At 39.6% G+C, this 119,967-nt stretch overlaps 1 protein-coding gene across 6 annotated transcripts; it reads left to right on the plus strand.

Moving 5' to 3' along the window:
• Positions 1 to 689: 689 nt before the first annotated feature.
• LOC103183150 (sterile alpha motif domain-containing protein 12-like) lies at positions 690 to 119,629 on the plus strand. 6 transcript variants are annotated; one of them, XM_042333539.1, is made up of 5 exons: positions 690 to 936; positions 2,705 to 2,859; positions 9,396 to 9,588; positions 20,031 to 20,171; positions 118,315 to 119,629. In XM_042333539.1, the coding sequence occupies exons 2-5, from the start codon at positions 2,782 to 2,784 to the stop codon at positions 118,335 to 118,337; spliced, it is 435 nt and encodes a 144-aa protein (XP_042189473.1). In that variant the 5' UTR covers positions 690 to 936; positions 2,705 to 2,781; the 3' UTR covers positions 118,338 to 119,629. The 6 variants fall into 6 exon arrangements, with proteins under 6 accessions (XP_042189473.1, XP_007898658.1, XP_007898655.1 ...); XM_007900467.2 differs by lacking the exon at positions 118,315 to 119,629 and adding an exon at positions 68,326 to 68,403; XM_007900464.2 differs by lacking the exon at positions 118,315 to 119,629 and adding an exon at positions 28,513 to 28,636.
• The last annotated feature ends 338 nt before the right edge of the window (positions 119,630 to 119,967 follow it).

The raw sequence follows: 119,967 nt of genomic DNA on the forward strand, positions 1-119,967 counted from the left end.
CTTGCATTTCATATTGCGTCTTATCACATGGTTGAGACGTCTCGAAGCACTTCACAGAATATATTATAAAGTGGATTGACTGTGTATTTGTGGATGAAAAGTGAAAACACAACAAGATAAATTAAAACAATTGATAGCCCTCGTATTTGGTATAACGCCTATGAGGTGGAAGACTTTCAAACCACTTAAAGGAAAGCCAAGCCACGTTAGCAACTGTATATTTGTCGGCATTGGTGGCAAACGCTTACCACTTCTTAAGAGTGACTTTGGCCGATCCGCTTCAATAACAATCCATACATTTGACATAATAGCTCATCAGGTCAAGATTTCTCAAAGCGCTTTGCGGTAAAATGTACTGTAAAATGACTTGGAGGAGAACGCAGAAGCCAATTTGCACACAGCAATAATAATAATAATAATAATAATCCTTGCATTTGATATAGCGCTTTTCACGTCGGGAGGACGTCCCAAAGCGCTTCACAGAACACCCCCACAAACAGCCGAGAAGGTCGATCGCCAAGTCTGGGCAACACTGGGAGCAGGAAGACCCCTTTCCCTTTTCGAATGGACTGTACTTTTGCAGACTGCAAAAAAAAAAAAAAAAAACAAACCAGGTTGCGTGTTGGAGCGCACAACTGCAGGTTTTGCAGACTTTGCTCTGCAGACTCCGTACTCGCACAGGCAGTGCGGGACTTGGTTGCGCAATTACCTGTAGCCTTAAGTCACTCGACTGAAGTCGGTCCCCGGCAGAGTGGGGGGTGCGCTCTGCCCGGACAGTGGGCAGCGAGTACCTCTACCTGAGGAGCCACAGCCTGTGGGATGGGCTGCTGTTGGCCGCTCTGAGCGGCACCTGGACACCGAGTGGCCGAAGCCCTCCCTCCTCTGCCGCTGTGGGGTTAAAAGTGGAAGAGGAGGAGAAGTTTGGATGGATTCCAGGTAACTGCCACAAACCGAGGTCGCCTGCAACTGAGCTCTTGCAAACGCACTGCGTTGAGCTGCTTCTCCTTCTCCTCCTCCTCCTCCTATCTATCTATCTATCTATCTTGTGTCGTGTTCCCTTTATTTGGAACAACCACCAGTTGAATCTATTGGGAAGGTTTACGGAAGTGTCCCTAAAGGTATATATATATAGTGCTCTCACCAGACGGTTTGCAGGGCTCTGAGCCTCTTGAGAGCAATGCTTATGGTTTCCCCCCTCCTCCACTCACTCAGCAGCTAATGGACTAAGAAGCTACAGCAGAGCTCAAAGCGACAACATGGTTTGAAGTGAGCATTTTAGACAGAACAGGCAATGAGTTTGCTTGGAAAGTCTTAGCAAAGCGAATTTGAGTTTTGGAGGCCTTTTCTCCCCTCCCCATGAACTTTTGAGTGTGAGCGCATAAAGAGGAGTTGGGGAATGAGACTGTAATTTGACTCTGGAGGCCCAACTAGTGAGTAACTTTTAATTAACCTTTGGATTCTTTTTGATTTGGAAGTTTCATTCAAGTGCGCATTCAGAAAGCTCATAATGTTTCATGTGTTTTTTTTAACAATAGTTCTGTTGTAATATTTTCGAGTTGTTTTAAATATTAAATGTAGGCTCTCTTACCACTCGTCACTGTTGACAGAGTTTCAGTTTACTGTTGCTGTTGAGGAGCAAAAATATCTGCACAATCCACTTCACAGTCTATTCTGTGAAGTGCTTTGAGACATCTCAACGATTTGATAAGGGCTATATCAACTGCAAGGATTATTATTATTTCAGTGTGGTGTTAATTCTATTTGCAATTGGATAAAAGGAGATGAATGCAATAGGCTTTACCTCCTCTCCCAATGTTATGTAAATGGATGTTAAATTGACTTTAAAAACTTTACTGTATAGATAATTGTGATGTTTTTCCTCCACTGGAAATGAGTTAGAATAATTATTTTGAAACTAAAGTCAGAGAAATTGACTTTTTTGTGCGATGGATAATTGGAGATTTCCAGTTTCGCAACACAGGCTGATGTTTGCTCTGAAGAAAAACAGTTAATTTTACTATTTATTCTCACAATGTTGTGGTAGTGACTGAAGGAAAGTAATTTGGTATCTGGAGAGAAAATTATAATGAGTCGAAGAGGAACAGATGGAGGAAATCTGTAACGTAAGATGACAAGAATTATGAGGATGAGTGATCTCATTAAGTTAGAGTAAAATTTTTTTAAAAATCTGAAACAAAATCAGAGCGAATGTAAGTGGAAAAAAATCTGTGGTAAATTGTGACTCCAAAGATGCCAGATATATCTGCAGTAATCTAGATCATTCATGTGACTTCGATGTAGTTGTTAATGTGTCCTGAATCCTATAAAGCACATCTTTTCAATGGTAGAGGGGACCTAGCAGGACAAGCATTGTGCTGCAATACCATTTCCCTTTAAAGGAAAATCATATAAAAGTGCTTACTACACTGTAAAATTAATTAGATGGAGAGGAAAAGAAGTTACATGGCTAGGTCAACATAATTTTGTTTGTAAAATTGTTGGCCTTATTTTGTCACAGCATTTGTTTTTATCAGTTTGCAGTATGGCTAGAGAGATGTAATAGGTCGCTTTTATTTATTTACAACTTGATGTTCAACTTTTACTTAGCTTAAAACTGTCATTTTTACAGAAAAATTACATTTTGAAGTCGGCCCCTGGAAATATAGTATACCGGAGATAAGTTCTTGTTTGTTTTCCTAACTAGGCCATTCAGTCTTTACCACTGAACTGAGTACTACATTATACCATTTTAAAGACTGCATACGGTATATTATCACAGCGATGGACAACAAAGATGTGTCAGAGCCACATTTTCCATCATGTCAGTCAAAACTGCTGCACCATCCTGAACAACTACAGGTTAGTAACAACTTGACATTAACAACGTGGAATTTTTTTCTGTTGAAAAAGGAAATACTCTAACCGAATTGTAATTGAGGATACAGAGAAAGTATTTGGCCTTTCTGACAGTATATACAACTATTATTATTATTAATACAGTATATACAGTAGTTGAAATATCTTTTTCTAATCATGACTCATCAGCAATTCCTAGTCAGAGTTGTAGGTTCAAGACTCACCTTGAGACTTTGAACTCATATAGTTTAGGCTGGCACTCAATGCAGTGCTGAGGGTACTGTGTTTCAAATGAGATAGAAATCTGTGGTCTCGCCTGCCTGCTCAGGTGAACGTTAACGATCCCAATGGCACTATTTGTAAAGAGAAAAGAGTTTCTCCCAGTGTGCAGGTCAGCAATTTTTCTGATAAAATTGCTCATTAATGTCACGGCTGTTTGTGGGACATTGCTGGGTGCAAAATAGCTGCTGGTTTGCCTTGAGAAATCCTTCTGGCGTAAAAGCTACTAAATCAAATATAAGGATTATCATTTTTTTTCCCCCTGCAGTACTATTTCGTTGTAAAATTTCTTGCATAAACTGTACTTTCATATGTTCTTATTTCCTCTATTTTAAGAAATACTTTGTACATCTGTGTAAGTTCCTTTTTATTCCTAAACCGCAACAACCACTGTAAAATGTAAAGATTTATCATCTGGAGATTGTTTCTTATATGTATGATTTTGAATAACGGTTAAGTTAATTTCTTCTTAAGTTAAAAGGCATGTTTTATTATGTAACATTTAATGCTAGATACAGGAGGCAGTGATTTTTCACAACCCAATAGATGCTGGAACATTCACTGGAGTTACCTACAGTGCAACACTGTTATACCACACACATTCAGTAATGATTCACTCGCATGTGTGTGTTTGCCCGCTTACTTCCATGTGCTGGGTAACTTTACAGCTAAAATAATGCCTCCTGGTGATCTCTACAAATATCTCTGTCTGTCTTTCATGTGTGAAGCAAACAGGAAATCTCAACAATGACTTGATAACCTGTAAGCTGGTGATTTTTTTTAGTGCGGGCGCCAGGCGGGCACAGAGCCAATATTCCAATATACCCATCGCACCTCTCTATAGAATGGATAGGGATTTTTTGGATCCCAATTACTATGTTATACCAAGGCTTCATGTGCTATTTAAGGACTATTAAAATCAGTATACTAATGTTTTTTGCTTTATCATTTACAATCCAGCAGCATTTATATATGAAAAATGTTCTCCAGGAGGTAGTGGTTAGGTCTATGTTACGTTAGTTTTATGCTAGGGTAGGTTTAATGGACTGAATGAGTGGCTTGATGGTCTGAACAGCCTGTTTTAATTATATATTTGCTTGTATAAACTTGACAACACTGCACTACATTTGACTTCATGTGAGACATTGCTGTGCGCATATTGACTCATCACGAGTGCACAGATATAAGGAGTTGTCAGCAGGCAAATGAAAGTAGTTTGCCCATAATATTAATTCATTATACTTTATTTAAAAGATAATACACTTTAAGTAAATCCTGTGAAGTACTTTGAGTTGTCTTCTTGACTTGAAATGCAAGGATGGTTGTAATTTTATTATTGAGAGTAACTGCCTGTGAAATCGATAAGTAATGTTGCAGTGTTGTAGGCACTATATCAAATTCAAGGATTATTTAGGTCAAGTAGGTTTTAGATTATGTTTCTAGTTTTCTTTTTCAAGATTATTTTCATTACTTTCTATTGTTTGTTTATTACCAACTGATCTTGAGCTTTGGTTTGGGTGTGATTTATGCACATTATATTGAAAACTTTTGATTACATGAAATAAAATACCAAACAATGTTAATAGATACCAAACAATGTTGCCTATAATCTACAGGATTGGAGTGAACTGATTTCAGTTTAAGATATGATTGGCTTTGCTTGGTTTGATGAAAATCCAAACGATTTATAAAGTTAACAAGTTTTTAATTATGTATAGAAAACTGTAAGATGAAGTAAGCCTTTAATTTGGTAGTTATTCCTTGAGCAATTTTCACTTATTTTACTGATTTATGTCTGTTTAAACTGCAATGTGAATATTTTTTTCTGGATTCATAGAATTGTTATTCTATGAATCACTAGTGCACAGGTATATAATTCTATGAATTATACAGCACAGAAGGAGGCCATTCAGTCCATCGTGTCTGTGCTGTTTTTTTTAAAAACGCTATTGAAATCAATCCCACTCTCTCCCCATAGCCCTGCAAACTTATCCTCCCCAAATAGTTGTCTCTCTATAGACTGCTTTGGTAAGAGTTGAGGCCTCCTGCCTCCCAGCCATCCAAAGAACTAATTGCATATAGCTTGTTATATGTGCAATTATTTAAGATACTTTTTAGGTTAATAACTTTTTTTAAATCACTTTTAGTGATGTTTGTTTTTTGGAATAAAGAATTCTGTAAATTGCAATCGGTAACTTTTTTATTTTTATTTCCTTGCTGTGCTAGAAGTGAAGGGGAATTATATTACAGTACAACAACAACAACAAAATTTGTATAGCGCCTTTCACATCAGGAGGACGTCCCAAGGCGCTGGACAGTCAAGAGTTTCGGACCAGAGCTGGGGGTCAGGATTGGGGAGGGTGGACGGCGGGGGGGAAGCAGGGAGATCGAAAGCATGGTCGAAGAGGAGGATCTTGAGATGCGCCTTGAAGGTGGCAAGAGAGGGGGCAAGGCAGAGGGACTGCAGGCTGGAGTTCCAGAGGGTGGGGGCAGAGCGGCAGAAGGCCACCAATGGTGGGATGGGCGAGGCAGGGGACGTGAAGCAAGCCAGAGCCCGCTGAGTGGTAGGGGTTTAGGAGGTCGCAGAGGTAGAGGGGAGCAAGACCATGGAGGGCTTTGAAGGTGAGGACCAGGATCTTGAACTGCCATGTAGGAGGCAGGTGTTTTACATACGAATTTCTAATCTTGGTGAAATCATCGGGATTGCTTCTGAGTAGAGCTTAAGAACATTCACACAAGGCTGAAGGTCAGGTCAGTCCTGGGCTTCTCTTAAGAATTTATTTGCAGACTTCTGTAGAGTTGAGCAACAATAATAATTCTTGCATTCTGTATAGCACATTTCATGTCTGTCGGATGTCTCAAAGCACTTCACAGGATTTACTGTGAAATGGAGTGACTGTACTTGTAGGTGAACATGGCAGCCCAGTTGCACACAGCAATATCCTAATAACAACCATGAAATGATTGACAAATTTTAATGCAAAGTCGGCTATAATATACAAACTTATTTACCTGCCTTCTCTGATAAAAGGAAATGCAGGATGAACGGTTTTATTTTCCAAAATTAGGAGAAGGAGAAATTGTTTAAAAATTGTGATGGAGTTCAATTTTAAATCAAGAGCCATATGTTTCCTCTACATTGGGTTACTTTTTAAAATGGATATACTTTGTATACTCTATACCTCACTCTATTTTTGGTCAGCCAGATGTCTGCTGCACGCAAAGCCCTTGCACGCTTTCTCCCTAATTATTAATTCTGGAGAGTATTAGGAACAGATTGGCAAGAGCCAAGGCTTGAGAACCCCAGAGCGTGTGTTGAGGTACTGCTGGAGTCTAACCAGCTAAAACGGCATATCTTGACATTGTCTGGCAAGGTTTGTGCTGCTTGTCCAGGCCCCTACCCATAGGGCTTTGGCTTGCTGGATTAATAGAGCTGAATGGGAAGTATCCCTGTCTTCAGTAACTTGTCTGCCTCTCTAAGTTCTGCCAATGAGCTGGGCTTCCTTCAGCATTGCCCTGGAGTACTGTGGACCTGCCTGGCTCAGGAACCAGACTAGCAAGATAGATGGTTGGCTCAATTCTGACATTCTGTTGCCAACAATGTCCCCTTGGAGCTTACCTCTTCATCTCCCTGCCTCCCTGGATGCCCTATTTTTGTCATTTTTATGTCTACACGTGATGGTGGGAGAGGCTATTCCACAGTATATATTTCTCATATTTTGTAAGCGAACCAAGATCATTTGAGAAATTAATTGCATAAATATCACAGATTTTTTCACTGAATTTACTTGAGGATTTTTGTGTAAATTTTTCCTCCCCCCCCATAATCACACACTTTATTAACACGAAAATTATAAGAATGCTCCTTAATGGTTAAGTTAAGTCAGAGCAGTTATTGGAATCCAAGTTGCTATATTTTATACCTGGATTATTTTAATAAAGAACTGGTCGACCAAATGGGAATTCCCTCCGCATCGCTGAAATTAATTTCCCCAACCAATGGCAACTTTGGTGAACTCCCAAATAGAGTTGTTACAGGTTGATGGGAATTATATTGAGATTCCTCAACAACTTTTAATGTTTCAGTGGGGTGGGGGAGAGGTTATAATGGATTTTAAAAATCCGTGTTTATTTTATTCTTAGAATCCTATACATTTTTTATATTTTTTTTAGTTTTCTCTCCATTTAAAATGTTTGGATATTTGGGATGAGTTGGATAGCACTTCCAAAAAGCTGACAATAGCACGATGGGCTGAATGGCCTCCTTTTGTGCTGTAGGATTCTATGATTTGACAGTTTGTGTGACAGAAAGGGAGTATTCTGCATTTGTTGTCCTTCACCTATAATTAAGTTCAGCACAAATAATTTACTAGGTGAGGAGGAGTCAGTGACAATGGGGAGCACAGCCTCTTTAAACTATTCAGAAATTGGATTCTTCAATTCTCCTGTTCACAAAGTATATTGTCATGCTGTTTAGTTTTACCACTTTTTGGCAAGAGTCAGTAACTCAATAACAAACAACAGAAGCAACAAATTGGATTTATTTATCACCTTTCACCCTCAGAAGATGTCCCAAAGCCCTGGATAGTCCTTCTGAGACATCTTCTTTCAAGATTGAAGAGCCCTAACTTATCTCATCGTTGCTAATAGCTCATTCCTCTAACACTGGGGAACATCTGTGTTGGTCTCCTCTGCTTCTAAGGCCTGGGCAACCTCCTTATGTCATGATGACATAAGTGAGAGTATCATTACAATTGCAGTTGTATTCGGGTTGAATTCAGGAGTTGGGGACCAAAGGGGTAGATGTCGTGAGGATTATGCCAATTCCTTGGCAATTAAGTGAAGAGATTGATGTATAAGTAACAGTCCTGTAGCTTAGTGATTAGAGCACTCGCCTCGCAAGTAGAGGACCCGGGTTTGACTCCCTGGAAGTGTGAAACTTTGGGCAAGTTTCCTTACTCCAAACATCTCTGTTTACCTAGCAGTAAATAGAAACCCAGTTGTTAGCCGATTGCCGGATCGCTGGTTAGGTAATAATTCCTTTAAAAAAAATAATAAGTAATTGGTCACTCAATCGACGACTATTTGTGGGACGCTGCTATGGTAATTGGCTGTGTGTTTCGCCCACAAAAATATACAGTCAATTCACTTTACAGTATATTTTGTGAAGCATTTTGAGACGTCTCAAAGATGGAGTGAAGTATGGTCTCTTTGGAGCTGAACAGGCTCTAAGGTGATGTTGGCAACAAAATGTCGTAATCGAGCCAGCCCTCTGTGAAGGTCTCGGTAGTCTGGTTCCTGAGCCAGTTGGGTCCGCAATATTCCAGGGCACTACTGATGACAGCACAGTCAGCCTGACCCATCGGAAGGATTTGATTGAGCAGATGAGTCATTGAGTGCAGGGATTCTTACCACTCAAGCCTGCAAGCCAAAGCCTTAATAGTGCCTACCAAGCTTTCCCATTGCTGGTCTGGGTGGTCCTACCTGGACAAGCAGTGGGAAAGCTTGGTCGGCAGTGCTCTCAATGGCAAGTTATGAGATTTCAGCTGGTTAGACTCCAGGTGTAGCTCAATGCACATTCTGACGTCCCCAAGCCTTGACTTTTGCAAACTTGCACCTAATACTCTCCAGAATTACTTCAGCAGGATTGCCAGTATGCAATCGATTTCAATCCAATGCTTTATTTATATGTATAGGTGGGCGGTATGCATAGAACTCCATTTGGTTTGGATATTCTTAAGCGTGGTGATGAGTTTTGCATGTGTCAGACGCCCGGCTGACCCCCGAAATATTTTGTAAATTACCTTTAGATGTTTATTTTACATTTAAGTTGCAGTATAAATGCAAGCTGTTGTTAAAATTCTTGCATTTGATATAGCGCTTTAGAATATCTTTGAGATGCCTCAAAGCGCTTCACAGAATATACTGTAAAGTGAATTGACTCTACCTTCGGAGGTCGGACCAATTTATTGTTTTTTTTTGAAGGAATTATTACCCCCGGAAAAGTGATCCGCCAATCGACTAACACCGGGTTCCTACTCACTGCTAGGCGTATGAGTAAGGAAACTTGCCTAACATTTCGCCCTTCTTGGAATCAAACCCAGGTCTCTCACTTGCGAGGCGAGTTCTCCAACCACTGAGCTCCAGGATTACAATTATTGTTAAACAATAACTGAATATTTTTATCCCTCAAAAACATTTTTTTCAAAGTACAGCAGAAAGCTGCAGAGATATTCTCATTTTTTTGGTTTTGCACTTAGATTCTACCTCAGACTTCCCTTGGGGATCAACTCAGATTGGAAGAATGCAAGATTCGAGTGGTGAAAGCAGTATCAAAGCATATTAAACCAGTGTCCTTGTGGACAGAGGAAGAAGTGTGCGAGTGGATAAGAAATCAGTATCCAAGGCATTACCCTTTGTTTGTTGAAGCAGTTTCCAAACATGCAATCTCAGGTAAGAGTTTAGTGTACTTAGTAAGATAATATACTCAGTATGTAGTGCTGCTAAAATGTACAGAATTGTGCAAGATTGAATCTGCCGAGTAACATTTAGCTTGTAATACACTATGGAGTCAACATTGTCGTGTTCCTAAATGCATTCAGTTCCTTAATTAAGAAATTAGGTTAAAATATGTTTGACCTACCCCTCTACCTGATGTCAAAGCTGACTGAAAATGTTGCATACTGCCACCTGCAGTTCCTGCTTAGCAATTTCGACTCTGGGAGAGGATGTCAGAAGCCATTTTACCGGTATAATTTAGAATTGTATTTAAATTTAGATTTTGCTATTATCTGAATTATCTGAAGTATAATAAAAATGGAAAAACAATTTAGACTGGGATTTTAAGTGCAATTTTAAATGTGGAAATTTGCTTTGGTCAGAAATCATGCGAATGTTCTAGAGCAGTGGTGGCCAACCTTTATGGTCGGCCAACAAAATAAATTTTCTTGATTGAATATTTCTTGATTTATGCCATATACAGGAGTCCTGTAGCTCAGTGGATAGAGCACTTGCCTCGCAAGCTCGAGACCTGGGTTTGATTCCTGACAGGGTGAAACCTTGGACAAGTTTCCTTACTCCACAAGCCTGATAATAATCCCTCAAGAAAAAAAACAATAATAACTTGGTCACTCAATCCACGACTGTTTGTGGTATACTGCTGTGCGCAATTGGCTGCCGCGTTTCGCCCACAAAATATATAGTCAGTTCACTTTACAGCATATTCTGTGAAGCCCTTTGAGGTCTGAAAGATGTGAAAAGTGCTATATCAAATGCAAGGATTATTATTATGAACTTACCTAAACTAGTGCGAATGTTTTGGAGGCTGCTTCTTGACAGCTCTACAGGCCACTAACGGGCCACAATCTCTGTTCTAGAGATTGACCCTTGGGTCACAAATAAAACTTGCAGATCAAAGTGTTCGGCTGGCAGTTGGCAGGATCACGGCTTACTGTGAGATTTCTGTTTAGTAAAAAGATAATTTCACTAACCGGCAGTCAAACGTCTCATTTCAAGACCTAGTCAGGCCTGGCTTTATGAACGTCAGCAATGAAATTGGGTGGGGTGGGGGGGGTTGCTTTTTGTGACTTCTCACAGATCCTAATCAATACTTTCTGAATTTCTAATTGTAAAGCGCATGCTACTGTTATTCAGGATAAAACCATATGATGCTTACTATAATACTATAAATAGTATTTACTATAAATATTTACTATAAATATAATAATGCTTATCTAGAAAGTAATCTTTCGCTTAAAGTTTACACAATGTAGTCCTATTTCCCTTTTGCACATCGGACCAGAGAAATGTCAGGGACATTACCAATTTAGATTTTTAAACATTGTAATTGCCTGCTCACAAATTTAATTGCAGTGGCTGCATTTGGCTATATCACTGTTGTTGGGCAATTATAATTAGTACCGTAAGCGAGGAATTTGAGCAGACAGCATTTCTGGGTTGACATCAGTGAACTGCTCTGCGTATGAGTAGAAAGTTGACAGACAATTCATGTGAGGTTCTAAATTGCTTGTGCTCTCCTCTCTACTCGCTCTATTATTGCGATAAGGGGATTTTCAAGCTTTGACGTCACAAAAGTTGGGGTCTATAATCTTCCTGATTCATCAGTGAGGTAATGTTATATAGATGAGTGCTACAACAGGTTCTCCTGTAGTTGGAACTGGTCAGAAATCTTAGTTGATTTGGTTTAGGTCGGCAAAGTAACACACTTTGTGTAGGTGTAGAAATTTAAATACGCTTTATAATAATAATAATAATAATCCTTGCATTTGATATAGCGCTTTTCACGTCGGGAGGACGTCCCAAAGCGCTTCACAGAACACACTGTAAAGTGAATTGACTGTATATTTGTGGGCGAACGCGGCAGCCAATTGCGCACAGCAGTATCCCACAAACAGTCGTGGATTGAAAATGATCAATTTATTATTGTTTTTGGTTTATTCACATCACTGCACTGTGTAGAGATTCCAGTCTTGCAACACGTACCCAGTTAACAAGAAACTAGCAATACTAATGTAAGAAGCAGGAGCATCTCCTCTGAGTCAGAAGGTGGTGGTTTAAGACAAGTCAGGACTTTATTTGTACATAGTAGTCATTGCAGTACTGGGAGTACCTTTCAGTTGAGATATTAAAACTGCAATTCAGTCTCTTCTTCAAGTGAATAATAAAGATCTCGTAGAAGTATTGGAAAACAGAAAGGGATTTCTCTGTTTCCTGGACAACAATCCTCCAAATAAATTCTTCTTTACCCCATGCTTGCTTGTGCGACCTTAGTTTGCCTACAAAGTAGCCACTAATAGTAGTAATAGTAATGCTTACATTTGATACAGCACCATTCATGTCAGGAGGACATTTCAAAGTGCTTGACAGAATATACTGTACAGTGTAATTGACAGTGTTTGTTGTGGGTGAATGCGGCAGCCAGTTTGCGCACTGCAATGGCCATGAGATTAATGACCAATTTTATTTGGGGAATTGTTGACCAGGAAACTGGGAGAATGCACCTCTTTTCGAATAGTGCCACGGGATCTTTATTGTCCATCTGAACAGGCAGATGAGACCTCGGTTTTACCGTCTTATCCCAAGGACGACACCTCCATCAATTCAGCACATCCCCAGCACTACATTGGAATGTAAGCATAGACTTTTTACGTTTCAAGTCCCAATTTGGGGTTCAAACCCACAATCTTCTGACTCAGACGTGAGAGTGCTACCAACTGGTCCAGACTGACACATTGCACTTGTTGATAATTACTGCAGAGCATTTTAAGCATATCAGGTAGTATAAAAATTGCAAGTTATTTTTCCCTTCTCATGATATCACAACCACAAACTTAGGAAAAAGCTTTAGTTTTTTTGCTATTCATATTGAATTGAGTTAGCCAATAACCTAGAGTTTGCACCCAAAAGTCAAAAGGTTTTTTTAAAATGCACAAAATGTCTGAGAATTTAAAGTTGATAGGAATAAAATTAAAAAATCAACTATAGATAGACAGCAAATAGTATTCTGTGTGTGTGATAACTAAGATTGATATTCAGAAAACTGTGGACTACTTTCTGCCCTTTTGATTTCAGGAAAATTGAGGTTTTATGTTCTGTTTCTAAGTTTGATGAGCTTTATGAAGTGAAAATAACACCAAATGTTGGAACACGTGGGATTTTGTTCCTACCTAATGACACTGTAACGTCATGGCCACTTTCAAATTTAGATCAACGTTTTGCTGTTTTATGCATAAATGCATTGCACGATGATCTACCACTCTGAGACACTACCCTGTGTGGTGGACGTTATGTAAGTGCAAGTTGTTGTTGATGTTATTGTTGATCAGTTACAATGTGGTAAAACACTTTTTATGAAAAGCTTTGTAAATGTAGAAACTCCCTGTAGGTGATTTTATTACAAGCATTTATCTTAAGATGAAATCAGTGTTGAAAATAATTGAAATGAACAATTTATTAAAAAAACTAATAACCACTGGTTATGTATTCAATTATCTATTCAATTTATGGTTGAAGTGTTCTGTGTTATTGGCCCTCAATAATGGGTGAAAGCTGTAAACATAAACCAAGAAAATTCAAAGCAGTGTTTTTTGCAATACAAATGCTCAGGTGTTTGTTATGCTAGTCACATTATATTTAAAGTTAAGCCATCTTTTTATATATTTTTGGAATTTGAAAAAAATAGGCTACTTGGGTGGCCCATACTTGATTGTGATTTCCATTGCTGTTGTGGCATTCCTGATATCTATACTTGTACATAAATTGAGCACATGTGCTATAGATACAACATGGTAAGAATAAAGTTAATTGCAAATGAATGTTGAAATTAGTTTAATTTCATAGACTTTACATAACTATTATAAGTATCTTATTCTTGTTTGTATTATGTGAGTTCAAAATGTGTATCATTAAAACGTACTCTGGTTGAAATACCCATTGACAGATTCTAAGTGGAAAATATATCTGTTTCAAAAGCCGTAGACCACCCAACTTATAATGTTACAAAGTCTATGTTAACTTTGTTAATAGGCTTGTTTTCAGAGAAAACAAACTGAAGTTTAAAGTCATAAAATTAATGTGTGTTAAACCCATTTTCTTTGATACTGATAGTCATCGTGCTAATTTATAGAACTTTTGCTTGCGGGATTATCAAAATCTGTTTTGCTTGCAGTAACCAGAACAGACTCCAACTGTACAGCATTAATTCTTTCAGGTTTATAGTGACACTTATTTGAGATGATTCCAAGTGCAATTTGATTTCAAAGCCAATGTCCAAAGCTTTCATTAGGTGGTGCTACGATATAAATCGCTGGTGCTGTTGAAAGCACCACACAATCATTGTGCTGTGTGGTTATGCAGTTATGCTTGTCTGTTTATGTAGTTTTCGGTGCAGTGAGTTTCCAATCTCAGACAGCCATCAAGGAGCTGGCAAATGGGAGCAAGGCAATTCCTCAAGGCAGAAAGCACATAAAATAGTCAGACCTTGCTTACTTCAGTTGAGGAGAATGAGATTAACTGAGATTGTTATTAACCGAGGAACAACAAAAGGAAAACACTCCCCTCTCATGTCAACAACTAAATAGTGGTGAGTTTGAATAGAGTGGTCATTTCTGCGGGTGAGGCAAAAGCCTAACTGAGGTGAGGGTCTTGGACAGGGAGTAATAATCATAAAGATAATCCGTGCATTTGATATAGCACGTTTCACGTCAGAAGGACGTCCCAAAGCGCTTCACAGAATATACTGTAAAGTGAATTGACTGTATATTTGTGGGCGAACGCGGCAGCCAATTGTGCACAGCAATGTCCCACAAACAGTTGTAGATTGAAAATGACCAATTTATTATTGTTTTTGGTTTTTGGAGGGATTATTATTAGGCGTGTGGAGTAAGGAAACTTGCCCAAGGTTTCGCCCTGCCCGGAATTAAACTCAGGTCTCTCACTTGCAAAGCGAGTGCTCTAACCACTGAGCTACAGGACTCCAGACAGATGAGCATTAGGTTGTGTGACAATAGCTCAGTCCAATATCTTGGCAAGAAAAGACAATTTAAACATCGGATTGTAGTTTGAAAAGGTATGAGGGTAAAGGTTAGCTTTTTTAAAAAGATGTTAGTTCCTGAGAATAAGAGGTTGATAATATCTGTGAGTTCAAAGATCCACAAAGGGTATTTGAATTCTCAGAAGAGGGTCAAGGTGTCACAAAATAGGTTAGTTTCATGAGATTAGTCTTTCATGTCGGGACGACGTCCCAAGGCATTGGACCGTCAGGGATTTTGACCCAAGCGGGAGGGTTAAGGGAAGATGGAGGAAAGGAGGATGGCCAAAGGCACGGTCAGAGAGGAGGGTCTTGAGACATGCCTTGAAGGAGGCAACGAAGTGAGCAAGGTGAAGGGGCTATGGGATGGAGTTCTGAAGGCTGGGGGCAGAGAGGCTGAAGACTCGACCGCCGATGGTGGGCCGGGCAGGGGATGTGGAGCAGGCCAGAGCCTGCTGAGTAGAGGGAGCGAGAAGTACAAAGTATTCGGAGCTTGAGAGAGTATTAGTAAGGGATCTTTTGATAATGCAGGAATTTTGAAGTGTAGAATTGAAGTATAGTTGAGTTTGGTGTAGTCCAATAAATGCTACATCAAATCCAGTTGTGTTTTATTCAGATTCCAAGAGAGCGAGAGACTTGAGGCACATTGCTGGAACATGTTTTTACAAGTACTTCCAAGTAAAAAATGTTGTCTCAGAAGTTTCTTGCTTATAGGTCATCACATTTATTTTCAGATGTGACTTGTGTAACCATGTAGGAACACCTAAAGGATTATCACTTGCTCAAATCGATTTCATTGTGGGAACCAAGTTGAGGGAAAGTATTTCTGCCAAAGTCCATGGAATTAAGACGGAATCTAATTTTTGATCTGCCCTGAGCTAATTGGAGTGGTGGTATATGGACTGATCAAGGATTTAATAAAAACTGAAATAGAAGAAGGAAGTTAAGGTTGATTTTATGTACAAATATAGTCACTACACTTTACAGTAAATCCCGTGAACTGTTTCGAGCTAATTTAATGATGTGATAAGGCGCTATATCAAATGCAAGCATTATTTGGAATAGTTTCATTTTCATATAAAAATGCTAAGGACTGTTGAGATTTAAAATGCAATGACTGTTGCATGAATATCCTGACCACTGTGGTATAAGGTCACTTGGTTCATTTTGGAAATTATTTTTAAAAGAAGTTTCAGTTCTTCTTTCTCAGTTTGTCTCTTACACCAGGCAGGTGTTCTATTTGGCTGTTGGGAGGGCATCACAGTGGATCATAATCCTGATCCTCCTTACAGTAGGTCTGGGTAGCGATAAGGACCAAGAACCTTGTCTTTGTGCTCAAGGGACATTGACGATAATAGTAGTGAAAATAATAATATCGACAATTCTTGCATTTGTTAATAATAATAATCCTTACAATTGATAAAGGGGCTTAGATTATGTGATTCTGAGTGCCAACATGGGGTTTGAACCCACAACCTTCTAACTCAGAGATGAGAAGTGCTACCACTGAGTCAGGCTAACACACAAATCAACTTGAGCTTGTTTATATTAATACTTCAAGTTAGGGTCAGTTTTGAGTTGAAAGTAGTTGAATATATAAAAATGACTGTAAGTTATCTTCAAATCAAAGTTATCAATAAAATATTTCTGAACATAGTAATCTCTGAACATACCTTGTTAGTTTTGATAATTGAGGGATATCGAACATACAAGAATACAGTAAAATAATCAATATATGAATTAATTTCAACAAAACCCTTAGGATTTCTTTGTCTTATTTGTATCAAAGTGTGTCAGAGGATTAGAAGCAACAGTGTAAAGTGATAGTTTTAATGTTGCTATAATTCTGCTCTTGGATTTTATATCCAATTGGGGATAGCAGAAGCAATGCACAATGGAAGGAAAATATATTATAAAATCGTCTAAGCAAAATACTGAGCAATAGATTGGTCAGGTGAATGTGCGGTGTCTGGTTGGTCTAAAGTGTAAGCTCATTATACCTTACACATGCAACTAGAAGATAGCTTTCTGGAAGTTTAATTCATGTTGTTTTCAAATATTAAGTTTTGTTTTTATTGAGGTTGGAAAAGTCTAAATGCTTTAGTACTTTGGTTTCTGTGTATGTAACTGGCTGGTAACAGCCACATTATTCACCTATAAATAAATTAATATAGTTATGATACCTCGATTGGAAATTAATTTGGGTATTTTTTTAAAAATTAAACAAAACACATATTCCAATCTATTCTGCTTTCAGAATCCATTCTGATTACAAAAACGATTCATCTATATGTTTCTAACATTTTATTTCTGTTCTGTTGTACCATCACCATAACAATTCCAGCAATTTCAAAGAAAGCACACTTGTGGTCAAATTAAATTTGTATCGTTGAATAATTGCTAATCTTTGTGTAATATGGAATGATTCATGGAGGCATTTATCATTGCTACCACAAACCTTTCTATGACAAATAAATCAGTTAGAGTATCAATTTTTAATCTCTTTTCGCAATATAATTTTACAAGTATGAAAACTGAGGAGTGCTTTTCGTACAGTAGACACTCAACTGTTTACACAATAAATGTATACTCATGTTTCCAAATTGCCTGCAATGCAATGCATACAATATTATTAGTGGGGAAAAAAAACACATATAGGCCTCCTAATATGACACCCGCCTTCTTGTCACATGTAAAATGCTTTGAATGCAAGATTTATGTTTATTTCTCATTGCAATGCTCTGAAAGTTGTCCGTCAAAAATACACCTGAAACAATTATCGTATTCATTCTGAGATTCTGTTGTTATTCAATAGCACAAACTCTGGGTGGCACCAGAGTACCAGAGTTTAAACATTGGGCATTTATGATTTATAGTGCATTCCTTGTCAAAGGTACAGGATAATGTATTTAAGATTAAATGTATGTTCACAATAGATTCCTGCTCAAGGGCAATTCATAGAGTTGCTTTAAGAAAGGATCTGAAATGGACGCACCCCAAATCACAGCAATAAACCAGTTGACCTTTCTAACTTCAATACTACTGTGCTTTTGTAATAAAGTGTGGTGGTTTGGTCCCTGTGGCTGGGAGTTGGCTGTAGATCGGGAAGGAGAAAATAGTACATGTTTAGTGCCCAGTCCTTGATTGAAATCATGATAATTTTTTTTATGTTTATCATTCTTGTAGATCACCTCTGGTACTGCACTCATGAAATAATCTCAGGAGATCACATTTTTGCCTAAATTCTTTTGAAGACCTGTTGTTTTACAATGGAATGGTGCATGTCCTTTTTGGCAGAGAGTGCAACCTATTGAACACCAGAGAACGTTCTGTTTTGAAGTTCATTTTTTTTCAGTATAATCTTTGTTTTGGCATTGAATGGAATCCATTTGTATGCAGGGGAAATGACTCATTCTCCACATTATGTCTCGTTTGAGACAATTGCTGGTTGCCTGTAGCATGACTTTGCTGCAGAGTGAAGTTCTTTCTGGTTTACTCCAACAAATGGCATAACTAATCAACAGTCTTCCTTTTCCCACATCGTCCACCATAGCACCATAAAGTTAGTTGGTAAATTCCTGAATTATCTATGAAGAGATGGTTTGAGATTACACGGATTTCTTTAATTTTGAACATTTAAAAGCTATAAATAGAGGTGACTTTGTCCCATCCTTTTGGGTAGGATTTGAACACTCTCACTGTCTCCCAAAGATATATCCTTAATTTTTAGGAGCCCTGACCACAGTATTGGGAAATCCTAACTACAAATATGTCTTTTTACGATACAAACACATATCTTTTGAAGCTAATTTTTCTGCTCTGCTTGATTGGGTCCTTCTACTTAAATCTTGTTATTGGGCCACCTGAAGGTTTTTGAGAGAAACTAGCATCAAGTCTTGAGGGTTGTTCATTAGGGAAACGCCATTGTTTTGGTGCTTCCTCATGTAGACAGGCAAGATCAGAAATGGAGTAGTAATGTAAATTGTGCCCACAAAGTCATATCTCTGAAACTGCAGGAAATGTTCATTTCCACAGGTTAGTTAGAGGAATCAAATAGAAGGAAAATAATTAGCTTCAAAGGTATGTGTTTGTATAGTAAAAATACATATTTGTATTTCAGATTTAACAAATCTGTGACTGGGTCAAGGCTCGTGACTAATACCAAACTTTGTAAATGGCCATTTGACTGTGGATTCTGACGGGAGAGTGAATGTTTCAAGGGTCTGTCCTGGTTCTCCTACTGTTCCTTGTATTATATTCATATATTACCTGAATTGACAGATCCAGAGTACCTCACCATCTGACCTCCCCACATTTTGACCTAGTTTAACTAAAGAATACCCTCTACTTCTTCCTTTTAGTGAATTGTTATTCCATGTCCATATCATTAACACATATCATAGATAATGCTGCTAATTAAATCTAATAATGCTACACTTAACAACAGCAATTTTAATTCTTTTTATATGTCACTAAGAAGGTGTGAGCAATGGAATTCAGCGGTAGATTTACTCAATGAAAACAAAGGGCAATGCGAAACCCATGAAGCTAGGCAAAGAAGATTAGCAGGAGTTTGATTTAGCAGTTTGATGAGATCTAAAGGTCACATTCAGAGGGTAGCCTGGATGGATTATATTGCAGGATTTGGGACTTGCCATCTGAATTACTTGGCAGTGTCATTTTCTTAGATTGGAATATTTGTATGTTAATTTCTATATATTTCCTCAACCACCCACGTCGGGACTTTAAACTCAGTCTAGACCAGCGGTGGCCAACCTTCATCGTTGGCCCACAAAATAAATATTCTTGGCATAAATTGAGAAATATTTGATCAAGAAAAACAAGAACAATCAAATTCTTGAGGGCTACGAGAGCCACAGGGAGGTCACCACTGTTTAAGCTGGCAATTCGAACCCAGTGCTTAAGGAGTGCTGCATTATTGGAGATGCAGTCTGTCTGTTGAGGTGGCATTAAACATCCCATGACACTATCCAAAACTAGAAGGGAATTTCTCCCAGCATCTTGACCAAGAATCCCCCAAGTAAAATTGGTAATTTGTATCATGGCTGTTTGTGGGACAATGCTATATGGAAATTGATTGCTGTGTTCACGTACAAAATTTACAGAATTGACACTTCACAATAAAAAAAATCCTTTGAAGAGCTTTGAAACAACCTCCAAAAGTGAAAAGTGCTACATCAACTGCAAGGAGTATTATTCATTATTTTGTAGTATATCAAATAAATCAGAAATTACAATTTTAGATGCATTAAAATAAGGATACTATTTACAAATGTTTAACAAGTAAAAAGGTTCAGTGTCTGAGTGCTAATCTTTTTTACCACAGGGCGGGTTTTGTTGAGACTCACTGCTGGAAAATTGAAACGAATCGGTATTCATGAAGAGAGTCAATGTGAAGCTTTGCTTCAGGAAATACTACAATTGCGTATACAAGATGATGTGGGGAGTCTTACTGCCATCTTCGCAGGTACGTACAAAATGAGAGTTTAATGATTACTTATTTTTCTTTTGTAGTAAATTGGATCATCAGTCATTTTTTGCAGATGACTACAACAGCTTGCATTTATATAGCGCCATTCAGGCCAGATGGCATCTCGGAGTGACTACATGTTTTCCGATCTCAAAGAGTTAATAAAAACATCTGTCTGCTTACCTCTCCGACCAAATTACACCCCACCCCACTACCCTCTGCTTTCGTTTAGCTGACTCCAGCCTCCTGCACATCCCTCATCCCTCTACTCCATCGTAGACTGCCTGCTTTCAGCCACTACATCCCAAAATTATTGAACTCTCTTCCTCAATATCTCTTCCCCATCTTCAGATCGCACACGAAGATCTTCCTCTTCTGCTGTGCCTACGGGGCATCTCTCCCCAACTCGGTGTTAAGCTGTTAAGTGCTCTGAGACGCCTCCCCACGTGGAAGGGCACTATATAAATGCAAGTTGCTGTCATCTGAAAACGCAGCATTAAATTTGCCTGTTATAGTCTTTCAGAAAGTTTGATGTGTTTACCAGAAGGATCAATGCTCTACTCCCATTTGAAAGGCACAATACGAATGTCATCTGTTGTTGTTAAAATGGTTATTATGATAATGGACCTCTGCCTTTGAGAACTGAACACTTACCGTGTTTCCAGCGCTAACGGTTGTGATCGGTGGCTTCATGATGATAAGTCAACATATTTCATTTTTACAAGCATTTCCTTCTTCTGTGAACATAACTGATGGCTAGAAGTGTACTTGAAGGGGCTTTGTTACCCAATATTGAATTAAAGGTTGTGATTAATAACTTGTTTCAGAAGCACTTGGCACTTGATTTCCCATGACAGTGCAACAGTGCATCAAAGCATTGCTGACTTGCAAAAAAAAAGTAAATATACCTCTGAGGGAGCTACTTAATCAAAGCTGACAGAAAGAGAACTTGCAATGATCTGTAAATTATAAGTGCTTGAATTTTAATTTTTTTAAGGAATTGCATTTTTGCTAAAGGTAATGGAACTTTTATGATTGAAAGCTCCTGCACTTTAATGGAATATAATTTATAAATTGCCATTAGCACAATGATCAACAACTTTATCTTCAAACCTTTTACCTTTTTAATCTTGGTTTTTATTTCATAAACACATTCTGACCTCACAGTGAACTAATTGACCTAAAGGGGCAAAGGTTTTGAGGAATTTGAGCAGATAAAGCCTACATTTATTGAGTCTCTGGCTGTTTCAATCAAGTCAAAGTTTATGGAGTATCAGAAATAGCAATTTGAGAATAATTTCCTCACCTCATAATTAATATGTTGTCTCTATAATAAAGAAAATCTGATGGATGTAGGTTATATGGACTTCCAGAAGGCCTTGATAAGGTGTCACAAAAAAAGACTCATAATAATAAAAAATAATAATTGTTGCATTTGATATAGTGCCTTATCGTGTCCCGTAGAGACATCTCAAAGCACTTCACAGGATTTATTGTGGAATGACTGTATATTTTGTGGTCGAAATGCAGGAGGCAGTTTAGTGCACAGCAATGTCCCACAAACAGCAATGGAGTAAGAGACCAATTTTTTTATTTGGGGATTGTTGGGCAGGACATCAGGAGAAACTCTCTTCTCTTTTTGAATAAAATGCAATAAGATCTTTAACCTCCACCTGAAGAGGCAGATGGGACCTCAATTTAACGTCTCATCTGAAGGGCTCATGGCTAAAACCAGGGTGGACAAGGCTGTAAAAAGTGCAATAAAGTCTTTGGCTTTCTGACCAGATGAATAGAGTACAAATGTAGAAAAGTGAAGTTACATTTATATTAAACCTTGATTAGAGTACTAGATGCAGTTCTGGTAGCTATACTGCGGAAAGGTATTGTAGCATTGGAGAAAGTGAAGTTATGTTACCATGCATAAGTGATGCAGCTATCAAGAAATGTTGGACTAGTTGGAGATTTTCTCTCTGCAGATGATGATTGGGAGAGGACCTGATAGAGTCTTTGAAATTACAAAAGGATTCAATGAAGTGAACGTTAATAGGCTGTTTCCACTTCTTTGTAAGTAAGGTGGCCACACCAATAAAATAAATCATGAGAGGATTTAAAAGGGAATTGAGGAGGATCATCTCTACTCAGAGGGTGGTGAGAATCTAGAGTTCACTATTGCAAGGTGTAGTTGCAGCAAAAAGCATCAATGTATTTAAGAGAACTTGATGCATACATGAGGGAAAAGGAAGAAGAGGAGAGGGAATAAGAGGGACGGAAGCCTAATAACAATCCTTGCATTTGATATAGCGCCTTAGTGCATCTTTGAGTAATCTCAAAGCGCTTCACAGAATATGTTGTAAAGTGGATTGACACTATATTTTGTGGGTGAATTGTGGCAGCCAATTATGCACAGCAGTGCCCCACAAGCAGTCATGGAATGAGTAACCAAGTTATTATTATTAGCCATTTGATCCAATTAGCCAGACCAGCTCTGGCTAATTGGGCCAAATGACCTGTTTCTGTGCTGTAGAAGTTGGGACACCGTGCTTAATGATGTTATGGATCCCACAGAATGCCTTTTGAAGCATACAATACGGATGCTGGAGTGTCAAATGTTAACACTATAATATTATTCAAAAAGAGGAATTCCTCTCCATGTCCTGACAACAATTGAGTGTGGCATCCCCATCTCCCACCCTGTGTGGCATCCCCATCTCCCACCCTGTGTGGCATCCCCATCTCCCACCCTGTGTGGCATCCCCATCTCCCACCCTGTGTGGCATCCCCATCTCACACCCAATGGGGCATCCCCATATCCATGATTCATAATGCCACAGCACCTTCAAGGATGGTAAATGCGCATTTTGGAGCTTGTGCATGCCAACGAATCTAGTGGTGTTCAGGATGCTGACAATGAAATGAAGAAAACTCTTAAGAGCTAGGCAATCTTGTTTTAGCATCCCATGCTAGCCACAGAGTGTCTTATGCATTATTGCAAGCAATACCATGGTTTGTTTCACTGCTCATCTCTCTAGTGACAGAATAGTTGATAAAGCTTGAGCAGCTTTTATTCAAAAAGGGATAAAGAGAAACTGCACATCATGTTTTCAGAACATAATCTATTTCAGTCTTGCTTTTGTTTTTAAAATATGTATGACTGAATCTTCTTCCTGAGAAAACAAACTCTTGAGAGGTTGCTGATCTTGCAGCTTTTAGCTGAAGGAGCTGCATTGTTTATGGAGAGCCATGACCAAATTGCTATAAAAATTTCCAATGTAATAGAAAAAGAATTGCATATATAACCAGCTCCTTTCCTATTCATTCATCAACACGTATGAGTTGTTTGTCACTGCCACATAATTTATTCATAGCTCTGGCTGAACTAAGGAATCAATAAAACTGTCTTACAAATAAGGAACCGCAGAGGGTTTAGATTTATCAGCTTTACCACAGTATGGAAATGTGGCTAATGTCCCCTACTCTTGATGCACATAGGAGGTCAGCCATGCTGATGGAATCACTGTAGCTTCTATGTTCTTGTAGAGCAGCGACGACCTGCTAAAGAATGGAACATTGTTCTGTGATTGAATTTTAACGATGCTATGCATTCTGGCATCCTAGGAAAAAAGTCGTCTCTTGGGTTTTTTTTTGTGAGTGTTTATTAATATGTGATTTTAAAGGAGTAGTTTTTTTTAAAAAAGGCTTTAGTGAATTTTTAATTAATGTAAAAAAATTCTCGAAGACAATATCTGTGAATGTTTTAAAACTACGTGATGAAATTGTGACTGTGTGTGTGTGGCTGATGTGCTCATTACAATATGCAAAGGTCAACAGGCAAAAGTGTGCATCCGAGAAGGACAAATCAACAACCAAAAATGTGTGATGGAGAGGGTGTAGGAGGATACAGGATTGGTAAAGTACTTAGAAACAGTTTTTTAAATCACAAAAGGTTTATCGCATCTGTTGCATTGCTACTACCTCTGTGTTTTTCTTAAATTGTCCTTCTTGTTGGTAATAATCCTTGCATTTGATATAGCACTTTATCACGTTGTTGAGTCGTCTCAAAGCACTTCACAGAATATATTGTGAAATGGAGTAACTGTATATTTTATGGCCCAAATATGGCAGCTGATTGCATGCAGCAGTGTTCCACAAACGATCGTGGATTGAGTGACCACATTTTTTTCTTGTTACTTTCACTTGTGACTCTTACCCCATATCTCTTAATGTTTTTACATTTCTGATGAGTCTTTATCCCATTCCTTTTTGAATGATACCATTGGTCCAGCCTCAATAGCCACTTGTGATAATGAAATAACTACTTTTGTGCCCTAACCACTAGTTGGGTGAAGAAATTCCTTCTAACCTTTTTCCTGATTACTCTGCCCAAACTCCTGCAGCTACATTCATCTTTCACTAAATTGACCCAACAAAGGAAGTCATTTTTTTTCCCTATTTAGCCATTTTACCTTTAGAATGAAACAATTATATCTCTTCTCAATTTGCTCTGTTCACTGTAAAAAGATGCAATTTAGTCAGCCTACAATGATTGTGGACGATGCTTAATGAGGGACGTGAATGACCATGAATAAAAAGATGTCTGGTTTGATTGGTTCATTATCACCTCTGAAGCTTTTGGGTTCAAGCCCCATGCAAGTATTTTGAGCCTAATGTCTAGACTGACATTCCAATGTAATGCCAGAGAATTGTTGGAGGTACCGTCCTTGCAAATGAGATGTTAAACTAAGATGTCTGCCTATTCAGTTGGATGTTAAAGATCCTGTGGCATTACTTAAGAATAAAAGGTTTTTGCTTTGGTATTGTGGCCAACAATCCCACAGACAAATTGGTCATTCGCTTCAATAATGCTGTTGTGCGCAAGTTAGCTTCTGCATTCACCTACAAATAGTCACTACACTTTACAGAAATCTTTGTGAAGTCCTATGAAATATTGTTATGTGATAACCTGACATATTATTATATGTATTAAAACCAAACTTCCAAGCAGATGAAAGTCTGTGAAACATCTCCCTGAACAGTCTAAGATAATTTAACAGAATTTCTCAATTTCAGTTTGCATTATTCAATGGTGACTTTGTTATAATTTCCATTGTTTCATTAGCACTGGAACCATAATCTTTCTTCCATAGAGTATTGATAGTCTTAAAGGTGCCCTTATAATCTCAAATTCTGTGCCTAACAAGATATTCATCCGGTCTTTTTTCAAAAAGGAATTAATCAACATAGCATTGATTGATGAGAGTGGGTATTGCATTGGTAATTTGATTTTTCTTCCAGTCCCTTTTGAGAGTTGTTGATTTTTGTGCTATGGCCTCTAGTTCTGTTTTGAGAATAAGTTAAAACCTGTATCTTGTCCTTCTTCAATCTTCTTTGTAATTAAATCAAACTGAATTTTTGAGTCTCTTTGTGCCTTTGAGCCTTGAATCAAACTTGTCACTCCTCACTAAAATCACTGCAATATATCAATGTATTTTTGAAATGACAGAGCCTAAACTTTATTCAATATTCCAAACAACCCCCTTCAAATCAGCTTTCTTAGGTTTTAATAATCTGTTTTAACTTATATGAAACACCTACTAGTGTATTGCCCTGACAAAATCTCATCTGGGCGATTGGGAGTGGGCAGGCTGGAAGAGAATTTATTTATCTGTGCAGAGAAGCATGTCAGGCTTGAACAGTCAAAGTAAGGCAATGGGATACAGTACTACTTTTAAAGAGGTTGAGATTGAATGATAGTGATGTGGAGGTGGGTGTCTGTTATGGTTGTCATAATAAGGCCAGGGTTGAACAGGAGAATTGTTGGGATGGTTGACTTTGCAGAGTTTGATTGATTAATTTGAGGTTATGATATTTGCCCACTGTTTGATTGGACTGAAGTAACACATTGGGTAGATATTGGGTCACTTCATTATGTAGCTGTGTTTCATATTTTGTGTTCCAATGTGCATTATCTTGCATTTATTCACATTAAATTCCATTTGCTATTCAATTAATGTTACATGTCACAGTAGAATAATAGTGACTCTTAATAAGGAATAGAATTAGAGGATTGACAGTATTGCTGTCATAACTGTTTTCTATTATTTGCATGAAGATTGTGCTTAAATAGTCCTGGGACATTTCTGGTAGAATTTGGTTGGAGCTTTGCAGGGTTTATTTTTAATTAAATGAATCTCATTCCCCACCTCCAGTAAAGTGAAGAATTTTTTTAATTGTAAGAAAAAAGTGCCAGTTAAATGCTAACACACAATGTATGAAATATAGCCAATTGGAGAAAACATTTTTTTAAAAAACATGTGCATTTGCTTGCTGTTAGAGTTAAATACCCAGTCAATCCACGTGCAGGAAAGCTATGGGGTTCTGAAATAGTCCCAAGTTGACAAGGAATAGTTGCATTTCAAATGTGTGTTGAGAAGGATCTTTATTATAATAATAATCCTTAATTTGCAAATTATTCCATTGTCTCAAAATGCTTCACAGGATTTACTGTAAAGTGTGGCGACTGTATTTTGTAGATGAATGCAAAATTGCACAGCAGCAAAGTTAATGATCAATTTTATCTGGGTGATTGTTGGCCAGGACACGAGGAATAATTCCCTTCTCTTTGCAAATAGTGTCATGTAATCTTTAATGTCCACCCGAACAGGTTGAATGTCTAATTTGAAGGATGGCACCTCTGACCATGCAGAGCTCCTCCAGCATTGCCCTGGCATATCAGCCTGGACTGTGAGCTCAAAGTGCCGACATTGTGCTTGAACCCACAACCTTCTGACTTAGAAGTGAGAGTGGTACCAACTGTGCCTGTAAGCATATGATGATCTCTTAACTAGAGTATTTCAATCTCAAAATCATTTTCTTCAAAAAAACTTTTGAAAGTTTGGCATAAATCAAGAAATATTCAATCAAGAAAGTTTATTTTCCTGGCCAACTATCAGTGTAGGAAGTATTTCCTTATTTAATAATGAAAGACAAAGCCACTGTGTTTTTCTAAATGCAACAAAGTAAAGTGTACTCTATTGCACTGACAACCACTATGTACAAGAACTACCCTTAGGATTCAATTTCAAGTTGAAGGGTAAATCAGACTTAAAATCTATTTCCACATTTTCACATTGTTTGCAATGTGTAAATATTTATCCCCTCTAACTAAGGTAAACTAAACTTAAATCTACATTTGAGAGGTGAACATTTCTTTTCAGACAAAATTATTCAGTCTGCATTAACCTGTACATAACCTATACAGCCTATATATATCATCTTGTCCATATTCAAAATACTTCTAGCATTTATGATTTTGGAAACGGTATGTATTGTTCCCACATTGTTTTGTAAATCCTGTGGAAGAAAGCATCAGTAAAACCTGAAACTTTAGTGCAGATGGGTACCTATTGCGCAAACTGACAGGCTTTCATTTGAATTCAAGCCTTATTGTCAAAACCAAGGAACATCTTTAGGTTCAATATGGCTAATGTTATTGGAACGCTTAATTTGTCAAGTCGAATGAGGTACATAGCCCTGGCTGTGATGGGCTTGCTGCCAGAAAGGCCAGAGTGCCATGTAGTTTATTACCAGGGCATGAGAAAATCAGTTTTCCATGAATAGTGCTTGGTATGAGTAATATATTTTTTGACAACAACAAACCTTTGGAAGTTGATTTATCTTTGCCTTAAAAGAGCGAATCTCATTGTAGCATTTACCCTCAGATGGCAAAGCATGTCGGGAAGGCCAGTTACAGGTTGAAGTGATGTATCTGACCTAATTTACTCCATGTTATTTATGATTTGTTGGTACTGAAACCTCTTTTTTCTTTTTTTTGATAGAAGATCTAGCGTTGTAGTAATATAAATCATATACTGCTTCTACCTAAATTTAATTTTGCAGTTCTCAGTTTTACTTTTTGCTGAATAACTAGATTAGTACGATGATAGATGACCTTTAAGGTACAGTATCTCTTTCCCTTGCCCTTTTGTGGACGTCCACCAAAAAATATATTCCTCATTGAATTTCTGCATTTTAACCCAATTATACAACTTTTAGGTTTATCATGAAAATCAGTTTATTGGACGGTCTGGATTTTATGCCCATCCTATTTGGGGGGTGATTACTTTATTATTTTCACTTTAAACTAGTGTGTAAAATTGAGAAGCACAGTCATTTGTATATTTTTCAAGACTTCTCCCAATCCAATATAGTGGATTTGGCCCCAAGTTGGCTTTCCAAATAGGAAAAGTATGTGGATACCGATATGTGCGTTTGCGCCACACACTAACCTTTCATACACATTACTACAGCTTCTTTTATCAGTATTTGTGTTCTATGGCAGGTTGGTCCAACCTTCTGGCTGCTGAGGACTGGATGCTGGATTTGAGAAACATCCGCAAGCCCCATAAGCAGTATTTTGTGTTTACCTTCCAGAAATATAATTCGTAAGAATCGTATAGAAATCATATAGAATCTATGGCACTTCATGCAATAAATCAGCTATTTTATTCTTCTTGCCTTGATAATAAAATGGTTGGAATTGTCCAGATCCAGCCAGGATCTCCACAAGTAGATTTAAGCGACTTTTTACATTCAACAAAGACAGTCTACATGTATACTACTTGGCAGGTTCATGATTTGCTTTAAGTAAAAGAAGACATGGGCCATGTCCATGCTGGGACTCAACACATAGTCCAGGCTGATGATACCTGAGTGTAGTACTGAGGAGTGCTCGATTGTCGGAGGTGCCATCTTTGGAAGAGACATTTAAAATGAGGTTCTGTCTACTTGTTCCTTAGGTGCACATTAAATTAAACAGTAATGATCCTTCATCCTCCAGATATATTGGTCATTCACTTCAATTTTGCTTTTGGGACATTCTTGCATAATGGTGGTTGGTTTATTTACAAATGCACAGTTACAAAACTTGTCAGCAATTTATGTGCGAAGCACTTTGAGACATTTTGACATTTTACATGCTGCATCAATTGTAAGGATTGTTCAGTCAAATAGACAAACATGATTTAGATGCTCCTTTGCATGGGGGATTATGGGTAAACCAAAGGCAAATGGAGAATTTCTGAAAAATTGAGTGACTGCAACAAGTTTGTTGTTTTCGTATATGCTCCATCCCATCCGACTAAAGTAGCACAATTGGACACCTTTCGTGGTCATCATTCTACACTTTGCTGCATAAATCTCCAATTCGGAGAAATGCCTTTCCCTCTGACTGTTGATAGCTGCTAAATATTTACCAATGCCTCTCAGAGCTGGTGGGTGGTGCAGGCCATCTAGCTTAGGCAATGCTGTAACTTTGATCAAACCACACAATGGCACTTTTGACGGGTTAATTTGGTGGAAGGTAATTTGGGATACAGGATTCTTGATGCATCCCATTGCAGAAAGACATGTTTACTGCATAAGTGCTCCTCCACTCTCAAATCCGATAAAGGATTGAGCAGAGCCAGGGGATGCTTGCTAGCCTGCTCTATTAAAAATGTACGTATCATCACATTATACCTCAGTTTGCATAGCCTGGTATAGATCTCAGGTGCATGTTTCTGGGTCCAGCTCTATAATAACAATAATCCTTGCATTTCATATAATGCCTTATGTCATTGAGACGTCTCAAACCACTTCACAGGATATACTGTAAATAATAATAATCCTTGCATTTGATATAGTGCCTTATCACATCATCTAGACATCTCAAAGCGCTTCACAAAATATACTGTAAAGTAAATTGGCTAGGAATCTCATGAAATAAGAGGGTTTGGGTTTACAAAATCTTCTATACAGTTTATTGAACACTTTATTATAAGCTTTATTATCGACTGTATAAACAATATTTATTGTAAACTGTATTCTCCTTTAAACCAAACCCCCTCAATTCCTGAGATTTATAGTGCAGACATGGCATTGCTTTAGCTGTGATTACAATTTTATAATTATAATCTGTAGTAGGTTTCCTCTTAAATTCTAATTTGTTCACATTTTTGTTGCATTAGATCGCCTCTGCAAGTCTCAAAAATGTTAAAAATTATACATTAAAGCACACCCTTGTTAAATCTTCCAGATTTATTTATGACAATAATTGCAGTTTGGTTACACAGTAGTGCCCCCGCATTTACGTTTAGATTTGAAATCAATTTTTTTTCCCATTTGTTGAAAATGATTAATGCTAGAATTTGTGTTCTATGGTGTTAAACCGAAGGATCATTTCTTATCCGTAATTAACCCCTTGAGATCTAGAGCGCTGCTATTTTGTAATCTATCAACTCCTGCAGCCTAAAGTATTTATATTTGTTGCTGGAAATGCTATTGCCTCTCAAGGAGCCCTGAAAAAAATCATTTGATTTTGTCAACTCTCAGGCAGCACTGCTGCTCCTTTTACAACACTACATGTAGAGGCTTAAACAGTATAAGGGATTGGTCAGATCCCATCTGAGGTTGGTCACCACATCATTGGACTGTCTTACAGAAAATGCAGAAGTGAGTAAACATATTTATTCTAGGTATTAGGAATTTGTGTTAAAATAGGAATGGTCAATGAACTGGGTTCTGTTTCCTTCCCAATACAGAGAGTTACACATCACAAAAAAGACAGTTCATGAAATTATAAGCAAATTATTCTTGGAGAATAGAACTATTGAACCATAGACATTTATGACACAAAATAAGTCTCAATGTTGAGACCCTAATAGCCACTACACAATCTTTCACAAGCAAAGAGAAAGGTACCATGGCCAAAAATCATACAGATTCATGGTTCATTTACCTCATGGTTGACTGTGGCACTTTGCTTTGAGAAAAATGGCTGCTGCGTTTGCCTACATAAAGTCATTACATGTTGCAACAATTGCTGTGAAACTGTTTTTGAATGTTTCAACATTACAGACACCATAAACGTACAATTTATTGTTATGCAAAATGGAAGATATTTATGATTTCTTGAACAATATGATTAAAGGGTATGGGGAGGGAACATATGATCAAAATTAGAGTAGACGGCTCCAAGACTGGAAGTAACAGCAGAGCAGACCCGAAGTTCTGAATGCTGTAGATATTCTATCATTTTATGATTTAGTAGCAAGATTAAGTCATTGGTTTGTGCTCTGAAAAAATCACAATCTTATAATATCTCGAACAGCTACAAGGTTTTGAAATCAAATGCGATGTGTGTTTTAATTACTTTAACATTTTTCTCCTTGTGGAGGGTTCAGTGAGGAAGTATATTCTTACATCTGACTTAATAAAGGTAAATGTGAAGGGAAATTTACACATCGTGAATCTGGCCTTTTCAAAGCATTGCAATCTTTTTGAGAAAAAAAGACGGCTCACAGCTTCATTTAAAACTGGGGCATTTAGTGCACTCCAATTATTCAGCCCTGTCTCATCTGATGTGAAGAGAATGCTGTTAGATTTCATTCTATTTGTGCTGGGAAGCCTCTGAATGTCATGCCTGGCAAGACATGGAATGGTATCACTTTATTGGCAGAGCTAAGCCTATTTGTAAACCCAAATTGTTATTTGTGTCCTGTATCCTGGGGATCATAGGCTCTTGGGACTGCTCCAAAGAGAGGCTATTAAACTGATTTGAAAATCTACCTCCTTGGGCTAATCTCAAAAAGTTAATTTAGAGAGAATATATAAAGATATCACTTGGAGCAATCTTCACCCCCTGACAAAATGATTTTGTCTGAATCTTTCTGAAAAAGAGGAATTCGGAGTTTTGTTGAGCTGTTTTGACTCCACATGCCATTTGTTCCGAAAAGTCCACCCTATTAGAATGTAGAGGCTGCCAATGGGAAAGAAAGGATTATTTGCCTTGTAGGGTCGTTTCCACACTTTATTTTGAAGCATCTATATTTTCAGATTTCACAATATGTGGTAGGAAGTCTTTACATACTTCAAAATGTATTGAGCATTCAAAGGAATTATTCATGTCCTGAGAAATAGTTTTTGAAATGTGAACACTTACACTAGAACTCTTCTAACTGCTTCAATATGATTACATTTCACTACAAAAAATTGTTAATCAAAATCTGCGAAATAAATACATGTGACTGTCCCACAACTATACCAACTACACTACAGAGAAAGATAATTTGTATAATGCATAGCATAAACTGGAGCAATATTAGATTTGCGGTTGTTCCAGTGTTTCTGCTAATCAATATAACTTGGGTATATAATTGTATTGCATACATTGCATAATGTACTTTAGAGATGTTCATTTCATCACAACTGATTTGTCCTTGAATAATGCTTCCCAGTCTAGTCTCTCAGCCCAGCCCTCACACCCCTGAAGTTTGCCCACCTAAAGAGTTTAGTCGTGTGCTGATTTCCCAAGTTAAACTGAAGGTTATTGAGTTGTGCTCACTTTCCCTGAGTGGATCAACCCCTATTTCCACTTCCTGAATAGAACTAGACTAGAACTAAATCAAGAACAGAACCTCCTTGTGGTCTCTGTGACACATTGAGTCAGGAAACAATCAGAATCTGTGTCTCAAATGATGATGAATATTATTCTTCTGGCTTTGCAGATTTCTTTGCCCAAGGGTTTAAAAATGACCAATTCTGCATATGAAAATTTTGCAAAGCACTCATAAACCCACTTTGTATAAATGGGGATTAACACAGAGGCTGATGAACAAAAGCTGTTAATGTTATTTACAGCAATCTCAATAACAAACAGCACAAAACCAACAATCACTGAATCAATCGGAATGTTCTTAGCTGGTACCTCCCTTTTTTAAAGAGTTACAATCTTTTTGTTCTGCGTTGCCTTAAACAGCACTTCTCTTTTTCTAGAGAGTCTCTATCTCCCTTTTCGTACTTTCCTCCTGTTCAAAATCTTTCAGCCAAATGAACGATAGCATCTTTCTCTTGTCACAACTTACTGTGAATCTTCTTATTAAAAGGTGACTGAAATGCCACAAAGAACCATTACTACTTTTATATTTCCTGAAGTTACTAGTCAGATGCCTAAATGATTGAATAATTCCTTATCAGTCTGACTAGTGAGGCCATTCTGCTGACCAATCAATTGTGCCTTCCTGTCTCCTCATCTGCTCCCACATCTGCCCAACGCCAAAATTCTGATGTAAAGTAACAAAAATCCAAGCACACGAGTGAATAATTGAGCAAAACAAGAAACACCAACAAAGTACATACAGAAATTGCCCAAACCATAAAAATGTTTGCAGGAAAATATTCGGTAGATTGCATTTTGTGTCTGAGCTGCATGTCAAAGCCCATGTCCAACTTTCTGTTGAGAGGGAGAGGGGAAAGAACACCGTGTTTATTTAGCTAAGTAAGTCCTGTGCAGGACTTGGCTTACAATGCATGCATCTCCAAGTTGATTTTGGATTACCTCAGCCAGCTCTGCCTAATGTTTTTGTACCTGTCTTCTTGTAGTCAATTCCCAAGGAGACTTAATTCCCCTGTAGGGTCATCAGCATGATCTGGCAGAGATGAGGGGAATTGACATGTTAGATAGGGAATGATAGTTACCTTTGCCTGAGAGATCCCAAACCAGGCAATCTCAGAATTAGTCATGCAGGTTTACATACAAGTTTTAGTGCCTTTCAAATTAGGAGGACTTCCCATGTTTGACAATTCTGGCTGGTCACCGGAGGTGAGGGTGGGAGCTGTGAAAGGGTTAAAGCAAAATTACAAAATATTTCTTCACACAGAATTATGAAACACATAGAATGTGTGGCCTAGGAGGCTATAGATACATAATTGATTGAGTGTTTAAAAGAGTTCGGCGAGATCCCAACACCTTAGGCAAATTTCCTTACTACACACACCTCTGGTTACCTAGCAGTAAGTAGTGTGATTACTGAATCCACGACTGTTTGTGGGACATTGGCTGCCGTGTTTCACCCACAAAATATAGTCAATTCACTTCACAGTATATTCTGTGAAACTCTTTGAGATATCTCAAAGATGTGATAAAGCACGATATCAAATGCAAGGATTATTATTATTGATACATGGTTGGGAAGAAAAGTTTGAAAGATATGGAGAAAACCAGGAAAATGGGATTAAAAGATATGCCACAATGAAAGAAACAGGTTTTACCATACTAATTTCTGTTCTTAAATCACTTTTAAGGTGATTTTAAGAGCTACCAACCATTGATAGATGTTGCAAATAGGGATAGGTTTTCAAACTGTTTGGCTCAGGGAGGAGGAGGAGTTCTTGTGATCTGGAATCAGATATGGATGAATTGGGTTTCTGGGGGTTTCTGGAAGGTCAACCGTCTCAACCCCAACTGATTTTTACATTTGTTGATTCGATTCTTACTCACTGTAATGAAAGACAATGGGGAAGAATCTGTGTTTTATTTAAGTTAGAATAAATTTGGTTTGAAGTAAATGTTAAAGGATAAACGGGAATGATGGTGATGGTGGTTGTGGGAAATGTCAACAATATCAAACAAGCAGAATTAGAGTTTGATTACTTGAACAGATTGCAAATTCAGTCATATTTCCAATTTGTGTTTGGGTTGTGTTTGGTCCTAACCAGCTCAGGCACTTATTCATCACGAATCTTGACTCTTACAATTGTCTGTCTTTTTAAAGCAAATTGTAAACCTGGATGCTGACTGGACATTGAATGCAAACAACACACAAAAAACACAAAAATCCAGAAAACAACTCTTGAGATGATTTATTTTCATCTTCGGGAATTGCATATTGTTTGTGTTGCTGCCTCTGAATAAACTCATCTTTCTGACAGATTGTACTGTTCTTTATGTAGGAGCTAAAATCTTGGAATAGCTGTTCATGTGTTTCAAGGTACATGTCTTCTCCAGTTAGTGGATGCCAAATACTTTTGGCAACAACTATTTTTTTCGATATGCCAGGATTGCAAATGGATGTAATGCTTACTTTTTTTTAAGAGTGTATGCAATTTTGGCAGAAATTGACTGAATATTATCCCTATATTGTGATCAAACTAAGGTTCAATTAGTGCATTAATTATCAATCACCTTAAAATGTATGTCCAAGTCCATGATCACTATGATTTTTAACATAGCCTCTCCACCGGTGAGGATCTTGCCAATGTTACACAGCTCTGAAGCTGTTCTCTTGAACACTTTGGTGACTCATTTGTCATTGCTTTGGATACATTTTCACAAGGTCTCTGGTCGTGCATTTATAAATAAGTTGCGCTCTGCCAACCATACAGTTCTTCAGTATCTTCAGAATATGGCTTAAAATGGAACTTGTTTTTCACTAAAAAGGATGAGTTTTTAAATAAAAACAAAAAAGATTGTTTTACTGCATGCTTCAACACCTTCTTTGACTAGAAAGAACTCACCAGAAGATCCAGTGATGCAACTAACTGTATTAAGCTACGGATTATTATTATTAAGCTAATAAAGATATCTAAAGGAAATTAAAGCAAAATTAACACGTGTTGGAGTTTTTTAGGTGGTTGCTAAGATTCGGAATATTAGCAGAAACACAGCACTTAACTACAAGATTTCAGAATTACTCACACTCTTGTAATGCCAGTGTGACTTGGCAACTGAAGAAACAAAATGAAAATAAAGGAGATTATTTTATCAATGTTGAACCAAAGCACCAGATGGCAAGCAAGCAGTTAGTAACGACATCAGAGAAGAAGGCCTAAGAAGAAGTGATACTCTCTCTCTTACCCTGGATTGGATCTCTTCATTTCTCTTGTATCTCCTATGTTGCCATTTCTAATTTGGGAAAAACTGTGTACTTTGCTACCTAGTGGGCACAACTAAATATTTTTGCCAATAAATTGATGTATTTGTTGTCAGTTGGGAACCTCTGTCCTCAGGTTTTCTCCTTTTAGTTGTGGATAGTAATTAGATTAATAATCCTTGCATTTAATTTACTGTCTTATCACGTCATCTAGACATCTCAAAGCGCTTCACAGAATATATTGTTAAAGTGAATTAACTGTATAATTTGTGGGCGAAAGCATGAGGTATCATCCTCGTAAACCTACGCTATCTTCTTTCCATCACTTCTATATCCTTTATAGCTTCATATAGTGTGGAATCCAGAATTGGACACAATACGTCAATTGTTGTCCAACTAAGGCACCAAATCACTTCATTACTTTTACACAGTTAGCATCTTATTTTAACTCCTTATAGTCCTTAGAAAGATTTTTTTAATATAAATTCAATATCACTTCCTCACTTCCACTAGCCAGTCTCCCTTTAGATATAAAACCCATCACGCCATAGACCGTTTTTTATATAGCATTATCTGCTTGTGTCGCTACTTTTAGAGATTTGTGAACCTGAATCTCCCGATCTCTTTACTTTCCTTTATTTTTCCTGCTGGAGTGAATTACTTTGCATTTTCCTACATTAAACTCAATTTGCCATCTGTTTGTCTTCCTGCATTCTTCTGCAATCCTGTTCATTGTTTGCCATGCCCCACCAGTTTGGCGTCATTTCAAATTGTGACACCACACTTCTATACCTGAATCCAAATTATTTATGTGTATGGTGAACACTAGGAGTCATAACGCGGTTTTCTGTGGAACACCACTTCCTCTTGGCAGGCTGAGAAAATGCCCTTCTACCTTTTCTTTTGAGTTCCCATCAATTATTTCAACCCATTCTGCTATCTCTCCCAGCTCCAATACTGCTATGAATCTCTAACTCGAGGGGCTATGATCAGGTGAGCACATCTTTTTCACTAACGCTGTACTGGCCCAGTTCTGTCCCTGATCAAATCTGGTTGTGGCAGCAAGTATATTGCCTGTATGCCAAAAACTTAATTTCTGATATGAATAGGAAATGCTCAGTGGCACAAATATACCTCGTAAATGCACCTGGCTCATTTCAGACACGAACAGCAGGTAGAAAACCAGCTGTGACAGTGTGTCCTTGAATCAAATTTTTGAAAGTCAAGATGTTAGAGAAGTTTTTAAGAATAAAAATCTTAAGAATATTAACCCCATGAATTTAGAGAGTATACAACAAGAATCTGCTTATATTTACATCCCAGACTTGAGTTTTCTCTCTTTGTCTGAAACATTATGTTTCTTTTAATAAATAAATAATCCTTAGATTTGATACAGTGCCTTTCACAGCATGAGGATATATTAAAGCGATTCATAGGATCTACTGTAAAGTGGAGTGAATGTATTATGTAGGCCAACAAAGTTGCCAATTTGCGCATAGCAGTGTCACCAAACAACTGGCTCCCATTACCAAACGGATCGATTTCAAGATCTTTCACTTGTTTTTAAATGCCTTCATTCCCTCCCACCTCCCTACATATCTGACCTTCTTACCCTGCACTCCACCACCCACTTGGCTGTCTCCAACCTCTTGTTTGTCCCTTGTCCCCTCCGCTCCACCATCGGTGCCTGTGTCCCCGAAACTCTCTCCCTCAATTCCTCTGCCTTGCCCACTCCCTCCCCACCTTCCTTTTTGATCGTGCTTATGGTCAGCTCTACCCTTCCTCTCCTCCTGGCTCGTTGACTCCGCCACTGTCAAGTGCTCTGCGACGCTACCCCACGTGAAGGGCGCTATTTAAATGTAAGCTGTTGTTGTTGGATAGTGGATTCAAATTTAGGACTAGTAAGGTGTGATGTTTAAATAAGAAATGGATTGGCACAAGTAACAAAGTTACGTGATAAGGGTATATGGGAACAAATATGCTCATCTGATCATAAATCTTAAATGAACAGCTAATGATTATCTTTCTTAAGGTAAGGTGGAGATCTCCTTGGGGCCAACCTGTTATTTGTAACAGTATTTTGTCAGCAGGATTTGGAGGGGGAGAACAGTCACTGGGTCAAGGAACAAGCAACTTGGCTCCTACTAACATTGTAAATCAAAGCCCTAATGGGTAGGGTGTTCCTAACAAGACAAGTAGCAGGAAGCTTGCCAGACGGTCCTCTCATTGGCAGGCTCCATGGTCTTAGCTAGTAAAACCGAAGCAATACCCTAACACAGACTCTGGGCTCCCCAAACCTTGCGTCTTGAGAACCTGCACCTAATACTTATCAGAACTGAATACATATTTCTGGAGAGCCAAGGTGCACTCCAATAAAGACAGAAAGGTGGCATGCATACTTGGAACTCTGATTTCGATACTTATAAGAATGGTGATGGGTTTGCACATCTATGAGTTAGTTGTCTGAATATATATACAGTATATATGTTATATGTCTACATGTGTTATGCCAAGTGAGGACTGAGAATTATGCTGCATAGGCATATATAATGGCTGGCAATGAGGACACTTTCATTCTCTACTTTGTTTTGAATACTAACTTGGTTCACGATGGCAAGCGAATAAATTACTGACATCCTGAGGTGCATTGAATAATAATAATAATCCTTGTATTTGATATATAACATTTCAACGCCTTATCACATCGTTGAGATGTTTCAAAGCGCTTCACAGGATATACTGTAAATTGTACTTTGTGGCCGAAACACGGCAGCCAATTGTGCACAGCGGTGTCCTACAAACAACCATGTAGTGAGCGAATCACCAGGATGCTACAATAAACTCCCTTTTCATTTTAAATAGTGCATGAGATCTTTAACATCCACCTGAACAGACAGACCCACCTCATCTGAAGGATAGCACCTCTGACAATACAACACACCCCTAGAAATGCATTGGAGTGTCAGCTTAGACTATGTGATTCCAAGTCCTGATGTGGGATTTGAACCCACATCAGGACTTGGAATTCATTCATTCGGGTATAATGCTGACCCATAGCAGGAAACAGAGCAGGACAGCAACCAAATCATGAGAGGAAGATGTATGTTAAATCAAGACTGACGAGATTGCTGAAACCATACTTCGAAAGTACAGTAAATAATTTCTGGAATTAAGGTGTTTTGTTTAATTGAGTGAGTTACACAGTTCAGCCAGCAGAGGGCCAAAACCTTGAACAAAAACTGCAGTCAACACATTAGTACAGTGGGGAAAAATGATAATCCTTGTATTTGATATTGTACCTTTCTCGTTGGGAGGATGTCGCAAAGTGTTTCACAGATTTACTATGACGTTATTGAGTGTATTTTGCTGGCAAATGCAGCAACCAATTTGCGCTCAATCAATATCCCACCAACAGCCATGAAGTAAATGCTCATTTTTTATTTGGGGGATTGCTGGTCAGAGCACTGGGAGAAACTCTGTTCTGTTTTCAAACAGTATCACGGGATCTTTAACATCTACCCAAACGGGGACTGAGGAATTTTGCCACATTAGCAGATTGACTTCACAAATTAATTTATATTTATATATATATTTATAATTTATATAGTATGTTTATACTATATATGTAAAAGCTGACAAGTTATTAGCCATTTGGCAATGTTAGTGGGTGACTGTATTGTCGGGATTCTGACCGGCACCATTTATTATACCGTTTCCACTGTACATTATTTACTCGACATGGTTTTAATTGCACATTTGTACGATTATTTCGTTAAGAGTTGAACTTTTACAAAGTACTTTAGTCCTTTTTCGCAAAAAGCAACCTTAAAAAGTCGGTGTTGGTAATTGAACATGTTTATTGTTTTTTCTTTTGTTAACCAATAATAATCCTAAACAACATTTGCGCAATAGAGTTTGCAATATTACATTATCTAGTATTAGATTCTGAAAGAAATTTTAATATCCAATTATAGGACTAAAAGAACATAAATGCCAATATAAATAATTACAAACAAAGCATTTTGTAATGGGTCTGCACATTGATTGTAGTAAATATATTGCTAAATCTAAACATAATGAAGACATCTAATGATAAATGCTGTCATAAGAGTCTGGATTAGTCAGTCAGAGCTTTGAGGGAAATAGTGACTTCTTGACATTTCCCATCATTAGCAGACAAATACCCAGAGACCAGTTGACCTATTATGGTTGCATGTCATTGAACGCTGACCCTAAAAGCTCTTCAATTGGTGCACTTCTTTGAGAAGATGCCAAAGTCTGATTTTCACGTCCAATACTGATTCATCATCAATTTTCTGATATTTGAATGATTATTTATTTTCTTGGACTGTTCATATTCTAGAATATAAACAATGTGCTTGCATCGGATAGTTTATTACCAGCAATCAGGCAGCTATTCTGCATGAAGGGTGCTATATAAATGCAAGTTGTTGTTGTAGCAATCACAAAAGATAATTCTCATGAGCACAAATTAAGCCATTTCTTGGGTAACTTTTCTACACCCTATCTGTAAGCAGTGCACTAGAGTTGAGTCCTACTTAAATCCATACACCAACCACTTTGATGGTACACAAAAATTAAACTACAATAACTCACCTTTAAATTAAAACGGAAGTCGCTGAGAACATGCAGCAGATCAGGCAGCATCTATGGAGAGAAGAAAATTGAGTTAACGTTTCAGGTCGATGATCTTTCGTCATAACATGGTTGGTACTCTTCCATCCATCTTTTATAAGAAAGTCTACCTATTAGAAGATATCTCATTATTGTACTGTTTGAATAACATCTATATTCAAATATGTTTCATCTATACTTGGACTCATCCAGCGGAGGAACCAGGATTTCATCTTTGTTGCATTGTCGGGGTTCATGACCTGCACCGTTTATTACAAAAGCGAAATGTTAAAATTGTTTAAAAGGCAAAAGTTTAAATAACAAGTATTTAAAATCTAAAAAAATTTAAATGCATATAAACATATACACAAAGTATTTACTGAACGCATTCACAACGTATTCTCAATGAGTAGGAAAATAGCCTACGTGAGTTTATAATAAACTGATCCACAGCTTGATCAACATCTATATTCATATATAATTCACATCTATTTGAAGTTCCCACTGTCTGTAACGATGCCTGTAGCATTAGGGCCTGATTAAAGGATCTGGGCACTACACCATAGAATCACAGAATATTACAGCAAAGAAGGAGGCCATTCAGTCCATCGTGCCTGTGCTATCTCTTTGGAAGAGCTGCCCAAACAGTCCCACTCCCCTGATCTTTCCCTTTCTCCTGTAATTATTTCTTTTTCAAGTATCTATCTAATTCCCCTTTAAAAGTTGTTATTGAATCTGTTTCTGCCACCCTTTCAGTCCATAAGACCATAAGATGTCGGAGCAGGACGAGACCATTCGGTCCCTCGAGCCTACCCCGCCATTTAATAAGATCATGGCTGATCTTCTAACCTAATTCCATCTACCCGCCGTATCCTCAAATGCCTTAATCCCTCTATCCTTTAGATAGTCAGTGCATTCTGGATCACATTTGGGGGCTCTTTGAACTACACAGGCAAAAATATAACAATACTTTTTTAAAATACTTTCTTGCGTGACTTCATAGTTGCAAACATGTCAACTGCATGATCAAAACTCAGCGTACATATCAAATCGTGCCCAGTAGACACAACTGCATCCAATGTAGCCTGCCTAGCTCCTGGAGCAGTTTAATGGATTTTGTGGGAGCCAATGCTTTGGACTGGTCTAGGATAGCCCCAAACTTCTTAACTTTACAATATCGATCCCCCAGTTCTGTGGTTGCCTCTGATTGGCCCCAGGTCAGTCTGAACTAACATCTCTCATTGAAATCATTGGAGCCTTTCTCGAGGTCATGCAAACCATGTACTCGCCACATCCAGGTTGTTGGAGGAGAATGGAAAAGTGATGTTCACATTGAAAAGGAAACTACAGTACAAATGTAGAAATGTTTTCCGATTTCCAGGGAAGCATTTTTGAAAAACTCCTCTCCATAGGAAAAGAAATGTGCCCTTGATGAGGTAGAGGTAAGCTCTCTGGTTTGAGCTAAACTGATAGGCCAGCCAGCCTGGCTCATCGGCTAAAACTTGGAGGGGTAGACAGAGCACAATGATTCTTCCCGCTCAGCTCCTGTTAACCCTGCAAGGAAAAGACCTAACTGATAGGATGGTTTTAGCTGCACAAGCAGCATGAAGCTTGCCAGACAGTCCTTTCGATGGAAAACTATGCAGTTTCAGCTGGTTGAACTCCAGCAGTATTTCCAACACCTTGGGGTTCTCAATCTTTGGCTCTTGCCAACCTAATAATCTCTAGAATTAGGTAAGCATCCCTCCAGGGAGAGAGTGTATATTTAATTCCAGATACAGAAACTTACACATGCAAGGAATTATGTTTGGTTTGGATACTCAAGCATGGTGAAGAGTTTCTGCATGTGTCAGGCAGTTGGCTGACAAATAAAAATAATAATGATAATAATCTTGCTTTTGATGTTGCACCTTATCATGTCAAAAACACACAAAATATTTTGCAGAGTATTTTGTAATGTATAATGACTGTATAATTGTAGGTGAACATGGCAGCCAATTTACACTCAACTATGTTCTATAAATGGCCATTAAGTGAATGGCCGTTTTCTTTCCATATATGGGGACTGTTGACCAAACCACCAGGTTTTAAACAGTGCCATGGGATCTTTATCAACCTGTAGTAAATTGTGTAGATAGGAGCAGGAAGTTACAAAGGGATATAGACAGGTTAGGTGAGTGGGCAGAGCTATGGCAGATTGAGTTTGATGTGAGGAAGGAAGTGTGAGATCATCCACTTTAGATCCAAGAATCCCAGATTAGAATATTTTCTTAATGGTTAAAGACTAAGAGGTATGGGGAAGCAAAGGGATTTTAGTTGTTCAAGTACATGAATCACTGACAGCTAGTGCGCAGGTACAAAAAGGCTCATGGAATGTTGGGTTTAAATGTAATTTTGTTGTAGTTGTTGTTATCGCAAGGGGGTTGGAATACAAAAGTGAGGAACAACAACAAGATTTCATTTATAGAGCGCCTTTCACGTAGGGAGGACATCCCAAGGCGCTGGACAGTTGGGTCGGGTTGAGCAGGGGGGAAATGGTCAGGGTGAGGGGAGGGAAGGGAGGGAGCGAGGAGGCAGTAGAGAGTCAAGAGGGGAGGTGAAGGCACGGTCGAAGAGAAGGGTCTTGAGACCGGCCTTGAAGGAGGAAAGGGAGGAGGCAAGGCGAAGGCACTGGGGGATGGAGTTCCAGAGCCTCGGGGCTGAGAGGCTGAAGACCCGGCCACTGATGGTAGGACGGTTGGGGCGGGGAATGTGGAGCAGCCCGGAGCCAGAGGAACGGAGGGTACGGGCAGGTAAGTAGGGGGATAGTAGGTCGGAGAGGTAGGAGGGAGCGAGGCCGTGAATGGCCGTGTAGGTGAGGATGAGGAACTTGAATTCGATCCTCTGGAGGATGGGGAGCCAGTGGAGGCGAGCGAGGGTGGGAGTGATGTGGTCGCGAAGCCTGGTGCGGGACAGTACACGAGCTGCAGAGTGCTGAATGACCTGCAGCTTGTGGAGGGAGGTGCCGGGAAGGCCGGCGAGGAGAGAGTTCCCGTAGTCCAGCCTTGAGGTGATAAAGGCGTGGACCAGAGTTTCAGCAGCGTGAGGGGTGAGGTAGTGCCGTAGTCTGGCGATATTCCGGAGGTGATGGAAGGTGGTGCCAGTTGTGTCATAGATATGAGGAAGAAAGGACAGCTCAGGGTCGAACAGAACGCCGAGGTTCCTGATGGCTTTGAGAGGTGGAGAGTGCAGCCTTGGATGCTGATGCTGTCAGCGCCTGAGGTGCGGAGGCGCTGACGCGAACCAATCAGGAGGGCCTCAGTTTTGCGCACATTGAGCTGAAGAAAGTTGTCTCTCGTCCAGGACTCGATGTCAGACAGGCAGGCTGTCAGGACATCGGTGGTCGTGGAGTTGAGGGTAGAGGAGGAAAGGTAGGGTTGGGTGTCATCCGTATACATGTGGAATTTAACCCCATGTCTGCGGATGATGTCACCAAGGGGGAGCATATAGAGGGTGAAGAGGAGGGGACCGAGGACAGAGCCCTGAGGGACACCGCACGAGACAGTGCGGGGGCTGGAGGAAAAGCCGTTTTTGGAAACAAAATGAAGACAGTGGGAGAGGTACGACCTTGAAGGTTGTGGTGGGAGGACAAGCAGTGGAGGAGTATAGCGTGGTCGACTGTATCGAATGCGGCCGATAGGACGAAGAGGCAGAGGGAGCCCTGGTCGCAGATGGTCAAGATGTCATTGGTGACCTTGACCAGGGCAGTTTATGTGCTATGGGCAGCACGGAAACCTGACTGAAGGGGTTCGAATAATGAATGGGTGGAGAGGAAAGAGCGCAGCTGGGAGGCGACAACTCTTTCAAGGACCTTGGACAGGAAAGGGAGGTTGGAGATGGGCCGGTAGCTTGATAGCTGCGACGCATCAAGGGAGGGTTTTTTCAAAGTGGGAGTGATGGTGGCAGTTTTTAGGGGAATGGGAACAGAGCCAGAGGAGAGGGATAGGTTGATGATGTCTGTGATAGGTGGAGCAAGGAGGTGGAGCTGGGAGATAAGGAGTGGAGTGGGGATGGGGTCCAGGGAGCAGGTGGTAGGTTTCAAGGACAGGATGAGTTTGGTGACAGAGGGTGGGGAAACAGGTTCGAAGGTGTGTAGGGGAGGATGGGTAGGAGTCGGAGTGTGGGAGGGAAGGGGTGGGGGGTGGGTGGAAGTTGGAGGGGCAGTGACCGCGGAGCAGATTCCCTTGATTTTGGATTCAAGGAAATCCAGCATCTCCTCGCAGTGAAGGTTGGAGGAGATGACCTGCGCGGGGTGGCCGGGGGGACGGAGGAGTCGGGATGTGGTAGAGAACAGAAGCCTGGGGTTGTTCTTCGCCTCCAGGATTATTCTGGAGTAGAAGGACGACTTGGCCGAGGCTAGAGTGGAGTAAATGATCTGGATAAGTTGCATAAACACGGTTTGTATTCTCTGAAATTAAGAAAGTTGATGGGTGTTCTTATTGAGGTGTTTAAAATGATAAAGGGACTCAATAGGATAGATTCAGATAAACTGATTCCTCTGGTGACTGAATCCAGAACAAGGGGGCATACTCTTAAAATTAGTGCTAGGCCAATTAGGAGTGAAATCAGGATGCACTTTTTCACACAAAGGTTGTAGAAATTTTATATTTTCTCCCCCAAAAGGCTGTGGATTCTGATCAATTGAGATTTTCAAGACTGAGATCAATAGATATTTGTTAGGTAAGGTATCAAGGGATATGGAGAAAGGGCGTGTTAATGGAGTTAATGTGCAGATCAACCATGATCTAACAGAATGGTGGAACCAGGCTCGAGGGGCTGAGTGGACTATTCCTGCTCCTATGTTCCTTTCTAACTGAACGGGTAGATGGGGCCTCATCTTAACATCCACATTTACTTGAACAGGTAAATGGGATCTCTGTGCTTAAGGGTCAATGAAATTGTTAAATTAATCTGTTGCTTCCCTGGTTATTTAAATTATTAAATATTAAGCACTTTTAGTAAACTAAGGGGCAAAAAAGGGAAAAAAAATGTGGATGTATAATAATAATAATCCTTGGATTTGATATAGCTCTTTTCACGTTTTCTAGATTCTCAAAGCGCTTCACAGAATATACTGTTAAGTGAATTGACTGTATATTTGTGGGCGAAACCTGGTAGCCAATTGCGCACACCAGTGTCCCACAAACAGTCATGGAGTGAAGTGACCAATTTTATTATTGATTTTTTTTCTTGAGGGATTATTATCAGGCGTGTAGAGTAAGGAAACTTGCCCAAGGTATCGCACTCCTGGGAATCGAATCCAGGTTTCTCACTTGCAAAGAGTGCTCTAACCACTGAGCTACAGGACTCCTGCTGTATCTCCTAACAGTGTGTGCAAAATCACAATGACTACGTAATCTTCCAGCCTTTTTTTTTACAAATGTGTATGCTCATTCTGCTCGGTGCATACATTGAATAATTTATTGCTACACAGAGTACACTGGACCCATTTACCATATATAACCAGGAGAATTGCCAGCCTTTCAGTTTTTTTCTAAGCAGGAAATCTGCCAGTTCATTTGTTTGCTGTCTGTACTGTGAAGACTGGGAGAAGAGATTGCCAGTTTGATGCTGCCAAGTTCCAGGTATTTATACTGCATTGCGCTTCGCAGTTGCTGGGTGTTTCAAATAGTTGCTGCTGATCTAATTAAGATTCTCATCTTCAGAAGACACAAACTCTCTTTAGTGCTACCTAGTGAAGTATATGTGTCTCTATAGACCTTCTTTCACAGGATTTTTTATGTTGGAAAATAATTCGCCAGCATTAAGATTAATTCATGCTACAGAACAATTCTTTTCCTACAAAATCCCAACAGCAGGGAGATAGTAAATAACATGTTTACTGTTACACCAGAAAGGAGTACCAAGCTACTTGTTTGCCTTTTTTTCCCCAAAAAAATATTTTCACCTCTGTCAGTGCTCTAGTTGGTAGTCAAGGGCTCAAGTCAATGAATCCCAAATGTCCCAAAGTTTAAATGAGATGCCTTGTGAAGACCAGACACTTCCCAGGGGAAGACTAATCTTGTATTTACATCTTTTCTAGCAACCACCTCGAGAGTACCTTCCTCTCTCAGCTGGAATATGGCACACAGTGAAAGAGAAGCAAAGGAGTCGGAATGACATTTTTGGTTTAATGATGACATTTTTCAGCAATGGATGTCTGAAATCAGTAAAGATAAATCAAACAGAAAATTGCCGTTATTAGAACCCTACTATGGCCTACTCTAACTCTTCATTTGTGGTGGTAACAAAAGCCTAAAAGTACCAGAAATAAGTAAAAGCAGAGAGGTAGATTTAAGAGGCAATTGCACAGGACATGTGAATATCAATTAGAGAGAGAGATTTTGTTTCAGAAGATTAAAGTTTATTTTGCGTCATATTTTAGTCTGAAGTCTAGTCAGACCACATAGTCTGATATTGGCTGTAAATGTTACTTTGGGTTCAGTGAGCAGACACAGGGTTGATGCAACTAGATTCAGCAATGCTGAAACCACAGGAAAAACAATTTGTCAGAATTTCCTTGTTAGTTTGCAACAAGTAGTTGCCAATATTCTGCTAACTGTCTCCCTTTTAGAGTGGCCAAAGCAACCATCGCAGAATAGACTAGTGTCCAGCCTTGTTCTCCATTAATGACAGCGATTCAATTACTGGTTGTGCAGCAATGTGAACTTTCAGAACTCTCAAATAATGTTCTCTTTTTTTTATTACAAATGTGTCATTTGGGGAATTACTTGCATTCCTAATGTTGACTGTGAGAGAACTATACTGACTTCACTGTATATTGTGAGTTGAGCTGGAATTCATGCGGTTGTATTGGGGTTAAAGTAGCTCTGCCTCAGGCAAGCTGTTTATGCTCAATTCCATGGTGAATCACATATGGCTTCAGATTCTGAATGAGACTGTCACTGATCTGTAGCTTTGACGTTTCTTTTAAAAAAAACGTTTTATATTTATAAACAGTCTGCTAGAGAAGTACTATTGCAGGCTTCATTCCCACAATAATATTACCCAGATCTTGGCGCAAATTGAACAGAAGGTGTGAAGATCTACACACCACACTCATTTCATATGTTAATTGCCGTGTTGTATTAAGCATTTATAATTAGTAGGAGTTTGGAGAGCTCCACTTTTAAGACAGTTAAACTATGGAATGAGACTTCTAATGTAGAAATTTTAATGTGACGAATCGTAAATGATAATTTAAATATACCAACCTACCTTTTAAAATTGGTTCCATAGCAATTTTAAACATCTTTGTACTAAATCAGGTAACTATCAATTTGTTGAGTTGCTTAAATGAATTAATTGGCACACCTTTTGCTTTGTAGTCTATTTCACAAATTCCCATTTCTATGGGAATAATTTTTTTTCTAGTTTCACTTGAGGCTATGAAGTTTTTTATGTGTGCTCTCCATTTCTGTACTCTCTGTCCAAGTAACTAGACGTAGTCCTCGCTTAATCTTTGTTTCTCTAAAGAGAATAACTTGTATGTATATAGCACCTTTCATGTAATAGAAATGTCTTGAAGCAATTTAGAGGAATTTAATTAGAAACTAAGTGAATCTTGCTATGCAGGCAAATTCGGCAACTAATTTGTGCCAACAAACATCCTATAAATAACAATGAGACAAATAGCCAATTAATTTGAAGTTTGAGGGTGAGTTTGGATGAGCAGGGAATGTAAACGAGTATAGCAGCACGAAAAAGGCTGGTCCTAAGCACTCAGTCTTATTTAAATAAAACCACTCTAGGACCCACGTGAGTTCATTCAGTAAGTTACATCACCAGGCAGCCTTGAATTGAGGTAGGTTCCAAGTAATGTAGACTATTAAGGATTTCTCTATACAGGCAAACCTTATTCTCATAAAATCCTTTAATGCTCTACATTCAAAGTTTCCTTCCTCTTCTAATATTCTTGATTCCTTTTGAAAGCTTGTACTTGTTGAAAAAATATTACTTTGTTATCTTGAAGATGGGACTCAGTTGGTTATTGTCAGCTTGACTGGTAGCTTAGTGGTAGCTTTCAGTTTGGCTCAGTTGGTTCATATCAGCTTGGCTCAATTGGGAAGTTTCATCTTGGCTCAGTTGGTAGCGCTCTCATGTCAAGGTCAGAAGTTTGTGGACTGAGCTCATAATCTAGGCTGACATCCAGTATTAAGAAAGGATTGCATTGTAGGAGGTGCTGAACTTCAGATGACACATTAAACCATGTTCTTTTCTGCCTGTTCTTCAAGTGGATATTGAAGATGCCCTCATACTATTTGATGTGCCCAAAATGACTGCTTCATTTGCCTTCCAAAGACAGCCACCAGAAACATTTAACTACTATTGTCAGAGTACAATTCTTAAGATGAGATCCCATTTCCCTGTTGAGGTGGTATTAAAGATCCCGTAGTACTGTAGTATTTGAAAAGAGAAGGGAGTCTCTTCCAGTGTCCTGGCCAAAAAACACCCAGAATAAATTGGTCAATCACTTCATGTCTGTTTACGAAATATTGCTGTTATAACAGTTTGTGTCACTTATTGCTAAGTGGCCTCTGTCACAATATTTCCCCTTTCACGGTTCCTAATGGAACTATTTATTTAGTCAATTGACCAACACTAATAGTAGCAGTGTCACCTCAATTGATTCATTTTGCATCAATTGAGCCCCTAGCTCTTCAAGTGAGTTGATGGTACTAAAGCCGATACTATTTATTCCCCTCCTTTTACTATAACAAAACTCAAGGAGACTTTATAGAAATTCAGAAGTAGTTTTTATTGAATGCCTTTGCCCTGACTTAACTCAATTGCGATAACATAAACAAACTGTCGCAATATTCAACAGTAAAATTTCTATCTAAGAACCAATATGACACTACTCAAGACTAGCAGCAATTCCACAAATAATAATTAAAAGAAACCAATCTTGGGTGGGAGTTACACACCTAGTCAGGAGCGTACTTTAATCTCTACGTCAATAGATGGAAGTAAGTCCAAAAGAATCAGCAAACTTTAATCCCTTCCAATCCACCAAATTTATACCCCCTTAGTCCCTCCCTCTTTTGGCTTTTTCCCATCAAAAAGACTTCAGGCTCCAGGCTGCCTGCTCAAAGTATGATTTGAATTCTGGTTAGACAATGCCTTGTCCGAATTAACATGTCTTCCCCTAGCTTTTTGTATCTATTTTACTTAAACGCCATCTAGTCTTGATTCGATTCAAGTTTATTCCTGCAATTTATAGCAACCAATCTCTCTCTTATATATAATATATAGGTCTTGAGACTGAAAACAAATAGGCTGCACAACATCGCTTCAACATGTATCTCGTTACAGTCATTCAGTGATTCCATATTACACAATCAATATTTTCATGCGAGTTTGAACATGAAATGCATGATAGGTCAGTGTGACCCATCACACTGCACAAATTAACTGCTGTGCCTTCTGCAAATAATCACAGTCACTCCTATGAAGCCCTTTGAGTCGTATTGACGATATGAAAGGAACTCTATCAAATACATCATTATTATCATAAGAGAAGGATCATAACCCATCATCACTTCTTCCACTAACACCCCCCTTCATGAAGATTTGTACAAGCCACTCACTTGTTTCTAGTTGACTTCAGCAGTAAATTTAAAACTGACATAGAGAAGTAATGCTGTCTTTTAAAAGTGAAGATCCTTTGAGAGTTTTATTATGCACTGCATGTAATTGTTGTTTTTCATTCTTTATTATACTTAAAGATTGTGAAACCTAAAAGTATGTGCATCATTTAAGGCAGTATACCTCCTTGCTTGTTCTGCATGGATTTTTTTTCACTAGCAGGACGAGCAGCATACATTATTAGACAAGGCAACAAATCTCAGCAGAAATGGCAATGGATAAACAACATTTGCTGGATACTGCTGTATATTACCAATTAGTTTGCAAGTAGTAACTGCTTCAGAGATAAAGAAACTGACAGCTATTCCATAATAATGCCCAAAGCAAAAGAGCAAGCACTGAAACTGCTAATAGATAAAATATTCTTTTGTACTTACCTGAATGTCAAGTTTTTCCATTGCTTTCACATTCACTACAACTGAATAATTTAACTTATGTTTCATCAATAGGATTTTTGATTTATGAATGGTTGCTGTGTAGCAATCTTGTTTCTGGTTGCCGTGAAGAATAGCAAATAACTGTGTTTATTATAGCGTAGAAGTTGCAGGTTCAATTGAATGGTTGCCTGGCATTCACAGCTGCCAAATTAGTTTTATCCATTCTCAGTAAGGCAACCAAGTGGTGAAATTAGCACTGGTAGAACATTCTATACTATTATGAGGATTGGGAAGCTTATAGTTTGCCCTGATTCAATTTGGACTAATTAATTTTAGAACAAGTACATGCACATCTTGTATCAATCCAGCAAAATATTCAGGTTCAATATTTTGTGCCTTTCGTATCATATTTCTTTATGTTCTAAGGAATGCTCATATTAAACTGTTGGATACACATCATTTGGATTAGTCGTTTAGTTTCTGTCACTTTAATCCACTCAATCTGTCCACTTCATCCTTGTGGCATGCCCTTCAGAGGGCTATTGCATCTTATTCTGTAATTGGATAACACAGGGTTTAAACATAGAAACTTCTTCCCCTCACCCTTTGGAAAATATTACTTTGCTGTGCGCAATTGGCTGCCGCGTTCGCCCACAAATATACAGTCAATTCACTTTACAGTATATTCTGTGAAGCATTTTGGGACGACTAGAAGACATGAAAAGCGCTATATCAAATGCAAGGATTATTATTATTACAGTTCAGTCTCACTACAAGGAAGTAAGCTTTTTTTTAAGAGTTCAATATTTCAGTTAAAGCTTGCTGTGCCTCAATGTTATGTTACAGCTTTTGCTGTCCTTATATTGTATTTGCAAGGTAAATCATATTTGCAAACTAACTCTGGGCTATAACAGTCAGTAATAAAAAAAATTTCAAATTTTTCTTTGTATTTGTTGGGCCTATTATCATATTTAGTCAAACGTATTCCATCCATGTTTGCCCTGACTCAATTAGTAAGGTTAATGTTTGCAGTGTGTTTAGGGCAATATCATCCGTCAACAGTTTTTGTCAATACTTTCCCTGGACAGATGGTGGCAGGGATGTTTACAAAATAAATAGGACATCTGTAATAATCAAAAGACAGGATTATTACTGTACTGCAACATTAATCTTTGTTTTACACCAAGCAGACATTATGCACTGGTTGTAACCCTGAACATGTGCTTCACAGTTCAGAGGATCTTGTGTTTTACCACACAACAGGATGAACAAAAGACCTTTTGCTTATGTGACCCCTTATAAAGATTCTGACTGTGTTATAGCCTGCATTTCTTTAGTTTCGAGACTGTAAACAATGCCCCTGTAATGATTTTGGCATGGCACAGATTTCAACCCTATTATTCATTGTTTGATGTTTCCAGTGGGGAAGGGGGAAGAGTACTTGGTAATCAAACTCATTAAAATCGCAACATTAGTGAAATCCTTCAGAGGCTGCTGTAGAGAACATTGATGTCCACATTAATGAAGATTGATCCTTACCGTTGTAAAAACAATGTAACTATCAGCGAATCACTGTATTCTACAGATAACATAGTTTCATCAAAAATGTTCTTACACAAAATACTTACGGTGAATAATAGAACTTGCATCAGTATGACAAATGATAGAAACCAGTGAATTATATGCCATTTTCAGAGGTAATTACAGCTCCTGTTTAGAACTGCACCACTTGCACAGTCAATGCAGGTTTTGCCCTTGATAATAGCATTGAAAGGTCACAAAGTAATTTTGTATTTTTTTCCTTTGCAAAGGAACTAATTCACACCTATTGCTTGAATAAATTTTAATATCTTTAAAATTGAGCTAATCAACAACAAGTCATCAAAATAAACATAATGATTATAGTGCAAAGTCTGAAAGGCAGTGATTCAAAAGAACTTTTATTTTAACATAAATTTTGGATACATAATGGTACATTCAACACTATTGTTTGAACTATATACTGTAGATGATGTTTAAATATGGGTACAGTTTACAGATAACTGTAAAAACATTTTGCCCACAAACATTAAATTGTAGTGGTTTTGGTTATAGTCTGATAAAAGTTATATTTTTATTTAAACTTTTAAAGGTGTTTTTATTTAAATACATTTTGGCTCATGTTTATTACACATAAAGCTGACTGATCTGAGTTCAAAGGCATCAGGGAAGCAAATCTTCAATCAGCAGGTTGCTCAATAATGATTTGTTTATTTTGCTGAGGAAGCTCATGAAGAGCTTGAAAATTGTAAGAGTTACCCAATTATGGAATAGAATGGATTTTCTCCCAGTATGCTGGCCAACAGTGCCGGAAATAATGTTTTATTCCTGGCTGTTTGTGAGACATTGTGCAAATTGGCTGCAGCGTTCATCCACAAAATACACAATACAGTCACATCACTTTACAGTATATCCTGTGAAGTGCTTTCAGACATCTTCATGACATAATAAGGTACTATATCAAATGCAAGGATTATTATTGTATTATAATTGAGCTTTTCAATCAAAAAATGTTGTGGTGTCTACTTCATGTTGTGTCTTTTAGAGACAAAACCCACAGAAAATGTGTATGATGGATATGTGTGCAACAGCTTTAAAACACTTTTGAAAAGGCCTGTGACATGGTGGTAAGAGAACAGAGGAAGTGTGGATATTGGGAATTGTAATGTAATAGTGACAACTTGTTTGTTGTTGGTAGTACCTGATGAACATGGGCAGTAAAGAAACCAAATTTATAGAGGTAAACTTCCATTGTTCTTCTTTGGATACATAATTCTGTTTTATAGACATGCTATAAATTACATTTGATAATGAAGGTTATACGCAGGTGTGACAAAGATAGAATATTTTTTTGCTCTGTATTTGACTTCCACTCTAACGAGAATGTTTTTTCCCTCACAGAATTGAATTGTTTCATAACTGAATTGGAAACTTGTATTTTTTTCCTGGAAATAGAATTTGACTTTCGAATTCTACACACTAAAATGGTCCTTTAACTTGATTTATTGTTTAATTTTAGACTTATTGTTAGGCCACTGTCTGGCAAAGAAGTGTAAAATTCACATTCACTCTGATCTATCCCCAAAAAATGATATGGTAATATTGTAAAAAGTATTTTACGATAATAACATATTTTACTTTAATTTTCCCAATATTACCTGAGTAGTACAGTATTTCAGACATGAGGGGATACATTTATGGAATGAATGAAGCCAATATATGGTGAAGGGAGGTGATTTTGAAACTGATTGCTATTAATGAGACAGATATGGTAAGCAATATGAGGGTAGAGGAACAGTGACCAAAATATGGTGAAATTCAATATAAAGTTGGAAGTCAGAAAACTGGTACTATATCAAATGCAAGGATTATTATTTATTATTATAATAATAGGCTAGTACATTTGACATCAATGAAAGAGCCGTTCTTGGAAACCATCAACAGTGATGCATTTTTCACAAATCTAATTGATTTCTTTGATGGAGTCTCAGAGATGGTAGATGAGGGGAGGGGGCAGTGTCAATGTTATCTACATGTATTTCCAGAAAGTGTTCAATAAGATTCCTCAAAGGAGAATGATGGTAAAAATTGCAATGCATGACATTGAAAGGATACATGTGACATGGGTGGTGAATTGGCTGGAGAATGGAAGCCAAAGAGTTGGAGTGAAGGGGATATCTTCTGACATTCTGTGACAAGTGAAGTTCCCTAGGGATTGGTTCTGTGTTCTCATTTATATGTTAGCACTTGACTTGGGTATAGAGTGAATATATCCAAGTTTGTGGATGATAAGAAGTTGTGAAGGACAGTACAGAAGTTTGTACACATCAATTGATAGATTAGGTGTGTCAGTGGAAATAAGTCAGATGTTATTCAATGAGGCCAAATGTGAAATAATGGATCTTGCTCCTTAAAATAGTCATTGGAAATATGTTAAATTGTGGAAGTTCTAAATGAACAAGGAATTTTGGTATGGAAAATAAATCATGAGTGCACAAGTACATGGATCCATCGGCAAGGCAAATGGATTGATCTAGCTAGACATAGGATTTAAAAGCAGGAAAGTAATAATAAAATAACCCTTGCATTTGGTATAGTGCCTTTCATGTTGGGAGGACATTTCAAATTGCTTTACAGGATTATACTGTAAGGTGGCATGACTGTGGGCAGCCAACTTGCACACAGCAATATCCCACAAACAGCTGTTTGACCAATTTTATTTGGGGCTTTCTTGTCCAGGACACTGGGAGAAATTGCCTTCTCTTTTCAAATAGTGCCATGGGATTTTTATGTCCATCTGAACAAGCAGACAGATTTAATACCTCATCTTAAGGACAGCACCCCCAGCAATGAAGCAAGTCCCCAGCATCTCACTGGAGTGTCAGCCCCTAGACTATGAGTTCCAAGTCCTGAATGGGGCTCGAGTCCACAGCCTTCTGACTCGGAGGTGAACGTGCTACCAACTGAGCCAGACTAACCCAAGTACTGTTGAGGGTAGTACAGGTCACTGGTGAGACAGTACCTGGCAGACTGTGTACAGTTTGGGTGCCTCATTTACAAAAAGCTTTGGAGAAAGTACATTGAAGGGTTGGGATGGGGTTGTTAACTATTGTGAAAAGCTGGTTTGGGTAGGAATGTATTCTCTGTAACTAAGGAGCATCTTTGATGATTTGATCAAATGTTAGAATTATGAAAGAGCTGGGTAATATGAGAGTGAGCGATCCCCCCAATCAGTTACAGGAAGACATAACCTGAAAATAAGGGCAACATGAGTTGGGATCAAAATAAACAAAAACATCTTCTCACAAAGAGTAATAAGAATGTAAGTCCCCACAATTTCCCCACGTGGATGAAAATCCATCTGAATGTATTTAAGAGAGAGTGGGACCAATAAGATATTAATGGATATGGAGAGAAAGTGGCAAAATGTTTCATCACTATTTCATCACCTTTTGAGATTGCTGAAAAAATGTGAACTCGAATTGCCAATTACTATTTTCGTTTCCTGCTACTACAGCAGCAAATATAATATATGGAGGTTTGTAGTTATGTGAGCTATGTGAGTCTGTGGTGAAGCAGGCTCGGTGGGCTGAATGGCCTTCTGTTCCTATGTTCCTGAATGTGTATCCACAACCCCACTACATAATCCTTGAATCATTTCAACTGTACAACTTAAAGCTGACATCAGAGAAGCAGCGTTTGATTAATGAGCTATTTTTAATTCTTCACAGGATTTGCTGCTGGTACGATTATTGTACTAAGAATGTGTTTGTGCTGTAAACCTTTGTTCTGTACGAACACCATAAGATTGTCAAAAATATATCAGATCTGACCCTTAATAGGCATCACTGAAAGCAAGAATTAATTATTGGATTTATTTTATCTATTCTCTTGAAGTACATGTCATTTTCTTAGACAGATGGTTTAGTCCTCTGCACCATTTAGAACCTAATAGATCTAATGTAGCATTAAAAAATGGCTCTCCCTCCAACCATAAGTAACAATTTGATCACCAAAGTCTTTTGAGATAGCTAAAAAATCATGAACCTGAACTGCCAATGACAATTTTCCCTTCCTGCTACTCCAACAGCAAATATAATGAACATTCATTAGTATAAGTTTAGTATACATTTGTATAAGTGAGTTTATGTATCAAGTCCAGTAAAATTTAATCTTGGATTCATGGTATTCAATTTAGCACTGTTTATGACCTGTCACATATGCTGTAATAAGGTTACATTTTCACTTCAGAGGTACAGCCCCCCAAAATGGCTTTTTAACATTATAACAGACTTTTTTTTCAAAACCTGTCGCTTTGCAAATTCCCACGTGTTACTACTGCAAGGTCTGGTAATTTTTCTCCCCTTTTGGTTGGTTGGTTGCACATTGTATATCCTCTTATGGATTTTGCTTAAACCCCAGGCTGACATATAATATTCATGCAATGATAGAGATGAATAATCTGCTTTGTACATGACAAACTCAGTTTCTGAAAGGTGCGCGTCAGCATCAGGCATGTCCTGTGATGCAGCTTTTTTTTAGCACTTTCAAATCCTTGTTTTTCATCAAAAAGGTTAAGTTTAGCACACATATGTCTGTCTGTTGAAGCAATTTTCCAAAACATTTCATAAAAGCCTAATAGAATTTATTACATAAATAAGCAATTTTGGAAGCAATTTTAAGGCAGGATCTTAAAAAATGATAAAAATAAGGGGAACTTTTCCCCGAACCGGACAACTGTTGATTGATGTGTCTTTGAGTATATTGGACTACAACTACAACAACAACAAAATTACAATTGTATAGCGCCTTTCACATCGGAAGTACATCCCAAGTCGCTGGACAGACAGAGTTATGGACCTGAGCTGAGGGTGGGGTGGGGGGAGGGTTGAGGGCAAGAGGGGAAGCAGAGAGATCGAAAGCACGGTCGAAGAGGAGGGTCTTGAAGTGGGTCGTGAAGGTGGCAAAGAAGGGAGCAAGATGGAGGGACTGCGGGATGGAGTTTCAGAGGGTGGGTGCAGAGTGGCGGAAGGCCCGCCCGTACATAGTGGGGCGAGCACGTGGGGGATGTGAAGCAGGCCAGAACCCACTGAGCGGAGGGAATGAACAGGATAGTAGGGGTTTAGGAGGTCGGAGAGGTAGGGAGGAGCAAGACCATGGAGGTGAGGACCGGGCTCTTGAACTGTATCCTCGGTGTGATGTGAAGCCAGTGGAGTTGGGTGAGGATGGGGGTGATAGGGTCACGGAACCTAGTGGGGGAGAGGACACGGGCTGCAGAGTTCTGGATGATCTGCAGGTTGTGGAGGGAGGAGTGGGGAGGCCGACAAGCAGTGAGTTTGCATAGTCAATCCTCGATATAATGAAGGGAAGTCCTGTAGCTCAGTGGTTAGAGCACTCGCTTTGCAAGTGAGAGACCTGAGTTCAATTCCAGGCAGAGGGCGAAAACTTGGGCAAGTTTCCTTACTCCACACAGAGCCTAATAATAATCCCTCCAAAACCAAAAACAATAATAAATTGGTCATTTTCAATCTACGACTGTTTGTGGGACATTGCTGTGCGCAATTGGCTGCCGCGTTCGCCCACAAATATACAGTCAATTTACTTTACAGTGTTCTGTGAAGCGCTTTGGGACGTCCTCCCGACGTGGAAAGCGCTATATCAAATGCAAGGATTATTATTATTATTAAGGGGGTCTGCGGTGTGAGACAGTGGCGGAGCCGGGCGATGTTGCGGAGGTGGAGGAAGGCAGAGCGGGTCATGGCGCGAATGTGGGGTAGAAAGGATAGACCCCAAGGTTCCGGACTGGCTCAGCAAAGTTGAGTGTACAAGGTTGAGTGGATGGTGATACTGTCAGCACCTGAGGTGAGGAGGCACTGACGGGAGCCAATCAGGAGAGCCGCGGTCTTGTTCAATTGAAGAAAGTTAGCTCTCATCCAGGACTTGATGTCTGACAGACATTCTGTATTAATATTAAATAAAGTACAAGTTTAACTTTCTTGAATGTAAGTGAAGGTTTGCAAAATAATATTAAAAAAGTCTCTGGAAAAACATTTTGTAAAGTACATCTTTATACATTTTGGTTAAAATGGTATAGTTCTATACAATTTTTTTATCTGTAGTTGTCAATGCTCAGGAAACACATTGTAGAAGATATTGTGCTTCAAATGTTTATGATTTTTTATTTGCCTTAAAAGAGCACAATATTGGTAAAAGAGTTGATTGAATTTAGAACCTGCGAAGTAAAGAAATTGTGGAGATAATAAGAGCCCTGATGCCCTTTCATAACTTTTATAGCTTTCTGCTTTTGACATCTCCAAGCCCACTTTTATCAATATCTGTTAGAATTTCAACTTACAGAAGATGTACCCAATCTAGTAGTTTTTTTGCACACTTGGCCATCCACCTACTCAAACCCATAATAATAATAAAATAGGACCTGTGGAAACAACAGTAGTGTCTTTAGAAAAATAATTCTAGCTATGGTAGTAGATTATGGTGTCAAATAATTGTGGAGTCAATTGTAACCACAGAAATGTGAGACCACGGAAACTCACTTCCAGAAGAGATCTCTTCACAAGCAGCACTGTGTTCTGAAGATGAAGATCTTCCACCCACACAGCGTTCCAGATGTCAATCTCTTGAAGGGAAGACTGGCTTGTGGAGCTTGCAAACCGCAACTTTCCAACTGCTGGTTAGTAGGATGGTGGCTTTACTCTTCAGCTTTAGTAAAACCACAATTCATAACTGGTAGTCAATGTGTGTGGCAGTTCTCATTTAAAGCCCTACGTTGTATAAATTCAAGCACAGTAAGCTTTTAGCTTCTACAGTACTGCAATATGTATGTGTGTTGAGTAAGGCTGTGTGAAAGGTTTGGTCAGAGTGGACAATGTAACCAATGGAAGAGATGGAGCTGGGTCATATTGTGACCAGCTGTTCCACCACCTCAAGCCTGTTGACTGGGGCTATGGGTAAAAGTCTCGCAAGTGTAGATGGCATGTAATTGTTCCCAAGGTTGAGATCAGCTCAGACAAGGGTGGTCTAACGCAACATGCCAGCTAACCTTGGAGCCCTAAAGGATGGACTTGGTAAAGAACAGAGGAAGTCATGGACAGCCTTCTGCAACAGCCCGACAAGGTGGTCCAACTGGCGGCCCCTGGGCCACATCCAGCACTCTCCCTCCCTCCAATTCATCTGGCACAACCATTTCCTCCATAATCCGTAAAGGTTATGTTTCTGAAAAGGAAACACAAAAATATTGCTTCTGCAGCATACAGACGTTTCTCAAATAGGGCTTACGGGCCTCAGCAGCCAAAAGATTGGTCCTAGGGAGGAGCATAGTGGGTATAAAGAGAATGCTAAGTTTGGCCAGGAGCAGGTATGAGAGCTGGTGCCCTCTGCACGTGGTTGAGTTGGTTTGTTGTGTTCAGTAAAGTTGGTTGTTTTTCCAACGATAGTTGCAGTCGTCTACAGTACATCTTCTCATTGCCCCTGTACCTGCTGCAGTACTATAAAAATGTATTAGCTCTAAGCTTTAATGTGCCACATAATAATAATAATAATCCTTGCATTTTATATAGCGCATTATCACTTCAGCGAGACATCTCAAAGCACTTAACAGGAAATACTGTAAAATTCAGTGATTGTATTTTTTGGTTGAAACGCACAGCTATGTCCCACAAACAGCCATCGCGTGAGTGACTAATTTTATGTTGGGGATTGTTGGACACATAATATCTGAATGTTTGTCTGCACACACATATTTATTTAAAGTGGAGCTATTTAGAAGGGTAGAGATCCAATGGCTCTATTCTCCTCCAAAAAGATGATGACTGTCACTGATAAAACTGAAATATTTTGCAGCGGATTCTGTATTGGGCACCAGATAAATAGTTGAACTTTTCATCAGTGAAATAGTACCATAGAGCATTAAATCAATAAATAATTCACTGAATCAGGAAAGAGTCATATTATCTTATGTGATGAAATTGTTTCGTTCATACTAGGTCCTAATAATGATAAATGAACAGCAAAATGCCTTCCAACTGTATGTTGACTGTTTGCATTGGGTCTGGTGTACATGTGAAGTCAGGGGTGCAACAACACATCAGAGCATGAGGGTCAAGATCAAATATTGGTAAGACATAAATGGCCACAGACAGACAAGTAAGAGGTAGATGATCGGAGAGAGGGAGAGTTCAGGAAGAGTCATTGTGTGGGGAGACAGAAAAGGCATTATGTGAGCAGACTTGTGAAAGATTGAGGAAGAGTACAACAGAATGTTTGTTGGTTTGGTTAGTACTATATCTTGTGTTTCACGTAATGACCCGTTATCCATACTGCTTTCATATCTGTCATGGGGATGGCCCCAAATAGTGCAGATACTGGGTTCTCTACAATAGAACACTAAGTTTGCAAGTACCAGATGACCAAAAAGTTGTAATACCATTACAATGTCTAATGAGTCTTAAAAAAATTATGATTTGTTTTTAGATAAAAGGATAGTGCGACGGTTCGCACCCCTTCATCTATTACCCGTGTTATAAAGCGCACGTTGTACTAGGTGGCCTCTGTATAGATTCTGTGACATGCAAGTTCTCTCTCTGTGTGAAACTCCACTATGTGAGAATTAACAAGTATGTCAGGTAGTCCCAATGCTTAATAGAGTAACAATGGGATGCATCAATCAGTGTCCTTCGCACTAACAGACAGCTGATGTCAGCAATAACTTGCTTGTGTATCTCTCTCCCAACTGAATTTAACAGAGACTCGAGATGCACTTTTTAGAAAACACAACAGTATTCTGTTGATCCTTACAACCTTATGTCTCACTTGCCCTGCCCGGTAGTATAATGAACGGTTGCAGCATTCATTATATAATTATTATATAATAGAAAACCCTGACTATGATACTGGCAGCTTTATCTAAAGTTAGTAGACTTAGAAAAAACAATTATGAACTGAAGTCAAGACTCCCAGGTCAGCATGTATCTCCTTGTAGACGAAGATAGACATGTAGACATAGCCCAATCACCCCGGGCATTGCCAAGCTCCACTGGCTCGCTATTACAGAATGGTTCGATTTCAAGACTCTCGCACTCGTGTACAAGTCACTTCATGCCCTGGCACGTCCCTTCCTTTCCGACCTGTTTACTCCCCACTCCACTACCCATTACCTTCTCTCAGCTGCCTCCAGCTTCCTGCATGTTCTCCTCGTCCCCTCCATTCTATCATCCGCAGCTGTGCTTTCGGCTACTCCACCGCAAAACTATGGAACTCTCTTCCTCACTCCCTCCGCCTTGCTTTCTCCTTCCTCATTTTCAGATCACGTCTGAAGACCTTCCTCTTCAACTGTACCCATGGTCAGCTCCAATTCCTCCTGGCTAGGAGTTAAGCTCCACCACTGTTAAATGCTCCAGACACTACTTTGCATAACGGGTGCTATATAAATGAAATTATTGCTGTTAGTGAAGTTCCACAAATATTTATGAAGTGAATCACCAATTATCCAGAGGAATGTTGGTCACTTGAAGAAACTCCTCTTTTAGATAATGCCATAGGATCTTCAAATGTCCACCTAAACAGGCAGATGTGACCTTGGTTTTAACAAGACAGCCTCTGGGACAATGGAGTATTCTCCCTACTCTGAAAGGCCAACCTACACGTAGGGTTGAAACTCCCAACCTTTAGACCCAAAGAGGAAAGTGCCACAACTGAGCCAAGATGATGTGCTGAAATTTTTTAAAAGTGACACAAATATTGGTTCAAATTGTCAACACAAGAACAGGCTTTGGCTTGCAGGGTTAACAGGAACCAGGTGGGGAGAATGCTCAGTCACGGCAACAGCATTATCAGCACATCAATGCCGAACAAGTTGTCAGTGTTGCTTGTGATTACAGGTTCACAGCCAGTTGACATTAAACAGCACATTAAAAAAAAGTCTGCAATGAGAAAAGCCCATCTGTTGTGTTCATTCTGTTCTCAACACCAGATCATCATTTACATTTTTTTTAATAGAATGTTGCACTTCAGGACTCAAAGATGTGGGTATCACATGGACCACATTCTTGGAAGCAGATCCTGTCCCTACAATGTAACAGTTACACTTTTTCCATCAATCATTACTTTAGGCAGCCAGGGGTCCAACAACAAGTGTATATTTATAATAACAATAATAATAATCCTTGCATTTGATATAGCGCTTTTCATATCTTCTCGACGTCTCAAAGCGCTTCACAGAATAGACTGTAGAGTGAATTGACTGTATATTTGTGGGCGAACGCGGCAGCCAATTGCGCACAGCAGTGTCCCACAAACAGTCGTGGATTGAAAATGACCAATTTATTATTGTTTTGTATTTTGGAGGGATTATTATTAGGCGTGTGGAGCAAGGAAACCTGCCCAAGGTTTTGCCCTGCCTGGAATTGAACCCAGGTGTCTCGCTTGCAAGGCGAGTGCTCTGACCACTGAGCTACAGGACTCCATATTTATACAGCTCTTTTCATTTTGGGAGGACATTTCAAAGTGCTTTGCACAATTTGTTTGGCACCCAAGCCATGATGGAGTTGAGGAGGGTGGGGGGACGGGACAGGTAACCGAAACACAATCAAACTGTAGTTTTGGGATAGGCTTTAAAGGTAGAGATGTAGGCGGTGAGACAGAATGACTCTGGGAAGGATTTCCAGAGAGCGGGAGCAGATTAACTGAAAACTCAAGCACTGATGATGGGATGGATTGGGCCGCGGGCAGCAGATATGAGATAGGTCAGTGTTAGTTAAATGAATGGAGCAACTAGGGTGGTTGGATTGCAGGACATCACAGAAGTCGGGTCGGGGGGGTGGGGGGGCGATGTCTGGGAGGGATTAAGTGTAATCTTCTGATCCATCACTATTCTAATCGTGAAAGATTAGAATATTACCATTAGATAGATCACAGATTTACATTTCAAAGATAATTGAATTGAATTGCCAGATTAAATAAAATTAGAACACAAACACAAAGATACAGTAATACAAAAAATCTATTTTTAAATAATTGAAATTATCCTATCTATTGTTTCCTCTTAGATTTAGTAATACGTAGAGTCCTGTAACTTAGTGGTTAGAGCATTTTCCTGGCAAGCAAGAGGTCTTGGGTTTGATTCTGGGCAGAGCAAAACCTTAGGTAAGTTTCCTTACTCCACAAACTTCTGTTTACTGTCTGAGTAAGTCAGAACCAGCTTGATGGTCGATTGGTGGATTGCGTTCCTGGGGAGATAATTACTTAAAAAAAATAATAATTTGGTCACTCAATCCACGACTGTTTGTGGGACACTACTGTGCACAAATGGCTGCTGTGTTTCACGTACAAAATACAGTCACTACACTTTACAGTGTATTCTGAGAAGCCCTTTGAGAAGTCTCTACAACGTGATAAGGCGCTATATCAAATGCTAGGATTATTATATTATAAGGATTTTTTCTGACTGGCATGCTTGAGAGGGAGAGGCGGAGGTGAATATAAGGGAGTCAAGGATGTGATTTAAGATGTGATTTAAAGATGGAAGGGATGAGGCAGGAGGATTTTGGCAGGGAGTTCAAGGTTGGAGGTATAGTGGTTGATGGCATGGCCACTGATTATGGTACAGAGGGGTCAGAGGATTCACGTGAGGTGTGTGCCAGCTGCGCAAAGGGATTTGACAGAGGAGTGGGGTAGGTTAGAGAGGTGCGAGGGCGACAAGGGATGTGAGGATCTTGAAATCAATCCTTTTGGAGACGGAACCAGTGGAGCCTGGCGAGGATTGAAATAACAAAATGCTTTGCACCTCAATATTAATTAAATTGTGATTACACAGCACAGGTGGGGGGAGGAGAAAGGAGGAGTTGAGGAAGGGCAAGATTACTGAAAACACAGTCGAGGAATTGGATTTGAAGTTGGGTTTTGAAAGTGATGGGCCGGAGTGGTTAGGGGATGTGAAACAGCCCGGTGATATTTTAAACAGAAAGCTAGCCTGCCAGTCATTATCTCTGGGGGCATGTGGAGCTGAGCTGGAATGCTTGGCAGCAGAATGTTGGAATTGAATCAATCCTCTGCGGATGTCTCAGTAGTCTGATTCATGAGCCAGCTGGGCCCACAGTCCGGCTGATGGCAGACCAGCCAGGCTTGATCAGCAGTAGGACTTGGGAGGGGCACTGCTAACAGTGATTCTTTTCCACTCAACCCTGGAAGCCAAAACCTTAATCAGTAGCATGGTTCTCGCTGGACAAGCAGTAGAAAGCTTACCAGAAATAGTGTTTTCAATGGCAAGCTATGCAATTTTAGCTGGTTAAACTCCAGCAGTACCTAAACGGACACTGCTAGCTGAAGGTGGGAGTAAAACTATGTCTGGGACCCCACTAGTGCTGCCCTTGATAAGCTAACAACTGACTTTCCAATTTATCTCTTCTACAATGAAAAAGCCATAGCTCACTGCCCCCACCCCCATCCTCACAACAGTGATATGACTTTGATTGAGAACTCAGTGGGATGAGAAATCAAATATGTATCTCAGCACTTTCTGATACTGCATATTGGTGTTCCAGTCTGCTACACCACTCTTTCATTATGTTGCTGTGCTGCTATTAGAATAGTGCTGCGTTGTCTTCTTCACTAATAAGAGTTTTTTTTAAATGACTTTAGACACTCCGTTTAGTCAACAAAACCAAAACTGCTCAAAATACAAATGAGAAACTGTTTTTGCCATAGGTGATGTTTTAGGAGTATCTATTGGGATGTTTATGATCTAATTGGAATGTGTCAAACCCAATGCGCCATTGCACATTTAATTTGAATGCAGACTATGTCTCAACTTCAAACAGTTTTCAGCCAAATGGCTAAATTTACAAGCTTGTCCCTATCAGTGCTAACCTGTGACTGATGTCAACTGGAGGCATTAATTTCCTGCATCTAAAAATGATAAAGTGAGGATGAGGACAAACGTTATACCAGCAGCGAGCATGAGCAACACTATCACCTCACAGCAGTGCAGATCCAGATGTGGACTCATCTGTCACCCAGAACCTTTCCCAGTAGGCCACTTTCTGAAAAATTAAGCACTTAAATCCCAATGGGGAATCCCATTAACTCATTGCTGAAGCTGGAAAGAAAACAATGTTAATAGTTTGAGTGCAGTGTCGAACAGCTTTCAATTCCACGCTAAGGAAATGGACATTTGCAGCCTTATTAAATTGCCTGTTCCAAAAGGTAATTACTTGAAATAGGTCTCTGAGGAGACCTTTGCACTGCCTCTGTATGATAATTTGCTGCTTCGAATACCCCTTCAAAAACTTTGAGTGATACACTTTTGTTTGCGTATTACACTAATCGTTTAATACACTAATCATATGAATGCTGTTCATTGCCTGAAATATGAAATGTATGAAGGCAAGAACCCTTTGTCTTGGTATTAGAACAAGATGAAGTTTGAGTGATGCCCTCATATTTTCTGCAGCTGTTATGCTCTGAACGCACAATCATTACAAACAGAAGTGATTTCAGGGCTCTGTTTGAGATCTTATTTGATGGCTTTAGGAATTACGTCAGTGACAGGCTACTGCTCTTTGACACAAAGTGAAACAAAAACTTTCTGGTAATCTATGATTTTGTAATTTTTTTCCATGAGTGCTAAATGTTTTCTGGGGTGAGTGAGTTGCTGTTTAATACAACATACACAATAAAAAAGTGATTTATAGGCCATTTATTATTGTACATTTAGAGTTGATTCAATGCAATTTTTGCATCCAATTGCCATTGAAAGTGTAGTATAAATCAGCTGATAAGGGCATCAATTCAATGCAGAGCCCTGCTCCTGAAACCAACTCAGAATGCAATCAATGCCATGACTACTGCATAAATCCAATTTATGATGCAGTTGGAAAAGAACTTTTAAACTTAAGTTTCTGTAATGTTATTAAATAGTGGTTGCACAGATAATCCCCCAAATCTCTCCTATATAAAATGAATATGTAGTGACTGTGTAACCATTCGGTAAAATTAATGGCTCCATTTGGAGTTGGTCTGAATTCCTGTCATAGGAATAACGTCAGTGAAAGTCAGTCAGAAATCTGAGGAGTTGAATTTCATTGGAAGCAATGACTGGTTTAGATTAGAGCAGATGATCTGGATCTGATTTGTTTCAACTTATGTACCTACCAGATGGACTGCAATGGTCTTTTCAATCCTGTATATTCTTATATACATACGATAACAAAATTGAAGACAATTTTTTTCTACGAATCGGGAGAGTTAATATAGCCCTCATCACACATTGATCACAAGATTTACCATAATATTCAATGACCTAGAGAATTAGCCTATATGAACATTGCTTGTCCTTTTACATTCAGAAAGTAGTTGATGTTTCAGCCTGTGTCAGAGCAAAGATGAACATTTCAAGCACATTAAGGTGAAGATGCCTAAGGCATTATGTTTTGATTGCATAAAGGGACAAGCTCTATAATAATAATAATAATCCTTGCATTTGATATAGCGCTTTTCACGTCTTCTAGGCGTCTCAAAGCGCTTCACAGAATAGACTGTAAAGTGAATTGACTGTATATTTGTGGGTGAAATAGTCCCAGATCAACATTTCCAACCAAGGGACAATAACCTAGACAACTGCTACTTGGTGAACTAGCTCTTCAGAAGCCCAATCTAGAACAGTTAACCTTCCAGAAACCAGTCATTGAAAATATGCTGGTTTTCTAGGAAATCTTCTGTTCTACAAAGGGAAGCACTTCTTGTCACTGGTGTCAGAAACATCATTTTAATCCTATGTCTGGATTGTGATGTGCTAGAATTTTTCAATCTTCACTCAGAGAGTCTGAAGTGAGGTAGAGTGAAATAATTGCAAGGATATATGGAGAAGAGCTAAATTAAATAGCATTACTGTATTTCTTTTATAAAAAGTTATTCCTACAATTTTCTCTTTTCCTGAAGATGGATATAGTTCAATGGATGCTGCAGCCTTCTGGTGGCTTGTCCACATGACAACAACAACAACAACAACAAGATTCCATTTATAGAGCGCCTTTCACGTCAGGAGGACGTCCCAAGGTGCTGTACAGTTGGGTCAGGACCCGAGAGGGGGGAAATGGTCAGGGTGAGGGGAGGGAAGGGAGGGAGCGAGGAGGGGTAGAGAGTCGAGAGGGGAGCTGAAGGCACGGTCAAAGAGAAAGGTCTTGAGACCGGCCTTGAAGGAGGAAAGGGAGGAGGCAAGGCGAAGGCACTGGGGGATAGAGTTCCAGAGCCTCGGGGCTGAGAGGCTGAAGGCCCGGCCACCGATGGTAGGGCGGTTGGGGCGAGGGATGTGGAGCAGACCGGAGCCAGAGGAACGGAGGGTACGGGCAGGTAGGTAGGGGGATAGTAGGTCGGAGAGGTAGGAGGGAGCGAGGCCGTGAATGGCCTTGTAGTGAGGATGAGGATCTTGAATTCGATCCTCTGGGGATGGGGAGCCAGTGGAGGCGAGCGAGGGTGGGAGTGATGTGGTCGCGAAGCCTGGTGCGGGACAGTACACGAGCTGCAGAGTTCTGAATGACCTGCAGCTTGTGGAGGGAGGTGCCGGGAAGGCCGGCGAGGAGAGAGTTCCCATAGTCAAGCCTTGAGGTGATAAAGGCGTGGACCAGGGTTTCAGCAGCGTGAGGGGTGAGGTAGTGCCATAGTCTGGCGATATTCCGGAGGTGATGGAAGGCGGTGCCAGTTGTGGCGCGGATATGAGGAAGAAAGGACAGCTCAGGGTCGAACAGAACACCGAGGTTTCTGACTGGCTTTGAGAGGTGGAGAGTGCAGCCTTGGATGCTGATGCTGTCAGCGCCTGAGGTGCGGAGGCGCTGACATGAGCCAATTAGGAGGGCCTCAGTTTTACGCACGTTGAGCTGAAGAAAGTTTCATTTGTGATTCCTGCCAGGCTACATAACAGTGAGGACAAGGATATCACAAGCGGGCATGTCCTGTCTACTCATGCACTTTCCAGCAGAGGTCACCAGAAAATGTTAAGAGACTTGAACATCTTACACGTTTTGCTTAAGACCATTGTTTTAAAAAAATAAGATTGTGCAATTCAGTCTTTATTTGGAAAACGGCCTCCAAATTAAGCCTGAATTGTATGTTTTCTGAAATTGAGCAATCTTAAATGTATAGATAATTGGTGGTCTTAAAGGTAAGGCTGTGAGAAATTGCAGGCATCAGGAGTTGATTTCGTCTGATTTGTTTCAGCTCTCTCTAGGCTGGGCACTGAGGCTACTCTATGGGAACCCTACAGCTGCTGCCCAAGAGTAGGCAACACAGTATGAACCACCGATTGCTTAATGTCAAAGCAATACCCATTTGAGTTCAAGAAAAAGAGAGTAAATTTAGATCCAGGCAAAATTTCTCCCTAAATAATAAATCAAATAAGGTACTTTCTGCAATTTCAAAAATTGTTGAATTAATTCTTAACTTTGACATTAGATTCTGCATATTTCTTAGAACTTACAGAAACCCACTTCTATATTAAGGCTGCATTGAAGGATTTGTTAAACTTTGGATGCTACATTAACAAAATAAATCTGGATCCAGGTGGAATTTCTCCTCTACATCTATGTTGTTTTTGCCTTTATTTTAGACTAGAGCTGAATAGAAAGCTAACACAAAATCCAAATGTACTTAAATATTTTATACAATTTAAATTATAAGTTGTGAATAAGACTAATATGTGATACAATTATTGATACTTGTACAATCACATCTATTTTAGTCCTGGTGAGTTTTGTACCTTCTTAAAATGACAGCTTCAAGAAAATTACAAAGCATGAACTATAACTATTTACTTTATTTTCTTTTGAGGTCTGTTTTGGAAAAGTGTCATCATCCCAGGGTTTTAGTGAAGAAAACCTTGGAAAATGAGAAGCTGTAAATATCAGTGAATGGTTTAACACCTTTTATGTTGCTGTTTATTTGTTCCAACATGGGAACAATTAGTACTAGCTGAGACTCCATCTCGGAGAATACCTAAGAAATTCTGGAAACAGTGATGATAGTGATCTCAGCTCAGCGTCCTCTAAAGTAGAAGATTGATTACAGTATAGTTCCAGGCAGATGGTAGTGAATAGTTGTATATAATTAGGATTACAACCTATTGACAGCACCTTTCAAAAAATCTCACTCTAAATTCTCTGTTGAAAAGCAGTTGCAGAAATACTTTTCCCACTACTTTGACAGCACTCATAAATTATCTGACAGGAATATCCGAATAATGGTAGCTTCACACCAGCTCAAATGACAGAGTATGCCTAAAGCAATCCAGACAGCAGTGTTCTTAGATATTCAAGATTTGTTACACTTAGACTTAATTATACCTTTTCTAAGCGCTTTTCTTTTCCATTTAGCTTCAGCACCTTTGGAGACACTTACTCTGTGACATTTTACGGTTTTCAATTTGCATTATCTATACAAGGTGACTGGCTGCTCAGACATCTGGCCAAACAATATGCTTGCCATTGCTACTGATAATTGAATTTAGGGTCTATGCTTTGTCATAACAATACAAGTCGCCAGTTTGCCCCATTGAGTCTCTACTAATATTTTATTAGACTGTAACACATCTTTAATTTCCACATATAGTTCACAATAGACTAATGCATTTTTATTTTCTTATATATCTTTAACGTTACTTGAAAATTTTAGGCATTAACTTGGTGAAGTTGTGAAACCAAAAGGAGTTACAAGAACATTGCTCTTTGTTGTGTTGTTCGCTTAGTCACTAAACAGAGGTTTGAAAAGTCAAAGTAATTAATTTGAATGCATTCATATCTTCTTGGCCCTCTGTTCATTCAGTCGACATGCGAGCACTAAATCTTTCCTATTATACTGATTATATTATACTATATTGACCATCTGATTTAGGTGGACAATACTGTGATAGAGCACTCCAATAAGATGCTCTGCAGCCGGTATAAATGTAACTAAACATCTTTATAGACAACCCATGTTGATTTTTTTAAAATTGCATTGCATAGTTATCTTAGATGAGTCTTGATTTCTTATCTTGGAAATAATTGGGCCCCAGTTGGCAAAGTAAAAAATGGATGGTGAATGAAGCCTTGATATTTAAGACCGAGAGTCTCAGCTAATGGCAGAGTACAGTTTTGTCTTTAAATATGTTTATAATAATAATAATCCTTGCATTTGATATAGCACTTTTCACGTCTGGAGGACGTCCCAAAGCGCTTCACAGAACACACTGTAAAGTGAATTGACTGTATATTTGTGGGCGAACGCGGCAGCAAATTGCGCACAGCAATGTCCCACAAACAGTCTTAGATAGAAAATGACCAATTTATTATTGTTTTTGGTTTTGGAGGGATTATTATTAGGCTCTGTGTGGAGTAAGGAAACTTGCCCAAGGTTTCGCCCTGTCTGGAATTGAACTCAGGTCTCTCGCTTACAAATTGAGTGCTCGAACCACTGAGCTACAGGACTCCACAAACAGGGATCTGTTTCTTTTGTTGACAATCACTCCTTATTGCAATACACAACTGCTGTATCTGGAAGAAAAATGACAATATTCAGAGGGTGAAATAGTCGTTATTCCTATTAAACCTATTAGTCATACCTCATTCCTTAAATAAAACAGAAAATATATTGGCTTTGAAAGAACCATAAACTGTTCAATATATTCTATAAATGTCAGAGTTAATTCTTCATAGTTCCTGGCCAACAAATAAAATTGGTACATTTCGACCACAAAATATGCCGTCAATTCACTTTGCAGTACATTCTGTGAAGCGCTTTTCCTCCAGAAGACGTGGAAAGCACTATATCAAATGCAAGGATTATTATTATTATTAACTTCATGGCTGTTTGTGGGTCATTGCTGTGTGCAATTTGGCTGCCGCATTCACCCACAAGTTAGTTACACAGTCGCTCGCCTTCACAGTAAATCCTGCGAAGCTCTTTAAAACGTGCTCCCACATGAACGGAGCTATATCAAATGAAAAGATTATTATAGTTCTCTTATTTCACTCAGTTGTTAGAGTTTCCTCACTCATGAGTATCTTATTATTCCCCACTGTTTTTTTTTATTTTCCTCTGCAAATTGGACCTTCCATTCATCTGGTTTGTCCTCCTGCTCAAAATCGTTTGTGCTCTGCCTCAACATGGTCACCCTTGATTTACCCCAAGGCTCTATTGTCACCCCCTCCCTTTTCTCATTTACTTGCTCCGTCTTGGTGATATCATCCACAGCTATGGGGTCAGCCCGGTTCTTGCCAGGCTCCATTGGCTCCCGGTTGCAGAATGGATTGCTTCCAAGATCCTCATTTTCAAATGAATTCATGCCCTGGCAGCTCCCTATCGCTCCGAACTGCTCACACCCACTCCACTACCCCCACTTCACTCAGCTGGCTCACGTTTTCCATTGTGCCCTCTGCTCCACCGGTTGGTGTGCTTTCAGCCATGATGTCCTGAATTTCTGGAACTCCTTGCCTCAATCCTTCCATCCTGCCCCTTCTTTGCCCATCTTCAAATCACACCTGAAGATTTTCCTGTTCGACCATGCCTTTGATCCCCTCCCCTGTCTTTGCAGTTCATCATCAAACCCCACTGTTAAGTGCTCCGAGATATTACTCGCGTCAACAACTCTATATAAATGCAAGTTGTTGTTCTACGAAGCAGATGGAAGATTCATTCGGTCCATCAATTCTTTTCCTTATCACTATTGTTGGTTAGAATAAGTTCCTCTACTTCAAGTTTTCTTTGCTGATAGATTAAAAACCAAATTGTGTGTTACTAAAGTTGAGAATACAGCAATTGAGCAGAAGGAAAAAGTGCAGCATGTAAAAAATCTATTTGGGCAACAGAGGCAGTAACACAACAGTATAAACAACAATTAATGTTTCATAAATGTACAGGTGGATCAGAGGACGGATAAGTCTTATGAATCTAGGACTGGTAAATGATTCTGAAAGAGTGGTGAATAAAATGAGATTTCAGGGAATATGAAATCCAATACAGGAGGAATTTCCACTAGGACCCTTCAATAGAATGCTTCTTCACTTATTGTGTGAGTCTACTGTGAACCCATGCTACCCAGAAGCATGAGTCCACTACTGGTATCATGCTGGACTCATCTAAAAACTGGCTTGGTACTATAATGGAAGGTCATTAAAGTGGATGTTCTGGAAATATGAAGTTGAATGGACCAAAGAGCCTTCTTCACCTGAACCTTTCTCATGAGGAGTCTAGTAAGTTGTGGTAAGTTACTTCATTTCTCTCATATACTATTCTTTCAGGGCTTTCGCAGCTTGGAAATTAGTACTATCAAAGTTGATGCCTACAGTATCTGCCTTTATTAAGGCTTTGAAAGACTTATTCAATGTTCATTACTCAACCTTCTGTTATTCGCATGTTGAGGAACCTTATTTGCTATAGTTAAAACTAGCGGATCCTTCTGGCATGCATTTAGAACATAAAAGTTATCTGAATTTACATCCCATCTTCCTTATCCAGCTGCAACATATTCCATTATGTTTTCATCAGGGACAACTGCATCGCTTCCAGCAATTAAAACAGTTAGAGGAATGGTGTAAGTTTCAGATTTTAGTTGGTATCTTTCCATTTACCTAGGTACTTAATAATCCTATTGTGCTCCCACCAAATCCACATTCCTTCAGGTTTTGCTTTTCGCCAGCTGTAAACACGTAAAGCTTTTCTCGAACCGCATTAAATACACCATCGCAGCTGCCACTCAGTATACAAGAACGAAATTGTAGATCTCCATTCTGCCTGGCTGCTGTGCTTATGAAGAGTACTAATGGCTGATGTCAATTCAGCACATTTATTCTTCTGAAATTACATTGAAAGTATTTCCTTCTGCAGTAGCCTTAGGTAATATGAAACTGAACTGATTTTAATGGTTAGTGGATGTTATGGCATTCAATGTGCATTCCCATCCTCCAAAATGTGATGATGGGTACAAATTTATATATATGAGTAAACACTTCTGCCCACACAGTACTTTAACAAATCATAATATGCATCACTTCTAAATTTAATAACAAACTGCAGAGGCACATTTTTATTTGTTTTACCTTTTGTTCTGCTACATACTCTACATACCACTTTTTTTTATAATTGTATTGGGATGTTTAAATAGGTGTTGGATCAATACATGGAAATTAAAGGTAATAAAGGACATAGAGAAAAGGTGGGAAAATTGGATTAAAAGATCTTCCATAATCTGATAAAATATCAGTTAGTTTCTCTGTCAGATGGCTCCCTTCTATGTTTTTATGGTCCTATCATTGTGTAGTGCTGTTTATTGTTTTATATCTTGCAAAATATCGCCCTAATTTATAGCTAACAGTTCATGGAAGCATTTCCAAAAGTTACTTGGAAGACTCACCAAGAGCTCTCCGAATAGTGACAAATATCACTAAGAACTTCAAGCTCCTTACAACATCATTTAATTCTCGGTTCTGATTGCTGATGTTTGACATTTAGCTCAACAACAACAATAACAAAATTATATTTGTATAGCTCAAGAATTCAGTGCAATGTTTTCAATTACTTTTCAAATTGAGTGATTTTCTTAAGCGTTTTGAATAAAATATTGATTCAACTCATGAATTCTCATGTATAGAAATCATCATCCATTAATTGATAGCACAGTAATTGAGAAGTCAGTGAATTCAATAAACAAAAGAGCAGTCTAATACCTAAATTCGAGATTGCTGAAAATAGATTGCTGTCTTGCATTTTGTTCAAGCATATGATCAAACTAATTTAACTTCAAGGGTATAATTGCCAAGTTTTATCCTTAAGAGTTACACAAATGATTTGAGAGTGTATTATAATGCCCTCACCCAGTTCCAACTAAAGTTTATTTTATCTAATACGATTAACTATATTACACAATACTATTATGAAAATTGATGAACCAACACATATGATATTGGAGTTGAACCACAAGCAAGACAGAAAGACGTCTTCTCTATTACTGATAATACTGCGTTTAGCCAAACATAATTTCAGAATGGGGAAGATGGATGATATGCATGGCACTGTTTTTAGAAACCACAGGTTTAAATCATTAGATATTGATTTTTCAAAGAACCTTGAATGTGATTAATTACAATATAAATCTTTTTACATTCAAAATAAGCTAGTTTTTAGTTATGCTTTTTAAAAAAAAACTTTTCAAAGTTTCTCTTAATGATAATTCTTGCACCTGATATTGTTCCTTTCACATCAGGAGGATGTTTTAAAGAGCTTTAAAACAATTTACTACGAAACGAAGTGACTGTGTATTCTGTTGGCAAACATGACAGTCAATTTGCAAATTGCAATGTCCCACAAACCGCCATGAAATGAATGATCAATTTTATTTGGGAGATTGTTGGCCAGGACAGCGGAGAGACTCCATTTTCTTTTTGAATAGGACCTCAGTTTAACATCTCATCAGAAGGATAGCATCTCGAGCAATGCAGCATACCTTGAGACTGCATTGGAGTGTTAGTCTAGACTGTGAGTTCAAAGCTCCAACATGGGGCTTGAACCCAAAACCTTCTGAATTAGAAGTGAGAATGCAATCAATTGAGTCAAGACAGAAGCACATTTCTCAATATGAAGGCAGAATTAACACTTAACTTACTTGCGATGAAGAAAATTGTCCAATTTATCTGGTTTGGTTTTGCACTCATTTTGCACTCATTTTGCTTGCTGGTCTTTTTCGGGAGGTTGCGGACTTGGGATTCAGAGATCACAAATTTTGCCATGATATCCTCAAGCTGAAAGCTGTAAATAAAACAACAAATCCACTTTATGAAATTAAACCACATTCTGTTTTTTGTATTCTTTTATTTTTATGCAGGCAGCTTTTATAATCTGAGATACAAATCACACACCGTTACGAAACAGCACACAATGTAAAAGTACCGAATACCAGAAGTAGATACATTGTTCTGTGATATATAATAGGAGCTTTCAAAACAGTGCAGTCATGCAAATGTCTTATCATCAAAGTTTAGCTGACTTGAAAATAGTATCTTACATTACCAGTTAAAAAAAATTAAATCTCAACCCAATATAAACACCTAACGACAGACATTTCAAGATCATTTTGTCAAGTACTGAATTAATTCCTTATTGAAAATCTGACATTGAAACAGTATGAATTCTGCATCTATACATTTCCTCAACAGACTGTGTGCCATTGATTTCCAAGGTTGTGTTTTAGGAACTCTCCTCACATAATCCTTCAATTTTTGACATCATCTAATGGAGTTCTGTCTACTAAATGAGGAGAGCAAGGAAATCCAATAGCATTTAGTCTGAGTGTTTCAAGATTGAATTTTAATTTAAACTAGATTTGAAGTTTAAAGAACGCACACAAAGTGTGTGAAATAGTATACAACAACAGCAAATTGCATTTATATAATGCCTTCACGTTGGAGGAATGTCCCAAGACGCTGGTCATTCAAGGGTTTCGCCTGAGCTAGGGATTCGTCTTGAGAGGGGTGGTGGGCTGGGTTTGGGAATATGACTGAAGGTGTGGTCAAAGAGGAAGGTCTTGACACTGACTTTGAAGGAGGCAAAGGAAGGGACGAGACAAAGTGACTCCGAGATGGAGTTCCAGAGGGTGAGGGCAGAAAGGCTGAAGTCTCAACCACTTATGGTGGGGTGCACAGGGTGGGGGAACGTGAAGCAGGCCACAGCGCCTGCCGAGCAGAGGGAGCAGGTGGTTCGTAAGGTTTTAGAAGGTCACGTAGACAAGATTGTGATGGGTTTTAAAAGTGAGGAAGAGGATCTTGAACTTGATCCCCTGGGGGATGGGGAGCTAGTGAAGCCGGTTGAGGAGTGAGGTGATAAATTCACGGAGCTTGGTGCGGGAAAGAACACGATATGCAGGGTTCTGAATAGTCTGCAGCTTGTGGAGGAAAGAATCAGGAAGTCCAGCAAGCAGAGAGCGAGCAGAGTCAAGCCTGGATATCATAAAAGCATGGATGAAGGTCTCAGGGGCCCAAGGAGAGAAATAGTGGAGGAGGCGGGCAATGTTCCAGAGGTGGGGGAAAGCTGAAAGCATCAAGGCACAGATATGGGGTTTAGAGAATATTTGAGAATCAAACAAGGTATTGATGTCCCACACTGACACCATGATATTGAGTATGCATCCATGTATAGCGATGCTGTCAGTACCTAAGATGAGAGGGTGCTGATAGGATGTTGCGTCCGGCTTCACTATGCTCACTCTCTTCTTGCTGGACTTCCCAACTCTTCCCTCCGTCTTGTCAACATTCAACTGGAAAAAGTTAGCTCTCATCCAGGACTTGATAGCTGACAAGCAATCAGTCAGGGCAGCAGTGATCCTGGAATTGAGGTGGAGGCAGAGAGATAGAGTTGGGTGTTGTGTGCATACATGTGGAAGTTAACCCCATACCTGCGGATAACATCACTGTTGTAATAAAGAAGAAGGGACCAAGAACAGAGTTCTGAGATGGTGCAGGGGCAGAAGGAGAAGCTGTTGGCAGATGCAAAGTGAAGACGTTGGGAGAAGTAAGAATGAAACCAGGCAAGGACAGAACCATGAATGTGGTGCTGAGAGGAAAGGCGGTGGAGAATAGAATGATCAAGAGCGGCAGAGAGATCAAGAAGGACGAGGAGGCAGAGAGCCTGGCCACAGAGGTAGAGAATATAATTTGTGATTTTAACCAGAAATTTAATTTGTGACTTGTGACTGTACTGTGAACAGCATGGAATCCAGATTTGAGGGGCTCATGCAGGGAGTGACAGGAGAGGAAAGAGCGAGGCTGGGAAACAACGACTCATTCCAGGACTTTGGAGAGGGAGGAAAAGGGAGGATGAAAATGGAGTATAAGAGCAATTCATAACAGAACATTTTGCCTAGTAAACATTAGTTAAAACTTGTCTCACTTCCAAGGCCTTGTCCCACCCAACCTCTGTGACCTGTAGTTATCCTCCTGCCCTGCCTACTCTCTTTCCCCAGGAAACACTGGCCTGCTTTACATCGCTCTCCTGATCCGCCTCACTATCGATGGGTCGATTTGGCCATTCTGCCCCCACTCTTTAGAACTCCATTCTGGAATCCCTCTGCATTTTCCCCTTCCTTCTCACCTTCCAAATAGGCTGACCAATTTGGGCCTATATTCTCTAGAATATAGAAGAATTAGAGGGGATCTTATAGAAACCTATAAGATCATCAAAGGGCATGATAGAGTAGATAGTGGGAGATTGTTTCCCCTGGTTGGAGAAACTAAAACCAGAGGTCACAACCTTAAAATCAGAGGCCAGCCCTTTCGCACTGAGTTGAGGAAGAACTTCTTCACTCAAAGGGTGGTGAATGTATGGAACTCACTACCCCAAAGGGCTGTTGACGCTCAGTCCTTGAACATATTCAAGACTGAGATAGATAGATTATTGCAAAAGGGATTAAGGGATATGAGGATAAGGCAGGGTCAGGTTATTGGCTGGAGTTAGATTAGAAGATCAGCCATGATTGAATGTCGGGGCAGGCTCGAAGGGCCGAATGGTTCTGCTCCTACATGTTATGTTATGTTATGTTATGTTAAAAGAGTGAGTGATGATGTTCATTCTCATGTAAAATAAACTAAAAACTGTGAGGGAAGATAAAGAAAGCATTGTGTTGAAAACTTTTTCTTATTCTGCTTAAGAGCTACAGGTGTTGAAGCGACAGCAGTCAAAGAACTATGTGGTTCAAACGTAAGGTTTAACATGGTAAAATCTCAAAACCATAATTGTGTGATAATAATAAAATAATAATAAACCTTGCATTTGATATTGCGCTTTTCACATCTTCTGGACATCTCAAAGCACTTCACTCTAAAGTGAATTGACAACTTTCTTCAGCTCAACGTGCGTAAAACTGAGGCCCTCCTGATTGGCTCGCGTTAGCGCCTCCGCACCTCAGGCGCTGACAGCATCAGCATCCAAGGCTGCACTCTCCACCTCTCAAAGCCGATCAGGAGCCTCGGCGTTCTGTTCGACCCTGAGCTGTCCTTTCTTCTTCATATCCGCGCCACAACTGGCACCGCCTTCCATCACCTCCGGAATGTCACCAGACTGCGGCACTACCTCACCCCTCACGCTGCTGAAACTCTGGTCCACGCCTTTATCACCTCAAGGCTGGACTATGGGAACTCTCTCCTCGCCGGCCTTCCCGGCACCTCCCTCCACAAGCTGCAGGTCATTCAGAACTCTGCAGCTCGTGTACTGTCCCGCACCGGCTTCGTGACCACATCACTCCCACCCTCGCTCGCCTCCACTGGCTCCCCATCCCCCAGAGGATCGAATTCAAGATCCTCATCCTCACCTACAAGGCCATTCACAGCCTCGCTCCCTCCTACCTCTCTGACCTACTATCCCCCTACCTACCCGCCCATACCCTCCGTTCCTCTGGCTCCGGTCTGCTCCACATCCCCCGCCCCAACCGCACTACCATCGGTGGCCGGGTCTTCAGCCTCTCAGCCCCGAGGCTCTGGGACTCTATCCCCCAGTGCCTTCGCCGCCTCCTCCCTTTCCTCCTTCAAGGCCGGTCTCAAGACCTTTCTCTTTGACCGTGCCTTCAGCTCCCCTCTCAACTCTCTATCCCCTCCTCACTCCCTCCCTTCCCTCCCCTCACCCTGACCATTCCCCCCTGCTCGGGTCCTGACCCAACTGTCCAGCGCCTTGGGATGTCCTCCCGACGTGAAAGGCGCTCTATAAATGGAATCTTGTTGTTGTTGTTGTTGTTGTATATTTTGTGGGCGAAACGTGACAGACAATTGTGCACAGCAGTGTTCCACAAACAGTCGTGGATTGAGTGACCAAATTATTATTACTTTTTTTTGAGGGAATTATCATCCCCAGAAAAGTGATCTGCCAATTGACTAACAACCGGGTTCCTACTCATTGCTAGTTAAACAGAGGCATGTGGAGTAAGGAAACGTGCCCAACATTTCGCCCTGTTGGGTATAGAACCCAGGTCTCTCGCTTGCGAGGCAAGTGGTCTAACCACTGAGCTACAGGTCTCCATGACAAGAGCCTGGCAGCCTAGCCTTGCGTGAAATCATTTGTGAACCACAAGTTATAGTCTTTTGAGTGGAAAATAAAATAAATTCATGTAGGTGAGATGGCAAACTTTGAGGAAATTATCACTGAGGAATAAATTGGCGAACTGATCTGTCTACTCAACCATAGATTGTTTTCCCACTATTCAGTGACTCAGTGTTATCTTTTGATTGTTTCTTTTCATTTCAATGCTTTTTTATAATATTGTTTTCTCTTTTTTCTACCTTTTACATATGGTTTCCCCAATAACACATGATTCCTGTATCTTCAGTTTTTGAGATGAAACATTGGGATTGTGCAATATACAATTACATTCATTAATAGAGCATTACAGCCATTAATTCTGCATGTTTAGTGTCAATTAATACAAAATACAGTGAATCAACACTGAAGGAACAAAAAAAATCAGAATTCCTAAAGTTAATTTGATATGCAGCCCTGCTCCTTGAATTGCTTCGGAAGGTAATTTCTGCAATTGTATCGATGCCTCAATTGCAGTTTCAAAGAAATGTACACATTTAAAAAATCATTTTAAAACCTCTTAAGCTGTTAATATTGCTGTGCAATTGCCTGTCAAATAATTTTGAAAACCCAGCATGTGTTCGGGCTGGTGAATGGAATGTTACATGTGCTCTTTCCTCAGCCACAGTTAATGTGATACAAATTGCTGCAGCATCCATGATAGGGGATGAACCTCGGATTTTTATATGCTCAAAGCAGTATTACATGTGTATGAATGGGATGTGCGAATGGTTCATTTCAGCTCTGAGATCTGGGTCCTGAGTTTGATCCATTTCAGAGGAATCCAGAATGTTTTATTAGGACAAGCAGGACAATGGTATGTCAATTTTGTACTGACCACTTACGTAGATTTGCTTGACTTAAGTCATCTTTCAATGTGTTCTCAAACACATGGAAAGGATTTAGCAATACTTTTTCATGAAAACATGCACATTGAACAGGCCATCCAAGAAATTATCTAAAGCTAGAAGACCAGATTTGACCCATTTGTTGGTGTTAAAAATCCCCCAAAATATAAAATCATTCATTCACTCCATAGCTGTTTGTGGGACATTGACTGCTGCATTTACAGTATATCTTGTGAAGCTTTTTGAGTACATCTTCCTGACATGAAAGACGCTATACCAAATGCAAGATTTATTATTATTTTCTCATTACTGACTGAACGACCAGTGGAAATGTATTTTGTTGTCACTATCTATTGTAACCTTTCACAATCGGAAACCTCTTTCAGATCAAAGCCTTCTATCAGGTTAGTTCTAATGAAAAAAGTCTTAACTTCTCAACTGTCTCTTTTTTAGTAAATGAATGTTGCAATGTTCTATACAAAATATCTCTCTTTTCAGCAGTTGAAAGAAAATAGTTTCGTGAGTCCACCACATTCGATCCACTGATTTCAAGAACCTGTGGCTAGTGCTGTAAATGTGTTACAAGTATCATTCACTGGTTATGTTCACCTGGAATACAATGACTGACTCTGCTGACTCATTTGCAGTGTAACTGCTGAAATCAACTTGACTTGTCGTGGAACATTCTATCAATATGGAGACAGTGAGACTGTAACCCTGGAAAGTGACCTCAATATGTACGTTCCACCTCAGGAACTATCACTCTGTCTGGTAGTTGTCTGATGGATAACGTGTTCAAAGGAGTTTACATTCTTGCTGGATGCTGTATGAGCAGTTGGTGTTTCCCTCTTTTCTTTCAATCTCTAAACTTATGAAATCAAACCTATGGAGTGGGTGCTGTAAATCTGTACAGACTTTGCGTAGTAAATCTCTATGATTATAATGCATGGGGCACCTTAAGATGAAGTGGGGCTTAAAAGGCAAATTGAAAATAAGATGGCCTTCTTTCACTGCCCATTCCTAGTCAAATTGAGCCAGTGTGGACATGTTAGGAAGTACCTCATGCTCTACCCCAGAAACCATTCTTACAATAGAAAACCACGCAAAATCGTAACAGATTAGTAAAAATACGCTTAATTTGAAAGTTAGTTCTTTGCAGTTCTTAAAAAAGACTGTGGAAACCATCTTCTATATTGAGACACTTTGTGCCCCCTTTATCTCTATAGCAATATTCTGTTTATTTCCGGTCAAGGATGTATTTTACATGAATGCCCTCTCTAAATGTAAGTTGTTGTCAGGCCACAATTATTATTCTTGTTTTTTTTACGCAGCGAGTTGTTGCGATCTGGAGTGCACTGCCTGAAAGGGTTGTGGAGGCAGATTCAATAATAACTTTCAAAAGGGAATTGGATATATACTTGAAGAGAAAACATTTTGCAAGGCTATGGGGAAAGAGTGGGGAGTGGGACTAAATGGATAGCTCTTTCAAAGAGCTGGCACAGGCACAACAGGCTTTGTTCTGTGCTGTCGATTCTATGATTCAATGATTAATAAATTCTAAGAATATTGTTTTGGAAGAATGCAAAGTCACTCTCACAAGAGGCATTTCTATGGCATCCATAGAAACTAGAAGATCATTCAGTTCATAAGATTGGAGAAGAAGGCCCTTTGGCACATTCCAATCTCACCCCTTCAAAACACCCACCCATCCCATCGATACATCAAGCTGCTTTTTAAATGAGTCCAGTGCCTGGCCTTTCCCACCTTTCCTGGCATCCAGTTCCAGCAATTGATTACCTTCTGCATAAAGAAAAAAATCCTGTTATCTGTCCTGAAATTGCCTAGGTCCCTTTTGCCTGCTCAGGTGGATGTTAAACATCCCTTGGCATTATTCAAACAGAGAAGAAAGTTTCTCCTGGTGTCCTGGCCAACGTTCTCCCAGATAAAATTGGTCATTTACTTCATGACTATGGGACATTACTCTGCACAAATTGGTTGCTTGTTTGCCCACAAAACACACAGTCACAACACTTTGCAGTAAATCGTGTGAAGCACTTTGAGACATCCTCCCAATGTGAAAAGCGTTATATCAAATGCAAGGATTATTATTAAATTTTATTACATTATGGAGAAGCAACAAAACGTATTGTCATAACTGATTTTAAATTTGTAGCAATAAACTTTATGTGCCTAGAAGGTACCATGCAATAGCTGCTATTAGAATTGATTTTATTTTTGACCTTTCCCATTATAGTATATATTCACAACCTTTTAAATTCAGAGATTCAAATGGCTTGACAAGTGCAGGCGATACACTGTCAGCTTTTCATTATATTGCATTCCAAATCAAGCCGCTGCTCTTGACAACAGTGATAAAAGCTAACAGTGCACTTATATGCACCTGCTCGAAAAGATAGCTGTTTGAAACGTTTGTAATGATTTTAGCGTTCAGGCTTCCACGTTCAAGAGCGAATCTAGCATACAGTGAGGTGACAGGTGAAGCTGAAGTATGGGATGAGGTAGAATGAAAAATAAATGCAATATTCTTTAGTATTCTGGTCTTGACACCCAATTACTAGTGTCAGGAGCAGAACAGGAGGCTTTGAAATGAATCCAAGAGACACTATTCATGTGTTTGGTTTCAGAGGCAATATTTCCAAAGAAAAATGCCTAAGATGAAATCTATCCAATGTAACCTTATAAGATGCTCTGGCTTCCTTGAAATATTCTCTCAAAGGTGACATGGAAAGCATTGTAGATTGAAATCATGACCTTTCCAAGTATAAAATTCACATAACTTTTTGTGAGTTTTATTACATTCAGGATTTGTTATTGGTATCAGTTGTGTCCTTTAAGTCCGTTGAAACATGTAGCAATGTCTTTAGAAATGCAGTGTTCTTGCAATGGACTCTTTAGTTGGGTATAAGGAGCTTTTTGTTACATTGCTTGATTGTGAGAGTTGTGCAAGATATCTTTCGATCATAACTTTGAAATTGTTCAAAACCATTTTGGTTGCCTCATTGCCTCCTTTTGGCCCGAGAGAATTTTTCATGTTGCAAGATTATCTGACAAAATGATATAGCCTTTTTAATATGAAAGCTGAATTTCAGATTGTTCAAACTTTAGGCTTGATTGTTAATATAAAAATGTTGCTTTTGGAGGAAGGAGGATTAATTTTAGTGTCTTAATACAGTGAAAGGTTGTTGCAAAATTGATAATAATTCTTGCATTTGATTTAGCTCTTTATCATGTCTTTGAAACATTTCAAAGCGCTTCACAGAATATACTGTAAAGTGAATTGACTCTATATTTTGTGGGTGGAATACGGCAGCCAATTGCACATAGTGCCTTGGGACGTCCTCCCGATGTGAAAGGCACTTTACAAATGTAATTTTGTATTGTATAGCAGTGTCCCACAAACAGTCATGGATTCAGCGATTTACTTATTTATTTTTGAAGGGATTATTACCCTCAGAAAAGCGATCCGCCAATTGACTAAGAACCGGGTTCCTATGTACTGCTAGGTAAACAGAGGCTTGTGGAGTAAGGAAACTTGTCTAACGTTTTGCACTGCCCGGGAATCAAACCCAGGTCCTCTCGCTTCGAGACAAGTGCTCTACCCGAAACACTACAGATTTGTTTGAAGTATCAAACTCACTGATGCAACAAGCATTTTTAGTACTAATTCAAAAGTTTCCTTTCCTAACTCATTAAAGCTATAGTGTGGGGCCAGCATTCAATGGAATCAAAACCTTTTTGCTAGTCAGTCATTATTATGGAAATTCTAACATGTTGGTTCTGAGTATTTATGCAAATTGCACCAGTCTGAGTGCTTTTCCCTTAAAACATTGTAATAATAATAATAAACCTTCTATTTGATATAGAGCCTCATCATGTCATTGCGACGTCTCAAAGCGCTTCACAGAATATATTGTAAAGTGGATTGACTGTTTTATTTGTGGCAAAACATGTTGTAATGGCACTTTTATTGCAACAAGCCTAGTAATACAAATCACACCCAGCTGGAGGTTTTATATTCCATCAAATGTTCCAGTCTAAATGTCACTGGTATTTCTCCACTTGAGTGTTATAAAATGAGGGCAGTCTTGTTATATGGAACGGAACAGCTTGGGTAGACTTTTCATTGAGCTACTGAAAATATTGAAGGAGATGCTGGAAGCCAAGGTTAAGCCAACAAATATCATATTTCAATATCCCAGACTCAGAAATAAAGTGCAGATGGTACCCCCAATGGAGGCTTCTTGTTAAACATATTTTTCCTTTAAAATATGTGTTTAGTAACAGCATATTTTATTTACATATTACATGACTACACAGTACTCTGTCTCTATGAATAGTAAAGAAGGCATAACTTACCTTTAAACAGAAATAAAAAGCAAAATAGAAACAAGCTCAAAATTTTATAGCACTTCGATCCGCATCTGAACGAAATGGTTTAATGTTTTGGGCAAGACCCTTCATCAGAATTCCCTTAAGCGTCTCAAAAGAACTTGAACATTATTTTTGCTCATTGGATATACTTCCTTCTAATATTTTAACATTGGACTATAAACTATTTTAAGATATTTGAAATCTACATTCCAAAGCATTTAATGGGTTTCATGTCAAGTGAGCTCACAAATTGAGTCATGCTATGTACTCTGTGTAGTCAGTTTGGGAAATAATCAACACGGCATGCAATTTCCCCATTCAAAAAATATTTTCTTACTTATAAATGTTTCTGCTGAACTGAAGGGCAGTAAATTCAGAACAAATGCGGAGACACTACCTCAATGAGCGAGTAGTAAATTTATGGAACAGGCTCCCTAGGGAGACGGTGGAAGCAGAAACTGTCGTTTGTTTCTGCTAGAAAATAATAACTTGGGATTACAGTGTATAGTTTGGGACCTGACATGTCAAGCGACTGCCAGAATGGTGGAAGGTGAACTAGATGGACCTTGCTAATTCTTATGTTCTTAACTGCCTCCCCAAAGCACACAAAGTCCCTCCAACTGCCCCTGCCTTACCTCTTGCAAGGTCTGTGTTCCTCTTCGACCACTCCTTTGGTCATCTTTCCCCTCCTTACCCCTCTCAACTCATTTCCTCAGCTTGGATCCCAAACCAGGAATGTCAAGTGCCTTGGGATGTCCTCCCGATTGCTCTATACATGTAAGTTTGTATTATGTGTAATTAAAATCAGACACTTGGGAGGGGACATTGCTGTGTGCAAATTTGCTGCTGTGTTTGCTTAAAAATAAAGTCACTACACCTAGACTAAAACTTATGTGAAATGCTTTAAGGTATTTCAACAATATGATAAGGAACAAACTATATTGAATGCAAGGATTATTAAATTATTAGTAACCATATAATGCACCAGTTGTTATTTAAAATGAATAATTTGAAAGATAACGTAGCATTTTTAATAACGATAGAGGTTTTTTGTGAAAGCTGAATGGATGGAATGGGATTGGTTTGATATGATTTCAAAAATTACAATTTCAAACATTTGTTGAAATAAGTGGAAAATCTTCCATGAGTAATTCATTTTTCCATCACACTAAAGTCCCGTTTTCTGTTAGGGTGTGTATTTCATCTTTTTAAAGATGTGGTTTAGATGGTGATCAGGTAGCAAAGGGCCTGAGGTACTGGGTTCTCTCCATTTCAGAATTTAAAAATGGTGCAATATGTAACAAAACAAAAAGACCACACATGTAGTTGAAGCTGAATGGTGGGCCTGTGAATGAGGAAGAGATGTGGATGGAAAGTGATAACAGGACGAAAGCTGGGTTAGAGGGTAATGCAAGACTTTGTTGCATCTATGGCCAGCCTGGTTGCAACAACAACAGATTACATTTGTATAGCGCCTTTCACATCCACCAAGGCGCTGGACAGTTACCATGACTGAATGAGTGGCGATGGTGAAAATGTGAGTACTAAACAATTGAAAAATGTACGAAATCGTGGAATGAGAAAAAGAATTTAGCGCATCAAGCTCACTCCTTTCACAGTTGTTCAAAATCTACTCTTTCACAGACCATTTAATCTCCTGAGTGAAAGTAAATTTCTTTTTACAGATCTCTAAAGTGTCTGTGAAAATACTATCACCTTCTATATAGGTTCATTCCATTTAAGGCCAGTTTCATCTCAGGAGCAATTTACCACATATAATAGTTTTTGGATCAAATTGTAATTCTTTCTTTTGTTCATCCTCCAAACAATTTCCCCTTATAAGTATAAGATTTTGTTTGACAATCTTACCACCTGCTCCTAAGTGAAATAGATTGCATTATTTATTCAATATGTCCTTAATCTTTATTGGATTGACTGAGCTGCTTACAGTTGTAAATAGCTGTGATCTATTCACTGTTGGAAGGTCTGGCAATAACTGGTGAACAGCATTTCTTCCAAAATTCATATTTTTAAAAAAAGATTTCTGCCGCTTTTTTCCCCACAACTTTCTTCCCTCCTTTCGCAATGGTGTTTGACTCTTGGTGTACATTTCCGCGGAAGTCCAATACCATTTCCATAGTTCAGTACCTCAGATGTTAAAAAAAATCATTGCATTTGATATCACGCCTTATCAAGTCGATGAGTCAGAATATACTGTAAAGTGAATTGACTGGCAAAAACGCGATTGTTCCCTCCTGCACTGTATCCGCATTCAAAGCACATCTCAAAATGTAACTCTTTAAAAATAGCTCTTTTCCTCGTCTTTCCCCTTCAAATCCCCCTCGGCTCCCACCCCCAATTCGAATGCCCATCCAGCATTGTTGAGTGCCTTAAGACATCCTCTCGATGTGAAAGGCACTGCATAAATGTAAATTATATTGTTCATAGGTGAGCCTTGATAGCAAGTGTGATAGATTATTCCTCCTTGGGACCATCAATGTTGAGCTCAATCCTGTCCTTGCTAACTATGGTACCGACCCAGGCAGTCCTTCCAGGAGGAGTCATTGAAAGTGAGCAGGAGTAGTTAGTGTAGTTGATTTTACCACCACATCCTCAACTTAGAGTGCTGAGGCAAATTGTAGCACCTCAGTTCCTGCCCTAAGATTGGCTCATTTAGCGTAAGTGATGATTCAAACTTCTATTCTCAGCTGTATGGTTTACTATTGCCTCGAGCAACGCTTTTCTCCAACTAGGCCAAGTGGGAACTCAAAATGTTGATATAGGCTATACACTGCAATACAGTCATAATGAAATAGTTGTAGAAATACAGAAAATGCTGTTTACCAACAGAAAGATAAATAATAATAAATAATAATCCTTGCATTTGATATCACGCCTTATCACGTCTTTGAGACATCTCAAAACGCTTCACAGAATATACTGTAAATAATAATAATCCTTTAAAGTGAATTGACTGCATATTTTGTGGGCGAAACGCAAAACATGAGAAGATCATATACTGCAGGATTACTAGAGGATGGGCTTTTAGTGTAACAACTACAATGTGGTAGAAAATCTTTACCACAGTCATGTTGATTTAAAGCTTAACACTCTAATGCTATTGTAGTCTTTGATCCATAAGAATGACATAATGAGGATCAAGACCAGAAATATACTATATTAAGACGTAAACAGGAAAATGGGCGTTAAGAGGGCCAATATTTAATTAATGGCTTAAGTGATATACAGAACTAAATCTACCTGGAACAATTTTTGAAGTTGTAAATATTGATGAGTGTGATTGAATATGTATTCCCAAAGTTAATTTAAATGTTTTCTTCTATAATACTGCAGGACAGTAGAAGAGGGAGGACAACGGTGGTAGAACAGAAATCCCAGATTTCTACCTAGTTTTAATCTGTAAAAACATTTTGTCTTAAAATTTAGGATCACTCAGAATTATCATTCTTAAATTCAGCCTGAATTGACAACCTTTGTTTATTAAGACTTGTGGGAAGCCAATTTCCAAATGGAGAATACACCCCAGAATTAGGCAATTGGGATACGTCCCTCCAGGGAGAGAGTGTGTATTCCATTTCAATAAACATCTCTGGAATTGCCATGCATAGGTGGAAAATATGGAACTCTCAGTTTGGTTTAGATAGTCTTACACATGATAATGGATTTCCACATGTGTCAGACACCCGGCTGACCAAAAAATAATGGAGACTGAATTTAAGAATATTCCACAATTATGCACAATATTAAATCAGAATAGGCTTTGAGACCATGACTATGTGGAATTTTGGGCATCAGATATTATGTGAGTCTATAGCAGAGATGCCACGTTGACTATTTTTTTAAAAAATCCACAACATACACAGTCAATCCACTTTACAGTACATCATGTGAAGTATTTTGAGACTTTGAGTCCTCCCAACATATCAAATGCAACGATTATGATTATTATAAGCAACAAAGCTCCTCATCTGAGACAATTTACTGGAGAGCCAATAAAGCAGATATGTGAATTGTCCGTAGCATTTTTTAAATTTAAGAAGGATTTCTGCTAATTTTATAATAATAATATTTGCATGTGATATAATGCCTTATCACATCTTTGAGATTTTGTTTTATAAGTGCAGAATTGTATGTCAACAAATAATAACAACAATCTGGGGAGAACAAGCTTGCAGGGCTATGTAGAGAGAGCAGAGGAGTGCAATTGATTTGGAAAGCTCTTTTCAAAGAGCCGGCATAGACATGATGGGCCTTCTATGTTGTATAATTCTATGATCTATGAATCCTTGGATTTCATATATGCCCTTTCACATCAAGAGGGCATTACATGATTCACTATAAAGTGTAGTGACTGCATTTTGTAGACCAACACAGTATTGACCAAACTGACTTGATATAATAGTATATATACTGTATTGTACAGGAACATAATGACATAGCAATCCCTTGGTCTTTTAGTTTTGCAGTCTCTCGTGTTTTAAAAAATAATTATTACAATTCATATTTTTTTAAACTGTGCATCTTATTTACATTTGAAAAGCTCAATGTTTCAGTTGCACTGCATCTCATACCATAAAAATGAATTGATCTATTTTGAATACTGAAATGGTTTTAGGTTCTAAAAAACTGGGATTTTTCTAATTTTACTGAAAAATATAAATATACTTGATGTCAATTGTAATATTATGAAATACTGTGAAACTCAACAATAAAGTTACCACTCACCTTCTCTTAATGAAAGTTCTAGTTTAACCATGAGTATTTCTGGATTCTACATAACAGTTCAATGGGAATCAGTAATAATGCAATACAATTTCCATATTTATATGGTGCCTTTCATATGGGAAGGATATCTCAAAGCACATCACACAGCTGACTCGGCACCAGAGTTGGGATGACACATACAAGCTAGCATACTTGCTCCTTGTTTATGTACAAATAAAACTAATATTTACAATTTCAAATTCCAGGACCAGATGTATGAATCAGGCGTGAGCAAGAAAAAGCATTACCTTCCCACCCCACCCGCACAACTCCCCCTTTTTGCATAATTATTTTAGTCAAGCACCAGGACATTGCTTGGATTTATTGTTGTTTGGTATTATATTGTAATATTGCTCTAAAACAACCTAGTTGTCTTGTTCATAATTTTAAAGAACACATCAAACACATTTTAATAAAACGTTGGGTTGTGGTCAGCTGTTTGAACTGATTCATTAGCAGTGTGCAATAAATCTGTTTTGCATGTTTGAAGATTTATTTGCAGGTTTGAGAATTCATAGCAGGACGATGGTAACAATATGTTTTGTGGTAACCCTGCAACTGATCAAGAATGAGTGAATCCCCCCTTTATCCTGTCAACAACAACAACGTGCACTTATATAGCGTCCTCCACGCAGGGTAGTGTCTCAGAACGCGACCCTCAGTATAAGATCAGTTGTATCTTATACTGTCCATAGTATAACCAAAATAACCTTGGTTATTTAAATCTGTTGTGTTCAATATTAAGGAGCGAACCCCTAGGTAAACCTTATTCCACACGCTTCTGTTTACCCAGCAGTAAGTAGGAACCCGGTTGTTAGTCAATTGGCGGAGCACTTTCCAGAGTTATTAATGTCTTCAAAAATATAAATAATTATTTGGTCACTCAATCCACCACTGTTTGTGGGACACTGCTGTGATTAATTGGCTGCCACCTTTTGCCCACAAAATATACAGTCAATTCACTTTACAGTATATTCCGTGAAGCGCTTTAAGATGTCTCAATGACATGATCAGGGGCTATATCAAATACAAGGATTATTATTATTAAAACTTCAAAAATGTTCAGTATTCATTCTAAATAGCATATTAATATTATCTGCAGTATTGCTAATATTCAATAAAATAACTGCACAAATAATAAAGCAACATCTCTCCACACCTAGAATCTAATAACATCCAGCATTTACAAAATGCAGTCTTTACATGTTGCAGTAAATCTTGTGAAGCACTGTAAGACATCCTCCTGACGTGACAGCCACGCAAAGATGATTATTATATTTAAGTGAACAATAATAATTATTTACAGTTTACGACAACAACAAGATTACAATTGTATAGTGCCTTTCACATCGGGAGGATGTCTCAATGCGCTGGACAGTGTGCAGCATTTCAGACCTGATTGGCCTCCACATTTCGCCCACAAATATACGGTCAATTCACTTTACAGTCTATTCTGTGAAGCGCTTTGAGACATCTAGAAGACGTGAAAACGCTATATCAAATGCAAGGATTATTATTATTATTTTAAGGCTCTCCCGCCAATGGTGGGGCGGGTGGGTCGGGGGACGTGGAGCAGGTCAGAGGGAACGGGTAGGTTGGTAGGGGATTAGGAGGTCGCAGAGGTAGAGTGGGGCGAGGCCATGGAGGTTTTTGTATGTGAGGACCAGGATCTGGAACTGGATCCTCTGAAGGATAAGGAGCCAGTGAAGTCAGGCGAGAGTAGGGGAGATGGGGTCATGGAATTTGGTGCAGGAGAGGACATGGGCTGCAGAGTTCTGGCTTATCTGCAGTCTCTGGAGGGAGAAGCTGGGAAGGCCGACAAGCAGGGCGTTTGCATATTCGAGCCTGGAGGTGATGAAGGCATGAACAAGAGTTTCAGCGGCCTGAGGGGTGAGGTAGTGGCAGAGTCGGGCGATGTTACAGAGGTAAGGGAAGGCATCTCATCTAAGACTTGATGTCCGACAGGCGGTCTGTCAGGACAGCAGTGTTCCTGGAGTTGAGGGTGGAGGCAGAAAGATAGAGTTGGGTGTCATCCACATACATGAGAAAGTTGACCCCATGTCTGCGGATGATATCACCAAAAGGGAGCATGTAGATATTAAAGAGGAGAGGGCCAAGGACAGAGCCCTGGGGTACGCCAGATGTGACAGTGCGGGGGCTGGAGGAGAAACCGTTAGAGGCAACGAAGTGGAGACGGTAAGAGAGATAGGAATCGAACCAGGCAAGGGCAGGTCCGTGAAGATTGAGTAAAGTGGGGAGGCAGTGTATGAGGATGGAGTGGTCGACAGTGTCGAAGGCGGCAGAGAGGTCGAGGAAGACAAAGAGGCAGAGGGAGCCCTGATGATAGATGTTCAGAATGTCATTAGTGACTTTGACCAGGGCTGTTTCTGTGCTGTGGGCAGCGCGGAAGCCGATTGGAGGGGTTCAAAGAAGTAATGGCAAGAGAGAAAGGAGCGGAGCTGGGACGCGACGACTTGTTCCAGGACCTTGGAGAGAAATGGGAGGTTAGAGATGAGGCAGTAGGGAAGGTTTTTTCAGGATCGGGGTGATGACGGCTCTTTTTAGGGGGGGTGGGAACTGAATCGGTGGACAGGGAGAGGTTGATGACATCGGACAGGAGGGGGGCCAGAAGGTGGAGTTTAACAAAAATACAGAAAAAAAACAAAGATTTAAATAAATTTCTGTCTCTGTGCTCAGATAATTAGTGAAAGACAAAACAAAGGCACCAGAGCAACAAAAGTTTATAGGTTGCAATCACCTAGATAGTGTTATTGAAAATATTGATACATCCAACGAACATTAAGATGCACATCTTTAAACCTGAATTTGTGCCCCTCACAAATCTGTGCATTTTTCACGTTTAACATTTGTTAATAACTGCACTTATATAAAATGCTGCACTTTTTTATGAAGGAAATATTTTCAGCCAATTGCAAATTTAACATCACAACATCGTGGAGTCCTGTAGCTCAGTGGTTAGAGCACTCGCTTTGCAAGCGAGAGACCTGAGTTCAATTCCAGGCAGGGCGAAACCTTGGGCAAGTTTCCTTACTCCACACGCCTAATAATAATCCCTCCAAAACCAAAAACAATAATAAAAATTGGTCATTTTCAATCTACGACTGTTTATGGGACATTGCTGTGCGCAATTGGCTGCTGCGTTCGCCCACAAATATACAGTCAATTCACTTTACAGTGTGTTCTGTGAAGCGCTTTGGGACGTTCTCCCGACGTGAAAAGCGCTATATCAAATGCAAGGATTATTATTATTATTATTATTATATTTGTGTATCTTTGTTAAATCTTGATCTCACACGTGAAAGAATTCATTCAGAATGGTAGTGATTGAATTGGTGTACATTGGCCCATGATAGTATATTTTAAATATGTGCATATTGAAATCCTTTGGAACCTTTAATTTTTTTGTCTGTAGTTCATCTCTGGAAAAGGTGTTCATACCAGGTAACACCAGAAGGTCCATTCCCAGCTGATAGATAGGGTTTGCTGAATTGAATATGTGAAATGAATGTAACTAACTTAATATGTTCTAAAAATAATGCCTCTGCACTGCCAACAAGTTTGTGGATATATTCTAAGCTAACTAAATAAATTTAAATGGTTTTGTTAAAATTGTAACAATGAGTCAGAAGGTTGTGGGTTCAAGCTCCACGTAGGGACTTTGAGCTCACAGTCTAGGCTGACACTGCAAATGTAGTGCTGGGGTGTACTTCACTGTTGGAGGTTTATCCTTTGGACGAGATTTAAACCAAGATTCTGTCTGTCTGGTCAGGTGGGCGATAAAGAATAAGGAGTTTATCATGTTATCCTGACCAACAATCTCTCAGAAATAAAATAGTCATTTGCTTCATAGCTGTTTGTGGAAATATGCTATGGACAAATTCTCTGCTGCGTTTGCCTACAAAATATGCAGTTACTTTGTCATAGTAAATTTTTATGAAGTGCTTTGAGACATCCTCCAGACATGAAAGGTGCTAGATCAATGCAAGGATTTTATATTCCATCTGGGGTGACTGATTATTAAAGCTTATGGGTGCGAGCAGGAGATTGAAACGTGACTAAATGGCTCAGAGGAAAACACAGTGCTAAAATTGGTGGACCAAATGGTTGGTTTCTGTGCAGTAATACAACATACGCGAGGGAGATTAGGCTGGAATGAAGGCTCATATGGAATATAAACACTGTAAACACCAACATGAACTAGTCAGACTGAAAGGCCTGTTCTGATGCTGTATAATCTATGGAATTCTATGTAACATTTTATTTTTAATTCTTTGTTTAGAAATATTTTAGGTTTTTAAGGGCTCTGTCCCCGGTCCCCTCCTCTTCAACCCTTCTATGCTCCCTCTTGGTGACATCATCCACAGACATGGGGTCAACTTCCACATGTACGCGAATGACAGCCAACTCTGTCTCTCTGCCTCCACCCTCGATTTCAGGACAACTAATGTCCTGACAGACTGACTGTCAGACATCAGGTCCTGGATGAGAGCTAACTTTCTACAGCTGAATGTAGTAAGACTGAGGCCCTCCTGATTGGCTCACGCCAGCTTCTCAGCACCTCAGGCACTGGCAGCATCAGGATCCACGGATGCACACTCCATCTCACCAAGGATCCTGGGTGTCTTGTTCGACCCTCAACTGTCCTTTCTCTCCCATATCCATGCCATGACCCACTCTGCCTTCCACCACCTCCACACCATTGCCCAACTCCGCCACTACCTCACCCCTCAGGCTGCCGAAACCCTCATACACGCATTCATCACCTCAAGGCTTGACCAAGGAAACACCCTTCTTGTCGGCCTCCCCAACTCTTCCCTCCACAAGCTACAGATCTTCCATAATTCTGCAGCTTGTGTACTCTCCCGCACCAGGCTCCCACACTTGCCCGGCTCCAATGGCTCCCCATCCCTCAGAGGATAGAATTCAAAATCCTCGTCCTCATTTTCAAAGCCTCCATGGCCTTGCTCCCTCCTACATCGCTGATCTGCTAACCCCCTATCAACCTGTTCGCTCCCTTCCCTCAGCAGGCTCCAGCCTGCTCCAGGTCTCCCGCCCGACCCGGCCGGGTTTTCAGCCTCTCTGCCCACACTCTCTGGAACTCCATCCCACGATCCCTTTGACATCATCACAGACATGGGTCAACTTCCATATGTATGCGGATGACACCCAACTCTATCTTTCTGCCTCCACCCTCAACTCCAGGACCACTGCTATCCTGACAGACTACCTGTTGTCCTAAACCCCTACCAACCCGCCCACTCCCTCCGCTCAGCTGGCTCATTCCTGCTCCACGTCCCCCGACCCACCCGCCCCACTATTGGCGGGAAAGCCTTCAGCCACTCTGCCCCCAACCTCTGGAATTCCATCCACCAATCACTCTGCCTCGCCCCCTCCTTAGCCTCCTTCAAGTCCCGCCTCAAGACCCTCCTCTTTGACCATGCCATCGGCCACCCCCCTTCCCCTCCCCTCCCTTCTCCCCCCCTGACCCCAGCTCGGGTCTGAAATGCTGTACACTGTCCAGCGCCTTGGGACATCCTCCCGACGTGAAAGGAGCTATACGAATGTAATCTTGTCGTTGTTGTTGTGGCTTTGCTCCCTTACCTCCTTCATGGCACAACTCAAGACCCTCCTTTTTGACCACTTCAACTGCCCTGCCCCCTCTGCCCTCCCTCATCCCAACCTTGCCCCTTGCCCCCCCAACTCTTGGGTCCTGATCCCTGACTGTTTAGCACCTTGGGAAGTCCCACCGACGTGAAAGGTGCTCATAAATGTAATTTTGTTGTTGTTGTTAAATTTTATTAAAGAACGAGTTCGCTCGATCTCCTAAGAACTTTAAGGGAACACTGAAGGGTAAAATTGGACTTAATGGGTATCTTACTGCAGTATGGCAGGCCTAACCCAGATTTAAACTGCACTTGAAGCAGCAACTTGCCCTGAATGGTGCAGTATAAAAAAATATAAGTGGCAAGTGGAACATATGCATAGCACTGCAGACTTAAATGAGTGCAATTATGGGCTGTTGAAGTAGACTCATTTCTTAAGTCAAGTAAAGCTGGTCGAGACAACAAGTAACAAGGTAATTCTACACAATGCTCTTCATCTAAGGTCACGATTGGAGCGCATTGATTCTTATTAAGATTTGTTTATCAGGGTCGCTAGTCCAAACCAAACTACAATCCATATATAAGTGCTCATAAAATCATAATGTTGCTAGGTATTTTTTGGGTCGGGTCTCTAACTCAAGCAATGCTGTTTCCAGCTATTGTTTTGTATTATGCATCATCCGTTGCTATAAAAGGAGCCATTTAGGTTCCTCCATGTCTACTTCATTGCATGGATCACACGCATTTCAGTAATTATTGATTTTACTGTCATAAAGTGTTCCAATTAGAGTTCCATTAGCTGATCCCAAGAAATATTGAAAAGCATGTTATTTTATTCAATAAACTGCCATCTGCACTCAAACATCATTTCTGAATCCCTTAGGCTCCAGTTAGTTCAGAGAACAAACTTTGTCTGGAGTTTGAAAAATGCTACGACAACAAAGATGTGGAAAACAATTATAAGTGGTACCATAAGAAGTGTGGCTAGGCTCCAGAACATAAATGATATATATTGGAATACTACAGACCATATCTGGATATGAAAGATTTTTTTCCCTATATTTTTAAACTTTAAAAAGGTGTATTCAATTATAGCAAAAAAATTTATCATAGCATATAAACTCAAAGGTAGCTCATGTTTTCAATATGCTTGTTATTTTAATGGCACATTTACATCTGTAGTTCAATAGATTTGACATGAGAATTCTGATTTAGATTACACTCACATAGATGGATTGAGCAGTGCATTGCTTTTATAGTCAAAATAGTGCCCTAACAAACCAGTGCCAGTGTTACAACAAATTAGGAATTTCTTACTGCCAGGTTAAAAAGAACTTTCTGTCAATCTTTTAAACTTCTCCTTGTCCAGCATTATAACCACTATTAATGAAATAATAGTGTTGGCCTTTAAATCACTCCTCTTTTGGAAAGAGGGTGGAGAAGAGTTGAAGTAAGAAGGGTCTCCTTGGAGCTGATCAGGTTGCAAGCCAAAGCTCTAATGGTGGTACAAAGTGGTCCTAACTGAACAAGCAAAGGGATGGCTACCGGACAGTGCTCTCAATGGTAATCTAGGTGGTTTCAGCTGGTTAAACTTCAGCAGTACCCCAACGCATATTCTGAGGTGGCCAAGCCTTGTCTCTTGCCATCCTGCACCTAATAATGTCCAGAATTGGGTAAATAGGGCTGTTTCTCTGGGGGGAGAGTATACATTCCATTTCAGACACAGGGATGTTTCCATGTATAGATAGTATACACATGTGGAACTCTGCCTAGTCTGGATAATCTTAAGCATGACCATGGGTGTTTACATGTATTAAAATAATAATAATCTGAATAATAACAAAGATTTTTGTGAAGGCAGTCTCATGCAATCAATACAAGAGGCAATGAAGACTTTGTGGGCCTTCACTTTTCAAAGGAAATTATAGCATCTTGATAAGCAGGAGTAGACTAGTTATATGGGGAAAAAGGAAATTTCCCGATCACCCCTGTGAACATACATGCAGCCTGATTCAGAAGTTCCATTTAAGCCCGACAAAGTTTGGATGTTTTATGCTTTTTCGCACACTTTCGGGGAGCCAGTCTGCAACTGTTGACAGGCAGTCATTCAGTGCAACTAGTGTAAGATGTTTCACTAACATCATAAGTATTGTTACATGATTCCCCGCCACCCCCTCCCAAGCTGACAGATACAGACGCACACATAGACTTTCTCACTAAATCACAGATTTAATCTCGGGGGGAAAACCTGGAACAGCAATACAACAACCGTGGAGGGGCATAGGCATTTGGGCTCGTGGTGGCGCCTGCCACTGCCCTTACAATCCCAACATTCACAATCCCCCTCTTCACCACCCACCCCCTGCTGCTCTAACCATTAACCAGTCTGAGTCCAGCCATATGCACTAGGCCTTTTTCCAGGGTCAGGTCAGCTCGCACCAAGAGAGAAATGGGGGGGAGGGCGGGGGCCATCACCTTCTTAAGAAGGCTCAGGCTCCACCCCTCAAGCCTTCCTATCCCCACTACAGTATAATAAGGTTGTAGAGGGCTTAAATGTCACATTCCATATGGCATCACCACTGGGGAATTTAGAGGCAGAATCAGGATTGGGGGCATCCTGCTTGATTTAAAAAAAACACCACTACTATAGTGTTACAAATGTTCCTGCATTTGTCCAATTGGTGAATGTTAGCAGCTTATTTCACATTCGCAGAAATAACAGCAAAGAAGGAGATTTGGCCAGACGAACCAAAGATGGCATTAGCATCGCCATTAGCAGTAACTCCTCTAATCCCAATTTCCTGGTCTTTCCCCGGAACTTTAAATTCTTCCTGTTCATATATTTCTCCAGTTCCCTCTTAAATATTATTTGGAAGACCTCAATTAGTTCACTTTCTGTGTTCGGATGGAAACAGCCTATCATAACTATAATAATAATAACAATAATCCTTGCATTTGATATAGCACTTTTCACGTCAGGAGGACGTCCCAAAGCGCTTCACAGAACACACTGTAAAGTGAATTGACTGTATATTTGTGGGCGAACGCGGCAGCCAATTGCGCACAGCAATGTCCCACAAACAATCGTGGATTGAAAATGACCAATTTATTATTGTTTTTATTTTGGAGAGATTATTATTAGGCATGTGGAATAAGGAAACTTGCCCAAGGTTTCGCCCTGCCTGGAATTGAACTCAGGTCTCTCGCTTGCAAAGCGAGTGCTCTACCCACTGAGCTACAGGACTCCACTGAGCTACAGGACTCCAACTATAGTCCTTCATTCCTCATATCAACCGCATGAACCTCAACCAACTGTTTTCCATGATCTTTATGTCTGCAATGGAGCTGCAATACCCAGAACTGCATCTACTCCATATGTGGCCCAGCCAATATCTAAATTTAACATCACTTCCTTGATTTTATATTCAGTACTCATTTATATGAAAAACAGAATTCCATTTGATTCTTATAATGTTTTCTACTTGCATTCCCACTTTAAAAATTTATATATTCCTCTCCCCAATCTCTTTGTTCCACGCCTGACCTGCTGAGTGTTCCCAGCGACTTCTGTTTTTATCTCTGTTCCTCAGTATCATTAAGAATACTAACTATGAAATGATATTCCAGCCAGTCCACTTATTTTCTCATTGAAGCCTGAGTATATCAAATGCAAGGATTATTGTATTATTAAGTTCCACCAACATTAGCCTGGAAAACCATTTTGTCTTAAAATAGAAGTTCACTTAGCATTGTGGAAATTCTTAAATTTAGTCTTAATTTGTAAGACTTTCTTTTTAAGAGCAGCAGAAAACTTGATGAATGAATTTAAGAATTTTTCTCAATCTGCACAGTCTTAAACTTCAAGGCAAAATGGTGTTTCAGGTTTATAGGAGGAGGAATTCAGGCAATGCTGGCAGGGTTTGCATTTATTGCCCATCCCTGGTTGCCCCTGAAAAGGTGTGGTGGGCCTTCTCTTGAAACCCCTGCAGTTACTGCATAGTAATTATGAGGAGAAATCCTTATTCACTTACCTCTTCCTATGATCATTGAGGAGAAATGTTCTTGCTGAGATCAGCTAACTCCACACAGACCAGATCTAGAATTTTACCCAGTGAATCAACCAGGGAGCCCTGCAATGCAAACTTTCTCAATATTTAATAACTTTTAACAAAACAAAATCTATGTGATCATGGCACTGTGACCACTTCTGTTTATACACAATGGCGTATTTTGCAAGACACTTCATCTTGTACTTTAGCCCTTCAAGACAGATGGCACAGGAATGGGAAGCTTGCAAAAAATAAAGTGAATGAATAATGGAAAACTTCGGGGCTTGATTGACTAGCAGTAATGGACTTGTTTTTGTTGCCACAAAAAAATGCAACTAGGTACTGAAAAATTCACCTACCCTTAGCAGTCTGTTTTGCTGCTCCCGATACAACTTCAGCACATTGAAAAGATGACATCTAATTTATGGGATTGCATAACAGGATTCTTTATAACAAGAAATTTGAGTCTCACAAATTGGAACGCCTTCTTCTCATCAGAAGTACATCATGTCGAACCCCAGGAACTCATCTCCAACTCGGTCTGCTAGTGAAGCAATATTCGCAGAGATGTACAGGAATTCCTTGATAAAGAATCTTAGTAAGAATCTTTCACCCACAAAATATATAGTCAATTCATTTTACAATATATTCCATGAAGTGCAATGATACGTCTCATGATGTGATAAGGCACTATATCAAATGTGAAGATTATTATTATTAAAAATATTGTAAATTAGATTTCACAATTACTACCGTTGTCTTTTATTTAAACTATCGCATACATAATTTGGGAAAGAATACCTACAAACAACCCCAGTTATTGTATTACCATAGTTGCTAAATCTAGCAGACAGATGTTTAATGTTGTAAAGACGGGTTCCTTGGCCACTTGTTCGAACTGTGCATCAGATTCAATACAGCTAAGGGCAATGCTGCATATTTTTCTCCCTCTGAAACTATCAAAGTTGCTGTAAAATTTTTGTCAACAATATTTCAGCCCTGGAAATGATCTGTTTTACACACCAAGATACAGCATTAACCATTATTGGGTCTAATAATCATCTTAACGGGTGTCAGTAATTGAATCAAATTAGATTGTTTATTTAAAAAAATACCCTCCCCAATTCACCATCTATCATCTTCTTATGCCTCTTATGGAAGGTTTGAAATTCTTAATTTTCAGAGGGCAAATAATATCTGGCATCTATACCTTAGAGCAGCAAAATAAATATAGCTAATTAAAACCTCGGCTGATGCATGCATTTACTGCAGATTGTAATTCTATAATAATAATAATAAACCTTCCATTTGATACAGTGTCTATTATGTCAAAACATCTCAAACCACTTCACAAGGCACTGCTATAGATGGTAGTGACTGTATATTTGTAAGCAAAAGTTATGTCCATTGCACATAGCAACAAACAGCCATTATATTGTTGGCTGGGACATTGTTAAACTGCTTGAACAACAATCCTAACATTATTGTTGTAGCTCTTTATTAGAGTCAATCTTTTTTGTGGTACTAAATAAATATAGATCTAAGGTACCTTTTTTCTGAAGGATAGAAAGTCTTAGTGTTGGCATTTTCTATATGTGGCAATATTTAGAAATTTCAACAGAACTTTGCTCAAAAAGAATTTTCCAGTTTTCATTCTCTTTCCTCAGAACTTAAGCATTCTCCTACAAAATACTCAGTTACTACACTCTACAGTGAAATGCTTTGAAATGTTTCAATAATGCGACAGACACTATAGTAAAGGCAAGGATTATTAAACTACTGACAGTAAAATGAATCCTGTTCTTGGCAACACATTGATGTCCTGACAGACTGGTCCATAGGGAGTGACAGGGACATTGGCTCATTTACATCATTTCACTCCTTTAATTTTCAGTCATTTCTGAGAAGCAGTTCTAGGGGGAGAAGAACACACAACATTATGCCATTCTGTGTATCTCCTAATGATAAAGTACTGACAGATGTCAAGAGACAGGTTGCCTGCCCACCCATGTTCATTGCAAAATACTGCTGCAAGGACTTGATGAAGGCCAGAATGCCTCTAAAAATGAAGCATAACAGAGTCAACATCAGCAAGAAAAGGTTGCTTGAATATATCAGGTGCTCAGAACATAAGATTGCTCATTTACTCTAACTGTGTTAAAATCACTGAAACTTTTAAACTGATCAAATACTTTACATCTGAATTGACTAAGTTGTAATTGAATCAGGGATTTGTTTTACTGAGAAATCTAGGTGAAGAGTCAAGGGCCACAGTATTGGATTCTCATGGTTGAAAAGAGGAGGCAAGAGGACGAGATGAATCAAGACATTTGTATGATACCAAGCTATATTTGGCCATTGGAGTCCTGTAGCTTAGTGTTAGGGCACTCGCCTCGCAAAGCAAGAGGACCTGGGTTCGATTCCCGGGCAGGGCAAAAAGTTGGGCAAGCTTCCTTACTCCACATTCTTCTGTTTACCTAGCAGTAAGTAGGAACCCAGTTGTTAGCCAATTGGCAGGTCACTTTTCCAGGGGGTAATAATCCCTTCAAAAAACTAAATATATAAATAATAGTTTGGTCACTCAATTCACAACAGTTAGTGGGACACTGATGTATGCAATTGGCTGCCGTGTTTCGTCCACAAACGATATAGTCAATTTACTTTACAGTATATTCTGTTAAGTGCTTTAAGACGTCTCGAAGACGTGATAAGGCATTATTTCAAATGCAAGGATTATTATTATTATTGATCGAGTCAATATGCTATGAAAGAAATATTCTGGGAGTGTCAGAAGATTTTACTGCAATATAATTTTGTAGTTACCAGATAATGAAATTGGAGACATCTTCACTAAAACTGATCCACAGAGCATTAATGCTCTGCAACAGCCCAATAAAAGAGAAAATTGGTAAACATTAAGCAAAGACTTACATAAAAGACTGAGATTGTTCAGTGGATTAATGCCTGCTCAGTGTGATACTGTGTTCCAAATTACATCCTGTTTGGTGAATCAGTCTTGGTAGGTAGCAGTAAGCATGCTTGGCTTTAGTCTTCTTGAACTGGAAATATCAGCCAGTGATCCTGTGTCTGACCATATCAAGTGAAAACAAAACTATCTTCTGCTGTGGCAGTTTCTGTGTCAATGTTCAAACAGCCTGCCCATAAACTTACTGCCCACGCTTATAAAGTGGCTTGAAGACACAAGCCTGCAACTGACCAGCAGGCCGTCTGTTGAGTAATCGGATCACTCTAAGGCAAATCTTTGACTTGTTCATTACACTCAGTGCAATTTCTCCAAATCTTTCTGTGCCACCAACAATTCTGAAGGACACAAATCCTCATTCCCTCTAGCCACACATTCATAGTGCTGCACTTGCTTGAGTTACCAGAAGCTGCTGGCATACAGAGAACCATGCCTTGTTTTGCGTATATGGCCTTAAGAGAGGATGTGTAAGAGGAGAAACTCAGAAAACCAAATGTAAAGGGGGTGAAATTTATACAGAAAATCAATGCTAGAGGAATGAAGCACTTTGCTAATTTGGTACATGACATGCTCTCAAGTCTGTTATCACTCAATAAGCATGGTGTGGCTGTCTAACTTGCTCCAACTAGTTTTATGTAATATAACAACGTGTCTTCAAACCACTTTATGAACATGGGCAGTGAGTGATGGGCTCTAACCTGTTTTATGTAATATAACAATGTGACTGAAAGCAGTGAAGACATATGTCCTTGGTGATTGATGGGAGCACATAAAGAATTCTGAGGAGTTGTATTAGGGTGCAAGTCCGTGATTTTCCCTAGCTTTATGCATAGTTACTCAAAGTGAGGTCTGCTACCCGCTTTCTGACTTTTAGCCTTCAAATCACTTTGTTTCTATTAGTATTAAGCTGCCCCCTTGCCCAGCTGCCGAATGTGGCTTCAACTCTTTTCCTATTTTATGTGCTTTGGTCTTTCCCCCAATCATCCACCCCAGGCCTCTCCTAGGTCTTAGGAGAGAACAGTGCTGTTTAATAATATACATAGTTGGGGAACTTATAAATGCTTTGAGAAAATGACACTAAGACATTAACGGCAAAGAGCAGAGATCTCATGGGGCATTACTTAAGCAACAATTTGTGTGAATAAAGATGAACATCATTAGTAGCACAGGAGCAGAAATCAGGTCATTGAGCCTGTTTGGCCTTTTTTATTAGAACATGGTAGATATTTTAATCTCATTTCCCTATTTTTCTGCATATCTGTTAATTTTACCAACTATCTATCTAGAGTCAAACTTGTTCAAGCAACCAGCTGCTTTCAGCAACCAACCCTATTAACAACCACCCCCAGAAGCCCGGTATGCATACCAACGAACCCTAGCTCAGAGACCACGCTTATATGAAGGCCACTTTGGCCCATCCCCTCAGTGGTTGTTGAAGAGAGGTTTGATTGTATTTCCCTTCAAATGTCCCAAACAAATCTGCATCTATGGCATAGTTTGTCAATTCCTCTTATTATTTTAAACACTTCAATTGAATCATCCTTTAACTTTCTCAGGTCTAGGGGCGTTTACCTTGCCTCTTACCACAGCTCGGTCCAGGGCTTAGTCATCGCTCGATGCCCTCCATAGCTAATACATCCCTCTTAAGGTTGGGCACGAAAACTGAACACAGTACTCCAGTTGAAGTCTTACCAGTGCACCATACAAATGTAGCAGCTTCTCTTTGTTTTGTAAGCCAATCCACTTGTTAGAAAGCCCAGAATCCTATTAACCTTTTTGATTGCTTTCTGTACTCGGTGCATAAAGCACAGCAAGCCAAGACTTAAGTTCAAAATTCAGACTGAACTCCTGTTAATTGACTGATAATTGAGCAAATATATAAGAATCTGTTCAAACTATTGTGTTGTGTGAACCCTGCATAAAGAATACTGAATGTAGCACAAGTCCTCCTGATTTCTGCACTGGGCATACAAATGAACCACCTACTAATAATTGAATATTCCAGCTCAATGAAGGGAAAAAGCAGTTAGTCGTTTATCCCAATATAGGTGTTGTTACAATGTCTGATCTGAGATAGCCTCAGTCTGAAAATACTGCATGGAACCAACGGAGGACAACATGAAACGGAAATAAGAAACGTCATACGCAATCCTTATGTGGCATGAAAACTCAAACAATATACAGTTATGCCACTTTATTTAATGAAACATTTTTGATTAAAAGCCAAGCACAAAGTCATTCTAAGTCATCTGCTTTCATTAACTACGTGGCAGAGAAATTCCAAATATCCCTTAGGATATAGTAAATGAGCTTTTTAAAAGCATGCTGTTATAATGGAAATTTGCACTTTGCAGTCTCTTGCAGAATGAATTGCAAATCAGTGCAGCACTTAGAAATGATATGCTGCAGTCAACTGCTGATGTCCATTTCATGGCTGCTTTAAAGTCTTGTACTATTTCAATGCTTCTCTCTGGATATCTACCCCATTGCAGAAGGGAGCTTCTCTCAGTGTTCTGGCTAACAATCCCCAAATAAAATTGATCATTCACTTCATGGCTGTTTGTGGGATGTTGCTGTGTTCAAAAATTGGCTGCACTTCCACCCACAAAATGCACCGCCCCTACCTTTCACAATATAACCTGTGACGTGCTTTGAGATGACCTCCTTTTAAATTTACAGGACAGAAGGAAATAATTGTGGACCATCTGGTTGATCTCATAGTTGAAAAAGAAAACAATATACAATGTACTTATCTCTGGCATTTCCAATGTGTAGGTGGGATGCATGGAACTCTGTTTGATTCAGATACTCTTAAGTATGGTGATGGGTTTCTGCATGTGTCAGACACCTGGCTGACCAAATAAAAATATGCTCTTTTACCCCCTCAAACATTAAAAATCTATTCAGCTCATTTGAATTTTCCTCTCGCATTTTCTAGCTAGGTAAGTCTGTTACATATATATTCCCTCTTCTGAGGTTTGAAATTCCACATGTACGACCGACATAGAATCGTAGAATTATACAGCTACAGAAGGAGGCTGTTCGGCCCATTATGTCTGTGCCCGGCATGTTTTAACCTTTAAGATCCTGTGGAATTATGGAAAATTCTTCAATTCATTCACAGTTGGTTGAACTAGTTTTGCACATTTCTTAAAAAGAACAGATTTCTTAACTTAAAACAGAAAGAATTTTCAGAATTCCACACAATAATTTGAGTGCAGAATGGTCTTACAAGCTAAAATGGTAAAATTCTGGGCCTCTGGCTTTGCTCTAAAAGTATTAGAATCATAGGAAGCAGAGGGTGAGTTTACAGTGGGATGTTTAGTTTACAGCAGCATGGTATTAATTATTTGCTTGGAATCTTTATTGAATTCACCAAAATAATTGCCATGCACGGACAACCAGCAAGAATATAGCTGGAACCATCCCTGTTGCAAACACCTTCTTAAAATCTTCAGTCAAGAATCCAACATTCTCATAGGATAGATACCACATTCAATATTGCACATTGTTCCATGCTCTAATGCAAGCTGATCCAGAGATGGTTGCGTTGAATTGCTTTGCTTCTCTTTTCATTTATTTTATCATTGTGATCCTGTTTTCACTCAATGCCAAGTATTGAAGTGGGTTTGCTAAATTTAGTGCAAGATTTTCTGACTTTATCAGCAAGTTAGATCTAAGTCATTGTAAGAGCCCTATAGTATTCAAACTGTATAGTTGTTAGTTGGAAAGGAAATAATATTTTCATGTTGAATAGACACAGAATATTCAATATAATTCAGGATAAGATACATTGATTTGATTCAGAGTCCCACTCCTGCAAGTACCTATAGTTAGTTGCTGAATGGAACTGATACAATTGGCTGCAGTAGAACAACAACAACAACAACAACAAGATTGCATTTATAGAGCGCCTTTCACATCGGGAGGACATCCCAAGGCACTGGACAGTTGGATCGGGACCCGAGCAGGGGGGAAATGGTCAGGGTGAGGGAAGGGAGGGAGCGAGGAGGGGTTAGAGAGTCGAGAGGGGAGCTTGAAGGCACGGTTGAAGAGAAAGATCTTGAGACCGGCTGTGAAGGAGGAAAGGGAGGAGGCGGCGAAGGCAGTGCCGGATGGAGGTCCAGAGACTAGGAGCTGAGAGGCTGAAGGCCCGGCCACCGATGGTAGGGCAGTTAGGGCGGGAGATGTGGAGCAGACCGGAGCCAGAGGAACGGAGGGTACGGGCAGGTAAGTAGGGGAATAGTAGGTCGGAGAGGTAGGAGGGTGCAAGGCCATGAATGGCCTTGTAGGTGAGGATGAGGATCTTGAATTCGATCCTCTGGGGGATGGGGAGCCAGTGGAGGTGAGTGAGGGTGGGAGTGATGTGGTCGCGAAGCCTGGTGCGGGACAGTACACGAGCTGCAGAGTTCTGAATGACCTGCAGCTTGTGGAGGGAGGTGCCGGGAAGGCCGGCGAGGAGAGAGTTCCCGTAGTCCAGCCTTGAGGTGATAAAGGAGTGGATCAGTGTTTCAGCAGCGTGAGGGGTGAGGTAGTGCCGTAGTCTGGCGATGCTCCGGAGGTGGTGGAAGGCAGTGCCAGTTGCGGCGCGGATGTGGGGAAGAAAGGACAGCTCAGGGTTGAACAGAACGCCGAGGTTCCTGACTGGCTTTGAGAGGTGGAGAGTGCAGCCTTGGATGCTGATGCTGTCAGCGCCTGAGGTGTGGAGGAGTTATGATTTCTGTTGCATGCATTACATTTAAAAGCTCATGATTGATTTGTTGGCCTTTAAATGTTATAACATTACAAACTGTTCACTGTTCAATGCTAGTCAGCAGAGATCTGTGCATTCATGATTTGTGTGTATCTAGATCTATGCTCAACCCCTGACAAAAGTATTTTTGGTTTGGGAAATGTGAATCCTTTCCCTGAATTGAATTACAGCATATACCGCTATAGATGAAGCAGGATTGTGTTACAGTGGATACTAAATGAGTTATCTTCCAGAATCCTATATATTTTTAGATAATTTCTTAACTTCCAAATTAATTATTTTGGTACAATGGGCAATGTATTGGATTTCTGATTTGTGTCTGTATATAAGGGTTTTGATGGATGCCAATTTTGGATCAAAACTTTCTTTGGTACCTTACTGAGAATAACAACAACAAAATTACATTTGTATAGCGCCTTTCACGTCAGGAGGATGTCCCAAGGCTCTGGACAGACAGGGTTTCGGACCCGAGCTGGGGGTCGGGATCGGGAAGGGTGAAGGGCAGGGAGGGAAGCAGGAAGATCGAAAGCACAGTCGAAGAGGAGGGTCTTGAGATGGGTCTTGAAGGAGGCAAGGGAGAGGGTGAGGCGGAGGGACCGTGGGATGGAGTTCCAGAGGTAAAAGACTCTTTTTGATCTTCTTTTTCTGCCTCTCTTTAAGTAAAGCAAAGCCTCAATGCAATTTTAAACATCCCAATTGGTTTCCACATTTCGTCCACAATAAAACAGTCAATCCACTTTACAATATATTCTGTGAAGCACTTTGAGATGTCTCAACGATGTGATAAGGCGCTATATCAAATGTAATGATGATTATTATTATGCACTCAAAAGGTAGCAACCAGAAATTGCATCTGTGAATTCTCAACAATTGGAACTAGAGCTCTTATGCAACTCTTATGCACAACAAGAGGGTCTCAATCTGCATCAGGTTATAAGCAGCCCACAGAAATTGACATGACTTGTGCCATGGACTCTTCCACTTCTCATCTGTGATCTTCCAAGCTTGCACGTGCATATGTATCAATGGATAATAATGAATGTTCGTAGCAGTAAATGAAGCAAAATTGTGTCATAATTATGCAGATGTGTGAGGTTGTAACTAAGGACAGATAGCTGAGATCCAGAAGTCAAATGTTTAAATTGATCCATCACATAGTTTTGCTTTGAGTGTATCACTTTGCACCGTCATGAAATCATGAAATAACAGCAACATCCAACTTAAAACAGAAAAAAACAGCAAATTGTATTTATGTAGCAATTCAGCCCTGTCCAGAAGTTCCAGTCCACCTGTTCAAGTGGACTTTGAAGATCCTATGTGTTTTAATTGGTGCTATGGCATAACAGTAGTCATGAGACTTTTCTTGCCTTTATCACCAGTGATAAAGTCAGTCCTACAAATATGTTCAGCTATTGGCAGTGTTAATGAGTCTGTACAACTTTTACAAAGTGAGTGTTGGTTTTTAAAACACTGTAGTTTCCATTTCTCATTCAAAGATATAGGAAAAGAATACCCTGCTGATATGTTTGCTGGACATTATCACTACTCATTTATCTAAAGATTTTGTCTTAATGTTATCTCACAATAACTTTTGATTATTTTAATTTAAATGATATGAAACTGCTGTTATACAGCAGAAATCAGGGGAGAATGATGATAGATGATGTGGAGATTTACTTGATTGCTCAAAGAAGATGTTTAGTAAATTCTACAGGCTAACTTCACACTTATGATGATGCTGATGATGATGATGATAATAATAATCCTTGCATTGATGTAGCACCTTTCATGTCAGAAATATGTCTCAAGCGCTTCACAGGTTTTAGGTTAAAGTGGAGTGACTGTATATTTTGTAGGTGAATGCGGCAGCTAAATTTCACCCAGCAATATCCCACAAACAGCCATGAAGTGAATAACTGATTTTATCGGAATTTAATATGTTTTCCGTCATAAAACTAATATCCTGTCTAAAATTTAAAAAGTACATTGGAACATTAAAGTAAAAATTAACATAAAATAGGTAACAGCTTTATGAAGAATCACATTTTCACATTTGACCAGTGCCACAAATAAATTAGATACAAAAGAAAATGGGTCTTTAATTAAAAAAAGTCCTTTCACTGTTGTAATTCTATAATGCAACATTGCTTCATTAGTTCAAAAGCCACTAACTACAGTTCTCTGAATTGTGGTTTTGTGGAGTGTGAAACATAGAATGATCACAATTAACTTATCTGAGATATTGGTCACTTTGCAATAAAAGCCCATTTGTATGGTGAAAAACAGAACATTGCATTATGCTTTTGACCAATAATGACTGTTTTAGTAACCTTCACATTGATGTAAATCAGACATAAATAAACCTTGCATATGATATAATTTAGATAATCTAAATTCAGAATAGCATCTTGCCGCAGTGCACTATAATGTAAGAAAACAAATAACAACAACTTCCTTTTATATAGTGCCTTTACACAGGATAGCATCTAGGAGTATTCGTATAGTACTGGGAATGATGGTGAGAGAAGCAATTGACAACAGCCATAGTTGGTGAACATAACAAAACAAATAAACTTTCAGAAGCCCAACACCAACAGATCAGGTAAAATGCTTGCTGATGAGATCTCAGCTTCTTTACTTCTCTACAATCTCCTGGATTCCAGGTATAGGAACCCTCTTATCTCCTCTCGAGGCTCCTACCATGGACTATCCATAGGCATTCCTTCTGCAGAGTCTGAATTATCTCACTGGGAGAGTACTGCTTCAGCCTATAGAAGGGAACAATGCTGGAGATCCAATTGACATCCAAGTTTCTTATTGTCCTTTTGGTACCAGTTGCCTCATGCTCTTTCTCCTTGTCACCTGGTTCCATCCCTGTACACTGCTATCCCCTCCCCAAATTGTTCATGTAGAGGCCTCAGAAAACTCCCTCTCCAAGACTGAGAGTTCAGGAGCATAGCCCCCCATGCTTGCAAACTGGCCACATGCAACCTCCTATCCAAATGCATAGCCTAAGAACATCATAAAACATTTCAGCCCAATTCTAAATTGTGTTGCCTTCAGAACATGTTTTTGTAAAGATGCAATCAGCAAACACCAGAGGCCCAACATTTCTCATAGCCTTAACGTTTTTGATTGTGAAGAATTTTGGAAGAAGGTTTTCTGCAGTGCTGAGAAATGTGTCTCAGAACTAGAACTAGAAATGGAAAGTCAAAGGCACAGTTATCGTAAACTACTTCTGATAAACCAATGTGACCTAATGCATAGTGACATTGATAAGTCATTAGAGCAGCTCTTATGAATTCCTGCCAACTAGTTGAGGTAGATAGTGCAAAGATACACCAGTGAGGAAAAGCAAGAATTTTTTAAACATTGTAGGAACAACACTTGAATTCTATATGGCTGTAAAATGCAATATTGACAATGAATGAAATAAATCTGAATTGCAAATATTTATTTTATAATTATAAATCATCCTTGCATTTGATATAGCACCTTATCATGTCTTTGAGATAATAATACAACAACAACAACAACAACAACAACAAGATTCCATTTATAGAGCGCCTTTCACGTCAGGAGGACGTCCCAAGGCGCTGCACAGTTGGGTCATGACCCGAGCAGGGGGGAAATGGTCAGGGTGAGGGGAGGGAAGGGAGGGAGAGAGGAGGGGGGAAATGGTCAGGGTGAGGGGAGGGAAGGGAGGGAGCGAGGAGGAGGAAGAGAGTCGAGAGGGGAGCTGAAGGCACGGTCAAAGAGAAAGGTTTTGAGACCGGCCTTGAAGGAGGAAAGGGAGGAAGCAAGGCGAAGGCACTGGGGGATGGAGTTCCAGAGCCTGGGGCTGAGAGGCTGAAGGCCCGACCACCGATAGTAGGGCGGTTGGGGCGGGGGACGTGGAGCAGACCGGAGCCAGAGGAACGGAGGGTACGGGCAGGTAGGTAGGGGGATAGTAGGTTGGAGAGGTAGGAGGGAGCAAGGCCGTGAATGGCCTTGTAGGTGAGGATGAGGATCTTGAAATCAATCCTCTGGGGGATGGGGAGCCAGTGGAGGCGAGCGAGGGTGGGAGTGATGTGGTCCCGAAGCCTGGTGCGGGACAGTACACGAGCTGCAGAGTTCTGAATGACCTGCAGCTTGTGGAGGGAGGTGGTGGGAAGGCCGGCGAGGAGAGAGTTCCCATAGTCCAGCCTTGAGGTGACAAAGGCGTGAACCAGGGTTTCAGCAGCGTGAGGGGTGAGGTAGTGCCGTAATCTGGCGATATTCCGGAGGTGATGGAAGGCGGTGCCAGTTGTGGTGCGGATGTGAGGGAGAAAGGACAGCTCAGGGTCGAACAAAACGCCGAGGTTCCTGACTGGCTTTGAGAGGTGGAGAGTGCAGCCTTGGATGCTGATGGTGTCAGCGCCTGAGGTGCGGAGGCGCTGACGTGAGCCAATCAGGAGGGCCTCGGTTTTTCGCACGTTGAGCTGAAGAAAGTTGTCTCTCGTCCAGGACTCGATGTCGGACAGGCAGGCTGTCAGGACATCGGTGGTCGTGGAGTTGAGAGTAGAGGAGGAAAGGTAGAGTTGGGTGTCATCCGCATACATGTGGAAGTTAACCCCATGTTTGCGGATGATGTCACCAAGGGGGAGCATATAGAGGGTGAAGAGGAGGGGACCGAGGACAGAGCCCTGAGGGACACCACATGAGACAGTACGGGGGGTGGAGGAGAAGCCATTCGTTGAGACGAAGTGAAGACGGTGGGAAAGGTAAGAGCTAAACCATTCAAGGACAGTGCCTTGAAGGTTGAGGTGGGAGGACAAGCGGTGGAGTAGGATAGCGTGGTCGACCGTATCGAATGCTGCCGATAGGTCGAGGAGGACGAGGAGACAGAGGGAGCCCTGGTCACAGATGGTCAGGATATCATTGGTGACCTTGACCAGGGCAGTTTCTGTGCTATGAGCAGCACGGAAACCTGACTGAAGGGGTTCAAAAAGAGAATGGGTGGAGAGGAAAGAGCGCAGTTGGGAGGCGACAACTCTTTCCAAGACCTTGGAGAGAAAGGGGAGGTTGGAGATGGGCCGGTAGCTTGATAGCTGCGACGCATCAAGGGAGGGTTTTTTCAGGGTGGGCGTGATGATGGCAGTTTTTAATGGAATGGGGACAGAGCCAGAGGAGAGGGACAGGTTTATGATGTCAGTGATGTGTGGGGCAAGAAAATGGAGCTGGGAGATAAGGAGTGGAGTGGGGATGGGGTCAAGGGAGCAGGTGGTTGGTTTTAGGGATAGGATGAGTTCAGTGACAGAGGGTGGGGAAACGGGTACGAAGGTGTGTAGGGGAGGATGGGTAGGAGTCGGAGTGTGGGAGGGAAGGGGTGGGTGGTGGGTGGAAGTTGGAGGGGAAGTGACCGCGGAGCGGATTCCCTTGATCTTGGATTCAAGGAAATCCAGCATCTCCTCGCAGTGAAGGTTGGAGGAGATGACCTGCGCGGGGTGGCGGGGGGGACGGAGGAGTCGGGATGTGGTGGAAAACAGTAGCCTGGGGTTGTTCTTCGCCTCCAGGATTATCCTGGAGTAGAAGGACGACTTGGCCGAGGCTAGAGTGGAGCGGTAAATTTTGAGGAGGTCCAGCCAGATTTGTCGGTGGACCGTTAGGCCAGATTTGACAAAGGTGCTCTCAGCAGCCCGCACCTGGCATTTCAGTGAGCGGAGGTGGGTGGTGTACCAGGGGGAGGAGCGGGAGTAGGAGACAGTGCGGGAAGTGATGGGGGCAAGAGTATCGAGTGTGGAGGAGAGGATATTGTGGAGGAGGGAGAGAGGAGAAGAGGGGTCGGTGAGGGTTGAAGGCCAGAGGGAGAGGAGTTCAGAGGACTCCAAGGCATCGGTTAGGGATTGTGGGGGTAACTTCTTCCAAGGGCGGTAGAAGATGGTGGTGGGTCTGGTGGAGGTGGGGAGGGGGGTGGAGGTGGTGAAGGAGATGAAGTAGTGGTCGGAGATGGCCGACCATTAATAATAATAATAATAATAATAATAATAATAATAATAATAATCCTTGCATTTGATATAGAGCTTTTCACGTCGGGAGGACGTCCCAAAGAGCTTCACAGACACACTGTAAAGTGAATTGACTGTACATTTGTGGGCGAACGTGGCAGCCAATTGCGCACAGCAGTGTCCCACAAACAGTCGTGGATTGAAGTGACCAATTTATTATTATTATTATTTAGATCCTGCAATATACATCCATCTATACAGATCATTTTATCTGAAAGCTTAGGACTTGCAGACTGCAATGCACTCTGGAAGAGCACAAACTCTTACATGCTGACTCTGAACATGAGTATTTATCAGAAAAGAGATAACCTGTTTGGGGAGAGACGGGCCTTGGTGTAATTTTTATAATTATTCCAAAAACTCCAAAATCTGCAGAATGAAATAATGAAATAAGTAAAATATGATTATCATAAGATAGCTTAGACATTACTGTCCCTCATAGGAACACAGCAAATAACCGCAGAGACCTGAACACTCCCATTAAAGGATCCTGAGAACGGAATCTTATTATATAGTTATTAGAGTTTTCTCTAATTGTGTGAAAAGTTTTATTCAGCACAAGTGAAATGGCTTTTGAGACTTTCAGCCTCATATAGGTTCTGTTCTTGAGGCTTTTTGATTTAATTCGGTAAATGATTTAATGATACAAATAACCCTTTATTGTTTAATTTGCTTAATGGGCATTAAATTGCCAATCAGGCGTTTTCCCCCATATGGTTCATATATTTAAGTTCTTGCTAGATCTCTCTTAATTTTTATACTTTTGGTTCATTAATTTGTCCTCTGTTGCTTTCATCACCCTGCCTCTGAGTCAGAAAGCTGTGGACTTAAACCCCATCCAGGATTTTGAACTCATACAGTCTAGGATAACACTCAAGTGCAGTGTTGGGAGTGCACTGGATTACTCAAGGTGCCATCCATCGGATGAGACATTAAACAGAGGTCTTATCTGACTGTTCAACTGGACACTTCAATTTTATCTGGGGGATTTTTGGCCTGGAGAAATTCCGTTAAGATCCCATGCCATTATTTGGAAAGTTTCTCCCAGTGTTCTGCCAACAAACACTGGGAAAAAATGATCATTCACTTCATGGTTGTTTGTGAGACCTTGCTGTGAGCAAATTAGCTGCCATGTTCACCTACAAAATAAATAGTCACTATACTTTACAGTAAATTGTTTCTGAGACATCCTCTCGACATGTAAGACACTATATCAAATACAAGAATTATTAAGGACATGAGAAACTGTCAAAAAAGAAAAAGCCATTCAGCCAATCACAGTCACTAATTCTGTAAATTATGTATAATTTGTAATGTGATTGATTCTATCCCATTTATTCAATCTCCTGAGGCAACGTCATTGAAAATAAGAATCACAAGAAAATACACCTCTGTAACTTCTTCTGATTTCACAGGTAATCAAGTAAGATGCCAGAATATACATTCTAACCTATAAATTAATCTGAACCTGTTAATTAATCTGAAGGCCGCCACCTCCTTCATAAACTGCAGAAAGCCAACTTCTTCGGGTTCAAATGGAAAGAGACTGGGATAGAATGAATTAGATTCATGTATTGGACCAGCATTAGTATAGGCTTGATGGGCTGAAAGGCCTTCTTGTGCTGAAAAATTTCTATGATTCCAATCTCATTTTTCTAATCTTTAAAGTTACAATTAAAGTTACAATTACCTTGGAGCTGAGGAGTACTTTTACTGAGTACTTTCTCAACCAATGTAATTAGTCATTTCCTCCAGGACTTAACTGAATGTTTGCTGAGGCCTTATTTATCCATTCCAAAATATGAAAGCAAGCCTATCACAAGATCAGTTCGGATGAAGAAAGCGCTTTAGCCCATCTGATTTCATCTATCCAGAATAATACCCTACCTTCCTCCCATAACATCTAGGTAGTGTGAATAGGTAGTGTTAGTGTTCAGAGGGATTTGGGTGTCCTTGTACACCAGTCACAAAAAGTTAGTATGCAGGTACAGCAAGGCTGATGCCATGTTGGCGTTCGTTGCAAAAGGGTTAGAATACAAGAGTAGGGAAGTCTTGCTGCAGTTGTATAAGGCCCTAGTGAGACCGCACCTAGAATATTGTATGCAGTTTTGGTCTCCTTATTTAAGAAAGAACATACTTGCCTTAGAGGGCTGCAGCGTAGATTCACTAGGTTGGTTCCTGGGATGAGGGGTTTGACCTTTGAGGATAGGTTGAGTAAACTAGGTCTATATTCTCTAGAATATAGAAGAATTATCAGTGATCTTATAGAAACCTATAAGATTCGTAAGGGTCTTGACAGGGTAGATGCCGTGAGACTGTTTCCCCTGGTTGGAGAATCTAAAATTAGGGGTCCTAGACACAAGATTAAGGGTCAGCCTTTTCGAACTGAGTTGAGGAAACATTTTTTCACTCAGAGGGTAGTTAATTTGTGGAATTCTCTACCCCAAGAAGGCTGTGGATGTTCAGTCTTCGAAAATATTCAAAACTGAGGTTGATAGATTTCTAAAAGATAGAGGGATTAAGGGATATGGGGATAGGGCGGGTAAATGGAATTAGGTTAGAAGATCAGCCATAATCTTATTAAATGGCAGGGCAGGCTCAAGAGGCCAAATGGCCTACTGCTGCTCCTATGTGTTATGGTCTTATAGCATCCAGCTCCTTTTTAAATAAATCCATTGTCCTTTGCTTCAACTATCCTTCTTGGTAATCCGATTCAGCCATTAATTACCTCCATGCAACTCAGTTGAATTTGGGAACAGTTCCAGGCTACTCCTGTTGGAGGCAATGAGTTGCAACTCCTATGAGAATGTCTCTGATAAGGAGATCTCAGAGAAGCAGTTGAGAACATTAAAAAAAAACACTATTTTGTCTCATAGCCACTGGCCCAATCCCAGAGACTTCCACGATTTCAAGTTCTAGACACTGAGACAGGAGCTCCCTAAGACCCATCAGACCCATTGTGTTTTGGAGTCATTGGGTACACAGCCTGGCTCAGTTGGTATCACTCTTGCTTCTGAGTCAGAAGGTTTTTGTGTTCAAGCCCCACGGCGGGATTTGGAACTCATATACAGTCTAAGATGACACTCCAATGTGCTGGGGTGGGGGGAGTGTTGCTTTATTGGAGGTGCTGTGATTTGGATTTGGAATGTTGAAACTGAACGACGCTATCGCAAATGCAAGGATTATTGTTATTATTATATTTAACTTTGAAGGAGGTGAATAATGTTAACTTTTTGAAGAGAAATTTATACTGGTTGAATGATGAAAATAAAAATGAATGACCTTTTAGTGTCCATTTGAGGTCAAAAAACAAATTTTCATCTAATTAGAAAATTGTTTCTTGAGGAGTAAAATTTGGTTTTCATCTCAACCTCACATATGTAGAAGCAGATTTTAATGTGTCACTTAAATAATACTGTACATCAAATGCCCTTGCACCTGGTTCTGACTATATTTGTTATAGTTTGTGTGCGTGGGAGGGGACAAAATTGCTTATTACTGTAAATTTATAATAAATCAATTAAAGCTAAATAGTTGATGTATGGAGGTGGATCTCGGCTTCAATTTTTCATTGTGTGAATTCCCAATCCAACTATATGAGAGGGGAATTCTAGCTTATATGCAGTGCAAGTCATCCATTTTTCAGTGTCCAGAACTGGCAGGCTGCTATGGGAAAGCTGTCTGCCAACCTAATGTTACACTTAAAAAAATGCTGCAATATAGCAACATGGCAAAGGAAATGCAAAATATCTAATAGGAATGGAGAATCTGATATCTTCTGTATTATAGGTTTTCCTTGGTTGGTTGTAGATTTGTACAGTTATTGGCTGCTAACATTGTCATTGAGTGATAACAAAATGGAGCATTGTTCCTATATGTTCTTACTTTATTAAAAAACAGTAATGTGTTATTCAAAACATGGCATTTTATACACAGTTATATGTTGGAGCCAGAAAAATTCTTCTCTTCAAGCATCTATTTAATTTTGTTTTAAATTAATTTGGGGTCTTGCTGTTCATTCTGTTCATCTCAGTTTCATCTAAAATTCTATACTTGTGGGTTATAAATAAAACCACACAAGTAAAAGATATGCTTATTTGTCCATGTTAATTGTACAGAAAACTGTGAAACTATATAAATTGTACACATTTAACATTGCAATTGCAAAATGTACTTAATGTTTTCAAAATTAATAATTGTGTCTTAACATGTTGACTTTATTAAATTCAAAACCTGTGGCCAAAGATATAACAAGCATTTTACTCTTTCGTCCAATATTAAAAACTGAAACACGGATAATAGGGAGATCTGTTCAGATCAAAATCCTACTTTAAGATGTTTTGTCTGGCAAACACAATTTGTCCTTAAGATAGATCCACTCATGCTGAAGACTTCAATAGTGTATTATAACACCTTCATTTTAGATCATTGCCCTCACTTCCAAATCCCTCCCTACTCCATTATCAGTGGATGAGCTTTCAGCCATTCTGCCGATACTCTCTGAAATTCCATCCCTCAAATTTATCTCTTCTGCCACATTTGCAACCACATTTTTGTCCTCCTATCCCTCCTGCCCCAGCTTGGGCTCCCAGTCAGTGGTATAAAACACTTTGAGGCTTCCTCCTGACATAAAAGGCTTAAGAGCAAATGTAAGTTGTTGTTTAACCAGTTTTAAACTTAGATCCCAGTGGATATAGCGCAAATATTGACTTGGCTAACATTTTGCCCTGCCGGGAATCAAACCCAGGTACTCTTGCTTGCTAGGCGAATGCTCTAATCATTAAGCTACAGGACTCCATTGTCAGATATATTCTTGTCAGAGCGAGATAGACCAGTCATTGGATCAGAGTGAAGAGAGGTTTATTCACAATCTCTACTAGAACTGACACTGCCTGCCCATACTGAACGTCCAAAGTGAAAAGCTCTCTTTGCTTAGCATCACTCGCTTAACAAAGAAAAATGAAGAGGATTCCTCTACAATACATTATGCTAGAAAGTCTATAAAATGACTGAAAATGATGATCGCTGCTTTCAACTGTTTCAACTTGGATGTTCGGTAATTAATATTATTTGGCATAAAAAATTAATGGCAGAAGGGTAGAAGTGTGATTGAAGCACTTTGAGATGTCCTCCCAACATGCGAGGCTCTATATAAATGTAAATTGTATTGCATCTCTCATTTGGAATGCACATAAAGAGCTGTGTGGCTGGCACAAAAGGATGGCTCAATTGATGGCACTCTCTCCTTCAGATCATATGATTGAAGATTGAAGCCCCACATCAGGACTTGAGTTAACAGTCTAAGCTGACAAGCTGTGCAGTACTGGGGGATTTTTGCAATGTCAGATAAAGATCCCATAACACTATTTGAAAAGAGAAGGGAGTTTTGCTTGCTGTCCTGACCAACAATCTTTCAAATTAATTGGTCATTCATGGCTGTTTGTGGGACATTTTTGTGGTTTCCTGAAAAAAAGTCATTACACTTGACAGCAATTGCCTTTGAGACATTTGGACATTGTACGGTGTTCCAAAACTCCGAGTTCTTTCTTTAGTATTCTGATGTGTGCAGTGTTCAGCAGTTGCAAGGGTATCTGAACAGTAGATGATCCAAACATTTTATCATTAAGAAAACTATAATGTCATAATCTGTTCTTTTTCAGATGATGATGAAAGTGATCTGTAGACGTCTCCCTTCGCACATTATCATTACCTGAACAGCTGCAGTGGCGTGACTTCTCCCACAAATGAATAATCGATGGCAGAAGTCTGTTTTAGTATTTATGCAAGAGCGACGCAACAGCTCAATCTCAAAACATTCTCTCAATAATTAATAAGTGCAACCTTAATCATTTCAGAAATCTTGGTTCTAAGATTTCCATTAATGTCATAGTCATTTTCAGCACTAGGGGAAGCCATTTGAGCACATTGAGTCCCTGCCTTTGCTACCTAAATCATCACCTTTTTTGTTATTAATCTAATTTTCTTGCTCTTTTCCTTCTATAAACTAACTGTGATACTTGGAATACTGGTCAGTGTAATGCAATACAATTTCTAAGTGTTTTTGAAATGAACACATTTATTCCAAGAACCAATTTGTTCCATACTTACTATGTAGCCAATATCTCTTATTCACAATTAGAATTTAAATATCTTTTTTGTCTCTTTCAGCACTCTTGCACTGCAAGTAATGAATGCTTATTGTATGATTTTAGTCTACCCTTTTTGAGTATTTCATACAGAAACATACAAGGTCCTAATTCACCAACATAGAAACAATCAGTACAAAAGAAGATATTCCCGTCATCATCAGCATTGCTCTTTAAAAGAGCAATCCATCTAGTGCCATTTACCTGTCTTTAGCACAGATACCTTACAGATTACTTCTTTTTGATATCTATTTAGTTCCCTCTTGAAACCTAATATATATTTTGCTTCACTACTGCACCCCACATCTTAACAATTCTTTGTGTAAAATAAATCCTCATAATTTCCCCTTTTCAAATTATCTTAAATTGATGCCCTCCAGTCACCGACTCACTGAGCATAGGAAATAATTTCTCCCAAATGCCTCTATCAAAACCCTTCATAATGGTAAAGACCCGCTATCATCTCCCCTCAGTCTTCTCTATTCCAGAGAAAATAGACCCATTTCCTCTAGTCTCTAATTATAGGTCAAACCACTTCTCCCTAGTTGATCTGATTTGATCTTCTCTACACTCTCTCTATCCGTTACTAAAGTATTTGCTGGTGACCCAAACAAAATGGTAGGTTCTCAACACTAACTTGAATACATGTTGTAATCCAATCCTGTTTAAGGCTTTGCTTGATCATTAAGGTGTGTTTTAAAAAGCAACCTCACCCATACCCTTTAAGGTGCTGTGTATAAAACCCAAAGATTGGTAAATGGAAAATGTCCTGTATTGCATGCTGTAATTCCACAAAAGCAGTCTAAATAAAATACCCTTTTCAATGATAGTGAACATTACATTATTTTTGCTCACAGGGGTTCTCTCATACTGTTAAATTTCATTGTAAAATGCTAATCCACTCTGAAGCTTGAACGATAGCAACATATTCATGATAAGAGAAATAAACACATCTAAACATGGTTTCAGCAGGCCTTAGCTTGTTTACAATAAATTTGCAGCCCTCATTGTTTCTGAATAAGTCTGCTGACGTCATTAAGCTTTCCGTTTGCTATTGAATGCAAAGACTCTCCAGAATGCCACTACGTATTGTCCCTATTGCCACAGTGAAACAATTTCTGACAAGACATTGACTTTAAAAAAATGTATACAATCCAAGTTTTACAT

The sequence above is a fragment of the Callorhinchus milii genome, unplaced genomic scaffold (genome assembly GCF_018977255.1).
Source record: "Callorhinchus milii isolate IMCB2004 unplaced genomic scaffold, IMCB_Cmil_1.0 Scaffold3, whole genome shotgun sequence".
Lineage (NCBI taxonomy): Eukaryota > Metazoa > Chordata > Chondrichthyes > Chimaeriformes > Callorhinchidae > Callorhinchus > Callorhinchus milii.

What these genes read in the sequence shown, in the direction of transcription:
- LOC103183150 (XM_007900464.2), top strand. Translation starts at nt 2,782, where the DNA reads ATGGACAACAAAGATGTGTCAGAGCCACATTTTCCATCATGTCAGTCA. An exon ending in TTCCAAACATGCAATCTCAG is followed by an intron (nt 9,589 to 20,030) that starts GTAAGAGTTTAG and finishes TTTTTACCACAG; the next exon opens with GGCGGGTTTTGTTGAGACTC. An exon ending in TCTTACTGCCATCTTCGCAG is followed by an intron (nt 20,172 to 28,512) that starts GTACGTACAAAA and finishes GTTCTATGGCAG; the next exon opens with GTTGGTCCAACCTTCTGGCT.